We start from the raw sequence: 122967 nt of genomic DNA, 5'->3' as shown, positions 1-122967 counted from the left end.
CCAAGATCAACTCTCAGTCGTCGAGCAGTATGCCAGTTCTGCAAGAGACCTGGTCACCTTGTCAAGGACTGCTATAAGCGTCATCAATTTAACAGAGAGGTGGTGCGTACCTCTGCGCACAATGCTCTAACCCATCAAGCAGCCAGTTCAAATATGAACTCTCGTCTTCAGAATGACACTAACCCGAAGTGTCTACAGGAAGGAAGTCAAGTCTCCACACATTATGTTCAGTCACATTTTGACTGTTCACGCCACCATCCCATTTCTTCAGAGTCTACCGATATCGAGGGATCGAGAAAGGTTGACTTTTCATCTTTCATTGCAGAAGCTGTCATTAGCAAACCAGGTGATCCGTTGTCTCAGCGGAATATCACCGTCCTAAGAGACACAGGAGCGTCACAGTCACTTCTTTTGAAAAGCTCAATGGACATTACACCGGAGACGAACACCGGAAATGTTTCCATCATCCAAGGAGTGGGGGCAGAATCCACTGTCGTCCCTCTACACAAGTTTTCCCTGAAACATCATCTCGTCGAAGGTGAAGTCATTTTAGGTGTGATAGATAGTATTCCTGTGCCAGGAGTACACCTGCTTCTAGGGAATGACGTTGCGGGAAGCAAAGTATACCCCTGTACGGTTCAAAACCCTTTGTCAACAGTTCCAGATAATGATAATGAACTGTATCCTGCATGTGTGGTGACAAGAAGTCAGACCAAACTATTGGCTGACACAGCGCATGAACCACACCTACCATCATCGTCGGGAAATCCATCTCCCAAACTGGAGTCTATGCTTCCGGAGAATACAAGCCTGGGCTTACCCCTGAGGATATCTCAGGAAGACATCATTAAAGCTCAACAAGTCGACGCGGAACTCAAAGCAATGGTCGAAAAATCTCTCTCAGCTGACGATGGGGAGTATTTCTCCGAGAACGACCTCTTCTTTCGTCGCTCTGTACCAGTGGATGCCTCACCTGCCGAACCATGGTTGGGTAAAAACCAGCTGTGGGTCCCTCCACCTTATCGGCATGAAATACTGAAACTGGCACATGACCATCCGATGTCAGCGCACCCAGGAGTCACTAAAACAATGGCGAAAATCAAAGAACTGTTTTTTTGGCCCAAAATGAAGAATGATGTGTCGCGTTACTGCAAAAGTTGCACGAACTGTCAGTTGGCCGGGAAGCCAAACCAGAAATTTCCTAAGGCCCCCCTGAGTCCGATTCCTGTGTTAGAAGAACCCTTTTCTAAAATCATCATGGACTGTGTAGGTCCCTTGCCTAAAACAAAGGCGGGCAACGAGTACCTACTTACCTTTATGTGTTCAAGTACCCGTTTTCCCGAGGCGTTCCCCTTACGGAACATTAAGGCAAAGACTGTAGTCAAAGCCATGACCCGGTTCTTCACTACCTTTGGATTACCTAGAATCGTTAAAACAGACCAAGGCAGCAACTTCACCAGTCACCATTTTCAGGAAGCGCTAGCCAAGCTAGGCGTTACCCACGTCACCAGCTCAGCCTACCACCCTCAGTCTCAAGGTGTACTTGAGAGGTTCCACCAGACCCTAAAAACCATGCTGAGAACGTTCGCTAAAAGTAACACCCAATGGGATGAAACTGTTCCATGGATTATTTTCGCCGCTAGAGACTGTGTGCAGGAATCTCTAGGTTACTCTCCTTTTCAGCTTGTGTTTGGACATTCTGTCCGTGGTCCCCTGAAGCTGATCCACGAGCGTTGGACAGGTACCAGTGATCATCCAGTGGAGAACTTTGACGATTTTCACGTTCGACTGAAGGCCGTGTGCGAAATGGCTCACAAGAACTTAAGAAAGGCCCAAGTGAGAATGAAAGGACTGTATGATAAGAGTTCTCGTAAACGAACATTCAATCCAGGCGAGAAAGTTCTTGTGCTTGTGCCTAATCTGAACAATGCGTTATCCTTAAGATATTGTGGACCCTTTACTGTGCATTCAAAATTAAGTGATTTGAACTATGTTGTCAATACGCCAGACAGAAGAAAGAAACAGACAGTGTATCATGTTAACTCACTGAAAAAGTATTATGATAATTGTAACAATTTTCATTCCACAGCTAAAATTACTTTACCTGTATGTTCAAATGTTTCTGATGATGTGATACATGACAAATTGAAACCCCCAAAATTGGTAAATTCTTCTTTTTTAGATCATTTAAATGACCACCTTATGCATTTGTCCACTGAGGAAAGCCACAAATTGTCTCAGTTATTTGAGACATTTCCCTCTATTTTTGGGGATGTCCCCAAAGAAGCGAAGGTACCACCTCATGATGTAGATGTAGGTGATGCAAAACCCGTCAAACAACACCCCTATAGAGTTAACCCGGAAAAATCTGTTTTGATAAAAGATGAAATTGATTATATGCTCAAGAATGATATCATTGAGCCCAGTTTCAGCAATTGGAGTTCCCCCTGCCTTTTAGTCCCGAAAGACGGTGGATCTTTCAGGTTTGTGACCGACTTTAGGAAGGTCAATGCGCTCACCAAAGCTGATTCCTACCCATTACCTCGAATAGAGGATGTTATTGATAAAGTTGGTCAAGCTAAGATAATTTCCAAAATTGATTTACTGTCAGGATACTGGCAAATCCCCTTATCTGACCGTGCAAAAGAAATATCTGCTTTTGTAACCCCTAATGGTTTTTATAGATACAAACGTATGCCCTTTGGTATGCGAAATGCTGGTCAAATTTTCCAGCGGGTCATTAACTCTGTCATTGCTGACATAGACCAATGTGAGGCCTACATAGATGATATAGTAGTATTTTCTGATACTTTTGAAGATCATATTGTTCAGTTGACTAACCTTTTTAGAAAATTGTCTGAAGTTAATTTTACTGTAAACCTGCATAAAAGTGTTTTTTGTAAAGGTTCAATTACCTATTTGGGTTATCAAGTGGGAACGAACCAAGTTAGGCCCATTGAAGCTAAAGTAGATGCTATTGTGCAGTTCCACCTCCCAAAAATTGTAAAGAAATCAAAAAGTTCCTTGGGATGGCAGGCTACTATAGGCGGTTCTGTCAAAACTTTTCAGCTGTTGCTGAACCTTTTACTGCATTATTGAAAAAGGGTGTTGAGTTTGAATGGTCAACTAAATGTCATGAAGCTTTTTTAACCATTAAGTCATTTTTATCTAATGCTCCTGTTATGGCTGCACCAGATTTCAGCAAGCCTTTTAAACTTGCCATTGATGCTAGCAACTTAGCCATTGGCTCAGTCTTATTTCAGGAAGACAACATGGGGATTGACCATCCAATCGCTTTTTTTTCCAGGAAGTTAAATGAGAACCAAAAGAATTACTCCACTATTGAAAAAGAAGCTTTAGCTTTGGTTTTGTCCTTACAACATTTTGAAGTCTATGTCACTTCTTCAATCAATCCGGTCATGGTATTTTCTGACCATGATCCTCTAAAATTTACCTCTAAGTTAGGACAAAAGAATCACAGAATATTGAGATGGTGTTTATATTTCCAAAATTTTAATCTGGAAATTTCCCACACTAAGGGAACTGATAATGTTGTGGCTGACTGTTTGTCAAATCCTATTACACACATTGATCATGTGACATGTTTTGTGGTTCATTAGGACCATACATGAATGTGAGTGGTCTGAGTTTTGAATTCCATTCAAAATTACTGTTGAATATTTTGTTTATTTTCAGGTGAACCTTATTTAAAGGTGGTTTTTCATTATATGTAATCTTTTATGATAATATGTCTCATATGACTCAGTTGATATTGTAGCTAGTCATTGAAAAAAAGGATTTACCCTGTCGGGTTTACCACTTTTAATATCCACATGGAAATATTGTAATACCCCTTTCTGAGGGATTTTGATGTATTATTATTTTTTGAAAGGGTTACTCCCCTTTCACGAATTGTAAAAGTTTGAGTTACTTCCCTTTTATGTCCAGGGATGTTTTCACCTGGTATTAAGATTTTGGTTGGCTACATTTGTAGAACATTTTATTTTATTTTATTGCCAGATTGGTTCCTTATGTATGTTTTTGTGGAACCTATCTGCCACTTCCAAAAAGGGAGGGGATGTGACCTACTTAGGTCTAGTAATGTTTTATTTTTAGTTTGACATTTGTTATAATACCATATATGGTCTGTGGTGCAATAACCGGTTTTTTTTCCGCTGTCTTACTAAGAGAGTCTTAGACTCAGAAATTTTCCATCGAGAGATGATTGATTGTTTCAGACCAGATGACCACCCCAAACAATGGTCTTATGATTTGAAGGTGACCTTCCATGTTACCTAAGTCTATAAATAGATCGCCCACAGGTGTCTCGCAGCAGTTACTTGACTACACGTCGTTGAGAGACCTAAGCCCTGTGTGTTGCCGTTAAGTACTAATACTAAGTTGTTAAATAGCATATTCATATATTTCTTGTGGTTAAGAAATTCTTTATGCTTATAGCAGTGTTATGTATACAGTGGTGATTTTTCTGAAGTGTTAAAACTGTGATAGTGTATCATACTATTTATTCCCACGAATTGTAAGTTGGGTTTTGATCATTCTGTATATCCATTTTATTCTTGTATAAATCTAGTGTTCTGCCACGACTTTGTACACTTATTACAAGTTATATGCAGATTAAAGGTTTTGTTGGCATCATTAGTTTCTCTAGTGTTTCCCCTAGACATCCATTACGAGTTCTAGCGAGCTAGTGTGTCAACTTTCTTTTATTTAGGCTTGTCGCCATCTGTGTGTAACCAGTTATACGAATCCGGGAGCGTTCGCCATCTATCTGGCTGATAGATTGGTGTCCGTTACAGGTAAAATATCGAATTCTCTGTTTTCTGTAAAAATTTGAGTAATCTCCGTTGAACTGAAGTAGTTTTTTACGCTCTTTCAGATTTATAAAAAAAACGCATATGAATTTATCAAGTACTAATGTTCCGCACTATTGTACACATATCGTTTGCCGTTCACTTGTTGCGCAATTCTTTTTCCACGAGATTATATTCGATTAAAAAAAGTTTAAGTATGTAACAATGGATTCAAAATCATGTATATATCCCGATTTGCCATCCCCCGTAGTGTTATATAAGAATATTCGAGAAAGTTTTGGAGATAACTCCCACATTATTTTGCATGAGTGTTGACGATGAATTTAACTTTGTACGAAGAGATAGTTGTCTTTTGGGATTAGAAGCTGTTGATCGAAATTTAAAGCAAAACATTTTTAGTCGTCTGTGGTTTCAACTTCATTTAGAACTAATTACCAAAAGGTGGAAAATAACACACAGGCATATAAACAAATCTTTTACAACTAATTTGCTTTATTGGTAACTCGTAAAAATATTCTCCTACTTTATAATGGTTGCATTTATTCTCTAGAAAATTTTAAAAGCCTTTTTTTTAAATAATTTAATACTATCTTTAACTATAAATGTAGCACATAAGTAGTGACCTATGCAGTTTAATGTAGCGTTAAAATTATATTAGAAGGGTAATACAATGGGGCTGGGTCAAAGGTGGGTAGAGGGCTGGGGGGGGGGGGGGGTTTAGGAGGATATGTGGGTGCAGGAGCATTTGATTGTGTGGTGTCGTTCAGTGTGTTGGTGGTGTGCAGTAGAACTGGTTAGTGCTCATCTGCCCACATGCTGGCAGTAGGGTGTCAATGCAATATAACACGACAGTCACAAAACAGTCGAAATAGACCAATTCCGTGTGAGAATTAAATTATACGCAGCATTAGGCAACTAAGATTAACATCTGATTTCTCTATAATATATGATCTATTTATCAAAATGTAAGAAGTTATTTAAATGAATACTGTTCTTGGTTAGTAAAGTTCCCCCACCAAACCCTGACGGTCTATGGAGCAAGTGAAGTAGAGTTCACCTGTTTCTGTGACCTCGGCATATGAAGGGACAGTATGGTCAGCACTATCCCAGCCGCCTTTACTTTCCCTAACGTGTGTTAGGTACCCATCAGAGTTGGGTAAATTCAAGGACGGTCTACTGACTTGAACCCGGATTCGAACTCGAGACTTGCTGGTTAGCAGTCTAGCTTTCTACCGCTAGGCCACACCCCGGTGCGGTTAAGTGCCATTATATTAGTGCTTTTTTGTGAGTTGTTGTTTTTTTTTAGATTTGAAAGTAAACACAAGCTAGATAATTGAAAATATTTAACAACTCTGAAATTAAAATAAAACTGTATTTATGCCAAGTGAAAACAAAGTTACAAGGTTGCAATATTTTCAGATGGTTTAAATTGACACGGCACTGTGGACTCTTTAAGACGAATGCCTTTTTTTAGTGAGGACAAAATGCACTTTTATAAAGGATACAATACAATTCGGCTCATACAAAATAAAACATCAGTCTAAATGTTAGTGGAGCAGCTATGTGTGTTGTCCGCAGGCGCATGTTGACTCTCCCCACTCCGTCTCATGTCCCTACTGCTGGTCGAACCTTGCTTCTTGTTCAGACGGCTTTCTAACGAATGTCTGTCGCTGTTCAAAATTTTCTCAGTGATACTGGCCGAGTCCACATTACTGCCATTGGCTCTTGTCTTGTCGACATTGGACGTCGCCTTCTCTTTGATCCCGTCAACGGTTAAAGTTACGTCTGTGAAAACGGTGGAGGCGTTTTCGTACCTTGACTTATCCAAGTACGTCGCTTTGGCCTGATCTTTTTGTAATGTTTCGTCACTTTCTTCCTCCATCACACTGGTCATGCCGCTTTTAGATTTTCCCCCCGACAGTCGTGATGAATCTACAAAACTAGTGTTTCTTTCACGATAGAGTTTTCGTAAAGCCTTTTTCCATTTCCATGGGTAGCTGGTTAACATTGTGCGGTAGACATCGCGATATTCGCTTCGTATTAACGCATACACTGGCCCATTGACAACGGCATTTCCGTAAAGTGGGATATTGGTGTACACTTTTATCGCTTCTATTGTGTACTCGGGGAAAACATTAAACATCTTAAATGGAAGAACGGATAGGTAGGGCGCCGTGAACAAAATAAACAAACACATCAGTGCTAGAGTAATCTTGACAGTGCTCATTCTCGCGTTAAAGTTGCGCTTCTGTTCATGCGTCCACAAAGCGCTTTCTGCTTTAAAGGATCTCAGCTGTCGAAATACGACGATGCCGATATGACAATTGGCTGCTATGGAAACAGCGATGGCGATATCATTAGGAACCATAAACATGTACGTCAGTAAAAATCTTGGAAGAGTTCCATAAAAATAGCACCTCTTGTGGTATTCAGGGACATGTGGGTTGTAATTATTCCATCCAAGCAACGGTAATAATGCTGTAATAAGTGTATAGAAAACCGCAGCCAGTGTGATATAGATGCATCTTCTAAATGTAATCCAGATATGATACTTGAAAGGAAACATTATAGCCAGATAGCGGTCTACAGAAAGTAGCATTAGACAGTACAGAGACCCAGGGTAAGCGATGAGAGGACTGACTAGTTTCAGCACACACAAGTGTCTATTGTTAGCGATGATGTACTTAGTGGGTGAGACGTAACACATGATCGTAATGGGCAGACACTCGATTCCCATGAAGAAGTCAAACGAAGCTATGGCCATCAAGATGACGTTGCTGTTGTTGTAGAACCCAGGGTACAGCAGGATGCCGAAGAACACCAGTAGGTTCCCGATAACAGCTACAGGGATCATGAGAACTGCAGCAACAATAAAAATAGTTCGGGCTAATTCCACTTGCGGATAATCAAAAGGCTCCATTACCGTTTCGTTTCCGCCTTGAGCCCAATCGTCGGGTTGTCCCAAAAACATGTCGCTAGGTTCTGACATGTCCACAAACTGCGGTCTTCAATATTCTTGTTCTTCTTCTTTAGAACTATTTTATACTGCAAAAAAAATTATAATGACAATTAACCTCAGGTGAAAGAACGCCAAGCCGAAATTTTTTTTTACCCGATGTGGAGAAATAGGTGTTGGCTGGTTCGACTTTTGTTTGTTTGTCCTCCCAGTCCAAGCATATGTCAGTGTTTGCAAATAAATGAAGTAATTAGCTCTGTTTTGGTAGATCCCTAGAGGAGAGGTCGAGTATAGTGTGCAGGAGTGGAGAAAGTTCATAAATTCAACATGAATTGCTGGACGAGATCTATTGAAACCGATAAGGAAGAATGTGGAATGGCTTGCCATGAAGTGGAGAAAAAAACGACCAAACGAGTTCGTTTGCAATGCGTGGTCCCTATGATCAATGTCAAGTAGAAGTGATTTATAATTTTTTTTAAGTATTTATAAAAACAACTATAATATCAAGCTATTAAATACACTTAAAAATGATACTTAATTAAAAGAAAAAAACTTTTCTAATAACATGCGTCTGTATATGCACTAAAAAAAAGAAAGCAATATGACTTCCTTTAAATATTTAAAGAGTAAATAGAAAACCATAGGTCGCTTATAAGTTATATAAAGCTTACTAAATACATACTATAGTGATATACGCTTTTCTTTATACTTATTTAAATAGATGTGTAATACCCGTAATACTAATGTGTATGGTATTAAGAAAGGGTCTCATACAAATACTATCTCAGCATACAGTCCTTTCGTTAAACCAGTATATGTTGCCTGCAAATAGTAAACGAAACCATGTATTATGTAGTATATCTAAACAACGTATGAAATGCCTGAAATAGGAATCGAAGTATGAAAAAATATTTTAGATATTTCCTAAGAATTTTTCTGGTATGCCATTGCCAAACGTATAGCATGCAGAAGAGTTGGAGCGTAGAATAAGCTCAAACAGAACATTCATAGCCTTAACAAAATACAGAAGAGTTAGAGCGTAGTATAAGTTCAAACAGAACATTCATAGCCTTAACAAAATAAAGACACGGGACAAGCAAACAAAAGCGGAAGCCATGATTTTAGTTAGTCCTCACACAACATTGATATCTCCTGGAACAATCGGTGACCTCCGAACCCTGACGTCGACAACAGTTGCAGTAGACAGCAGTCGTGAATGTGACAGTTTGACATGACCGACTTGGAACAGGGAATATAAATTCGAACCTACACTTGTATTACAATCCAGTGTTGTGTCTACCGAATGTTGAAGACGTCCTTGACCAACTAGAACGCCTCAGATCTACTTATGCAGCTCACATTATGGGAAATAAAGTTACCCTTTCTGACCTGATAGGTCGCAGTGCCTTGAGTTCATCTAAGTCTACACTATCTTGGTTAAATTCGGAATCATTAGAAGTAACTAAACATCTTGAGACTCAACGCATCTTGAAACTCAACAAATATCTGAGTGACAAAATATCTCCGACGAGATATCTTTGACAGAAAAGCTCAGCTAAAAAATTTTCCAAGCCAATACTTCTGAGGACAGACTTCTCAAAGACTTAATGTCTTAGGCAAAATATCTCAGACAATATGTGTTATAACTAAAGTATATTACCAACAAAATATCACACGGACAAAATACCTTAAGTAACTTAGAAGCAAGCCAGCTGCGTAAAACTATAAAGCCGTGGTTGGTATGTTGTTGGGATCTTTGTTTTTACAATCATCATTATAGCTTTGTTGAAGACCGCACGCCTGAACACTATGAACCCTAATTAGAGATTTAATTAGGCAGCGATAAATAAGTAAACTGAAACAATTGAAACTATTTTAAGCTAAATGCTATTCAAAAAATGTATGATAAATTAATTAAAACTGTGTATCAAAACAAATTAGTGGTGAAAAATATAACCATAATTAGTTAATTAGTGCATTTTAAAATGCATAAAGTTATGTAAATTGTATAGATCTAGTTTTGAATACAATACTTGAAGTAATTGCTTAATCATATGGTATTAATGTACAAAAATGTTCATCGTACCAGATATTTTCATAACTTTTTACATCGCCATTACTTTATCGCTAACTTTATCGTTAACTTTATCGTTAAGTGAAACCACTGATACTAATTTAGCTTAACCCTAACTCAGCCATGACACTGGCACCTAACCCTGGCTCTCTAACTTAAACCCTGAACCTCATATTCGCTATGATTATAGCTCTATCCTAGAACCTGACGCTAACTCCAGTCTTGTACCTGGCCCTAACCCTAGCTATTATTATTTACATAAATGAAGCCCCCGATCTTCATCTTGGCCTTAACCCTAACCTCATGCCTAAACCTGATCCAGGCTGTTCTCTAATCGTAAACAATACATGGCTCTTACTATTGTCGCCATCCTAAACCTACACCCATCAGAGACGAAAAACATTGAACCTTCTTAAAATATAGTTAGATTTCTAAATAGAGAGGTTTCATTTTTACAATTGCAATCATAAAATAATTTATTACAACCTTATTCAATCTCAGCGACTTTGCATTCTTTTGTTTCCGATTGATTTATCTCTGAGGTTAACAAAAAAAATTACAAATCTTTTTTTTTTAAACCAGGAAATGGTGCAATTTAGAAAAAAAATTCGAAGCTAATTTTAGCAACAAGTGCGCAAAAATATTTTAAATTTCTAAACTTATCACTAGCCGAATTGTTCATGGATTATGCTATCAATCTAATCGATAGCCATAATCTTCATTTGCTCCCTTATGCAAACGAACCCCATAGCCTTAGCGCACATTAAATTGTATCGGGAGGTAAACTTAACTCCACTAGAACAATCGTCTATTGCTCTACCTACAATAGAGGTAAACACCACTAGAACACTCGTCTATTGCTCTACCTACAATAGAGGTAAACTAAACTCCACTAGAACACTCGTCTATTGCTCTACCAACAATAGAGGTAAACTAAACTCCACTAGAACACTCGTCTATTGCTCTACCTACAATAGAGGTAAACTATACTCCACTAGAACACTCGTCTATTGCTCTACCTACAGTAGAGATATACTAAACTCCACTAGAACAATCATATATTGCTCCATGTACAATCTGAGGCAATATATCGTGTTGGCAGACCGTTCCATCAGTGCTGTCAAGGGGTCGTCCATAAATGAGGTCACACTCCTGGGAGAGGGGGGGGGGGTAGGGGGCCTCGTAATTTGTAACAACAAACACAATGTAACAACAAACACCATGTATCAACGAAGAAATTACATCATTACCACAATCGTTTATTGTAATGGAATGTTTATGACAGCAATAAATGAGAAGATAAAATATACAAGCATACATAAGGACGTGTTGTACTAATTTATACGAGTCAAATACATATTTGTATGTACAGTTGTAGAGGAATTATATTGTAAGGCCACTATGTTACAGTGACGCGGTTATTTTTACACTGCATTAAAAAAAATACAAGTCCTTAGTAGCTGCTTTCATTTGATATTGACAGGTCTTACAGTCTTTCAGTGTGATTTCACAAAAGCTGGAAGGGAGTTAACTTGGCTCATGTGAACAATATGGGAGATAACTGGCTCGCGAGAGCAATACAAGTTTATTTGGTTGGTAGCTATTAAAGGAAAGTTCACCTAGTTAATGTCATGAATCAATCACAGCATGCATCAGCTCACAACCTCGGGGAGTTAACTGTTTCATCACAACCCAGGGGAGTTAACTTTAATCACAACCTAAGGAAGATAACTTTAATCACAACCTAAGGGTGTAAAATTTGTTGATAATATCACAACATTGAATGTGTATGACTTGTTCATCCCAGCATAAGGGAGCTAACTATTCTACAAGTAGTGCTGGTAGGACGAATATCCAAAGAAAGCGGTACCGAGGCAAGTATAATTAAAAATAATGAGATAATGAACAGCACATAACAGGAATGAGTAGTTGGAATGTGAGAAAAAATATAAAATATATTGGAATGTCACCACATAACAAACATACACAAAGTTGAATAAATTGTATCCAAACACCATACCCCTTCTGAATTTAATAAAAAATGTATCCTTAAAATGTAGTCCTTTTCTTAAAGAAAATATTTTAAAATGTTTCTGTGAAAGGCTACAAAGTTCAACTCTGATGATCACCCCCCATCCCCCTAAAATAGTGGTACACCAAATACCTGTGTGTACATATAGTGGCACTTGTATATTTCACACCCAACACTTGTGTACACAGTTACACATCAAATACCAGTGGGCCCAGTTACATAAAATACCTGTGTGTAGAAATAGTAGTACCAGTGTGTTCAACACCCAGTAGTTGAGTGTACAGTTACACACAAGTCCCAGTGTTTACTAAAGGTTAACATCAGGTGACATTAGACTAAAGTAAAAACAGCCAGGCCAGATTTCTCAGTCAGGGTAAACAATTGGACTGGTACAGTTGACTACTGTAAACAATTACTCGTAAATAATGTTTTTTTTTAACTAAAGGATTTCATCAAGTTAACAATGCTAGATTTAAAATTTATTTTTACTATTATAAAAAAAAAAAATCATTTTATACTAGCTTTATAACTGTGTAATTAATTACACAAATGTGCAATTAACAAATTATTTGACAACAATAAAAAGCCTGTCAACTTTTTAACAGTGACCAGATAAAAATCTCATTGCTGCCTTAGAGAGGAATGGTTGCAACATTCATGTTTAGTAAACTAGGTCACGACCTACATTTGCATGACCCATACAACCCTAAGATATGACCTACATTAACAGAGCCATGACCTACATTAGCTTGACAATAACCCATACCATACAATCCTAAAATAATCAACTAGCAGGCATAGATTGACCATGACATACGTTCACTTGACCCCATGACCCATACACCCTTAAATGACTAACATAACCTAGACCATCAATCATATTATTCTAAGACATGACCATGACCTACATGAAGCTGACCGTGACCCATAATTCCTGGGCATGGCCTACATATAGATTTACCCATTAGGTGCAGACATGCTACTAGTTGATCATACAAACTGTGAGTCAGGTACAACGTAAGAACAGGTGAGTTTAATCATTCCAGGAGATGGGCACCCATTTATGTTGCTTCTCTATCTCCTCCATCAGGTGGCAAATGGTTCCATATGTGTTCTCAAAGTCGTCGTTGACGATGACCTCATCAAACATGCCCTTGTACAATTTCTCCATTTCTTTACTCTCTTTCACAGTCCGAATGAATTTTTCTTCCTAATTAATTTAAAATTATCATTGGTAAACAAAATAAAACGGTTTACAATTAAAATATCTGCAATACATAGGCATAAGTCATCAAGATTTTTTAGACAGAACATTTTTAAAAGATGCTGTCCTGTTCTTTAAGTAAAGAATACTACTCATGAACTAACATGCTGACAAAATAAATTTTTAACTAATATAGCAAAAGAGAGAAAGATAATTAAAAGATTTAAATATACTGACCAAAAATAATTCTGATCTGCTGTCAACCCGCACCTAAAATAGATTAAAAACAAAACACAAGTTGTGAACTTTGCTCTTGATTCATTGGTTATAAAAACTTTATGTGACTAAGTCTATCGACAAGTCAATTTTTCAATTTTTAATCTCCCCCCCCCCTCCATTAGAATACAGCCAAGATGTCTCCATCAAACTTTCTCTCAAGTTAACCCCATAAAATTCAGGGTTAGGGATGGCAAAGGTCAAGGTGACTTACATTGTTATTGATTTTCTTTCCTTCGTTGTACATGACTTTGAGTGCCTCAATGCTGGGAGCAGCGATGAAGATGATGTAAGGTTTGAAATCAGGAGACTGGATGAACTTGAGGGACTGAAATCACAAGTGTTATTTTTTAAAGAGGGATGTCAAACATAGCTGGTGCATGAAATCACAGTGTTTGTATACAATAGTCTAAGCAAAAAATGGCATCTTAAGAAATTTTAATATCATATTACAGTTATCCTGTTGCTTGATACAAACATAAGCAAAAAACTTTAAACAAATTCACTGGACAACACTCAATAGGGACTAGATTTTGCTGGAATAGAATTATAAATTCCCTGCCATTCCATTCTATCCCCACCCATGATGGAAGTTACACTTCAGCAGATTAGTTACACCCCTCAAATAATAAACATTTGAAAAATTGATGTACCCAACATATTACAAACCCCTACAACAATAAAAATAAACAATGGACAATGACCACAATAAACTACATACCCTAAAAATACAACAAATAAACACAGACACACCTACCTAACTAAAATTCACCTTATCCCACAAAGACACACCTACCCTAGCTAAAATATCCTACACCCTAACCCTGGCTAAAGTGTCCCATACCTCAGCACAAAACCCTAACTTTGGCTAGAAAGTGTCCCTCCCTCCCTCAAAGATAACACCATCCTGGCTAATTCCCCCCCCCCCCCCACCCCACCCAAAAAACAGACCTACCCTGGCTGAAATGTCCAGCACACAAATCTTCCCACTTCTGATGACCTCTTTGATTGTAGATAGACGAGTACCGTACAAATGGCCTCCAAACTCTCCGTGATCAATGTACATGTTTTTCTTTATTTCAGCCTCCATCGTCTCTCCATCAATGAAGTAATAACCACGACCATCCTGCTCATTAGGACCCTTAGGACGTGATGTATCTGGTAACAAAAAAAAACACTTTCATCTTGAGCAAACAGAGATACACTAAAACAGTGGTAGACTATAATTGTAAGAATAGTAAGATAAAAACAAAAAGTTATCAAAGAGCAAATTATGTTAGCATCCTTACAGTGTAAAGACAATGATATTTTTACAGGTGTAACCTTAATAGTCCAGCTTTTCCTAGATAATATTTATAAGGCTGTCCACATTTACTTTTAAATAATGGAATACTAAGTATTCCTTGCAAAATGTAATCAAACATTGTCACGGGAAAAAAGAAAAAAATTTAACCCAGAGACAACAGCAAGGTAGTTAAAAAAAAAAAAATTTTAAATTCTCACGTGGTATAGCAGCTCCATATTTGCTAGGGTTATCTTTGATCAGACGTTCTTTCAGTGAGCGCTTGCCGACGCCCTGAGCGCCAACCAGAACCAAAGTACTTCTGTGAGTTTTGGATCTTTCAACTTCCTCGTACACTTTGATATCACAACGATCAAACTCTGGAGATGAAATTTTTTAAACTGGAGTTTTTTTAAATACACTAAGTCAGGTAGCATTTATTCAATGACTGACAACTACTACAGTAAATGAACAAAACAAAAAAATGAAAAGTGCATTTACCAACCTGTAGTTTCTGATGAGTTGTAGCCTATTCTCTTCTTTCTTTTGGTTTTTAGACCACACACTAAAAACAGAATTCAGTGTGTTAGTTTTTTCATTTACAATTTGTTGATTTAGTTAACAAGCCAGTACTAAAACAATTTGCAATTGTTAAAATAAAATATTTCAAACAGCCTTCATTATCTGCTGTATTGGTGAAGTCTAAAAAATGTGTAAGTGAAAATAATTTGTTTCAGTTAACTCACATAAACTGGTCTTTGTCTTAGTCAGCTCTGGCTGCACATAGGCACTTCTCTTCTCTTGTAAAGTCCTGGATGGGATCAAACCAACAGGGGCATTGGGGATCTCTGCCAGCTTGGCCTGAATGTTAAAACTGGGTTAGTCATTACCTTTGTGGTTATCAGTCCTTCTTATAAACTGCTACATAAAACTAAAATGGTTGAGAATATATGCTCCACAAGGAGTAAAGTGGACTAAATGAAGTCAGTCACATTAAAACAAAATCTCTCATAAAATACAACATGAGGTCTCGTAATGCAATCACTCAAATGATTTTTTAAAAAACTAAACAGACATGAAAACAAATCCCCACAAACACAAGAATCAACTCACCTGCCACCAATTTTCATCTGTGTTGTCCACTACATCCAATATATCCCCCTCTCTAAATGGCAGTCCAGCTTTCTTACATGGAATCAGTCTGTCAGTCATTGGATCATAATTAAAGCAAGCTCTCATGTAGACCTAGAAACCACCAAAAAATTATTCAGTAAACACTGCCTCAAACATAAAATCCACTACTTTAAGGGATAAGGTAAAATTGATGATCCACACTATTCGTGCTTTGTATCATTAAGGTTGTACAATGGTATCTTTTTTTTCTATGTTGTTTTTTTTTTTTTTTGCTTTATTCAGTTCTGGCACAAAAATTATATTAGGAATCACAGGATCTGCTGAGGGCTAACTAGATTAACAAGGAGAAAAATTGAAATGAGAACTCACGGGGTCTGCTGAGGGCTAATTAGATTAACCAGGATAAAAATTGAAATGAGAACTCACGGGGTCTGCTGAGGGCTAATTAGATTAACCAGGATAAAAATTGAAATGAGAACTCACGGGGTCTGCTGAGGGCTAATTAGATTAACCAGGATAAAAATTGAAATGAGAACTCACGGGGTCTGCTGAGGGCTAATTAGATTAACCAGGATAAAAATTGAAATGAGAACTCACGGGGTCTGCTGAGGGCTAACTAGATTAACCAGGAGAAAAATTGAAATGAGAACTCACGGGATCTGCTGAGGGCTAATTAGATTAACCAGGATAAAAATTGAAATGAGAACTCACGGGGTCTGCTGAGGGCTAAATAGATTAACCAGGAGGAAAATTGAAATGAGAACTCACAGGGTCTGAGAACTGCTGGTCCAGCGCTGAGGGCACAATCTTAAAGGTGATGGAACTCTCGGCCTCCTTCAGCACAATCATCATGTCCTCTGGGACAAAGACAGGGATCCCGTTGACCTCTTTAACAATGTCCCCGACCCGGAGTAGACCTGGTGTCATAAAGTGCAAGCAAACGTTTTTTATTTAAAGACTTTTGTTTACACAGAATTAAAGCTAAAAGTCAAGCGTATTGACAGTTAAAGTTTTAAAAAAAACTATAGCAAATATAGGTGCTATAAATATCTTTTGCACCTTGTTTGTCAGCCAAACTGTCCTGTAAAATTCTGGCAATGACAGGAACATTCTCTTCATCTAACTTGACAGTTATTCCCTACAGAAGAAAAAAAGATTTTTACTAAAGCATTGATAAACTTTCTTAACGGTTTATTCCTATTTGTTAAGTTATGATAAACTTTCTTAAGGGTGTATTCCTATTTGTTAAGGACAGATGAAGTTTAGAATCTGATTCTGTGACCTTGGCATGTGTAGGGTTCTATTGTGTATTGATACATTTATACAACACAGTATACGCAACAGCACAGCAACAACATGTTACTCAATTTTAGGCTTATAACAAAATGTGTTTGTAAATAGTATACAAATCAACCAGTTGTCCATAATGATGGATGCAACAATTTGTATATGACATACGAGCGGTTGCTTGCCTGCAACAGTATGTGAATGGCATACAAACATGTGAAATACATAGTAGTTGTTGAAACAAAGTGTGAATGACATACCAAATATAAATGACATACAAGCATTTGCAACATTTGAGTAACATACCAGTGGCTGCTTGCCATTTTTCCTGATGGTGACGTATCTATGTTGTTCTCCAACAGCATCAAACACAGGAGGGGGCGGAGCAGCTAACTCCATGTCTTCAGCAAACACTTCATCAAACATTTTTTTGGCCACGCAATCATGGGTAGTCAGCAGGGACTGTAAAGGAGAAGAAACAACTACATTAGCATGTAGAGTGTGGGTGTAATGGCATTAGACATAAACAAAAGAGAGGTTACAGTCAAGTATTGTAAGGATGATACATCATAATTATATACCATAATCAGCTTTGAAAGCTCTTTATGAAAACAGTGGCACACAGATTGCATCAGATATCCGTAACAAAAATAATAGGATACCATACCTCAAATGGTTATACCTACCATAAAGTAAGGTAAAGTTTCCCTTTCAAACCTAACGGTCTATGGGGCAAGTGAAGTAGAGTTCACTTGTTTCTGTGACCTCGACAAATGAAGAGATAGTGTGGTCAGCACTATGCCCAGCCGCCTTTACTTTCCCTAATGTTAGTTAGGAACCCATCAGAGTTGGGTGGACTCAGGGACGGTCTACTGACTTGAACCCAGATTCGAACTCGAGACTTACGGGTTAGCAGTCCAGCTCTCTACCGCTAGACCACTCCGTCCCACATACCTACCATAGGCTGTGGTTTTAGTTATACCTACCATCAGATGTGTTTTTTGTTATACATACCATACGTTATGGTTTTTGTTATACCTACCTTTGGTTAAGGTTTTTGTTATACCTACCATAAGTTGTAGTTTTTGTTATACCTACCATAAGTTGTGGTTTTTGTTATACCTACCATATGTTATGGTTTTTGTTACACCTACCATCAGATGTGGTTTTTGTTACACCTACCATACGTTGTGGTTTTTGTTATACCTACCATAGGTTAAGGTTTTTGTTACACCTACCATCAGATGTGGTTTTTGTTACACCTACCATCAGATGTGGTTTTTGTTACACCTACCATCAGATGTGGCTTCTGTAGTATTTGCTTCAGCTCTGTAACATTCTTGCTGGGGGAAGCTGGGGCTGAAATAATTTCCAAAACGTCATGCAAGTTCTCTTCACCTCTGTCATCTGCTGGGTCGGGCAGTTGGAGGCCAAGTATATCGTATATCTGCACAATAAAAATACTACATGTATCAGTTGGTGTTTGCATCATTTATCTGCACACAATAAAAATATTACAGGTGTTGGTGTGTGAGTATATTGTATATTTGCGTACAGTACAAATATTGCATGAGTCACTTGAAGGTAAAGTACATAACATGAACAATGTAAAACTGACAGCTTACAACACTGATTTTACCACACATGCAATGGGGAAAGAATTGACAAGCTTATACTCCTTTGTTTCAAATTGTTACAGTTACATCAAATAACATTTTTATCACATAAATTTACTTAAAAAGCCCTTTTATAATACTGACATATAATTTCTTTTGCAAATAGGAAAAATTAGTTGCAGATAATATCTTAAACATAATGTCAAATTTTCCCACAAAAGATTAAAGTACTACTGACCTCAGCAAGAGCCTGATACTCTGGTTCACCAAGAACATCATTTAGCAAATCCAACTCATCGTGAGAAGCGCCAAAATCTTCCAACTCCGCCAGGAGTTCTTGCATGTTCTCAAAAGCCTCTGAAGAAGATATTCATTTCACAAGATAAGATGTCAATTTAGCAGCAGTAACTACTAAATGATAATAATGAATACAAATGTTAAAACCACACGATGGTCAAAGATTATGACCTTAGTAAAAGCTTGTATTAAAAGTAGAAACATAACAAAGATATATAATTTCAAGAGAGTTTAAGAAATTATCTTTAACTTAAATCGAACAACTATACCAATTTTATGTCCTCCCTATATCGGAATATCTTATATTGATGACTAAAAAATCTCCCATGTAAAGAACAGAATTTTAAGGAATATAATAGTTATGAAGTGAAAAAAAGAGAATGCATATTCTTATTCTCCATTGGATGGAGTTTCCACTTCATTCTGTTTCAAATAATAACAAAAGTAGGTGCAGCAAAGTGGAAGTTTGTGTCATAGGTGTTTGAGGGTGGTACAGTTTCTTTATATTAGCACAAAATATGTTAACATGTCAGAACAGCTCAAACAAAGATGCTTGTGTTTACAGATGACAAAAGTGTATTACTGATGGGTAGACAAACTGCACTTACCAAGGGCTGCAACCTTTGGCGGTGTGTCCTGCTGGTATCTTGGCTGCGGCATTTTTCTTTATCTTTTGAACACCACAGCAACTGGAGCTTCAGACAGAAACAAAAACAAGTGGTTAAGTTTAGTACAGAACTTGCTAAATTGTTGCTTGTTTGTTGCCGGGGTCCAAAAATAGAGGAATTAAAATAATCCATCCACCAGACATTGTCAAGTAATCTACGACCACTGGGCATCTATGTGTGCTATCAGCTATTCCTAGATAGCCAATTTAAAACATGAGTAAATGTAAACAATATCAGCTATTCCTAGATAGCCAATTTAAAACATGAGTAAATGTAAACAATGGCAGTGCTACATTTCTTGGATCTTACTTGTTGAGGTGTGGGTTTGTCCACACTACAACCCAGACACCACAGGATACGTTTTATGAAAAAGTTTAGTTTGATGACCTCGCAAAGTCGAGGCAAAGATTACACGAATGCAGAGGATCCAGTGCCATTTGCAGTTTAGTTTAGACATGGATAGTAGTAGCCCATAATATCCCTTATTTAGGATGTGAAGAACTAATGTAGGTGCAGGGAAGTGCTTTGGCACCAGTGAGTGTCTATTGTGCAGCTTGAATGCTCATCATAGTGCAAAATGCCCAGATACTAAGATAGCTGCACGGAACTCACATATTTTAAAATTTTCTGGAATGTACTCAACTTCCAAGTCTCATAGTCATATGATGGATGGTGCAGTAATGCACAAAAGACAAACAAATATTTATATACATTATACATATATATAACATTTTATTCCGGCAGTCCTTTCTCTTATGCAGTTATCAGTAAAGAATGAAATACAGTGGTACTTTGAGAAACAAATTTAGTTTGTTCCATAACATTAGTTGTATGTCAAATTGTTTCTATTGTATCTGTGGTCTGAAATAATTGTCTTTTAAAACTGATAACTTATTTCACGTCTGTCGCAAATAGTAAAAAAGTGATTGTGCAAATGTGGCATAGTAGTCCATACTATACGGCATACTGAAATTTCATGATTATTATGGATTTATTTTTTATTTATTTTTTTGCAGTTTAAAATGTTTTTTTAATTAATTAGTTTTTTAAGCTGTATCATTGTTTAGTTGCAATAATAATGCAAAGGACCACTTGATTTTTCCTTACCTCTTTAAAAAGACATAGGCCTATATAACGAAGGGGAAAAAAAAGAGCTAAACATACATTTAAAAATTTTTTTACACTTTATATAAAATATATATTAAAATGTTGGCCATTATTATTATTTCTCTTCTAATGTTTATTTAAACGTAATGTCATTTTCTAGTGTATCAGTCCTAAATTTTCTACTGATATTTTTCAGTTATGCCTACATATTTAATGATACTTTTACAAAAAAGTAGGCTTATTATTAAATGTTAGCATTCTATGAAAGACATGTAGGCTACATCTCCTGTGCCAGTTTCTGACTGTAATGCTCATTTTGCATGTGTGGTAGAAGGCCTCTTAGCTCTTATGAACTCACAATGCCCCCAAATACATTTTCCGTATTACTTCCGGGAAGAAGAAAATTAGCAGATGATCAATGGAGTAAGGACATTTAGAAATAGCCTATTTCTAGAATAATTTTTAATCTAGACCTAGAATTAGATTTTTTTTTTAAAAACAGGACTAAACACATGTGATCAATCTAAATGTAAAGTATATTGCCTACTTGTTTAGTTGGGAAAAAAGCAACAATAAAAAAGCATGAAACCAAAAAATCATGTCTAGCAAATTGTGTGTCACTATTTACTCATAATTATGCAGGTATGTCTCGATTTGTGTTTCATGCTTTACAAAGAACCAACACAATGAAGTAAAATTATTAAATTATTGATTACCCAGAATCTAGAGAATCAGGTGAAACTAAATTACTAATTAATTTAATTAACTAAACTCTAGGATTAGAGAACCAGGACTATTGGTATAAGAAATAGCCTAGTGAATTTGTGTCCTAGGCTATAGGATGAGATGCTATGCTGCTAACGATAGGTAGTTGGACCTAGAATCTTCTTATTAAAATTAAAATCTAGGCCCAATTCTAAATTGTTAAAATGAACAATAGTGTGGAATGTTATTAGTACTTTATAAATTCATATGCTTTTTTTGAGAAATTGGAAATAGCGTAAATTACTAATTCCTGTCAACAGAAATTACTCAAACTTTGACAGAAGGCAGAAAATTAAATCTTTTACTTATATATAAAATTCCATTTATATATCTGAAAAAGTACTAAAGTTAGAGTTAAAGGCTTTTGAAAAACTAAAAGTTGAATAAGCTCCACTTCCGGTTATCAAAAAAAAAAAAAAACCTATGTTTTTCCGACTCAAAGTCGTGTAAAACATCAAGATTTGTGAAATCTAAATTTAGATTTTTTTGCACGATTACAATACTTCCTCTAGGCCTATACTTCATATACGAGAAAGTAAAAATGTCTAGGCCCCTAAACTTTAAAAATTATATCAGAAAAAGTTTTGAGTTCAAATTAGGACCTACAAGACTAAGGCCTAGGCCCGCCATATGATAAATATATGAGGGTTTTTTAAAGTGGGGTTTTCAGAATGGCCAAGGCTATTCCCAGCCGACTGTGAATAGCCCCAATACGGCTATTCACAGTCGGCTGTCATTTCATGCTAAATATAACTGGAAATAGGCCCCTAATAAAATCATTTATTGTGACTGGGGAGTGAGATATAGATTAAGCAAGCAGTACTATTTTTATTGTGTTATATATTTTATTAAAAAAATGTATTAGGCCTATGGTTTAAGTTTAGTTTTTAGGCTCATATCAGACTTATCTCTTACAGGCTACACAGTACATAAGTCATAGATGATCAATTATGCACTCTAAATCTATGCTAGACTAATATCTTGTAATTTTTAAATAAATAATAAGCCTACTAATTAAGCATCAGTTTAGTTGGTTGTTCATATCGCTATTCAACTATCAATTACTATTAAAAATTCAAATAGAATAGGCCTAAACATCAGGTGAAATGTCCTTTTTCATCAGCTATAATTCAGTTTCCAAAAATCTATGGGACAGGTCTTTTTTTTTTTTTTTCACAAATGAAAAAAAAAATTAACACAAGTTACCCTTCCATGAGTAACTGGGAAAATTATTATGATATGAGTTAGAACCTGCACCTTCCAGCATGTTAGCCACTCTCCATGTCCACTCGACCACACATCTTCATGTCAATTTGGGTATTTTAAGATTAAATCTAGCAAAAACGGTCACGACTGTTGACTGTCAATTAGACACTAACTTAGTTTCAGAATATTGATCACGGAGTTCTGAAAGAGCCTATCATTGTGTGTGTCTTACAAAAGAGAAACTTGGGTAATAACTTAAGCTGGATGTAGAAATGTAGCCTTATCCTAAATTATTATCCTTAGGCCTAAACAAAAAAAAAGTTATTTTAAGACTTCTCTGGGGGATTTGCACTTCCATAACAACATTCATTGATTCTAAAAATTTATTACCATGGCCTAAAATTAAAATTTCTGAATATTTTCATGCTTAAATTTTTATTTTTACAGTCACTTTGATAAACTTTGATTGCAAAACAAAAAAAAAAACGTTTTTTATTAATGTCAACATTGAATAATGATGGAGGATTCTCGTCAACTCGGTAAATTCCAGGCTCACCTGCACCTGGCCTAATGAATAAAAAACAATTTGGGTAATCTATCGTTTTGGGTACGTAAAATCGCCCGCGACTTGTAATGTGAAAACCAGGTGACTCCTTAAATTTTAATAATTATTTCACATTTTGAGGAGGATTTATATTTTTTAAAATACAAAAATGTTTCGTTGTTTCATTTATGTAGGCTGTTTTTAAAGAATTGAATTAAAACTTTTCAGTAATAAATGAAGACTAGCGATGTTTCCAACAGATGCAACCATGCTCATTTACTATAGCAGCCATCTTGTTTAAGTTTTATTTTTATAAGCTTTTAGCGCGAGATCAGGGGGAAGCCACTCTATTTTACAAATGGCTGCTGTTTATATAGCAAATCTTGGTCTCAGACACTGCTGTTTAAAGTTAATTTCTGGCCTATATCGATATATTTAGCCATTGATTTAGGTTTATTATTATTCATTTATCTATAATATTTGACACAAACATATGACAATATACCCCTAAGCCTTGACAATGAGGTAACGTTTTCGTACATTAGGGCGATTTTACGTACCCAAAACGATAGATTACCACAATTTGTTTGTCGGTGGATGGTAGATATAGTTCTAGTTATATTTAGAACTTATTATACTATACTTCAATGTAATTTAAATAATTTAAGCTCAAAATATGTTAGCACCATTGAACAAGAAATAAATTGCAAACTCAATATGAAAAATACCTGTAATTTTTCAAATATTTTACATAAGTGGTCACAACAACTGTTTCACTTCCGTATTCATATCCGACTAAATGTCGAAAATTAAGTGAATATACGAATAACTTTAACTTTAGCCATATGTTTACTCATAACGATTTTAATGTTTCCTTTAAACGATTTATTAGTCGGTTGGTATTGTAATCCTTCCGAAAATACTTTCACATCATCTCAGTCAGCCACATTAAAAAAGACTAAATTAAAAAGAAAATAATACATCAATCTAGAATCTACATTTAAACTCTGTATCTCTCATTTATTTCTCGTTAGTTAAACATTACAGAAGCGAGATAACTGAAAACATTCAGGAAAAATAACCCCACAAAAAAGCGGTAATCAACATAACAAGAATAGCATGAGAGTTAAGGGTCCTGGCATATCTATTCGACTCATCGATATTGGCATTCAGCTTGACGATCTCTCTCAGTTCATTGTTGGTGATGTAAGGATTTTCCATTTCCTGTTCCACACAGCAGACAACCGAGGTGAGCTTGGAATTTTTCTGCTTTTCTGGTTGTTCCGCAATATCTGGCAACAAAGCAGATTAACTAGGTAATCTTAGTTAAATCTTAAATGTGTTGGAGGAAATCCCCACCATTAGTACAATTAAGAACAGAAAAGAAAAACAGAAGTGGTAAAAAAAAGAAAACACAAAAAACAAACAAAAAAAAACATGCAAATTTTACTTTTAAATGGTCACAAAATCGTAAGCAATATTCGTATGTAAAAATTTTTAAAATCTTAAAAGAACAGTTTTACGTGATGACCACTGTAAAGTAATGACCTTTATAAAGGGATGACCATTAGAAAGGGATGACCTTTAGAAAGAGATGACCACTAGAACGAGATGACCTTTAGAAAGGGATGACCTTTATAAAGAGATGACCCTTAGAAAGGGATGGACAACTTACCTGGGGTGACGGCTGGCTGCTCGTCTTCTTCAATTTTTTTGAAGACTTGTTCCATCTCGGAAAGATCGACACGGTCCAATTTACTGAGGCGTAGCCAGTACACTAGTCGGTACAACTGCAAGGGGGGGGGGGAGAGCTTTAGTTGGTGAACGCAGCTAGATTACAACGTTGGTTTAAGGGTTAGGTTTTAGCTAAATTTAAGTTATTCAGTTTCTTTCACACATTTCCCCCCCCCCCCCCCCCCCACACTCGAAAATTTCAACTGCCTGTTGTGGTCATGTGACATTTAGTTTTGTTTCGTTTTGTGAGTACAACTCACACACCTTTAAAGATAGACAACCCAGCTTGCACGTTTTTTTCCTCCATTCTTTCATGGGCAGATAACTTACACCGATTACTTATGGGGGACAACTCTCGCAGTTTTCTGGGACAGACTACCACTAAATCAAACTAGCCTAGCCTCAACGGTGTAGTGAAGGGGGATGAATGGGAGTGAATGTTGTTGTTACTAGGTACCCTATCCCGTTCGTCCTTGCTCAGTTCTCGTGCTGTGAGTTGTAATAGTCCGGTTCTTACCAGTTTATGAAAGGATATATAAGGTGTATGAAAACGTGTGTGATTGCCTCAGTGTCGTCCAGATCTCCAAGGTTAGTACAGGTTAGGTTTAGACTAGTTTTTAGCCACTGTATATTAGTTTACTAGCTTGTGTATTTTGTGTTTAGACTAGACTGTTTTAGGTGTAGATACTGTATATCTATATATATAATTCTCTTCTGGGAGCCGCTAAAAAACAAGCTGTAAACGCGATCCCTACCTCCCCACCCCTACATGATCTTAGTGAGCTGTGTTCACTCTAAATGTTTACAAGCAGAGCCAACGATTTTAAACGTAAGGGGGGGGGGGGGGAGGAAGGGGGGGGGGGGGTTATGGTCCTTAACGAGCTACTTATAGTGTTTTAAAGAAATATTTTCAGTGTCAGCATTGGTACTGTCGAATTCACAAATTATGAATTACTGAAAAGTAGAAAATAAAACAACTAAATAGCGGCGTATGTTATGCCGCGGGCCGGCTCGTACTATTAAATTCTTTTAGTTTTCAACGAGCCTTTGTTTCATTCAGTCTTGTTTTGTAACCCGTTTGTGGTTGTTTGTCTTACATGTTGCGCTACGCATCGGATCACCCGAAAGGCGTGTCCGTGTGTTCACAACAAACGGGTAGAGCAACACGTACATCATTCATGAGCGGACTACTTACGTGCACCACATTGATTGGCTCCGAGAAAATACCGGAAATGATGATGTACACCGAGCAGAGGACGAACAAGAAGATGCTGAAATGGAGGTAGTGGTAATGGGCTATTATGTCCGGCACTTGGGACTTGACCTCCTCCCCGCATGCTACAATCCCGTAGTAGTAGCTCCAGGCTAATCGGATTAGGCTCAACGTTAATCCCAGCATGAGGGACTGAAAGGCCGCCTGTAATGAAGGGTTGATAAGTCTCATGAGTTAGCCCAAACAGTGGGATGGGGGAGACGGGGCTAGTCCCCGAATATTCTCGACTGATACAAAATTTTGACAACTTGTTGAATATGCTTTTTTGTCCTATAGGATTTTTTTCTGGGTAAAATGGCTATCATTTTCTAACTAGGCTTTTAGTTGATCAACTTGTAGTTTATCAGTTATATATTCGTTCACAAACTCATAAAGCGGAAATCTAAGATACTGAATTTTTGTGTAAATCTTTATGCTTAAATTTTGCCCATGTCTAGAATCTAAGATAGTTTAGTGTAAAATTTTAAAAATGTGACAAAGTAAATTAATAAACATATATATATATATATATATATATATATATATATATATATATATATATATATATATATATATATATATATATATATATATATATATATATATAATATGTGCTTGTGTGTTTATAAATGTATATATGTGTGTATGCGTATGTGTACGTGTATGTGTATATGTATAAATATATTTATGCATATATCTTATGTTTATATACCAGAGGCGTAGCGACCCATCCCGGCGCCCGGGGACAAACTGTCAATTTGGCGCCCCCCCCCCCACACTCGGGAGCAACCTTTCAATTTGCAGCCCCCCCCCCCAAACTTTCGATTTGCACCCCCGTCAAACTTTTCTATTTGAACCCCCCCCCCCCCCCTCAAACTTTCAATTTCCACCCCCCCCTTATATTTTTTATATTTATAATGCAAAAATGCAGCTAAAATGAGACTAATTTGTTTTTCAAACCCATTTTGGCGCCCCCTAAGGTCGGCGCCCGGGGACATATGTACCCCCCCCCCGCCCCCCACCCTTCGCTACGCCTCTGTTATATACACATGTATATGTTTATATTTATTTCTGCATGTATTTGTGCATATACACATACACACACACAAACAAACAAATGACAAATTCCCACCTATGACTCTTATAGGTCTGACCTTTTCACTGGCGCGATCCCACAACAGCCCACACAGAAACACTGCGGCGATAGGCGGCGCAAGGATACTGATGAAAGCCTGAATGTAGTCCATGACGATTGGCATCATGCGCACGATGGGGACCCAGCAGAGACTTAGGACAGAAATGGCCAGGATCGCAGACCTGGGGGGGGGGGGGCAAAGTTGTTTAAAAATATGACTTTACTAAACAATTAATTTAAGTTATATCACCTACCATTTGAGTCAAACACGACCACACACACCCAGAGACGCGCGCCACGTATTGTGGAAACCCCTGCCCCAATAAAGTTTTAATCGGAAAAAAAAAAAATTAACAAGAAACCAGCGGAAGGAGACACATATTCTTTTACTTGGAGACGAAAAGTAGTTCCAGTTCAGTGGGCCGCGCCTTGATATTCCTGTAGATGTTGATGGTGAAAATAGTGCTGGCGCTGTTCAGACAGGCGCTCATGGAGGACACACAACAGGACACAACGGCAGACAACACGATTCCCCTGCAGAAGACAACGTCATGACGTCAGTGTATGAATTGTTTTGTTTTTTTATGTTCAGTGTGTGTGTTCGATTAAAAACGGGTTTGACCTCATTTTTGTTGTGAACAAGAAAGTAGCATCTGGACATTGTATTGTATCGAATCTGCTCATTACGTCACTATTTGCATAATTTTTAAAAATATACTGACGTCATTGTTTATGGGTGATATACTATACTGCATTTAATCATCTTCTTCGTTCTTAATTTTAATGTTGATAGGTATTTCCTCAAACAAAATTAAGTATCACGTTGACTCCTATTCAACATGGTGGGTTTGCTTGGTCCCTATCCAAGAACAAACTACAAGGCAGCAGTTGTCTACCCGGGGTTCGAACTCGTGACTATTCGGCCTAGCAACCGCTATATTGTCTATAAATATCATGTCGTTATAAGCATTTTCTGTCAGTGAACTGAATCGTTGCACATATCTCTCTGATTTTTTAATATATTTTTTTACAAGCAGACACGAAGCTGTCATTTGGCGGAAATACATGCGAAAATGATTCTGTAATTTGGAGGGACTACAAGCAGACATGAACCTGTAATTTGGCGGGACGACATCCATAAACAGCAGCGGAAATGCCAGGTTGCTACATCCGGTCCTGGAGTGGCAGATTGACTCACACACCTGCGGGTCGGCGCACGCGACGACATCTCAGAAAGTCAGGTGAGAAAGTGGGTATCACGTGATGAGGAGGATGGGAAACAATGGGGTATCAAATGGTGAGTGAAAGATGTGAAACATTTAGCCTTGACATCACGGTCAGAGTAAACAAAACACCAAATACAGATTATACAACAAAATCAAGGTACATTTGCTAAATTAGACAACAAAAAATGACTTTCGTTAAATTATACAACAAAAACTAGGTACACTTGTAAATCGGTAAAAGTCATCGCCTGATTGAAAACCTAAGTAGAATTTAAATCGAACATGTCTTGGGTGTTAGCCAAAAGGCAGGTATGAAATAAATAAATACCTGTGTAAAAAATCCTGGCCACGATGCCTGGAATAATGAGAAACATGACGGAGAGGATTTTGGCGTATGACGTCACTATGCAGGCACTTTTAGCGTGGAGGATACTCTTCGCCCCAAGTCCGAACTGTACAATCATCTGAAGGTACAAAATAATAGGTTGGGATATTAGACATCTGCAGGTCCAAAATAATAGGTTGGGATATTACAACATCTACAGGTCTAAAATAATAGGTTGGTATATTACAACATCTACAGGTCTAAAATAATAGGTTGGGATATTAGACCATCTACAGTTCTAAAAATATAGCTTAGGATGTTAGGGCCTAAAATATAAAACATTTTATTGTTCATGTGTTAATTTATTGTCTGCAGCATCTACACAATCTGAATGAGCTGTCACTATTGTCTATACTATCTTAATCCGCTAGTATCTGCCATAGTTGAGTTACCCCGAGTCGAACAAACAGCCAAGTCACCCAGAAGACGAACATCACATAAACACCGTTTCATTCTATACTGCTTGAACTGTGTGAAAACAGTTGACAAAACTGGAGGAGGTGAGGTAAGAGCGTATAGCAACAACAGCAGTAAACAAACAGAACATCTCTTATAAACGGTTTCATTCTATACTGCTTGAACTGCAGTAAACAAACACAGTCAGACGTTCATGTAAACTGTACTAGACAAGTTGGACAACGATTGCAGACACACATAGTTTGAAGAGCATCTGTAATTTATGTGACTTCCTTCACGGAAACGTAGCCTTGACCTACGTTAAAACTTGACCTCTGTAACGTACTTTACCTATTTATTGTAAAAAAACCCAACACGTAAAACATTGACGTCACTCAAGTCATTGACCTATAAACACAAAATCCCCAACACGTAAAACATTAACGTCACTCAAGTCATTGACCTATAAACACAAAATCCCCCACACGTAAAACATTGACGTCATTCGAGTAATTGACCTATAAACACAAAATCCCCAACACGTAAAACATTAACGTCACTCAAGTCATTGACCTATAAACACAAAATCCCCAACACGTAAAACATTAACGTCACTCAAGTCATTGACCTATAAACACAAAATCCCCCACACGTAAAACATTGACGTCATTCGAGTAATTGACCTATAAACACAAAATCCCCAACACGTAAAACATTAACGTCACTCAAGTCATTGACCTATAAACACAAAATCCCCCACACGTAAAACATTGACGTCATTCGAGTAATTGACCTATAAACACAAAATCCCCAACACGTAAAACATTAACGTCACTCAAGTCATTGACCTATAAACACAAAATCCCCAACACTTAAAACATTGACGTCACTCAGGTCATTGACCTATAAACACAAACTTGACCTGGTCGCAGCAGAAGTACCAGACGCTGCCCACGGCGATGCCGAAGACCATGCCCGGCCAGGGGATCTCCTGGTTGCCATAGCTACGGATGATGTTCCAGGACAGGGCTTTGGGAATGCCGCAGTAGGTATAGCTGATCACGTGACCACCACAGTAGGGATTCGAGAGTATTGTGTTAAGGTCAGACGATTGAAGAGATTTGAGAGTAGGGTATTAGTTATTAAAGTCTATATTTTAATGTCTATATTTAATATATGCACATGTATACTTAGTAACACCTAGTGCATTTAATACATAAACTATTTTTCCTTTGGCTTTACGGTTTCTATAGGCACTATGTATGTCAAGTCTGCAATCAAACCAACTTGTCATAATGTCATAGCCACGGTTATTTCGCATTTTGTCTTTTGTGTACAAAGTTTAGCTTTTTCTAGAAATAGAATCTGTTCAGATAGATCGTTTTCAAAATTCTTATGTGACAGTTGTTTTTTTTAAATAATGAAGCGGGCAGTTCGTTGCTGTAGAGACACGATAGGCAGCAGACCAAGTGCGCGCCATGACGTAGCAATGGCTGCAGATGACGTAGAAACTTACGGGTATGTCGTGTTGTCGCCGAAGTGAAGCCGGGTCGTGTTAGGCCAGGCATCGAAGTATTTCTCTCTCAAGACGTCGTACGTTTCAAAGTTTGCTAGACCTGGTGCAAGACATTACTAGCATTTTCAAAACTAATCTTTACAGTTGTAATTAAACTGATCATAGTAACTAAGAAATAGGCCGTTAACGTTGATTTAATTGTGGGTGGCATTCAGGCATTGAACAGCTTTCAAATTTAGAGTGCTGGCTTTGTGTACGTTATAGTAATGTTTAGACATTTTATTAAAAACTTGTTTTATAATTGAAGCTATCCCTTATTTATATTTTGCTGATTAAGTTGTTTACTTTAATTATTTATTTTACATAATATTGACAGTGAAACTATGTTGTATAGCTATAGCAAAAATTATGTTGTAGAGAGCAAACCAATATTTTTAGCTGTATCTGTTTTTAGAGTGAGCCTATATTATTTATGTTATGGTTAAATCTAGCTACAATGATGGCTCTAGTCTCGCTTACTGTAATAAGAAATGTAAACGGCCCCAAATAATAAAATCAAGGCTTGTGCGGTGTCCGTATAGACAACTGTTTGTAGTCCACCTGGAGAGAGACAGATGCATGTTTATACAATATCTGCATACAGGATAGAGAGATGCATGTTTGTCTAGTATCTGCACTCACGCACTATTGTATTTATAGCAGTTTCAATACAAGACAATTACAACAATACATTTATTTATTTTTTAAATTAAATTATTACATGCAGGCAATCAGGCAATAATTAACTGCCTACAGGCACACAGACAGCCAGGCAATAATTACCTGCCTGTATGCACACAGACAAACAGGCAATAATTACCTGCTGCAGTGAGAATGACGGACCAGAGCAGAGGCAGGATGCTCAGATAACCGTAGCTGACGTTGACGAAAACAGTTTCCAGCAGTTGAGAAATCGCATAGAGCTCCACCTGTTAGTGTACATCAATACAAGAGAATGTACACATTAAACACCAGATACAACATGCGTGTGTACACAACATACACCATATACACTCAGGTACTACATGAGATACACCCAGAAACAAAAACCTGCGTTCTTTCGAATAATGTCAATAAGTGAAAATATGGAAATGATTTCATCGTGAAATAGATAACCTAGGACTAAAACCCCGCTACCTTTACGGTTCTTTACGTCATATGTAACGAAACGTAGAACCTGCGAAACAAATACCACCCACTAAAGACAAAAAACACCAGTTTTTAGATACTAAACCACCCGTCTGATGGCAAACCACCAACTTTATGGACATGTACCACCACCACCACCAACCTTTAGGACATGTACCACCAACCTTTAGGACCTGTACCACCAACCAAAACCACCAACCAGAACCAACAACAACGGATACACCGTGTCACCAAGTGCCCTACCACCTCGACCACACAAGCACCCAGCAACTTACGGAGGTTTTCGTTAATACAATAAGCAGCAAGGTTAGAGCTGCCAGATAAATTTCTATCCGCTTGCCACCGTACCGTTTCTTGAGGTAGTCCAGCGTGGTGACTGACTGTGGGAATGGAAAAACTAAATTGGTTTGGAGCGACACAAGAAAATCTGCGACCCCTCACCACTATTTTCGTCAACAAAACAAGTGTACCACGTGACTCGCTAACCACGTGACCACGCCCCTGGCTACCTACCCCTGATGCTATGTAGACTGGCATGAAGACCCAGCCGAGGAGAATCAACGCAAACGTCGACTGAGACATCGGATATGGAGAAAAAGACATTTTAAAATCATAGTAATAGTAACTGACGCAAAAAGTTCAATTTTCATAATAAATCAAAATAAACGATTAATTAACGTTTAAACTGGAATGGCAGTATCCTATTATTATAGTTTAATAGAGATAGTACGGCTTAACAACATGTGTGTATTATAGGGTCATTGTCTCAATAGACTTAGGTGCTAACCTGTAGCTCATAGGCGTAGACCGTGAGCCCACTATGGCTGGCCATCCCGGCCATGGCCACAAATTGTGCACTCCCAACATCGGTCATATACATAGAGCAAGCAATCTGAATATATATATATATATATATATATATAGTGGAAAGTTACTAACGCCACAATAGATAACAACGTAATAGTCAAGGCCAAACGTAAGCCGAGCTATTATGTAACTGTGATATAAGTTGTTGTGACGTAGATGTTGTGACCATAATAGAATTTGACTTGTCAACTAGAGATGACACTTGATGTAAATAAGTTGCTTGTAATAAACGCAGTAGACACAGATGGACAAACAAATATAAAAGATTACACAACGGATAGTACCAAAAATAGAATGGTGTAAACAAAAATAGAACCTTACTGTAAAACAAAAGTTAACTTATCACAATAATAACACCAGCTACTGAAGGTCGGAGGTTATATAATAGGGCTCAACTATAGTAGAGACAACAGAACAAGGTTAGAAACGTGAGAGGGAACTTGTAATACGTGCATGGACTTGTGAGAACTTGTGACAGTGGACGTCTGTTGGTTTATTGTGTATTATTCTTCTGTGGTACATTGATGTTACTCTAATGTGGAATGTGGCTTTATTGCGATTAATAAAGTCATTTAATTAGAACTCATGGTGTACTTATTTAATTGATACACACATGTAAATAACGTGTGACCGTCTACCGTCTCAATTCCTTGACGCCGGTAAAGCAATTACTAGTGGTTACACTTTGTTAACATACACACGCATATATCTATCTATATCTATCTATCTATATATATATATATATATATATATGTAACTGGGGTAGGCCTAACTACCAGTTACAAATGATAACGAACGAGAAGCCGAGACACAGTGTTGGTCTGATGCAACCGATAACAGGTGGCTTATTGGGTCGGGCTGATAACAACCTCAAAGCCAACGCGTGCTATTTTGGGAAACGGTATTCAGACGGCCTGTCAACTTTGATGGATAGGACGCAGATGTTATTTTACGGTCTGTACGTTTGAACTACGCAACTGGTGGTCGGAGATCGAGTACAAGTATCGATTACGGAGGAATACAAGTACGGAGACGAGTACGGATACAAGGCATAAATAGGAGGGCACGGCAGGACTCGTTCTCTCTCTTCCCGTTTCAGCGAGCTCTCTTCCATCTTCATCGCTCGCTTAGATCAGTCAGTCTGTGTGACTATGTCAAGTCGGTTATAGAACGGGTTAGCCGTATTGTGTTAAGAAGGATTATAGACATGTGGATTCAGTTATATAAAGCCTAGTGAAGGACTGTTAGGGGTCAGTTGATTCAGACTATTATTGAGAAGCATTCCTGTTGATTTATTGTGTTATTATGAAGCATTTCTTGATTCATGTAATAAAGGATCAATAGCGAACCTGCATCTTGAGTATCTATACTGTGGTCAATGTTGTCTAGAATGAGTGGTTAAACTCGTTAACACGTGGCACTACAGGCAATTAGGTCTCATTACATGTGGCGTTGCGAGCATGGTAACTGTTGGCTCGTTACAATTGGCGTTGTCGGCAGGATAAATGTTCGCTCGTCACAATTGGCGCTGCGATCAGGATGAATTCAACTAGACTTGCCGTTTAAGGCACCTATAGTCAACCTTGTGCATAACTGTGTTTAGTGTGTGTGTGAATTCGGACATTCAGGAACTGTGAAAATCGAGGAACGAGGAAAAATTTTTCATACACACACGGTAAGAAAGAACTCTTTTTTTAGTACTTAAGGAAGAAAATGTCTACTCTGGACGAGAAGCAGACCCATATAGTGGTCCTACCCAGAGAGTCCCATATTAACAAATTTTACGGGGACGGAGACCCAACTTTAACCAACAGGTTCAGTGAAGAGGTCAAAGCGGCCTGGGCCTCGAGACATATGTCACCAGAGGAAAGATTAAGACTGCTGATGGGCAGTATAGGTGAAACGGTTAGGGCAGAGGTTAAGTGCCACGATAGGACCGTCCAATCAGATCCAGATAAGGTGCTGGATCTGATTATGGAGACCTTTGGGGAGAGACGGTCGGGAGTGCAACTGCTATCGGGATTCGTGGGCTTAAAGCAGAGAATGGCGGAGAGTGTGATGGAGTACTCACACAGGATGAACAGGGCCTTTGATTTGGTAAAGGGCAAATCACCGGACATTGATGTACGCCTACTGAGGGACCATTTCATCGAGGGGCTAGCAACCCCGATCTTAAGGAGAGAGTTGAAAGAGGAGGTCCACAGAGACCAGCAGTTGACCTTCCTTCAGGTCAGGAACTCAGCGATCCGCAGGTCCGAGGATGAGGACCAATCGAACTGTTCGGTGGACAAAGTCTCTGTGCCTGAACAGAGACAATCCCCACCCACAGGGGCCGACACGATGGAGACCATGATGGCTCAACTGTTGGCCCACCTAGAGAAGGTTGACCAACGCTTGAAGTGGTTGGAAAGCAGGTCAACAGCTGAGAATCAGGAAAAGAACGGGACAAAACAGGGACGGGTTGGACGGCCGCGTCCTGCCAAGCCATCACTCCAATGGACGGCAGACGGTCGACCAATTTGTTTGTCTTGTTCACAACCCGGACATATGGCACGGTACTGTCCGGTGAAACGATCGCCCTCTGTAAGGCAGGTCAAGGCTACAGAGCGGCGAGGTAAGGACTTAGTAAACAAAATGACAAAGAAACACAGTAAGGAGAAAAAGAAAGGCAAAACACAACTAATGGAAAAAATGAACTGTGAAATGAACTTGAATGTTGAACAGTTTCAAGTGAACAATTTGTTGGTAGAGAAAAATGATGATAAGAAGAAAATTGGTAGACTTAATAAAGGAATTCAAAGTCTAACCAGGAAACTGGATAGGGAAAGTTCATGCAAATTAAAAGCACAGGAGAAATGTTCATCTTTAAAGTGTCTGTTATCGGAAGAAGTAAATAAAAATAGTAGACAACAGAACAGTGTTGGCAAACTAGAAGAAATGAAAGAGTCTCAAACAAGACTTGAAGAGAAATTATCCGATATTGAAAAAGAACTTCAAAGTACAGCAAGGCTGGGATCCATCGAACAGCGATGGGCAGCAGAATTGGCACTCGTTGACCTAGAGAGAAAACATCGCCCGGGGCGGTCCAAGGTCAATGCGGACGCCTTATCAAGGAATCCTTACGAGAAACCGGGTGATGAGGAAGAAACGCTGACAGGAATATGTGAGGTCAGAGCGTCAACAGATATCCCTCATGGGGTACAAGTGATGCAGAACGGGCAGACCGGGGTGGAGCACATATCCACGGAACCCGAACATATGGACAGTAGTGATTTTAATTGCCTTAATCACCAAAAGATAAGAGATGCCCAGAGAACGGATAGTGGCTTACAACCGCTATTGAAACACGTCCAGGAACAAAAATTCCCAGGAAGAAGGGAAAGAGAACAATTTGGTCGAGAAACAAAGAAAATACTGAGTCAGTGGAACCGTCTCAGTATAAAGGATGGTGTTCTCATGCGGAGAATTCATGACCAAATTGATGGCACAATACACCAGGTGGTGGTGCCGGGACAATTACGAGAAGAAGTGCTAAGGTTGGCACATGACAGGGCAGGACACCAGGGTCAGGACAGAACCCACAAAATATTACGACGGAGGTGTTACTGGCCCAATATGGAAATGGAGGTCAAACGCCATTGTGAGGCTTGTGTGAGGTGTCAGCATGCGAAAATGCCAGTTGTCAAAATGAGACAGCCATCAGGACACCTACTAGCGACAAAACCACTAGAGATTGTGGCTATGGACTTTACGTCGTTGGAGCAATCATCGGATGGGACGGAACATGTGTTGGTAATGACTGATGTATTCACCAAATGGACTGTGGCGGTGCCCACACGAGATCAGACCGCCAAAACAGTGGCAAAGGTCTTATTACAACATTGGTTCATCAAATATGGCATACCAAGACAATTACACTCTGACCAAGGAAGGGCTTTCGAGTCAGAAGTAATTAACCAACTGTGCAACCACTACGGGATCAACAAATCTAGAACAACCACATTTAATCCGAAAGGAAACGGACAGTGTGAACGGTTCAACCGCAGCATGCATGATTTGCTGCGTACGCTAGAACCTGAACAGAAAAAACGTTGGCCTGATTTTCTCCCAGAGTTGGTATATCTATACAACTGCACACCCCATGCCACAACCGGCTTTACGCCATACATGTTGCTGTTCGGACGGGAGGCTCGACTCCCTCTTGATTTGTTCCTAGGAAAAAGGGAGAGTATGACTGGCTCATACACCGCACTGGAATATGTGAATGAACATATGAGAAGAATTAGAGAAATGTACAGGGTAGTACAGGAAAGACTAGAACATGAATCTCGGCGAAGGGAACCGCCGATACAGACGAAGGACCCGCCACTCAAACTGAATGACAGGGTATTACTGCGTAGCCACCCGTTAGGCAGAAACAAAATCCACGATCTCTGGGGACAGGAGATATGGCAAGTCGTGGAGATGCCTAAAGTAGCAGGTGGCCCCTTTAAGATAAGACCCATCGATCACGCCAAACCGGATCGGTGGGCGAATATTGCTCAATTAAAGAAATATTGGAATAGGCAAGAAGAGCAGTTACACACACAGAAACCCAAGACAATTAGGGAACCGGAAGTTATAACGGAAATTCACATACCCATTCCGGAACCATATCACCATCAACAGAACAACAGCGATACGCAAGGGGAGGATACCGGCAACAATGAGGATCCCGGTCCCTCCAGAAGCAGAGAGACAGTAGACCATCAGATAAGTGGTCCGCGGAGAAGTTTAAGGAACAGAAGGAATACGAAATTTTTTGTCAGCAACCATCAATTCTTTCATGGTCGCGCTGGTATGAAAACAGACTGTTCAAAGAGCTATAGAAGTGAACTGGTGAAGGCACCAAATGGAAAGGGTGGATGTGAATTCTAGAACTGTTTTGTGTCTCAGGAAGATGATGTAGACACAGTTGATATGTGAAATAGGTAGAACTGTCAATCGTATACGAATGGAACGTCGTGGACAGTGAGTAGAACAATAGATTTTTTTTTTACGACTGTGCGATTGACTTTGGAGGAGTGCACCTGCCAGGCGTTGTTTGTGGTTGAAAACACACAAAAAAAGCAGGGGTGGATGTAACTGGGGTAGGCCTAACTACCAGTTACAAATGATAACGAACGAGAAGCCGAGACACAGTGTTGGTCTGATGCAACCGATAACAGGTGGCTTATTGGGTCGGGCTGATAACAACCTCAAAGCCAACGCGTGCTATTTTGGGAAACGGTATTCAGACGGCCTGTCAACTTTGATGGATAGGACGCAGATGTTATTTTACGGTCTGTACGTTTGAACTACGCAACTGGTGGTCGGAGATCGAGTACAAGTATCGATTACGGAGGAATACAAGTACGGAGACGAGTACGGATACAAGGCATAAATAGGAGGGCACGGCAGGACTCGTTCTCTCTCTTCCCGTTTCAGCGAGCTCTCTTCCATCTTCATCGCTCGCTTAGATCAGTCAGTCTGTGTGACTATGTCAAGTCGGTTATAGAACGGGTTAGCCGTATTGTGTTAAGAAGGATTATAGACATGTGGATTCAGTTATATAAAGCCTAGTGAAGGACTGTTAGGGGTCAGTTGATTCAGACTATTATTGAGAAGCATTCCTGTTGATTTATTGTGTTATTATGAAGCATTTCTTGATTCATGTAATAAAGGATCAATAGCGAACCTGCATCTTGAGTATCTATACTGTGGTCAATGTTGTCTAGAATGAGTGGTTAAACTCGTTAACACGTGGCACTACAGGCAATTAGGTCTCATTACATGTGGCGTTGCGAGCATGGTAACTGTTGGCTCGTTACAATTGGCGTTGTCGGCAGGATAAATGTTCGCTCGTCACATATATATATATATATATATATATATATAGATAGATAGATATAGATATATATATATATATATATATATATATATATATATATATATATATATATATATATATATATATATATATATATATATGCTGCTAACAAGACAACCAGTTACCGGTAGAAATCCAATGTTTCTGTTGGCAAAGAAGAATCCACGGATTCCTTTCTTTGCAGTGCAGGTAGCCTGCAAGCATAAACAGACAGAATGCATAAACAGACAGCAAGTTTTATCATTATTGTTTTGTTTGTTTTTTGAATACATTGTTACTTTTTATTGAACACAAGTTAAACAAGAAAGATTTTTTACACCGCTTTATAAATAATCGCTGATATCTGGGTTATGAACCGAACCTATAATCTTCTTCTTCGTTCTTTGTAATAATCTCCACAAAATAGTCCTGCGCTGACCAATGACAACCTGAACAAATGTGGGTCTGTGTGAACATGGACCAGACGATGACTGACCACAAGACTGACCACTAGACTGACCACTAGACTGACGATGACTGACCACTAGACTGACCACTAGACTGAAGATGACTGACCACTAGACTGACGATGACTGACCACTAGACTGACGATGACTGACCACTAGACTGACGATGACTGACCACTAGACTGACGATGACCGTGAAGATTAAAGTCCCCCATAGAGTCGCCACATCGGCTCCGCTGAGAATATTTTTGCCTGTAAACTTCCCAACAGAGATGTCAGGGCGTCTTGTTGTCGTCACGTCTGGAAACGTTTCGGGAATTTCATGGACAGCAGTGGTGGTAGATGGGGGGCTGAAAACAAAAGACAGCAGTGGTGGTAGTTGGGGGGGGGGGGGGGGGGGGCATTCTGAGAGCCCACTCTGAAAGTGAATCTTTTTAGCATCACCAGAACTGACGCACCCACCTGAGGCGTAGCAAACACTCCCGGCGCCCGGAGACAAACTTTCAATTTGGCACCCCCCTCCTCCATGTATTTTTTATATTTATAATTCAAAATACCAGCTAAAATGAGCTTATTTACCCCCCCCCCTTCCTTCGCTACGCCTCTGCTGTACAATACTCGATCTAGTCGTAACCATAAGAGATTATTGATTATACACTTAGCGAAAGCGACTTACTTAAAATGTTGATTTTTATCGTTAAGTATAATATTTTTTTTAATTGTTTTTTTTAAAATTTCGTATTCAGGGGTTAGGGAAGGGGTTAGTCATAGGGTTAGAGTATGGGCCGGTTGTAAAAAGAGTGTCACCACTATCAACGGATTTTGTGGTCCTACAAGCTCTACCTCTGGATTAGCCTTACCTGTCATGGGTGACTTTTATTTTTTCAACAGCCCCCCCCCAACCCCTCCCCCACCCCACCCTCTGCCCAAATCGTATGGACGCCTCTGGTTTAACCAAACAATTGTTAAAAAGTTTTTAAAAATTCTTTTACCTAGAACTCATGTTTACAAATCTTGTTTTACAATACTAGAAGTTGGTTTTAAGTGAACATTTGTATAAATGATTTCTACTTCCACTTGAGCTACTTTAGTCATACTTTAGTGCATCATGTTCTTTCAAAAAGTTGGACTCGAGGCTAAGCTGTATACGTTATTAGTTACAAACAAATGTCAATAACTTACGGTCAAAGGGAAACAAACAAGAAAATGTTTCACCGTTATGCAGTTTTGTCGAGGTTATCTCGCTTAATTGTTTTTTTTTGTTTTTGGTTTTTTTTGTAGTTTCTTCGTTTTGAAGCCTTAGCAATGACTAAAATTTTGTGATAGTATTTGAAATAATATTCTTTATATAACTCTTTATGAAACTACTTAAAGTGAGTCTAAGATACATGAATGTATTTCTAGTTTCTTTTGTCGAAATTTGTAGCGTTACTCCGCTTTAGATATATAATCTAGAAGCTTTAAAAAATTGCAATAAATGAATGGTCAAAGGGAAACAACCAAGAAAATAATTCACCACGTAGTTTGGCTACGGTTGCCTCGCTTAAAAATCGAGGGCTTTTTTTTGTTGTGTTATTAAATTTATTAAATTAAAATCTTGTCTTATACCACTGGCGTAGCGATGTCGGTTGTCACCCGGTGCGGCACTTAATGGTGTCACCCAGAGGCGTAGCGACCCTTCCCGGGGACAAACTTTCAAATTTTCGATTTGCATCCCCCCCCCCATCAAACTTTCGATTTGCACCCCCCCCCCCCTCAAGTTTTCTCTATATACTTTACTATTTTTTGCTTTGGTGTCACCCCCCTAAATGGTGTCATCCGGTGCGGTCCGCACCCCCCGCGCCCCCCCCTCGCTACGCCTCTGTTTTATACGTATTGAAGAGCATTCAAGTAGAGGTTAATAATCTCATATTTTTGTTAACTGCCTTATAATAGCCTCGGCTAAACTTCAAAGTGAAATAACTTCAATTATATTCCTTTTAACCATAGATATGCTATACAAAATAATCACTTTAGAATTCAAAGCGGTATAATTCTTACAAAAATTGGCAATGGTTTAACAAAAACACCACTTTCTTTTGTGGACTTTTTTCCGAAAAATTATGATTTAAAAAGTTATCATGGTCTTTATTTAGTTAAGTACAAATTAATTACCAAAAACTGTCTTTTGCTGGGGGGGGGGGGGGGGGAGGGCGTATAGGTTAAGGTGTAACGTCCAAAGTTTGACGTCTTTTGTTGATTATACCTTTATTGGGGAAAATTCTCATTTTTTGAAGCTTTAACAATGACTAAAAGTTGTGATCGTATTTGAAACTACTTATAATGAGTGTTAGGTACATAATTGTGTATTTCTAGTTTTTTTCGCCGATTTTTGTATCGGTTTTCCTCTTTGAGGTCTCAATGTTTCAAAAATTACAACAAATGTATGGTCAAAGGGAAAAAGCCATGAAAATTATTCACCATTTAGTTTGGCCAAGGTTGTCTCGCTTAAAAATCAGTTGGTACATTACTGTGTGTTTCTAGTTTTCTCGCTGATTTTTGTATTCCGCTTTGAATTTCGATGTTTCAAAAATATCATAAAAATTTATGGTCAAAGGGAAACAACCATGAAAAGTATTCACCATTTAGTTTGGTCAAGGTTGTCTCGCTTAAAAATCATTTGGGTTTTTTTGTTATTTTTTTTTATTTTTTATTTATTTATTTTTTTGTTGTTGTTGTTAAAGTTGCATAAATTAAACAAATACTTCATACATTTTGACGAGATTACAAATATTAATTTCATATTTTTGTTTATTTTATAAATACATAAAAGGCTTAATTTCAAGTTCATTTAAAATTATTTAAGCGAGATAACCTCGGCTAAACTACACAGTAAAATAATTTCATGTTTATTTCCCTTTGACCATACATTTGATCAATAAATTAATTTACAACTCAAAGCGGATAGTTCATACACATATTCACGATGGTTTAGTAAAAAGATGACTATCTTTCTTGTATTTTTGACAAACAATTAAGATTTCTTAATTAGGCCCCTAATTAAGAAAAACGTTATCGTAATTCTTTAGTAAAGTGTAATTTAACTATCAAAAACAGTTATTTTGATGGGTTAGTTGGGTTGGGGGGTGGGGGGGGGGGGGGTAGCTCATTGCTTGAGGTGTAACGTCATTTAGTGGTAATGTTGTTACAGGTGCAGCTTTATTTATTTTTTTATTGCCAATGCGCGACGTATTTTGTAGATGATACCTTTATTGGGGAAAATTCTTCGTTTTAAAGCTTTAACAATGACTAAAATATGAGATAGTATTTGAAATGTTCTTTATATAAATCTTTATGAAACTACTTACAATGAGCCTATGGTATTCTCCTTTGAATTTTGATGTTTCAAAAAATATATAAAATTTATAGTCAAAGGGAAACAACCATGAAAATGATTCACCATTTAGTTTGGCCAAGGTTGTCTCGCTTAAAAATAAGGTTGTTTTTTTGGGGGGGGGGGTGGGGGTAAAGTTAAATTTCTCAAATTACTTATTACAAAATTTAAAACCATGTGACAATCTTATATTTTTGTTAACTTTATGCTAATAAATAGTAATATTTTTATTTATTAATATCAATTTCAAAATCACTAAAAAAATATTTAAGTAAGGTAGTCTTGGTTAGACTACAAAGTGAAATAGTTTCATGTTTACTCCCCTTTGACCATACTTTTGCTCTATAAAATAATCATTTAACTGCATGTTAACTGCATAATAATTAATACAGATATTTGTATTTATTACTTTTTATTTCAAATATCTCTTTAAAAAAATTTAAGCGAGGTAACCTCGGCCAAACTACAAAGTGAAATAATTGTATGATTATTCCCCTTTGACCACAAATCTGCTTTATAAATTATTTCCTTTAAATTCAAAGCGGAATCACATGCAAAAATTAGAGAAAAACTCTAGGTGGTTTGCTGAACTACGCCTGCAGCTGTACCTACATATACACCAACATATACACCTACACCGACCGCCGAGTAACCGACTGAAAGACCGACCCACCCGCTGATCAAACCCACCTACGTTACTTCCCCTTTATATCTTTATGTCGCTGTCCGTCCGTTCGTCAGCACATCTAAATACCATGCAAATACTATTAATAAAATGAGAATTTACCTATAACTGAAAAATGATCACTCCAACTTTTTCAACATAAACATGCTAGATGATGAGCTCCTGCTATACCTTGCAGGAAATGCGATATTGGCGACTACAGTGTAGGAGAGACTGTTAAAAAAATTTTGGTCATGTTACAGTCACACATCGCCAAATTCTCCGCGATTTTGGCCTGGATTTAGTGTCGGATTCACTAACTAGAGTTCAGGGCTCCGACTTTTTCAATGGCCACCAAATATATTTTTTAACAGTGGAGAGCGAGAGAAACGCATAGACAGGCAGGTGGTGGGGGGGGGGGGGGGGGTCAACGACGGTCTATCCCCATTTTCACAGGAGGATCCCTTCATCAGCTGGCAGTTAGTTGTCTGTAGCCCCAGTACCTCACTCATGATGGTGTGAGGCCAATAGATTCAAAGGAGCTCTCCACGGCAAGAGTTTATTAAATAGCTGTATTTTTAACTTGTGTCTGGTCTATTCCATATCTCTGCTCCATTGTGTTGAAGACGTGAATTTTTATTCCAAGAGTAAAATCACTGCCACCAATGCAAACAAGGCATATGAATGTTTCCAGCTAGGTGTTTAAGAAACTAACAGGAACTGTATCATCACACAGAACTAAGAACTTAAACATTGAATCTGTGGCATGCCTTTTTTTTAACAAACTTTGAATTATACATGCTATTTGCATGATTGTTAAACACATTCATGGATTCAAAATCAAAGCAATAATAAGAAATAAACATAAATTTATTATATATATATTTATATATATATTATTTATATTATTTATATGTACAACCATATAAAAAATTATTCATACTTCGCTCATCCATACACACACATATAATACTGCTGGAACAATCCCTAGGACACATCCAGTAAATGCTGTACTTTTCAAATGCTTACTATTCAATTCTATGCAAAATACAAATGCTGATCATATTTTTAATGCAGGATTCAAAACAAATTTTGTATTCTGATAATTGTAAGGCTTGACTCAACAAACTAAATTTAACAGCCAACATTATTAAACTGATTAGACCAGCTGCTTCATAAATGCTCTTCTTCAGTAAAGAATGTAAACAACTATTTGTTGTACATCCTGGGTCAAAGTTCATCCTCCACCTTCTGCTCCTGGGTCCCCTCCACCTTCTGCTCCTGGGTCTCCTCCCCCTCCTCCTCACCGTCAGCTTTTTTAGTTTTTTCTTTCTCTTTCATGGCAAAGCTGAGAGAATCCTTGTCAAACTTGAGCAACATGATGCCAAGTTCTCCGTCAAATCTGTTTTTTGTGATCTGGAGAGAGATCACAATTTAAATGTCAATATGCATGTTATAGCTTAATTTTAAAATCTGGAGAATTTTTCTTAAATAATTTGAAATGAAAAATATTTTTGATAGAAACTTAAAACCCTATCAGTGATCAATGAAAACAACATTTACATTTCTAAAACTTGGGCTCTTCTACCCAGAGAAATTACACAAAGCTGGAGCAGTGCTGAACTCAACTGCAGTAAAAGCACACTTTACTTTCAACACATGCATTAAACAGTGACCATGTGCTTGAGTTAACAGTAACCCAAACCATAAAATGTTAGACTTTATCAAACTGTTGTAAGGCTCCCACTAAACAGTTATAAAAATGAAGTAAAAAATGTTATAACAATCAGCTAAAAATTTACTATAGCTTGTAAAAAAATATTCTACAAAACCTGAAGGTATTTTTTCCCCCTGACTGAAGTTAATCTTTTGTCTTGAAGAATCAGAACATTGTCGGCTTCCTGTGTGGCTTTGGCAGACCCAAACACAGAGGCTGTTGTTAGATCTTCTGTTTCCTTCTCCTGAAGGATTTTTTTAAAAAACATTGTAGTAACCAACACATCTAAACTTGACTCTTTCAGATAGGAATTATTTTCATGTTTTGAAGGAAGTATTCCATTTACTAGCATGTCCTTATATTAAAATGATAAGAACCACTGAGCCTGTAACTAAAAGTAAAGTTTCCCTTTCAAACCTGACGGTCTATGGGGCAAGTGAAGTAGAATTCACTTGTTTCTGTGACCTCGGCATATGAAGAAATAGTGTGGTCAGCACTATGCCCAGCCGCCTTTACTTTCCCTAACGTGAGTTAGGTACCCATCAGAGTTGGGTGGACTCAGGGACGGTCTACTGATTTGAACCGGGATTCGAACTCGAGACTTACGGGTTAGCAGTCCAGCTCTCTACCGCTAGACCACTCCGTCCCCTATATTAAAATGATAAGAACCACTGAGCATGTAACTAAAATCTCCCCAATATTATAATGATTAGAACCACTGAGACTAACCTGTCCCCTATATTAAAAAGATGAGGACCACTGGGACAGTGACAAGCATGTCCCCTATATTAAAATGATAAGAACCACTGAGCCTATGACTAACCTGTCCCCTATATTAAAAAGATGATGACCACTGAGCCTGTAAACTCACCTTCCTGGGGTGAATGACAAGTGTCACATGACAGTTCATGTTGGTGGCAAACTTGCGAAGTGCCGAAATCATCAGGTCCTGCTTGAGGAAACGGTCAGTCCACTCTGATCCTGAGACTCCCATCATGAACTGGAGGTTGTCCAAGATGACGTGTCCAATGTCATGGACATAGACAGCATGTGACATTGCCTGGACAGTTAAAACAAAAACCTAAGTATCTGCAGGCAGCTAAGTACATGAGAGGTAATCTTGCAGGATTTGGTTACTTTAGCTTTATAATTACATGCTTAATCTGATCTTTTAATCTCTGTGCATAGAAATTTTTGCTGCTGAAATTTAATGTATTTTATTATATTTTCTGGGTAAAATAAATAAAAATTTTTCAACAAAAGTAGCCTTTTCAACTGAACCATAAAGGGAATAGAAAGAAAAGAATTGTTTTAAATAAAGACTACCACAGACAAAAGAAGAATGTTTACCATGGAACAATATTATTTTGTGTGTGTTAATAAAGCTTACGGCTGCTAGCCAGAGGGTCACGAGTTCAAATCCTGGTCTCAAATCTGTAGGAATCCCTGAGTACACCCAGCTATAATGGGTACCTAACTCTATTAGGGAAACAAAACAGCTAGGCATGGTGCTGGCCACACTATCTCCTCTTATGTCAAGGTAATTGAAATATTAACTCTACTTGATCAAAAATTTGTAACCATCTAGTTTTTAAATATTCCCTAGATAGAAGATATCTAAGATGACTTACATCAATGACTTTCTTAACACTTTCTTGGCCATGAAAAGTCATAAAATACATAGGTAGGGTCTGGAACTGGTCAGCGTAGTGGTCAAAGAGTTCCAAATTCTTGGACAGGTTTTTACTGACCATAAGTGATAAACATAAAAACTTGTATTAGCATAAAAAATGTAGGTGTATGTTAAAAAAATAGTTTCCAGTCTCAAAGTGATCCTAGTATCAAATGAAATTTATCATCTTTTAAGGAATGACCTGGACATTGAGAAGATCATTAACACAAAGGGCACTGAGGTCTAGTGTACAAAAGATGGCCGGCCATTCACTGTCCACACAGTCTGTATTGGTTAAAAATGGCAAGCCACTGTTTTCTCCAACCACAATGGTTGTTGGGGGTCTACAGCTATTCAAATAACTAATACAAGAAACTGCTAGTTCATAGCAGATTAGTGGTGTGCCAAGAGTTGTGTTTAGACAGGTGTTGTGGTAAGACTGGTGTTGTGCTAAGATTGGTGTTGTGCTAAGACTGGTGATGTGCTAAGACTGGTGATGTGCTAAGATTGGTAAGGTGCTAAGACTGGTAAGGTGCTAAGTTTGATGTGCTAAGATTGGTGATGTGCTAATATTGGTGGTGTGTTAAGACTGGTAAGGTGCTAAGTTTGATGTGCTAAGACTTACAGAGCAAACTGTGTCAGCATGGTCTTGGCCAGCCTGGCGTTGTTGATTTCAAAACTTCCCCACAGCGTGTTCACCTGGGGGGGGGGGGGGGGGGAACAACTCATTTATACATAGGTGATTGGTGGCATCAGTTTACTTAGTCATGTAATACTTAGTCATGTAATACTTGGTCATGTAATACTTGGTCATGTAATACCCGTGGCATCAGTTTACTTAGTCATGTAATACTTGGTCATGTGGTGGCATCAGTTTACTTAGTCATGTTATACCTGATTGGTGTCTGGATAAAGGATTTTTTTAATGTTGCAAGTACCAATAGTTTCAGCACTAAATGTAATAATATACTTAAGAAAGTTATCAACCTCTAAATGTTGGTCAAACTCACCCCTTGTATGCAGAGATCCAGAGAGTAGTCACTAATAAAAGTTGTCTTTCCTGAGCCAGTTGGACCAGTGAAGACAGTTAGCTCCCCTCTTCTATGGCCCTTGAGGAGTTTGTTCAGTAGAGGATATCTTTTCCACTGTCAAAAATGTGGTAAAAATACTTGAAACTAAACACAAACTTAAGAAAACATAACATAAACAGAATACACACAAACCAAACATACAACACACACTGAGAGTCTCATGTGTACACACGCCAGTACACAGAACACGCCACACTTATTGGACAGTTACCTTGACCCCTGCGACCTGCTCAGAGTGGATCATCTGAGACCAGACCTCCTGGCGGAGCTGTGCGAAGTTCACAATGGAGTCATGGCTGATTGGCCGGGCCTTGTTTAAAACATTGGAGAGTTTTAGCCCCTGGGTTAGCGCAGTTGCTGGCCCTGGCTCTTCCACACTAGGCCTAGACGACGGTCAAATTACAGGCTGTAGTTTGTGCTCATGTTTTAATCATACTATAGTTATATGGAGGAACCAGATTTCCTTAGGTTTCTAGATTTCAAAATTAAATTTAAAAATTATCTAAATAAATACCATAACAAATTCGAGTTCACTGAAAAATGAAACTTGTCTAACCTGATGATATGACATCTTTTACTGTTCAATTTTTTAGAAAAAAGTTTCGCCATCTCCCAGGCTCGTACATCATCCCCAAACCACAAGACAACTGTCTTAAACCTTTCTAGACTTGGCAACGCCTGGATCACAGGATAAAAACAGATTAGTAGTTTAACAGCAATCCAATCAACACCATCTAGTAATTAATTTATGACAGAACTGAAATTTGAATGGTAACCATGGAAGTTTGAGTGAAACAACTGAGCCTGCAAACAGCCCCTTACCTCTTGGGGTAGTGAACTATAACCTCTGGGTAAAGATATCGCAGGCTTTTTTGTCTCTTGGTACACCGCCATGGCATCAAACTCTGTGCTGGTCAAGATGACCTCCGTAGCAGCCGCTGGGACTATATCCAGCCCAAATAAGCTAACTGGCCCTGTCCTACAAATATAAAGTCTGATACAGTTAACAGTTTAATCAAATAAGCTAACTGGCCCTGTCCTACAAATATAAAGTCTGATACAGTTAACAGTTTAATCAAATAAGCTAACTGGCCCTGTCCTACAAATATAAAGTCTGATACAGTTAACAGTTTAATCAAATAAGCTAACTGGCCCTGTCCTACAAATATAAAGTCTGATACAGTTAACAGTTTAATCAAATAAGCTAACTGGCCCTGTCCTACAAATATAAAGTCTGATACAGTTAACAGTTTAATCAAATAAGCTAACTGGCCCTGTCCTACAAATGTAAAGTGTGATACAGTTAACAGTTTAATCAAATTAACAGCTTTTAGTACTGCGCATTTAAAATGAGATATTAAGTCAAAGAGCCAGTTTGGTACTGTTTAAACTGCCAAAAATAAACATGCAAAATGAAAAGCAACTAACATCACCTAAATGTATGCATGAAGAAATAGCAACTATAATCTTTAATAAGTTGAGCAAAAAGGACGACATTAAATTTAGTACCTAGCAATGTAAGCTGATATAAAGTAAGAGTGTGATTTATTTTTAACAAATTATTTCAAATTTTTACATATATTTAAAATGTGTAGGCTCTGAATTAATAAGGAAAGATTGAATCAAACAGTATTACGATCAAAAAATTTCATTTTTAAAACCTAAAAACTGTGTTTAATTTTTAGTTATGTTCAGAGCACATGAAATCCTAGTCCTGATCAAGCTACTTACCTTGGGGTATAGCTTTCTCTTACACTTGTCTGCTCCTCATCAGTGTGGCTATGGAGTGAGAGTTTTTTAAAGCCAGTCAATGTGTTGTTGACCATATAAGGAAGCAACACATATTCATTCTTGGGGTCACATCTGACGTTATATTTATCCAGGGTAGAGACACTGAGGTTCTGAAATAATTCGTTTGAGAACAGTATGTCAGTTTTGTATGTTAACAGTACATAGGTATAAATTTTACACTACTTTAACTACTAAGCATAGCTTATACTAAGTTATACAAAGCATTCAGTTTTACAAGAGTAATACGTCTCTAGGCTGATGAAAAAAAGCAATCACATTTTTTTTATATTTGACTTAAACATTAAATAAAATTTTAAGTACCATGTAAGTTCTGATAGTTCTTAGGGTAGGTGTAGTAGAGTACATCTATTTTATATTGTGTCATGTAAAGTGCTTATGTGGTCAGCACTATGTACATAAGTCTTTAATTTCCGTGAGCCAGGTACTCATCAGTGCTGGGTGGACACAAGGATGACCTACGGACTCAAATTCTAGAACAGGCTCCAACATTTATGTGTGCTCTACCATGTGGATCCTCCGATCTATTTAATAATTTTATTACAAACCTCTATCTAATGCTCCGATCTATTTAATAATTGAATTACAAACCTCTAGATTAAAAGTTTCCAGCAGCTTGGCTGCCAGGTTCTGATCTAATGAACCAAATAGTTGTGTGTTTTGCCAGCTGTCTTTGGCCTGTGTAGCTTCAGCAACGTAAGGCTTGACAGTCTCTAGGTCTTTAAAACAATCAAATGTTGATCTTCAAGAGATGACAAAAATACACAATTAGATGTTGATCTTCAAAAAAGGTCACAAAATCAAAGGATGATAAGCGGAGACAAACATCTAGACTTGTTAAGTTTCTTTAGCTCAATCTAGAAAAACAAATTGGGCAAACACTTAAATTGACGCAATTTTTAACAGACTTTTATCAAATAAACATTTGTGTATGTTTTAATACCTTACTGTTTTTTTAAAAGGTCTTTAAATATATTTAAAACGGAGTTATATTTTATAAAAAGATTTTACTTGTACTAAAATTTAGGACTTGTGATATGGCATCTGGGAAAAGGCCTAACAACAAAGTAAGACTAGTAATTGTGACAGTAAAGAACTTACTTCCTTTTTTGTGTCTTGAGCTGGAGGAGGTTGTCTTGTAGATCAGCCCATAACCCCTGCTTGTTGCAGTGTTCACACACAAAATGCCCTGGAGAAGTAACGCAGAAATAATGTTGTCAGACTCATTACAGGTAGAGTAAGTGATATGGACAAAACTTTTTCACATTATATACAGCATGGAATGTCAATTTGTTCTTACAGTAGTTATTATGATACATTTGTAAGTTGGCTAACACTAGGCTACAGTTGCAGCAAAAAGAAGTTACCTGAGATATTGTTTATGAACAGGTTGTCAGTTTTACTGGCAGGTGAAGTCTTTGAGATCTTGGGACACTGAGTGATGAGGGATGTGTGGCCTTGTTCAACTTTCATCTTTAAATCTAGGAGCACCTAGCGATTAAAATTTGTGCACATCATATATGAGCCTTCAAAGTATTACTCAAAGAAACTTTACATTACCTTTTGAAGTCATCTCTGTGGAAAGTAGCAAGCACATCACATTTTTTGTCAAATGTTAAAAAGCAATTTTTAAAACAAACTTTGCTTGATCAGCAATATTATTTAACAATTAACTTTAGTTAATTATCTCATAAACCTGGCAAATTTCGAACAACACTTTTTCAACAAACTTTGTTTGCAGATACTTTGTCGTGTAAAATCATGTTCATGTTGTTCCAAGCATCCTAATAATTTACCTTCATTTCTAATAGAAAACTAACAATATAACACCTGAAATGTTTGGGACAGAGACCACAAGTGACAAACTCAAATTGTAACATGAGCTAGATTCAATAAACTTTTAATTTCTCTAGCAGACTAAATTATGGAAAATAAAACAATACAATGTACATACGAGGTTAAATAAAAAAAGTTAGCAGTTTTTTTTACATCTCACCTGCTGCACAAGGCTTGAGGATACATTGTTACTATTCTCTGCTTCTTTTGTAAAGGAACGCCATCTCTGTTTGCACCATGTCATAGACGAACAATATTTGGAAATGTTCCTAAACTTTGAATGCATTACTTCCATTGTAAATGAATATTTTAAAATTGTTTCTACAATTCTTATGTATCACAGACTGTTTCAGAGTTCTCATAATTTTTCTATCTCCATTATGATTATAATAAGTCTATGTTTGCCATCATAAACATTTCATAGACCCAAAAGGTGTCCTGAAAAAAAAAAAAATCATGTGTGCGAAATGATATGATATTTATCTATAGTTTTCTATAGGCCACAAGCATTTATAAATACTGCAGGTAGGCCTAGTAAAAATAATAATGCAGGATCTGTAGTAATAATTTAGACCCCACCGTCACAAACACCAGTGAACACTGTGTGTGTGGTATGTGACCTGACCTATTTTATTGTCTTCAGTTTATAATTATTATTATATTTAACTCAACTCAACAAGGCTGGTAAAGGCCACACTAGCTAGAGGTTTGTTCTGCTAGGGATACAAAGGGTCAACTCAAAATTATTAATTTCAGTCATCAGTGTAAAGTTAAAGACTAAAGTGAACTGTAAAGTAAAGTACTGTATTGTAACTGTAAACTAAACTTTGTAAAGTAAGTTTGAACATAGATCTGTCCGGGATTCAATGGGTCGATTCTAAATATTATCCATTTCTTTAATATAGTATTACTATTAGGACTATTATTATTATTAGGCCTTAGTTAGGTCTAGAAGTTAGTAGTAAAGTTTTTAAAGTAGTAGTACTACTAGTTAGTAGTAGTAGTACTACAAACTTAGTAGTTACTAGACTAGATCTAGATCTAAGTACTAAACTTTAAACTAAGTTAAACAAAAGTAGATTCTAATTCTAGATCTAGGTTATTGTTGTGTTGTTGTTTTTTTATTAATAAACTTCTTGAATGAAAAGTTATTCTGATTGCATCAATGTCTAGTTGCATCATTTAATAGTTTAATTCAATGTGAGTTCTAAAGTAAAGTAATTTAAAAAGTTAGGTCTACACTTAGTATACTATTACTAAACTATTCTAATCTAATTTTAACTAAACTTTTAACTTTTACTGCGCAGTCACACTTGCGTGACTAAGTACTAGATCTAGATCTAGATCTAGAATCTAGATTCTAAGTAGTGACAAGCATTATAAAACAAAAATGTTGCGTGTTTATTTGCTTTAGAATACTATAAACCTGTGGTTTTGCATAGTGAGAGTCACAAAAATCTACGAATTATCTCTCTATTCTGTTATTATCCTCGTAAACCAAGTTCAACACCAGAAAGGCGATTGTTTTTAATTTTGTTGACGAAGCGTGCAGTTTGTAAAAGGTTACAGCAAAATTTCGCTCGCTTTACGTGAAGAAAAATTATTGTAGTGATTTCCCTTAGATTTTCAAAGTTATATTATTATTTCGCAAGATTTTAAATCAAACGAAACTAAAATAAATGGGGGCTAAATAAACGTATTTTAAAAGTATAGATCTAGATCTAGTTGTAAAAGCTTTGCTTTGGTCCTTCCAAAAGATCTTGGTTATTATTGCCGAAAGAAAACTATGTAGTATGACGTCACGCTTTTTTACGCCCCTCCCCAGCGTGACAAAAGCAAAACTCCCGCCCCCCTAAGTCTACAAGGATCAACAGAGTAAATTAGTGTAAACTTACATAGTTATTTCCCTTTTGTATACATAGTCTATTTTAATGATTAGTTTGATATCTAACAATTGGATTTAAAAATTAGGTTGTATGCGTTGTTGATAACTATATTTAAAAACAATACTGCTCTACCTACCAACCACAGCAAATATTTTTATTTCAACAAAGAAAACAAAATTATAATCTTTGCTATTTTTAAGCAATAAAATTACAGTAAATCACCAGAAAAATTTAAGCAGGAGGTGGGTATAGAGATGCTTGTTAAATTTCTCTATTGATGAGTTTCATATAAATAATAAAAAGAAAGGCATGCAGCCCATCAAGCAAGAGTTGGAAGAGCTGAAAGAAACTTTTGAGCCTAACATAAAAATATACTTGATAAATCAGTCATCTATCGATTCAACCCTTCCACACCACCCCCCCCCCCCCCCCAGCCTTTTCACTAACCACCTCTGTGATCTAAATTGTCTACACAACTAGTGTCTCAGTTGCCTTTTTCAACAATAGTAATGTTACACTATTCTAAAATAGCTTTTTTTTCTGTACTAATTGCTAAAAATGGAAAAAGTATGAATGCAATAAAAGTTAGTGTGAGGAAAAGCCTTCAATATTTGCAGTTAGTTGTATTTTTTATTTTGGAAGTAACTTTAAAAACCCATAGATTTTAAAGTCATAAATTGATCAACACAATAAAGGTTTTAAAAATGTATTGGCTTTTGTACAGTTACAGTCATATGTATAATCAACTATAACACTATTTTAAATCATAAATGCCTTCAAAAGCAATATAAAAATCTATTAAAAATTACATCAATCACAAATAAAATCAAAGAAATATTTTGACGTTTGATCAGACAACAAATTCATCACAGATATTTTGGAAGTAACTTTGTATGTAACGTTTTAACAACAGTTGTTTTCAGTCACTCAATACAATAAATTTTATGTCTGTTTGCCGTAGGGTTGATCAAAATCATCATCTTGTAGGGCAGACAGAAAATCCCTGGTGAAGAAATGCAATGAAATAAGAAAAAAATAAAGTGGCTGAATGAGCTGTATATAAGATATGGAAATGAAATAGTTTTTCAAGTCTATGATAATTTACAAAATGTATATTTTGTTCATATATATATAAATTAAAATGTTTAAACAAAAAGATATGAAAAATCAGATATGTACCTACAGAAAATATATAAACTGATAAAGACAATAGCTTGTTGTATAAAACACAGTTGTTGCAAAAGTCGCGTACGGCAAGGAAACTAATGTTTATAATCTTCAAAATATATATTGCGGATTGTTTGCATTGCTTTGGAACTTAATAGACCACTCAAGGGCTTAAATATAAAAAAATAAATTAGTTTTTTTTTCTCAGCTGATATTTTATTCTCAGAAATAGGATTACAATTAGCCAGCAAGTCACAATATTTTGTGAAAATTACTTTCATACAACACCTAACCAGATAAACATGGCATCAAGAGTAGAGGGCGCAGCTGCAGTTAAGTCATGCAGTCAAAAATGTGATGGAACAGTCTCTCAAATGAATTACAGATTATACAGAATTTCATTGTATGAACATAGTTTTGTATAGCTCTTCAATAACTAACTTGAAACAAACTTAAACTCACCCAAGTTGAGAGCTCTGTTTTTTCTGACTGGGTTGTGAACTGGCAGGCACAGCTGCAAGCTGGCGTTCTGGCAAAAATGAGCAGAAAAACTTCAAATATTTTAACAATAAAATGTTGAAGAATATTGTTCATTTAATTCTTTGGACTATGGCAGGATTTAAATAATGATGGGAATTTTCACCAATCTCTCTCCCGTCATTGAAGTAAATGCCTTATAACAACATCCACATGAACAATTATATTTAGAACAATGCGGTGGATCTCACCAGGGAATATACTCTGTATCTGCCTTGTCTGGCCACGTTGGTTAGACGTCTGTAAAACTGTTTTCTCCAGGAGTCCTGAGATCTTGTTGATCTGTCTTTCATACCTGTCTGGTCCAGAACTTTCTGCTGACCTGACCTTTGTCTGATGGGTTTGGGGCGCATCAGTAAGTACTTTTTCAGAACTAGCCTGGATGGAAGCAAATTAGAGAAAAACACTTAGCTAACTTTGCAGTTTAGCAGTTTAAAAACTGGAGTCAGATGACACCCAAGATAAGGGTTTCTTTTATGCTTCTCTCTACACTGGGGGAGCACTCCAGCATACCCCCCCCCCTACCCGGACAAAGAAGCAAAAAAAAAAAAAAATTACCCCTCCCCAGAAAAAAATTATCTAAAAGGTAACAAGCAAGTTAGCCAACTTTACTGACCTGTGTGGAAACTATTGGTTCAAACATTTCTGAAAAATCTGTTTTCATCATATACTCCACAGCAGCTTTAAAGGAAACCAAGCAAAACCTAGTAAAAATAAAAGGTTTGGAGTTAACAAACTTTACAACACTTCATTCATATTTCTATTAACAAAGTTTTAAAAGGATAGGATGGTGGGCTTGACTCCAAAAATCTTTAACTATTTACAAATTAGTTTTAAAATGTCATTGATCAAACCAGCCTAATGTAACACACTTACCCTAAGTTATCTAGATCAGTTGAGACCCACATGAAGTGTTCCATATAAAACATGTCACTATGTAGATATCTACATTTGGCTTTAGCAATAACTGTCACCTAATGATTGTCAGTAATTAGAACTCAATAATATTAATTTTATCAATGTATAGTGATGATCTAATGATTATGAATATATTACCAAAAAGTTCTAAATATAAAATAGTTAATAAATAAACTAATTACCAGGATAGGAAGAAGATCATCAGAAGTGATACATGCTTGATCAGCTAAAATGATAAAAATATTACATTACACATTTTAATTTCTTTTAAAAACTATCTGGATTCATTTTTAATTATTTTAAGGAAATTAAACCAAACAAAAGGATTTATAACAATAATGTTGTATAGAAATAGATTTCTCATAGAAATGATTTACAAACTTACTTTTTGAGGAACCATGCTCATATTTTTTTCATCAGCAGAACTTTTTCAATAAAAAACAGAATATGAGATATTAATATTTTACAAAACAAAACTTACTAGGCTGGATGGCTTGAAGCAGCTCAATGCCTTCATTTATAAATGCTGTTATACTCTCTGTTATATTGTCCTGGAGTTAAATTTTTTTTAGATATTTTTTTAAAAAGTTCAATTTTTTAAATATTGCACAATACACAAGGCATTATCTCAGTCCACAAATATTCAACTAAGCACAAAGTTTTTAAATTCCTGTCTAAATAATTTGCCTGAATTTAAGAAACATAATTAAAGCACAACTCAGGCATTGTTATAACAATAGAATTGCCAGAATTGAACACTTAATCAGCTGAATTAAATAGTGACATACTATCAACATAACAGGTTGTAATCACACACACACACTACAAGTTATAAAACCTAAGTCATAAAGTCAATTAAAAAACTATGCAGGTATTAACCTACTATAGTGCACTTCAGGCAGGTCAGCTTCTCTCTAGGTGTGTGTAATGAAGGCAGCCTGGACAGTTCATCTATCTAAAAAATACAATTAAGGTCATTTTTAGATAAGGTAAAGCTCAGCTGTTTCTGTTACTTTATCAAGACATTTTTTATAGACTCTATATCTATATGTATTATAAAATAGACATTTTTTAAAAAGATTTAAAAAATACAATATAATATTTGAGTGTTTTTTTTATATTTTGATAGATAAGAGCCTATTTAACTATTGTGGGTGTAGTGAAAGAAATCAACTTACAGCAGATGGAAGAGGACAACAGAACTCTTTACGAACTCCCATTTCATGTGCTCTTATTTGCTGAATTCTCTCACACTTAGCAAACAGACTTTGATCTTTCACCAAAAGATGTTCTTGTATAACAGCAAACGTTTTCTCATACACAGCATTCATTATGAAGCTGTGGTGTAATAAATGTTAATTTTTCAGTAGATCACAAGGAATTATTTAGTGAATGTAACAAACAAGAAATGGTACACAACCTTTCTATAGACCCAGCTATCGCCTCCTTGAGTTTCACATCAGAATTCATTGGGGCCTTTAATTTAGATATCATTTCCTGGAATGCAGGATTAAGAAAAAAAGATAAAAACTTAAAACTATTGAACTTTATTTTTAATTGAACATGTGCACGTTCATGTATTTAGGACATTCACCTTGAGAGCTTTGTATGTCATGTCTTTGAGCCTGTTGGCAGCATCGTCTAGATAGTCTGGCAGCACCATGTAATGCTTCAGGAAATGTTTGATGTCCAGTTGCAATCTGTCTAGAACCTGCAAACAGCAAGCAAAAAAATTTTGAAATTTTTTGTAGCACAATAACATAGTAAAAATTATATTTTAGCTTTGTATTTGATCACCATCTGCATGACAAAATGCCAACTTGGTTTAGAACCTCATTATTTTAAATTTTACCTCTTTGAATTCTGCAAAACTGTATAAAAATGATTCACAGCTGGAAAATAGAAAAATGTGTTGCCTGTTGGTGTATATTTTTTAAAGTGTAGAATAATTTTTATAATAGCAGAATTACATGAACTAAATGTTTTTAATAATAATAATAACCAATTGAATCAATCCACATAATCACTCGGCTTACAGGGAAGTAAGTTAAGAAAAATTAAATGAAGGTTCTTACTCAGTAACTGACAATTTGGGTTTGTAAAGATTATTTTCTTGTGTTTTGACAGCAGAATCTTTTTTGAACTGAAAAATAAAATGTTATGCTGACATAGAAAATAATGGAATTTTTTAGACCTAATTTACAAATTTGCAAAACTTAATCAACCAAGTGACTGACGGGTCATCTGATTTCTAATTGGTCAGTTGGATTTGACCAAAGCAATGCATAAACTACTTATAGCTGCACCACATTTGAATTATGAAAGTTATCATTTAAAAATTCAAATCTTTATGAGAAAGAGAGTTACCAAAATTAATACTAATAGGAAGCATAAGAAATTCCAATTAGTTTAGCAAACACAAAAACAAAGAAAGAAAAATAGAAATATACATACATATATTTGAATTAATGAAAGGACAGAAATTTCATACCAGTAGCTTATATCATGCCTATATTTATAAATAACTTACAATAAATTTAGTGTCCAAAGGTTGTGAGAGGATAAGAATCTTGTATTGTTTATACTCCTGTTTACATTGGGGAAAAAATTGTTATAATGGCTGTTTTGTAATATTGCTAAATTGTGTTTCAATTTGATAAAAGTATTAAGGTATTGCTTAATTCCAATGCCAACAAACTATTAGCATTTATTTCAAACAAGATATCAGGCCAAATACCTTATTATAAGCCAGCTCCTCACCCAGTATCTCTACATCAGCAATTTCAGAAAAACCTGAAAAATTTTAATTGTTATATTCTAAATTAATAAACAAAATAAAAATGATTTAATTGATTATTTTAATAATATACATTTTTTAAATAAAATAATTTATTTTAAACTAAGCCTTAAAAGTATTAATATAAAGTTGTTAAAAATATGTTTCAAATATTAATGAGCAAAAATCAAATTTTTAACTTTACTCTGATGTACCTTGAAGAGTGGTAAAACACCTCCCATCATCTGACAGACTCAGCATTTTGTTATTCGAAGCATGGGTTGTCAAATATTGACTATTAAAAAAACAAAACCTACTTGTTTTTTTATTATTATTATCAAGGCAAAAAGTGTTACAAAGATACAACAATACCCAACAATTGATATTAAAAAACCTAAATGAATGTATGCTAAACATTAGTGATTTAAAATTGAAGTTTTTAAAAGTCTCAAGTATTCACAATACTTTAGCTGCTTACTATCAAGAGCTTACCCTTTAAAATATGGAGAGGGACGGAGAATATGAGTATCTGAAATTTAAAAAATAGTTTTCAATTTAACAGGTATAATCACCATTAAACAAAAAAATTAAATTTAAAAAACTGGGTAAACCATTTTCAAAATTAATATTTCCAAAGTAAAGCACAAGTAGTTTATGTTCATACATTGCAATTGAATACCTTGGATAGTATTTTTTTGTTAAACCTTTAAGTATTACTTACATGACTTTCTAAGAAATTAGGATAAAAGCAATTACAGTAGAACAAACATACTACAATGAAAGATAAAATACATGTAATTTAAAAGGGGGAAAACAATAAGTATATTAACAATTGTGAGCTAAAGCTACTAACCAACAAAATCTGTGTTGATAACAGGGTTAGGAATTGACTTAGACTGTGGAATACACAGCAAGTAGCAATTCTCAAGGGCCTGGTCATACTGGTAAGTGAACCTGTTCTGTGGAGAACAATCTGACAGTGGGATCTCAGCAAGACAACTAAAGGGGATTACAACTGACAAGGTATGTTTAACAATTACAATTTATTTCAATTAAGTTACTATGTAAATCAGTGTTCTATTTAAATTTCTATTAGAGCACAAATAAAAAAGCATTATTTAAGTTATAAGAGGAAGAGTTAAAAGTGAAGTTCAAGAATATATAATGGTTTACCTGTAATGCTTTATAAAATGGATTCACTTCTAGTTCGTCTAACTCACTGTCCATGATTGATGGTTATGTTTAGACTTTAGCATCCACCACTTTTGGTGGTCTGTAAGATCTTTTGGGTTAAAAATTCCAGCTGGTTTTATACTTCAATATTCTAAAATTATTTCCTGATGGAGAAAATATTTTAGAATTATAAAGTAGAAATTAAAGAAAGGGCTAGTTATAAAAGAAATAACTAGTTAGCTAGGCTAAATCTGCTAATGTTAGAAAGGTCAGGTTAAAATAAATAAAAATTAACAATTAGGCCTATTTCCTTATTTAGATTTAAACCCATGTTTCCCCATGAACCATCCAAATAGCAACTAGATCTACTAGATTATAAGAAGCAGTTTAAGTTTAACATTCATAACAATCATTAAAATGTGAACCTGTTACCAGTGTACCTACCGCCCCTCTCTGTCTGCTTAAAAAATGAAGTAAAAAAAAAAAAAATAAAGGAATTATGATACAGGATTTAGTAGCCTAAAATTCAAAATAACTATAATTTCGATTAGTAACTAGAAATCTAGACCTTGTACTAAACGTTTGGCTACCCCAAACAAAACAAAAATAAAAAGGACTAGATTTCTAGATCTAGATCTAGATGTAGAGATAGCCGCTAGCGGCTATTGTACCTTACTTTTGTTATGTTTTTCCCCAGGAACAATAACTCTAAATGCAATTTGCCAGATACAAATGTTAAATAGTATGTTGAATTGTTGATTAAATTAGTATAGACCTACTTCAAACTTTAAATTAATTAACTCAGTTGCATTTGACGGAATATCTCCATACTCTTTTATCATGGCATGTTGTAGTGAATATAATTTTGCATAATTGAACTACATATCGTCCAGATAGTGTCTTCTTTTTAAATTTTGCCTAAAAGGATGTTTTTTCATATTTTCTATTGGACTATAGACCTAGTCATCAGCCTAAAAAATTTGAATATTTGAAATGTTCTACCCCCCCCCGCAAGATTTCGATTTGCAACCTTCCCCCCCCCCCAAACTTTTGATGTGCACCCCCCCCCCCCCCCCCACACTCAAACTTTCGATTTGAACCCCCCTAAACCTTTCAATTTATTTTTCCAAACCATTTTGGCGCCCCAACATATGTCCCCCCCCCCCGCCCCCCCTTCCCCCCCTCCACCTCCCCCCGCCTCCCCTTCCCCCCCCCCCCCGCCTCCCCTCCCCCTCCCGCCCCCCCCCCTCCTCGCTACGCTACTGCATTGTCACTTATCGTCACAAACAGACCCCACATTCAAAAATATGTTTTTTTATCTTTTAAAAACACCGAAAACACCGATTTCGGACTATCCCTTCATATACTGACGTCACAGGTGACCTACTCAACTCTACTTCACCTGCCCAGTGTCCCGCCAAGTCTCAGACAACATGTTTTTATCGTTTAAAAAACGATTCCAGCCGAGCATGTCTCTGACCACACTATCCTTTCATATGCTTAGGACAAAGAAACAGATGAACTCTACTTCACCTGCCCTGTATTCTTCCAAGTTCAGATAGGCAATTTTATCATTCACATCTAAAAAAAAAAAAATTGGAAAAAAAAATATCATTGACATATTGGACTAGAACCTGTGCACCCGCATGAGAGCCGGCTACACTACCAACTTAGCTATTTACTCGTGACGTCACAAGTGAATTTTTATACTATACTTTGAGTCTCCTTATGCAACTTGATTTACGCGCATAGATCTATTCTAGATCTAAGTCTAGTAGTAGTAACTTTCAAATTAAATTTTATCTTAAATTAGCCAAACAAAGATTTATATAAAATAATTAAGGCCTGAAATAGATTCTAGATGTATTAAGGCCTGAAATAGATTCTAGATGTAGAATGTACATTAAGTCTAGATCTAGAATTTACATTGAGTCTAGTGGCCTAGATCTAGGCTAGATCTAGATCTAGGCTAGATTCATAACTTTCCTTCGACAGCTGATCTTTAGATCTAGAGAAATTTATTGTAAAACTAAATGAAAAAAGACAGTTTAAAATTGATATAAGTGTTGGAACGTAATAAATACAGCAAATGGGCGTATTGTTAAAGTTAAAGCCGACAGAAAATTAGCTTTAGAACGCGTTAAACATTGGAATGGGAACACAATCTTCTTCGATAGGCCGCCATTATCGATGTAAAAAAATAAACACATCATGTGACGTCACTGTTTCCGTCGAGTGTAGTGGCTTTTCAAATCTTTTTAAAAAATTGTGGTTAATATACGTATGAATAAATCAATAAATTAATTAACGTCTTTAAATAAATTTGTGATTAACAGTCTGTCTGCATTAAAAAATTATTCTCTACCTACATACTATTTTACAGCTCTCCAGATAGAATAGAACATATCACAATACTCGATCGGACAAACAAAAAAACAAACAAATAAATATTCAAACATGTAAACAAACTTGAGTTTTAGTAGTATAAATATAGATCAAACATGTAAACAAACTTGAGTTTTAGTAGTATAATATAGATAGATTAACATAGTTCAGCTTTTTCCTAGTTGAAAATCAATTCTTGAACGCCTGAGCGTCACAATTAAAGCTTCCATGCTTTAAAAAATGTATTATGAAAATTGCAGTGTTAATAACTATCTTTTATTTTATTTTTATTAATATTTAGATTGTAATGTCAAAACCTATATCAAGTATGAACTGTCACACGAATATTTGGTATAATTGCACACAAAAAATGTTAACTTTGGTATAATTGCACAAAAACTGTTAACCTTGATACATCAAAACTACATGGCTAGGGTGGAAGACTAATCTCGCTTAAATTAGCATACGTGACTTAAGGGTCTGGAATTGAACGTTGTTTGGTCTGGTCTGGTCTTAGACCCATATCATCTAGATCATGTTCACTGAAGCTTGACAACGATTCGCACAACGTCCCTAGGGCCTGGACGTGAAGACAACATCCGGGGAACTGCGTGTTTGTGTCTGCCGCACTCGTCACTAGCTCCTCGCATGGCCGGCACAGCCGGTCAGACACAAGTGGATGCTGGTCAGACCCATATCCCTGCAAGACAGACCCGTGTCCCTGTAGAACAGACACGTGTGCCTGCGAGTCAGACCAGTGACCCTGTAGAACAGACCCATGTTCCTGTAGAACAGACCCGTGTGCCTGCAAGTCAGACCCGTGTGCTTTTGGGTCAGACCAGTATGTCTCCACGTCAGATCCTAGTGAGGAAAAGCTACTGAACTCTGGAGTTCGGAGGTCAGAAGTCAGACTGTGATTCAACTCCTCATCAAGAGCCGCTGCAGCAGCCTTACCCTTCTGTTGTTTTGAGGGTCCGAACATCTCCCACACACCCTCACCATAATACTGCCGGGCGTATTTACATGTCTGACAAGACGAACAGAGTAAAGAGACAAATGTTTCAAAACTCAAATTATCGATCTCGGTATCTTTGACATAAAAATAAAGACTCCTATGCTGGCTAGCTAATTCATTGCTACCCTTTGAATCTAAAAGAAGATTTTTCAGGCCCGTATTTTCTTGGACGTAGTTGAGCATCTGAGTCTTGTAGTAGGTCAACTGGTCCGTGTTTAGCCAGGTGAGCATCATGGCGTGCTCATACACACTCAGCATGTAGTGGTGACCTTCACTGTTTAAGCTGGTCTGCATCGTCTTGCCGAGCTGTAGAGTGGAGCTCAGACAATCAGAGCAGGACGAGAGTAGTGGCGGCATCATGTCTGCTTCTTCAGGGAATGTCTGCTGAGGCGGCACCATGTCTGCTTCTTCAGGGATTGTCTGATTTTCTTTCTCCTCTGGACAAGAGAGCTCTGTTAAACCCGGACATGCTTGCAGTTGTGAAATCATCATTTGAAAGTGGAGAATGTTTAAAGAAATTCGAAGTCGATAATAATGGTGTGGGTTTCTTTCTTGCATTAGTTTTTCTGCCACACGTGCGCAGTTCAAAGCCTCGGTCACATTCCTCCTAGTAAAATATCAGGCATGTGAATAATCATTATTGAAATTTAAACTGTAGGTAAATAAACAAATTCTTTAATTAACTAAAAGGTAACTGATGTCTTACTGCTAATTTAGATTAGGCCTACTTGTTTGCACATTAAAAGCATTACTGATTTCGTATTGTAAATGTTAACTCAAATTTTCCAAATGCACAGTATCAATTATTTAATTAGCGTAAGTATTCTAAGATACTTTTTTAGAGTATTTTATTTCTTACTGTAAGTAAGAAAGACGGATGTGGATAGTATAGAGGAAGGGCACATGCCTGTGAAAAGCAGACACACTGAAAAAAAAGAGAGAGAACTTGCATGTTAAAGTGGATCTCGCTTAAAAAGGTCAAGGCCAAGGCAGTGTCACTATGCCTCCAGGCGTAGTTCCGGTGAAGGTCCAGTGCCCTGTTGCAGTAAGTCAAAGCTTTTCCTGAACGTGGGGGGGGGGGGGGGGGGGGTGTTAAGGAGAAAAAAGTCCGTTAAGCAGAGTTATATGCAGATTTTTACTGACGAAATCATGGATCGAATCCCGTTCCCCAGATACAGAGTCAGTTGCCTATTCCTTAGCCACCCCATCCCATACGCCAGACCCCTGTTACTCTTTCCCCCACCCCAGCCTAGAAGAATCAACTCACCTAGGTTTCCAGTGCTTAAGAAAATGCTCGTGATGTTTATAAGGGAATCAAAGACAATAACTGGTGTGATTTTTTCCAAGTGAAGCCTCTCGTTATGAGAACGAATGAACCACTTCAAAGCCCTGTTCGGATCTTTAAAACCTAGCAACAACAAAAAACAAACAAAAATGTATGGTGAATATCGTTTCATCCCTCTATGGAAGAATTCGTTGAGAAACTCCGTAACGCTCTTGTCGAAGTGTTCACAGATGGAATAGGTGACAGATGAGGTTCCATTTGATTAAAGTCGTCTTTACATACAGTAAGTCCAGAAAGATAACAATTATTTTATCTTTCAGCAATGTTATTGTTAGTAGCTTTTTAGCGCAATTTCCATTCTGGAGAATTGCGTTTATTAACTCGTCATTTCTGGGAATGTATGGATGGATGTGTGTCCGCAGCTTTAAGTCGTATCTCCTCCTCAACGAAGCAATATCGAGGACTAGTTCCAAAAGCAATTATGTTAAGCAAGTTACGAGGATAAACATAGGCCAAAAAAAATTCCGGGTTTCTTTCATGGATTTCCCGGAAAAGCCAAAAAAACCTCGAAAAAATGCAGTTTTTGGCCCATATCTCGGCAACCAGACCACTTAGCGACTTGAAACATGTACCAATCGATTCCTGCCATAATTTAAAACAATATTGCCGAAGAAAGTTTTCAAAAATATCCTTTCGTTCGGTCACAAAAAATATTTTGAATTAATTAAAATTTGGACCGAATTAGTAGGCATTTTTATCCAACCACACCACACGCGTCATCACGTTCAATAGCTGCGCCATCACGTTCAATGGCTGCGACATCACGTTCGGTAGCTAGACGCGCAATGGTTTTTATTCATGTAACTCTATTGTAAATAAAACATGTAAAATACTGGAAAAAAATTAATAAAAAACGTTTTAATAACTAACCAATGGTTTTACTAACCCTGCTCTTGATTTACGCTACGACAGAGCTATTTTTAGATAACATAAGGAAATTGCGCTTAAATGTCACTAGACTTTTTAATTAACTTGTTTTTTGCTCTGATCCAAATTTAATTTTTAAAACCTTCCTCGTTTAAATTTTGTTAAGTTTAGGGCGTGTAACACAACGTTGATCAGTTTATATATATATATATATATATATATATATATATATATATATATATATATATATATATATATATATATATATATATATATATATATATATATATATATATTGTACTGTCCTCCTACTGCCCAACCACTCCAGCGTTAGTGTAAAAGGACAAGATTAGAGCGCCTCTCTAAAACCTACCTCTCTGGTAGACTAGCCCGATGCTACTCAGTAGTTTCGGCAGCTCGGAGTGGTTCGGACACAGGTCATCGATATCGCTCAGCACCTGTTTGAACTGTTTTAACGCTAGCTTGCTGTCACCTGGTAGTCCTGGGGGAGGTAAATGTTGGAATTGGACTCACTTGACTGGAAATTCATCACGTACAAAGTACAACTCAATCTTTAACCATCAATATTTTAAAAGTAATTTTTTTTTTTTAAATTTTACTATCCGTATTTGTTGTTCATTTTTCAAACAAAAATTCTAGGACTTCAATTATGATCATCTTTTTCCGTTCGTACTGAAAAACACATGGGTAAAGTAGAGTGCTTCTGTTTCAATGATCTCGGCATAAAGGGGGATAGTGTGGTCAGCACTATACTAAGTCGGTTTGTTTCAGGCACCTATCCCATGTACTGGGTGGGCTCATGAACGTCTTACAGGCTCGAGTCCAGAATCCGAACTAGAGGCTTTAGGGTTAGCAGTCTATTGCTCTAACGCTCTGCCACGCCGTCCCCTGGACCTAGATACTGACCTCTGTAAATGAGCGGGAAGGGTTCGTAGATCATCGCAGTTACCTCCTCTTGGTTTATTTCCGCGCCAAAGAAGTTCATGACGTCAGTTTGGTCGTCTGTCCGGCTGACAGCGTTCCTGGCTTGTTCAAAATATCTGCTCAGATAGTTTTTGTATCGATAATTGCAATATATTGTCAGTTTTGGTGTGTTTTAAATCGTTAAACAGTTGTTTTTTTCTTGTTTTTTTTTTTTGTAAAAATCTTAAGGAGCAAAATATTAAATCCTCTAGTTGGCCTATTTAACACGAATACTTTGCCTACAAATCTTCTTACATTGCCTACAAATTTTACATTGCCTACAAATCTTACTTTGCCAACACATTTTACATTGCCTACAAATTTTACATTGCCTACAAATCTTACTTTGCTTACAAATCGTACTTTGCCTATAAATCTTACTTTGCCAATAAATCTTACTTTGCCAATAAATCTTACTTTGCTTACAAATCGTACTTTGCCTATAAATCTTACTTTTCCTACAAATCTTACTTTTCCTACAAATCTTACTTTTTCTACAAATCTTACTTTTCTTACAAATCGTACTTTGCCTATAAATCTTACTTTGCCAACAAATCTTACTTTTCCTACAAATCTTACTTTTCCTACAAATCTTACTTTTCCTACAAATCTTACTTTGCCAACAAATCTTACTTTGCCTATAAATCTTACTTTGCCTACAAGAGACTACCGAAGATACTCACTCAAGAGACTGCTGGTAGTGTGTTTGCCTGTACAAGATGATGGCTTTTCTCCTCAACACGAATTTCAACACACACGTAGGGCCGAGCTCTTGAAGAGTCTCTAAGGAAGATTCCAGTAGAGATAACGACTCCTGGAAGTTGATACCTGTGGTAAATATAAAGTTAATCTTTTTCTGAGACCACCTCATAAGAAGTAATAAGAAGTAATTCTTTGGTCACTTCTATGTCCCATCGCAGCTACTTAACGTGAATCAGATGCCCATCATAGCTAGGAGGGCTCAGAAGCATCCTACAAAATCGAGTTCGGGATCCGAACTTGAGAATTTCGGGTCAATAATTGTGTGCTCTATGTCCTGCTCCGCTGTCCTATGGGTAATTGGTGGGTGTTTGTAACTTGGTGTGACTGTAACATCCATCCTATGCATACGTTGGGTATAACACACGCTTCTTCTACAATAAGACAAATTGCTATCACTGTGTCTACCGAGCTTTAATTGCCTTTAATTGGTACTAGACTAGAGAACAGTAAAAAAACAAAAAAAAAACATCCACACAATCCCGTCATATGCCGTTGTCATAGAAACAGATTATCTCTATAGCATCTGCTCCGTGGAACGTCTGCTATGAAAAGGTATTTGACCAAGTGCTATTTACCTTGACCGAAAGCCAGAATATGACCTAGAAAAGCCGCCATCACTGCTGTCTTCTGACGTGTGCTATATTTAGCAGCAGATTCGTACAGGGCGCGGTAAAATGGTTTGGCCTCGTTTGGGAAGGTGAGCATGATAAGTCGCCTGGCCTTGACACTCACCTGTGGGGTAATATACAAGCAGGGTTAGCATGGGGTGGGTGGTAGAGTGTATGGTTGCGGGATGGTACTAAGGAAAATAGTGGGGTGGTAAAATTGATGTAGTGGGGGGTATACGGTTGAACAGTGATGCTGTACACGGATGGTTGTAGGATGGTCTGTACCTGGATGAAGGTATGTACCTGGATGAAGGTATGTACCTGGATGAAGGTGTGTACCTGGATGAAGGTGTGTACCTGGATGAAGGTGTGTACCTGGATGAAGGTGTGTACCTGGATGAAGGTGTGTACCTGGATGAAGGTGTGTACCTGGATGAAGGTGTGTACCTGGATGAAGGTGTCCAGCGTCCCCTCCTGACAGTGGACCGCCACCTCTAGCAGGTGCCTGACCTGAGGCCAGAGTGATGCCAGACACCCGTACACCTCCCCCCTCCTCCCGTGCAGCCGGATGTTTTCTTCCGCTTTCTTTAAAACTTGACAAAGAAATTGGGTGCAGCTGCAGTAGAGATAAGATTTTAACTCCATAAAATAAGATGTGTCATGTCTCTTGCTTAGTCTTATGGCTAAAGCTAACAGTAGTACCGTTACTGTACCTATCTGTTGTACTTACACAAACTTACTGTACCTACCGTCTGTTCTAACACAAACTTAATGTACCTACCGTCTGATCTAACACAAACTTACTGTACCTACCGTCTGTTCTAACACAAACTTACTGTACCTACCGTCTGTTCTAACACAAACTTACTGTACCTACCGTCTGTTCTAACACAAACTTACTGTACCTACCGTCTGTTCTAACACAAACTTACTGTACCTACCGTCTGTTCTAACACAAACTTACTGTACCTACCGACTACCGGATGTACTTACACAAACTTACTGTACCTACCGTCTGTTCTAACACAAACTTACTGTACCTACCGTCTGTTCTAACACAAACTTACTGTACCTACCGACTACCGGATGTACTTACACAAACTTACTGTACCTACCGTCTGTTCTAACACAAACTTACTGTACCTACCGTCTGTTCTAACACAAACTTACTGTACCTACCGACTACCGGATGTACTTACACAAACTTACTGTACCTACCGGGAGCTGGACATAACCCCTGTAGGTCAGGGGACATTTAAGGATAAGTTAGGAAGATGGATAGGGTGATAGGATAGCTTTAGGAATCTGGTAAGTACAATACAATATCCTCGGGGGTGGTCGGGTTATTACCCGTGGGTAATTGGCAGAGGCAGTTGAAGTGAGCTGTGGGAGAATGTACCTACTTACTGTATCACCACAGACTACCTGTACGCACCTGTTGTAAGACTGGTCCTGAATTACACGCGTCTCTTTCACCACACATGTTCTTCTGTGATACACGAGCAGTGGATGTACGGCAAATCGTTGTCTGTCAGTGACATCCCAGCCGCCAGTGTCAGCAACTGACCAGATGACGTAATTGTGTCTCTGCCGCTGTAGGAACCACGCCCAGAGCAGGCTGGCGTCGTGCTGGTTGTGGACGTCGTGGATGTTCTGCAGGTGCTCTAGTGACACAACGGTACACACCTGTTAACCAACCTTAGCCCCATTGAGTTTATAGAGCTATTAGCCCATGACAGCCCATGTTAGCCTGACTTGGCTTCATGGAAATATTAGCCACTTTCAGCGCAAGATAGCCCCATTTGACTTCATGGAACTCTCAACTCATGACAGCCCATGTAAGTCCGACTGAGCTTCACGGAACTCTCAGCCCATGTTGTCCCCACTTGGACTATCAGTTATTATCGCCCATATTACCCGAACTGGAATATCGCTGAGTTCGACTCAGCACTACATTTCTCTTGCTAGATTGGAGAACAGAAAACGAAGGGAAGATATTTTTGGTAAAGAGCGAAAACTTCCAAATGCTGAAACTACTCATTGCTTTTAATATGTTTTGCTCGTCGTTCGTGAAACAAACTTTAATTTTATTTAGTTGGACAAAAACGTTATACACCGTCTATTTTACTAGCGTCGCCCATCAGCGGATCACATTCCCTGGTTATAGGGAAGGGGGATTAACATGGCTCAAGCAGCTAGAACTAGGACGGTGGAAGGTTGATACAATCTGGAGCCACTAGAAGATTCCAGATAAAGGATTGGGTTCCGCTTTTCATTGGCTAGAATTACAGCGTCGTGATGACTGCTGACAGATTTTAAGGGACCAAAAAATTATAAACGAATTTTTCAATGGTTCTTATTCCTCTCCGAACTGGCTATTGTGGGGTGCTTATTTCCGTCAGCAGTAGATGAAAAAAGCACGCCGTTTATTTTTTCTCATCCGTAAAAAAGATATAAATTCTTCCGGTTACGGGGCTGGAGATTATAAAATTAAGGTCGAGCAGTGTTTCTTCCAGACTTTTTTCTCCGGGGGAGCACTTGAAATCTTCGGGGGGGGGGGGCGGTAAACTTTCTTCGGGGGGGGGGACACTGTTAAAAGTATATATTTTCTATATAAATTATATAAATTTCATTTCGTTCGGGGGGGGGGGGGGCGGTAAAAAAATTTCGGGGGGGGGGGGGGGGCTTAGCGCCCCCCCCCCCCCCCCCCCCCCCCCCGAAGAGATGCCTGGAAGAAACTCTGAGGTCGAGTCGTCAAGTTTGTCTCTTTTTGTTTTTAATAACGATTTAGAAAGCAGAGCAGGTCTATACTTACCTAAGTTAAATGTGACTCCAAAGTTGGAAGAGAAATAATATAAAACTATCAAATCCTTGTCACTTATCCAACGCTCAATCCTGCTTGCGCTCTGCTCGAAAATCTCTGATAAAAATCTCGAATCGTTGCTGACCTTCTCCTCAAGTTCATGGGGGTTAGGCAAATCTTCAAGGTCACAGAGATACTTTCTGGCGAAGTGCATGATGGGACCAGGCAGACAAAACAACTTCCGGCACAGACCGACATATTGCTGCACATCTACCCTAGGGGCACATTGCTGGAGCAGAAGAGTGACGTCATATACATCCGTCAACATCCCAACCTCTACAACTTTCATCTCCTTAATAGCCGGAAATTTCCGGTAAGTCGTGAAAACAACGGTGACCTTAGCATGTCTAGAGTCGAAAGAGTGAAGTACCGTTCTCAAACAGTTGAGGAAACGGCGCGCTGATGGGCGTAGACCGTCACACTTTGTGAACATAAATATGTGATGGGGCCACACGTCACATGACGCGTCACGTGACTCGGTGCTGTGTCCGTGTGACGTCACGAGGTACTCTGGCTGTGAACTAACTACAGCAGTGTGGAGGTCTTTGACACTAGTCTGGTCCCTACAGTCAAAGCGATGGCACGTCACATTACGACCGGGCGCATCTTGAATCATCTCATTGATTGCCTGCAATTAAAAAAAATTACTAACGCTTCTACCAGCTGTTGTCATCTTGATTATGTGCGTGACGTCACCGTGATTACCCAGATATAATGGGTACCCGGTGCGAAAAAAAAACTCATACGTACTGACTACGCTCCAGTTACATTCCTTGTTCACAGAAACACGAGAACTCTACTTCACATGCGCTATAAACCTTCAGGTAAGAACGGCTAAAAATCCACCTGAACGAAAGGCGCCCATCGATATAACGTATGAGGTTGTAGAGGGGGAGGGGTATAGAGCTAAAGTGGGACTATTACACAAATTTGATCAGAAACTTCATGATTCCTAAAAAAAATAAAATGACGCTTCGTCTCCCCCACCCCCGGTCATTGAACAGAGCTGAAGAGTGAAAGTTGAGGGTAACTCAACAGTTATATCAACGTCGTAAAATATAAACTGATGATAATATCTACTCAATAACGACACAAATGGCACTTGTCTCTGAGTAAGTTAATGTCTTTATACTGTCGTACAGACGAGTTCTATGATAAAGTTTATAGATTGATTCAGGTTACTCTACTTCCTTATAAACTGACTCACCTTTAAGATAGCTGACACTTGTAAGATAGTTTTCCACCTGTAAGAAAGTTGACTCACCTTTAGATATTTGACTCACCTATAACATAGTTTTTCACCTGTAAGATAACTGTCTCACCTGTAAGATAGTTGACTCATCTATAGGATAGTTGACTCACCTTTAAGATAGTTGACTTAACTGTATGAAAGCTGACTCACCTATAAAATAGTTTTTCACCTGTAAGAAAGTTGACTCACCTGTAAGATAGTTGTCTCACCTGTAAGATAGTTGACTCACCTGTAAGATAGTTGACTCACCTGTAAGATAGTTGACTCACCTGTAAGATAGTTGACTCACCTGTAAGATAGTTGACTCACATGTAAGATAGTTGACTCACTTGTAAGATAGTTGACTCACTTGTGAGATAGTTGACTCACATGTAAGACAGTAGACTCACCTATAGGATAGTTGACTCACATGTAAGACAGTTGACTCACCTATAGGATAGTTGACTCACCTGTAAGATTTTTGACTCACCTGTCGTACAACGGTTGCCTTGCCAACCATGGGTGGCCCACACACCTGGACGACAACCCCTGGTTTAACGGCTGACCTGACCTGGTGCCGCTCTTCTATCCGTATGTCTAGATAAGAACCTGTGACCCCCGTGTGACCTACATCTGGTCGTGCTGACCACGGGTCAAGCTGGACAGGCGACAACGAGGCTGTCACATCTTCCAGAGATGGTGCCAGAAACCCGACACGCCTGTTGGCAGTGAAGTATCCCCTGGTCACGTGATCCATTCAGTTATATTGATTTCATTAAGTTGTATTGATTTCATTAAGTTTCGAATATAAACGCTTGACTGACTAAAGCCAACCAAGGACCAACACAGCCAAAACTACCGACACACTAGGATTGTATTACTACAGCTGTGTAGGCACCGTTTCCTAGAATTTAACCCATTGCGAGCCCGTACAGTTTCAATAGAACCATGTGCCCGACTGCCTTCAGTAAGCGACAGACCGACAAGGACATTACCACAGAGAAATAATTGCCCAGCATGAAACTAGTGTCTATTGACCCGTGCTACAGTCGTGTTTAGTTTCCTTCTCGGTTTAAAAATGTTACGCAGGATTTAACTACAGACGTACGCACAGTGCAGAAAGGACAATAAATCACATGACAGATTATATGTGGGCATTTTTTCATTGTTTCACGTAACATATGCGGCACTGCGTCAAATATTGACCAAACACCTTAACAAAACATAGTTGGGATTTGAGCAAGTTATTATTAACTGTGGAGTTATTTTAAGCCTTTTAAGAGAATATTAATGGAATTTTATATTGCTTAAAAATAAATACATTAAAATATCCCCTGAAAATAGTTATTTCGATCTTTCGTCTTTTTCTTCTTTATTGCTAAATCGAATGGGATTCTACCCAACACAAGAAAGTTCTAAGTCTCAATGCTCCTTATGGCCCGCTGACATCGATATGAGCCTACTTTTCTTTCTTGGCGTGCTCCCATTTACGTTTAGGGTTGTGGTCCAGTTAGAGCTAGTTTTAGCTTTTAACTTCAAAATGTGCATGATGACGTAATTTGCATTTTGTTCTGTTTTAGTTGAGGCAAGGTTGGATGCGATATTTTGTCAAGTTTGTTTTAATGCTTACCAAATAGTTGAAATACCCGCAAAACAAAGATGAGTGTAGTAAAGTATTAATCTAACCTACATTTTTATGCATTCATTTATATAGACATTTAAATGTACGTTTACTAGACTACCCGTTATCTAGTTAGATAACTGTGGGTTTCGGGGGGTCATCCATAAATGACATCACGTCTGCCAGCACTTATCATCCCAAAATAACCAGACCCCACTTTCAAAAAGACGTTTTTTATACTTTTAAAACTATACTAAACTCTACTTCACCTGCCCAGTGCCCCGCCAAGTCTCAGACATGTGTTTGTATTTTAAAAAAAAAACAACGATTCCGGCCGAGCTATCACTTCATATGCTGAGAACATAGAAACAGGTGAACTCCACTTTACCTGCCCTGTAGCCCGCGAGGTCATGATAGTCAACCTTATCATTCACATTTAGGCCTTAAGAAAAAATAATTAAAAACATTGTTGTAAAAAGAAAATAAATTATTTTACTATTACTTAAGTTATTGTTCTAAACTTTTATAATTAATGTGGTTAATCTACCAATGAATATATCAATAAATTAATTAACGGCTTTAAATTAGTTTGTAATTAACAGTGTGTTTAAGAAAGAACAATATTTACCACACACAATCCTATGTTACAGCTCTACACATAATGCAGATTCTCCCCAATAACAAATAAAAAAATAATTTAAAAAAAACTGAATTATCAAACGTCACTATTCAGTCAAAGTTAAGCCATTGTTCTAAAACTTTAAAATTAATGTGGTTAATCTACCTATGAATAAATCAATAAATTAATTAACGTCTTTAAATAAATGTCTGATTAACAGTCTGTCTGCAAACAAAAATTGTTCTCTACCTACATACTATTTTACAGCCCCCCATATAGAGCAGTTTCCTTGCAGTACCAAATCAGACAAACAAATAAAACATGTAAACAAACTTGAGTTTTAGTAGTATATAGATAGATAGATGGAAACTTCTCTTCGTGCAGTTATCCGATTCTAGAACTATAATAAACACAACGTTAGTAATATGAAATCTTTAATGTTTTTTACTTCATAATTTATATTATTTACTAAATGGTGTGCAACTTTGTACTGTGATATTTTGTTTTAAGATATTTTATTCAGAGATATTTTGTCTAGTAAGTCAATTGTAGTGGAGCCAGTGAAATCAAAGTATTAGTCAAGCTTCTTTAATTGTATCCTTTTGTTCCAGCAAAGTTTTTAAAATTTTCTCCTTCTTTTAACTATTCAAGTGTTGTCCGAGGGTTGCTGTCCATGGGTTGCTGTCCACGGGTTGCTGTCCATGGGTTGCTGTCCATGGGTTGTTGTCGATGGGTTGCTGTCCACGGGTTGTTGTCCATGGGTTGCTGTCCATTGGTTGCTGTCGATGGGTTGCTGTCCACGGGTTGCTGTCCATGGGTTGCTGTCCATGGGTTGTTGTCCATGGGTTGCTGTCCATGGGTTGTTGTCCATGGGTTGCTGTCCATGGGTTGCTGTCCATGGGTTGTGGGTTGCTGTGCATGGGTTGCTGTCCACGGGTTGCTGTCCATGGGTTGTTGTCCATGGGTTGTTGTCCATGGGTTGTGGGTTGCTGTGCATGGGTTGCTGTCCATGGGTTGTTGTCGATGGGTTGCTGTCCACGGGTTGCTGTCCATGGGTTGCTGTCGATGGGTTGCTGTCGATGGGTTGCTGTCCACGGGTTGTTGTCCATGGGTTGTGGGTTGCTGTGCATGGGTTGCTGTCCATGGGTTGCTGTCCATGGGTTGCTGTCCATGGGTTGTTGTCCATGGGTTGTGGGTTGCTGTGCATGGGTTGCTGTCCATGGGTTGTGGGTTGCTGTGCATGGGTTGCTGTCCATGGGTTGCTGTCCATGGGTTGTTGTCCACGGGTTGCTGTCCATGGGTTGCTGTCCATGGGTTGTTGTCCATGGGTTGCTGTCCATGGGTTGTTGTCCATGGGTTGCTGTCCATGGGTTGTGGGTTGCTGTGCATGGGTTGCTGTCCATGGGTTGCTGTCCATGGGTTGCTGTCCACGGGTTGCTGTCCATGGGTTGTGGGTTGCTGTGCATGGGTTGCTGTCCATGGGTTGCTGTCCATGGGTTGCTGTCCATGGGTTGCTGTCCATGGGTTGCTGTCCATGGGTTGTGGGTTGCTGTGCATGGGTTGCTGTCCATGGGTTGCTGTCCATGGGTTGTTGTCCATGGGTTGCTGTCGATGGGTTGCTGTCCATGGGTTGCTGTCCGTGGGTTGTTGTCCATGGGTTGCTGTCGATGGGTTGCTGTCCACGGGTTGTTGTCCATGGGTTGCTGTCCATTGGTTGCTGTCCATGGGTTGCTGTCCATGGGTTGCTGTCCATGGGTTGCTGTCCATTGGTTTCTGTCCATGGGTTGCTGTCCACGGGTTGTACGCCAAAGTTCCGACCGTCCTGTTGAGGTGGATCTAAACCAACCTGCCGACCGTCGACCTCCACCAGCACCCCACCAGGCGAATCTGTGGATCTGATAGCGGCCTGGTGTCTGACGATCTCATTGGGAACCTCAGCACCAGACGGAACTGTGTCGTAGAATGGGTTGCTGCCTTCAGAAGATTGAGCCGAGGAATGACGAAGTTCTCTTAAATCAGTGACGTCACTGCTTGTTTCTAGAACTGTCCACGAGTCTGTTACATTTAAACAAGAAAGTTCTCTGAGCTGACAGGGGGCGGGGGCCAAACTGTATCCAGTTATCAGCTTGTAGACCGTCGTCTGGTTGGGTCTTGAACTCCGGCCTTCTAATTCATGCCAGTTAATGTCTGAAAATGATCCACTTGTCAATCTAAGATCCTGGGCGTTCAAAGGTAATGACAGTTCGTCATGCCCATGTGACAGTTCGTCATGCCCATGTGACAGTTCGTCATGCCCATGTAACAGTTCGTCATGCCCATGTGACAGTTCGTCATGCCCATGTGACAGTTCGTCATGCCCATGTGACAGTTCGTCAAACCCATGTAACACTTCGTTTGACCCGTGTAACAGTTCATCAGACCCATAAGCCGGCTGGTCAGACCCGAGTGAGTTCAGTTCACCCGTGTGGACAGGGTCTGCCACGTGACAGATTACACCTGAAACGTTTCCCAAGTTTGAAGCAGTTGAGTTCAACGATGATAAGTTACTAAACTCAGGAGGCCGAAGGTCCTCTGGTAAACAATATCGTGTTGTAATATGGCCCTGCGCTTGAGAACGTAGGCTACTGTTAAGCTGTATGTGTCCAAACATTTCCCACAAGCTCTCACCATAATACTTACATGTGTACTGACATGTCTGACAAGACCTAGATACAAAATCTACAAATGTTTCAAAACGTAAATTTTCATTGCTCGTTTCTTTGACATAACTGTAAAGGCCCCTGTGTTGAAAAGCTAAATCGTTACTAGTTTCAACTCGTTCCCTCCCTTGAAGTAAATTTTTCAGGCCCGTATTTTCTTGGACGTAGTTGAGCATCTGAGTCTTGTAGTAGGTCAACTGGTCCGTGTTTAGCCAGGTGAGCATCATGGCGTGCTCATACACACTCAGCATGTAGTGGTGACCTTCACTGTTTAAGCTGGTCTGCATCGTCTTGCCGAGCTGTAGAGTGGAGCTCAGACAATCAGAGCAGGACGAGAGTAGGGGCGGTACCATGTCTGCTTCTTTAGGGAATGTCTGCTGAGGCGGCACCATGTCTGCTTCTTCAGGGAATGTCTGCTGTGGTGTTGTCTGAGGCGGCACAAAGTCTGCTTCATGTTGGGGCAAACGGTTTGTAGTATTGAAACATTTCTGAGTCTGTGCTTCAACAATTTTGTAATGAAGAATGTTTAGAGAAATTCGTAGTCGATAGTTGTGTTTCGGTATAGTTGTTTGCAGCATATCCGCAGCGGAATTAGCATAGCTCAAAGCAGCGATGGCGTTTTTCCTGTCAAGTATGTTTTTAAAAGATTAAATATCAAATCATAATTAAAGAAGGTAAAAATATTGTTGGATAAGCTTTCATTTAAGAATCTGCGTTAATCTGAAGATAATATTCTAACGATGTTAAAAACTATGTTACGATACGAGACACTTTGTTCGATGGACGAGACACTTTGTTCGATGGACGAGACACTTTGTTCGATGGACGAGACACTTTGGTCAATGTACGAGACACTTTGTTCGAGGTTCGAAACACATTCTTTATGTTAAGAGATACACATTGTCAGTGACCTGACACGATACACAAGTTGTCAGAAAACACCTGGATTTTACCTGTTGAAGAGTATCTCGCTGTGCTGTGACAAGCTCAGGGCAGTGTCGCCGCTTCTCCAGACGTGTTTCTTGTGGGCCTCTAGCACCAAACGGCTGTAGGTGTACGCTTCATCTGAACAAATGGTGTACAAATATGAGTGGCTGTTGAGTGTACAAATATGAGTGGCTGTTAAATGTACAAATATGAGTGGCTGTTGAGTGTACAAATATGAGTGGTTGTTGAGTGTACAAATATGAGTGGTTGTTGAGTGTACAAATATGAGTGGCTGTTGAGTGTACAAATATGAGTGGCTGTTAAATGTACAAATATGAGTGGCTGTTGAGTGTACAAATATGAGTGGCTGTTGAGTGTACAAATATGAGTGGCTGTTGAGTGTACAAATATGAGTGGTTGTTGAGTGTACAAATATGAGTGGCTGTTGAGTGTACAAATATGAGTGGTTGTTGAGTGTACAAATATGAGTGGTTGTTGAGTGTACAAATATGAGTGGCTGTTGAGTGTACAAATATGAGTGGCTGTTAAATGTACAAATATGAGTGGCTGTTGAGTGTACAAATATGAGTGGCTGTTGAGTGTACAAATATGAGTGGCTGTTGAGTGTACAAATATGAGTGGATGTTGAGTGTACAAATATGAGTGGCTGTTGAGTGTACAAATATGAGTGGTTGTTGAGTGTACAAATATGAGTGGCTGTTGAGTGTACAAATATGAGTGGCCGTTGAGTGTACAAATATGAGTGGATGTTGAGTGTACAAATATGAGGGGCTGTTGAGTGTACAAATATGAGTGGCTGTTGAGTGTACAAATATGAGTGGTTGTTGATTGTACAAATATGAGTGGTTGTTGAGTGTACAAATATGAGTGGCTGTTGAGTGTACAAATATGAGTGGCTGTTAAATGTACAAATATGAGTGGCTGTTGAGTGTACAAATATGAGTGGCCGTTGAATGTACAAATATGAGTGGCCGTTGAGTGTACAAATATGAATGGCTGTTGTGTGGTGTCAGTCAGGTGTCTATCATTGCACAATGCTATAGAATTATCTCACCAATTTCTCCCAGTTTGAAAAGGATGCCAGATATGTTTTTAAGTGTGACGCAAACGTTAGATGGCGCTATTCTCTCAATGTGGCGTCTTTCATGATAAGACATTTTGTACCAGTACAGAGCCCCAATCATGTCGTTATAACCTAAGAGAGGGAGGTGATCGGGTCAAGAACTGTAACAAACCCTAATTAATTAATTATGTATGTACTAGGTGAGTGAGTAGAATGACCACCAAAAATAAACGATCGCTACCTGTCTGATAACTGTATGATTACGTTCTTCTGTGGCCAGGTTTATTTTATGTTTTCTTGTAAGTCCGCATACATTAGCGCTATATTCATTTTCCCCCGTGGTCTTTATATGTGGAGTGTGATGTTTTGGACAAAGCAATACATTTCTAGATCAAATTGTCTTCAAGCTAGAAAACGACGGCCGGAATTTTTTAAGATGTTTCAGTTGTACGTGGGTGCTTGATAATGTTGTGTAAGGATGTTTCATGGTTGCTTGATAATGTTGTGTAAGGATGTTTCGTGGGTGCTTGATAATGTTGTATAAGGATGTTTCAGTTGTACGTGGGTGCTTGATAATGTTGTGTAAGGATGTTTCGTGGGTGCTTGATAATGTTGTGTAAGGATGTTTCAGTTGTACGTGGGTGCTTGATAATGTTGTGTAAGGATGTTTCAGTTGTACGTGGGTGCTTGATAATGTTGTGTAAGGATGCTTCAGTTGTACGTGGGTGCTTGATAATGTTGTGTAATGATGTTTCAGTTGTACGTGGGTGTTTGATAATGTTGTGTAAAGATGTTTCAGTTGTACGTGGGTGCTTGATAATGTTGTGTAAGGATGCTTCAGTTGTACGTGGGTGCTTGATAATGTTGTGTAATGATGTTTCAGTTGTACGTGGGTGTTTGATAATGTTGTGTAATGATGTTTCAGTTGTACGTGGGTGCTTGATAATGTTGTGTAAGGATGTTTCAGTTGTACGTGGGTGCTTGATAATGTTGTGTAATGATGTTTCAGTTGTACGTGGGTGTTTGATAATGTTGTGTAAGGATGTTTCGTGGGTGCTTGATAATGTTGTGTAATGATGTTTCAGTTGTACGTGGGTGTTTGATAATGTTGTGTAATGATGTTTCAGTTGTACGTGGGTGCTTGATAATGTTGTGTAAGGATGTTTCAGTTGTACGTGGGTGCTTGATAAGCTTGTGTAAGGATGTTTCAGTTGTACGTGGGTGCTTGATAATGTTGTGTAAGGATGCTTCAGTTGTACGTGGGTGCTTGATAATGTTGTGTAAGGATGTTTCAGTTGTACATGGGTGCTTGATAATGTTGTGTAAGGATGTTTCAGTTGTACGTGAGTGCTTGATAATGTTGTGTAAGGATGTTTCGTGGGTGCTTGATAATGTTGTGTAAGGATGTTTCAGTTGTACGTGGGTGCTTGATAATGTTGTGTAAGGATGTTTCAGTGGTACGTGGGTGCTTGATAATGTTGTGTAAGGATGTTTCAGTTGTACGTGGGTGCTTGATAATGTTGTGTAAGGATGTTTCAGTTGTACGTGAGTGCTTGATAATGTTGTGTAAGGATGTTTCAGTTGTACGTGGGTGCTTGATAATGTTGTGTAAGGATGTTTCAGTTGTACGTGAGTGCTTGATAATGTTGTGTAAGGATGTTTCAGATGTACTTGGGTGCTTGATGACGTTGTGTAAGGATGTTTCAGTTGTACGTGGGTGCTTGATAATGTTGTGTAAGGATGTTTCGTGGTTGCTTGATGACGTTGTGTAAGGATGTTTCAGTTGTACATGGGTGCTTGATAATGTTGTGTAAGGATGTTTCAGTTGTACGTGAGTGCTTGATAATGTTGTGTAAGGATGTTTCGTGGGTGCTTGATAATGTTGTGTAAGGATGTTTCAGTTGTACGTGGGTGCTTGATAATGTTGTGTAAGGATGTTTCAGTTGTACGTGGGTGCTTGATAATGTTGTGTAAGGATGTTTCAGTTGTACGTGGGTGCTTGATAATGTTGTGTAAGGATGTTTCAGTTGTACGTGGGTGCTTGATAATGTTGTGTAAGGATGTTTCAGTTGTACGTGGTTGCTTGATAATGTTGTGTAAGGATGTTTCAGTTGTACTTGGGTGTTTGATAATGTTGTGTAAGGATGTTTCAGTTGTACATGGGTGCTTGATAATGTTGTGTAAGGATGTTTCAGTTGTACGTGGGTGCTTGATAATGTTGTGTAAGGATGTTTCAGTTGTACGTGGGTGCTTGATAATGTTGTGTAAGGATGTTTCAGTTGTACGTGGGTGCTTGATAATGTTGTGTAAGGATGTTTCAGTTGTACTTGGGTGCTTGATAATGTTGTGTAAGGATGTTTCGTGGTTGCTTGATAATGTTGTGTAAGGATGTTTCAGTTGTACGTGGGTGCTTGATAATGTTGTGTAAAGATGTTTCAGTTGTACGTGGGTGCTTGATAATGTTGTGTAAGGATGTTTCAGTTGTACGTGGGTGCTTGATAATGTTGTGTAAGGATGTTTCAGTTGTACGTGGGTGCTTGATAATGTTGTGTAATGATGTTTCAGTTGTACGTGGGTGCTTGATAATGTTGTGTAAAGATGTTTCAGTTGTACGTGGGTGCTTGATAATGTTGTGTAAGGATGTTTCGTGGTTGCTTGATAATGTTGTGTAAGGATGTTTCAGTTGTACGTGGGTGCTTGATAATGTTGTGTAAGGATGTTTCTTGGTTGCTTGATAATGTTGTGTACGGATGTTTCAGTTGTACTTGGGTGTTTGATAATGTTGTGTAAGGATGTTTCGTGGTTGCTTGATAATGTTGTGTAAGGATGTTTCAGTTGTACGTGGGTGCTTGATAATGTTGTGTAAGGATGTTTCGTGGGTGCTTGATAATGTTGTGTAAGGATGTTTCAGTTGTACTTGGGTGTTTGATAATGTTGTGTAAGGATGTTTCGTGGTTGCTTGATAATGTTGTGTAAGGATGTTTCAGTTGTACTTGGGTGCTTGATAATGTTGTGTAAGGATGTTTCAGTTGTACTTGGGTGCTTGATAATGTTGTGTAAGGATGTTTCGTGGTTGCTTGATAATGTTGTGTAAGGATGTTTCAGTTGTACGTGGGTGCTTGATAATGTTGTGTAAGGATGTTTCAGTTGTACATGGGTGCTTGATAATGTTGTGTAAGGATGTTTCAGTTGTACATGGGTGCTTGATAATGTTGTGTAAGGATGTTTCAGTTGTACGTGGGTGCTTGATAATGTTGTGTAAGGATGTTTCAGTTGTACGTGGTTGCTTGATAATATTGTGTAAGGATGTTTCAGTTGTACTTGGGTGTTTGATAATGTTGTGTAAGGATGTTTCAGTTGTACATGGGTGCTTGATAATGTTGTGTAAGGATGTTTCAGTTGTACGTGGGTGCTTGATAATGTTGTGTAAGGATGTTTCAGTTGTACGTGGGTGCTTGATAATGTTGTGTAAGGATGTTTCAGTTGTACGTGGGTGCTTGATAATGTTGTGTAAGGATGTTTCAGTTGTACGTGAGTGCTTGATAATGTTGTGTAAGGATGTTTCAGTTGTACGTGGGTGCTTGATAATGTTGTGTAAGGATGCTTCAGTTGTACGTGGGTGCTTGATAATGTTGTGTAAGGATGTTTCAGTTGTACGTGGGTGCTTGATAATGTTGTGTAAGGATGTTTCAGTTGTACATGAGTGCTTGATGATGTTGTGTAAGGATGTTTCAGTTGTACATGGGTGCTTGATAATGTTGTGTAAGGATGTTTCGTGGGTGCTTGATAATGTTGTGTAAGGATGTTTCGTGGTTGCTTGATAATGTTGTGTAAGGATGTTTCAGTTGTACGTGGGTGCTTGATAATGTTGTGTAAGGATGTTTCAGTTGTACGTGAGTGCTTGATAATGTTGTGTAAGGATGCTTCAGTTGTACGTGGGTGCTTGATAATGTTGTGTAAGGATGTTTCAGTTGTACTTGGGTGTTTGATAATGTTGTGTAAGGATGTTTCGTGGGTGCTTGATAATGTTGTGTAAGGATGTTTCAGTTGTACGTGGGTGCTTGATAATGTTGTGTAAGGATGTTTCGTGGGTGCTTGATAATGTTGTGTAATGATGTTTCAGTTGTACGTGGGTGCTTGATAATGTTGTGTAAGGATGTTTCAGTTGTACGTGGGTGCTTGATAATGTTGTGTAAGGATGTTTCGTGGGTGCTTGATAATGTTGTGTAAGGATGTTTCAGTTGTACGTGGGTGCTTGATAATGTTGTGTAAGGATGTTTCAGTTGTACGTGGGTGCTTGATAATGTTGTGTAAGGATGTTTCAGTTGTACTTGGGTGTTTGATAATGTTGTGTAAGGATGTTTCGTGGGTGCTTGATAATGTTGTGTAAGGATGCTTCAGTTGTACGTGGGTGCTTGATAATGTTGTGTAAGGATGCTTCAGTTGTACGTGGGTGCTTGATAATGTTGTGTAAGGATGTTTCAGTTGTACGTGGGTGCTTGATAATGTTGTGTAAGGATGAGACAAAGGGGTGTGAAACAGACAACATTGAGATTGCTCTTCCTGTCGTGTAGATCGTGTTGTCCCCATGACAACGCCACTTCTATTGGTTTAGATAACAAGACCTGTAAGTTACAGACCTCTCTGTAGAATCAGGCCAATGTTATTCAGTAGGACCGGCAACTCGTGGTGGTTGGGGCAAAGGTCACGGACAACGTCCAAGGTCTCAAGCTGCTGCTGGTATGCTTTGTCAAAGTCTCCTGGTTGGCCTACATTGGGGAACACGAGAGTTAGTACTTAGCCAGCACTGGTTGGCCTACATTGGGGAACACGAGAGTTAGTACTTGGCAAGCTCGGTCAATGTCTGTGGTACCATTTAGCGAGGCTAAATTATCATACCTCTGTTTCCATCTCTTTTTTACTTTTATATGGTGTGGCATTTGCTTGATAAGCAATAATGAGTTTGTCGTCACGACCAAGCACTAAGTACCTATACAATTAGCAAGCTACCAATTGTTTAGTTAGTCTCACCCCAGTAGCGATGGGGGAACTACTGTGCCGCAGAACACGGCAATGTGGAGTCAAGAGACTGATAGTATAGCCTGAAGTTGCTCAAAATGCGATCATAATTAAAGTAATAAATTGTTCTTCGAAATTGTGTTAGTTAAGCATATTACAGATGACATCGGTGAATTCAAAAACACATTTTAAGAATGAACTAACACAGTGCAAATAAATTGTTGGCAAAGTATGTATAGAACACGAAACGGGGCAACCAGGAAAGTGTAGAATGTTTTAGTCAAATCCTTTCCCAAATAGCTATCCCTATCTCAAACCCATTCACTTACTCTTACATAACCTTTAAAGATAGTTAAAATGTCGTGTAAAATGGTCACCCCTAAATAAAAGTGGGATGGCTTTATAAATCCGGGTAGTCAGTTCCTCATCCTGTACTTCCTCCTCTGAGAATGTTAGGACTTCGTCGTCTTCCTCTGCCATGATGCTTCGTGTCACGTGATCTGATTCTTGGAAACTCCTGGGGAATAAAAAGTGTCTGACGCTGATCACGTCATTGAAAGTTGTTGCAGAGCTTTGTAGGGTTTCTTTCGGATATTTTTCCGGGGGGGGGGATGTGAACGGGCAGTGTCCTCCCCCCCCACCCCTTTAAAAGATGCTTGCATAGTGATCTTATGATTTCGTCACCACAGGTGACCACTTGGTCATTTTAAACATTTTTTGGTGACCTCACTTGTGGTGAGCATACAAAAGATCACCTAAGTGATGGTCACCATCAATATTTTCCCTACAGAAGGCCAAACCTAAACCTCTAATTAACGCGTGTATGTTTTAAATATATGTCCACAAAGAGCAACATGACTTACTCCCACGATTCACTGTTGTGACTTTGCCTAAAAAGGATAATGGCTTTTTTGCTTAAGGCCCACTTCAATATATGCACAGGGCCGTAGAGTTGAAGTCTTTTAATGGCACAGTCCAAGTGATGCAAGGCAAGCTGGAAGTCTGAGCCTAGAGAAAAATGTTTGAAAGTATGAAAAAAATCTGGCCATTCATTTTAAGTTGGCTGTTTAGACCAAAACCTGTGATGAAAATATTAAAGATGTCCTTACAGTACTGGAATGAGATTCACTGTGAAAAATCTTGAAGAAAATTTACAATCGTGCGCGATCTTATTAAAACAGATGTGGCGGTAAAAACTTGACAGTGGGGTTTTGTATGACTTTTCTTACAAGATTTGATTTGATATTTTTAGAAGTTTCTGTAACTGAAGAAAATGTTTACAGTGAAAGTGTAACCAATACATGATGTAAGCAGGTGGTGTTGTCGGTCGAAGTATAAATCTATTTAAAATATCAACCGAAAAAGTTTCGTGAACAAAGTGGATGCTACTGAAACGATATAATAACCAATCAAACAACCGATTTAATTATATTACTCAAGTCAAATTTCAGGGTAAAATTTCTAATTGATATAAATAAATAGATGTATAGCAGTAAAGGCACACAAAAATTCTTTGCATTGTTTTTTTTATTTTTTATAACATTTATTATTATTTTTATGGCAACACTGGTTGGAATAATTGAAAAAACAAATGCATAAAAATGTATTAATAACAAACTTTTATGTAATATTGCACTAAAAAAATATTTTCTTTAAATATGTTATAATACATCACTATTTAAATAACATAAATAAAAGCTTGTAAAAACACGTTTCTTCATCAATGTCAACAAGAATGGTCGAGGGCATTTTGTCAAACAAACCAGACGTTATTAGATGTGATACCTGCGGACTTACACGTAAGAAAAAACGGTCAAAAATTGACCTAACATAAACTAGCGTAATTCAATGTTTCTCTCCACAATACAAAGATTCACCACAGCGTTACCTGAACTGACCTAACATAAACTAACATAATCACACGTTTCTCTCGACAAATCAAGGATTCACCACAGCGTTACCTGAACTGACCTAACCTAAACTTACATAATCACACGCTTCTCTCGACAAAACAAAGATTCGCCATAGCGTTACCTGAACCAATAGAAAAGCTGTAGCCCAAAAAAGCCTCCATCACCGCCGCCCTCCGAAAAGCCTTTAATTTGGACGCAGTTTCGTACAAGCCTTTAAAAATCTGCCTCGACTCATTGGGAAAGTTGAGTGCCAGAAATCTTCTGGCACGGACACCGACCTGTGGTCAGAAGATGTAACATGCAGGTGAGGTTTTGTGAAGCAATTTCTAGAAAATTTCTGGTGGCTTTAATTATGTAGACTGCGATAGCTCGCGGACAAAAAAATCCCCGGACAATTGAATAAAGACTTAAAGCTTCTGGACCACAGCCGTGGATAAACCAGAGTTTTGTATATGATGTGGATGTATGTATGTATCACATACTTGCTGACGATGTGGATGTATGTATGCATCACATACTTGCTAGTGATGTGGATTTATGTATGCATCACATACTTGCTGACGATGTGGATTTATGTATGCATCACATACTTGCTGACGATGTGGATTTATGTATGCATCACATACTTGCTAGTGATGTGGATTTATGTATGCATCACATACTTGCTAGTGATGTGGATTTATGTATGCATCACATACTTGCTAGTGATGTGGATTTATGTATGTATCACATACTTGCTAGTGATGTGGATTTATGTATGTATCACATACTTGCTAGTGATGTGGATTTATGTATGCATCACATACTTGCTAGTGATGTGGATTTATGTATGCATCACATACTTGCTAGTGATGTGGATTTATGTATGCATCACATACTTGCTGACGATGTGGATTTATGTATGTATCACATACTTGCTGATGATGTGGATTTATGTATGCATCACATACTTGCTGACGATGTGGATTTATGTATGCATCACATACTTGCTGATGATGTGGATTTATGTATGTATCACATACTTGCTAGTGATGTGGATTTATGTATGCATCACATACTTGCTAGTGATGTGGATTTATGTATGCATCACATACTTGCTGACGATGTGGATTTATGTATGCATCACATACTTGCTAGTGATGTGGATTTATGTATGCATCACATACTTGCTAGTGATGTGGATTTATGTATGCATCACATACTTGCTAGTGATGTGGATTTATGTATGCATCACATACTTGCTAGTGATGTGGATTTATGTATGCATCACATACTTGCTAGTGATGTGGATTTATGTATGCATCACATACTTGCTAGTGATGTGGATTTATGTATGCATCACATACTTGCTGACGATGTGGATTTATGTATGTATCACATACTTGCTGATGATGTGGATTTATGTATGCATCACATACTTGCTGACGATGTGGATTTATGTATGCATCACATACTTGCTAGTGATGTGGATTTATGTATGCATCACATACTTGCTAGTGATGTGGATTTATGTATGCATCACATACTTGCTGATGATGTGGATTTATGTATGCATCACATACTTGCTAGTGATGTGGATTTATGTATGCATCACATACTTGCTGACGATGTGGATTTATGTATGCATCACATACTTGCTGTAGCGATTGTTTACTCCGCGGTTAAGAGTTACATGTGTATTCAGGTACTGAGATGGTTTCACAAACTGGACTGAAAGCTTGTTTGTCAGCCTGCTTCTGAATTGTCGTTTGCCAATATTAGAGAATCGCAAACCATGTTTCTTTGATCTATACTCCCACCCAGGACCTAGAGTGGCTATTCTTGTCGCATTCCTAAGTTGTTGTCGGCTTCCTACCGCTTATGCAGCCCCTCGAAATTTAAAAACCGCAGCACCATATAATAATTATTTCATGAAAAGAAAACAAATTACTTGTTACCTGGAAAAAAGCATCAAAAGTCCCCTCCTGGCTGTGGACAGCCTTCTCCAAAGATTCCTTGACCCGAGGCCAGAGTGATGCCAGACAGCCGTACACCTCCCCCCTCCTCCCGTGTAGCCGCATGTGAAGCGCCGCCTTCTCCAGCACGTGACAACAGAACTGGGTGTGGCTGCATCAATTACATAACTGGTTACGACCAAACACCAAATGAGTTGCCTTGTTACATTAATAAAGGCAGCGTTCAATGTGCTCACCCCTTCGTTCCAACACAATTTTATTTGAAAATGTGGACCTTGTTGACACTCCGCACCCCACTTTTACTCCCCCGCAACGCCCCCAACCAAATTCAAGTTAAAACTTGTACAAAAATATTTATTAATTGAACGAGAAGGCATAAAATGACACAAGCTAAGTTCAACCATCACACTACACATTTTTAACTTAGTCTAAATGGTAGGTAAAGTTCATTGCAGGGACGGGTTATGTTGTAGGTGGAGTTTAATTAAGGGAGGGGGTTAGCTGGTGGGCGGTAACAAATTAAATACCTTACAGTCCTTCCTCCAATAGTGCTCTTAAAATGCTTATAAAATTGATAAAATCAAAACCGCATAATTCCCCCTCACGACAGTCTCAGTATCAACGACATAACCCATAACACAACACATTTACCTGTTGTAAGACTTGACCACGCAACATACCACATTTACCTGTTCTGAGACTGGTCCCATACAAACAATGACTCTTTTTTCATGCGCGTTTGTCTGTAATACACCAGCAAGGGATGTACTGAAAATCTTTCTGTGTCACTGACAGAACAACCTTGTGTGTCACTGACAGTACAACCTTGGGTGTCAGTGACATCACAACCTTGTCTGTCAGTGACAGACCAGATGGAATAAATCTCCCTCAACTGACGCTCTAGGAACCAAGTCCATGACCCATCTCCACGTCGTCTGGTCAGTTCAGTGAACAGCTGGTCTGAGAGGACATCAAGTACAGGACAGCAAGTACAGGACAGCAAGTACAGGACATCAAGTACAGGACATCAAGTACAGGACATCAAGTACAGGACAACCAAAACACTAACATTTTTTGCTACAGTTTTTTTTATAAATAATGTGAACTTTTTTATGATTAAAATTGCATCGTTTATGGGACGGCCTGGTCGAATGGTAGAGCATACGACTGATAACCCGAAAGTCTCGAGTTTGAATCCTTGTTAAACGTCGCACCAACTCTGATGGGTACCACACTATCTCCTCATTTGCCGAAGTCCCAGAAACAGGTGAACTCTACTTCACTTACCCCATTGCACGTCCAGTTCGAAAGTGAACTTTGCTTGCATATTTTACTCAACTTCGATGTATCTTTATTGAAAATAACCTAATAATATGTTTTACTATAATGTATGGCTTTAAGAAATTCAAGGACCCTAGTTAATTATCAAAAGAATGTCTCGCTTAATTTGCGTATAGCTCGGACATGAGAAGTTTGAACTTACCTAAAGTAAATGTGACTCTAAAGTTGGAACAGAAATAATATAAAACTCTCAAATCCTTGTCACTTATCCAACGCTCAATCCTGCTTGCGCTCTGCTCGAAAATCTCTGATAAAAATTTGGAATCGTTGCTGACCTTCTCCTCAAGTTCATTGGGGTTAGGCAAATCTTCAAGGTCACAGAGATACTTTCTGGCGAAGTGCATGATGGGACCAGGCAGACAAAACAACTTCCGGCACAGACCGACATATTGCTGCACATCTACCCTAGGGGCACATTGCTGGAGCAGAAGTGTGACGTCATATACATCTGTCAACATCCCAACCTCTACAATTTTCATCATTTCAAAAGCCGGAAATTTCCGGTTACTGGTAAATATAATAGTTCCTTTGACATGCTTAGTGTTAAAAAAGTAAAGAATCTTACACAAAGTTCTTAGGAAGTGACCGTCTAAAAAACCTTCACATTTTGTGAATAGAAAAATGTGTTGATGTTCTGGTCTTAAAACTTCGCCAATCAGGGTTATCGTGAGCTCCTGTGTAGCTGTGGTCAGGTCATGTTGTGGACACAACCGTCTCACAACTGTCGCGAGAAGGTCTTGTGCCGTGCCCAGGTGCTGGCAATCAAAAGTGTGAGCCTGTATATGGGAGTCAGGGCTGTCCTTCTTCATCTCATCAATTACCTGCAAGTTACCTTCATTTTGTTCATTGATGGTAGATTGTATCGTAACTATTTTATGAACATTTTAGAAGGACGGGATGACAAAAAGAAAAGCAAATGTGGCACCGGGGAATCGTGACGAAAATAAAAAGGCCAGACGTTCCCATTGACGGGAGATGTAGAGGTCTCTACCTCATTGAACGATCAAATAAAAAGTAGCTTCGAATGAAGTTAGAGAATAATGAGAGCTGTTTGGTATGGTATATTTTGCTTATAGGTGGGACTTTTTTTTTTACCTCCCCCACCAAATAACCTCAAGTCAATTTCCATCCACCTTCTAAACCCCAGCACACATACACTTATAGGCAGACATTGAGGTAGATAATAATAACATTTTACTGTTCGTTTATTAATATTACAATAATTACATTTTAGCGTTGACTTCAACTGACGAGAGCACATGAAATAGTGCTGATCAACTACTCTACTTATGCTGTATATTTTTATTGATGGCATAAGAAAATTGTCTGTAGCCTCAGCAGCATGTAATGGATCTAAGGACGTATAGCTTGAACACTAAGGAGAATTGATAAACATGATTATTTATACTTGCAAGTATGACTGCTCTCAAATAGGTTAACCTATCACAGTAAGAGTCCTCAAAATCTCGTATCCCCTGTTTTTTTTAAAGGCTGACTCACCTGTCGTACAATGGTTGCCTTGCCAACCATGGGTGGCCCACACACCTGGACGACAACCCCTGGTTTAACGGCTGACCTGACCTGGTGCCGCTCTTCTATCCGTATGTCTAGATAAGACCCTGTGACCCCCGTGTGGCCTACATCTGGTCGTGCTGACCACGGGCTAAGCTGGACAGGCGACAACGAGGCTGCCACATCTTCCACAAATCTCCTTGCTGCCAGAGACCTAGCACGTCTGTTGTCAGCGAAGTGTCCCCGGAGATCCATTGAATTAGTACTCACACATTACACAAGCAGATAATCGAACTCCCCGCGTAGCTTTGATTAGTCTATTAGTTAACATAATTGTCTGGCTATACACATTTCTGTCTGTTCACATTTCAGTCTGTACACATGTCTAACTTCAGACATGCCTGTCTAACAGCGTCTCGACAAAACGCTTGCAGACTTCCAATTGAAAATAGGTCAAGAACAAGCGAGCTAGTGTCGGCGACATGTTTTCAGGCACAGGTTTTGAAATATCTAGTGATCATGTGATCCATTGAGGCTAAAAATAGAACCAGCCACACGTGTTTTCTACTACTTGCGTTTCTGTACCTCAACATGTAAATGTGTTGACAGGTGTCACTCGAGTGAGCACGTCTATCAGCGGGGTGTGAGTTCTAACCTTAAATCACAGAACGCGGACCCACCGTCTTAAACAAATGGAAATCCAGTTACAACAAATCAAACACAAACTATACTTGAACACACGGCGTGAGTAAATTGTTCACGATGAAGTTACCGCCCACCTGCAGTCGAGTGTGTTGATGAAATGCATGCTGGTCTGTACAGCACGAGACGATTAGCTGTGTACATTCAACACAGGCTGGTGTTGTACCACAACAAGGGGAAACAAGCTAGTGTGCTACGCAGGGGAAACAACCCACTTCTTCTTGGGCTTTCTGAGAAAATGTACACTATTTACGAAATTTAAAACAACGCGTCACATGCCTCGCATAGGTTTATAGATCTAGGTTTTCTAACATTTAAAGAATAGTTAGCCCACATGTTGTTTTTTCCTAGTGAAAGAAATTTATGAATGCGATGACGCTTTGAGCGAATATTTGTTCTGCGCAGTATACATCAGTTCAAATTTGAAAGTAGGCTTATAAGGTCCTCCTTTGTCCCTAACTGTTTTTAAGGGCCATGAATGTTGAGATAAAAAATAGGATTACGAATTGGCTAAAGTAGTTTCAAACTTCTGTGCCACGCCTTGTTGTCCTTCGTAGTCTCCTAGACTGCCTGGATAAGTTGAAGGAATCGATATCGCCGTTTTACCGACACGCATGGCTGATATCGGGTGGATTAGTTACAACGCGGGGGATATTTTTTAATGGACCAGACGAGAATAGTCTGGAATGGTTCATTAAATCTTTTTAAATTGGTGTGCGGTGTTATTATAATAACTGTGTTCATAAAGAAAATTATTTTGAGGTTTTTGTCGGACTTTACTTATTTTGATTGAATGTATTTTTGGTTTTAAAAAAGTTCCCTTTTCGACCGTGGCGGTCCATTAGTGAAGTAGAGTTCACTTGTTTCTTTTACCTCGGCTTCTGAAGGGATAGTATGGTCAGCACTAAGTCCAGCCGCCCTAAATTACTCTTACGTGAGTTAAGTACCCATTAGAACAAGTATTTTCGGTACATAATCAAAACTTTTTTTTTTATTTATTCCCGAAAATTTAATAGAAGACAAAAGGTGGTTTTTTTAAAAAATATTTTAAAATTGTATTTGTAAATGATTAAGCACAAGTTATAACAAAGTGGTGTTTTCAGAATATCGATCACGGAGTTTCCTGTACAGCCAATCAATGTTTGTCTTACCAAAGTGAAACGTCATGCCATAGTTTAGGCTTGATGATAATAAGTGGCTTTCACGCATTCGGGAATCTGTCCTATAAGGGAATCTGTCCTATTCAGGCAAGTGTCCATTCAGGCATTTGTCCCATTTGGGCATTCGTCCCATTCCGGCAAGTGTTCATTCGAGCATAAGTCGCATTCCGGCAAATATCCGTTCAGGCAATGTTTGTCATATTTCTGCCTCATGATGTTAAAAATACTAAAAAAAATTTAGGAGATATTTTAATTATTACCCCTCTCATCAAGAGTCTATGGCAGTAGCTATCTTTTTCAAACAAGGAATGTCTAAAAAGCCACGCTAAAGTTGTTATACAGAAATGAACACTCAGACCAGCCTTTGTCTTGAGTGGAAGTATAAATATCACCGGGTCCTATTCAGAGGGTGGGGAGCACATAGTTCGTATAAAAAAACATGTCAGTTTTACGAGCATGCTGACTCTTGCGGCCGTTTCCTAATTCCTGTTTTTAAAAATGGTCGATGAAAAATGTCTCAGGAAAAAGTGAAACAAGTTTTATCGTACGTTTTGTTTAGTTCAGACTCACTAACTTGATTTTTTAAGTATAAATAATTGAATAGACACAATGTATTTACAATCAGATAAACTACATCGAAAAAATATTTACATTAAAAAAAGTTCATCGGTGTAATGTGTCGAACAATGCAACATACATTAAATTAAAATCATTTTTTAATATTTGTAAATACGTTAAATTTTATTCATAGTGCGTAAAAACAAAGATTTAGTCTGAATTATGTATGGGTTTTTTTTTCAACCTTCAATGACAATTCGGAAAGATTCATTTTGAAATTATTGTGACCAAGCAGGTATTTTAAATGTATTTGTTTCACTTCATATATTTGTGCTTCCATATATAAGTTACTGGCGTATGTACACATACTGACGAGTTCATGTATTTAGAATCAGGCTGTTATGATCAATGTCTGGTACCCATTTTAGTCAGGGTTGCTGTCCATTGGTTGTTGTCAATGGGTTGTTGTCCACGGGTTGCTGTCCAAGGGTTGTACGCCAACATTCCGACCGTCCTGTTGAGGTTGATCTAAACCAACCTGCCTGATGATGTCGTCCCTGTCACCATGGCGATCGTCGACCTCCACCAGCACCCCACAAGGCGAGTCTGTGGATCTGATAGCGGCCTGGTGTCTGACGATCTCATTAGGAACATCAGCACCAGACGGAACTGTGTCGTAGAATGGGTTGCTGCCTTCAGAAGATTGGGCCGAGAAATGACGACGTTCTCTCGTTACTTCAGCGCTTGGTAAATCAACAACAGGACTGTTTGTTTCTAGAACTGTCCACGAGCCAGTTAAAAAGGGCGAGGGAGCTAAGTTGTGTCCAGTTTCAACACTTGAGAATTTGCAGGCCGTGTTTTGGTTGGAGTTTGAACTCCGACCCCCGGAATCCTGCAGATTTACTACGGAAAATAGTTCGTTGCTTGACAATCTCAGATCCTGTAAGTTTATTGGTAGAGACGATTCGAGAGACTGGGGCGCTGATTCACCAGACCCCGCAGCCAGATCAGGTAGATGGTCGTAGGACCCGTGGGACTGTTGGTCAGACCCGTGGGACTGTTGGTCAGACCCGTGGGACAGTTGGTCAGACCCGTGTGACAGTTGGTCAGACCCGTGGGACAGTTGGTCAGACCCGTGGGACTGCTGGTCAGACCCATGTGACTGCTGGTCAGACCCATGTGACTGAGGGTCAAACCCATATGTTTGTATGTCTTCAGTGTCTGAAGCTGTAGAACTAAGCGATGAGAATCCACTAAACTCCAGAGTTCGAATGTCATAAGGTACAACATCATTCATGTGTCGAAACATTTCCCACAAGCTCTCACCATAATACTTACATGTGTACTGACATGTCTGACAAGACCTAGATACAAAATCTACAAATGTTTCAAAACGTAAATTTTCATTGCTCGTTTCTCTGATATAACTGTAAAGGCCCCTGTGTTGAAAAGCTAAATCGTCACTAGTCTCATCTGGTTCTCTCCCTTGAAGTAAATTTTTCAGGCCCGTATTTTCTTGGACGTAGTTGAGCATCTGAGTCTTGTAGTAGGTCAACTGGTCCGTGTTTAGCCAGGTGAGCATCATGGCGTGCTCATACACACTCAGCATGTAGTGGTGACCTTCACTGTTTAAGCTGGCCAGCATCGTCTTGCCGAGCTGTAGAGTGGAGCTCAGACAATCAGAGCAGGACGTGAGTAGGGGCGGCACATTGTCTGCTTCTTCAGGGAATGTCTGCTGAGGCGGCACCATGTCTGCTTCTTCAGGGAATGTCTGCTGAGGCGGCACCATGTCTGCTTCTTTAGGGAATGTCTGCTGAGGCGGCACCATGTCTGCTTCTTCAGGGATTGTCTGCTGTGTTGTCTGAGGCGGCAAAATGTCTGCTGCTTTAAGAAGTATGCGGTCAACTGCTCTTGAATGTTTTTTAAGGTAAGCTTCCACAATTTTGTAATGTAGGATGTTTAGAGAAATACGTAGTCGATAGTTGTGCTTCGGATTCGTCTCTTTAAACATATCAGCGGCAGAGATAGCGGTGGTCAAAGCTTTAGTGACGTTTTCCCTGAAAAATTTGTTTATAAAAGTGTAGAAGCACATTAGGGGATAACATGAAAGATTATTTTATTCTTTATAAACTATGTTCGTAGTCTTTGGATACAAAACTCTTGGTTTGGGGTAAGAAACTTAGCTCTAGGTACGAGACAATATGTTCAAATTACGAGGTCTATCTATTTGGATGCTATATTGTACATGTATGAAAATATAACAGAAACAGCCTTACATGTTGAAAAGGACCTCGCTGTATTGTGACAAACTCAAGGCTGTATCGCTGCTACACCAGACGTACTTTGTGTGGGCCTCCAACGCCCGCCGGCAGTAGCTGTATGCTTTACCTGGACAAAATGTTTTAAAAAGTGACAGTTGGCAGTAGATGTATGCTTTACCTGGACAAAATGTTTTCAATAGTGACAGTTGGCAGTAACTGTATGATTTACCTGGACAAAATGTTTTTAAAAGTGACAGTTGGCAGTAGATGTATGCTTTACCTGGACAAAATGTTTTAAAAAGTGACAGTTGGCAGTAGATGTATGCTTTACCTGGACAAAATGTTTTTAAAAGTGACAGTTGGCAGTAACTGTATGCTTTACCTGGACAAAATGTTTTTAAAAGTGACAGTTGGCAGTAGATGTATGCTTTACCTGGACAAAATGTTTTAAAAAGTGACAGTTGGCAGTAGATGTATGCTTTACCTGGACACAATGTTTTAAAAAGTGACAGTTGGCAGTCGACACGTCATGTCGTTTAGTCTGTCAAATGTCAGTCTATGAGCACACAATCCTACCCAGATCTCCCAGTTGGAAACAGATGCCGGTCATGTTTTTGAGGGTGACACAGACGTTAGAGGGCGCTATTCTCTCAAAGAGGCGTCGCTCGTTGTACGACTGAGTAAACCATCCTAGGGCCCGTGGCAGATCATTATAACCTGGTGGGGGGGGGGAGAAGTAATGGTTCAGTATAGTGTGGTGTTAGTATACAACAACTCTATAATCAAAATAATGCTGATCGTTTCTTACAACATCAGGCTTTCTTTGCTTTTTCGTTCTATTTCACTGGGTGAGTCATTGCTCTTTTGCTTGACAGTGTAGAGTGGGTGGACTCTAAAAACCACTCTAAAACAAAAGTAAGCCCCCTTTTCGAAACTGATGCCTTGGGACAAGTGAAGTAGAGGACGCCTGTCTTTATGACCTCAGCATATGAAAGGGTAGTGTGGTTGCTATGCCACCACCTAACGTGGGTTAGGACTCATCAGAGCCGGGCCACGCCGTCTCATAGGGTCATAGGGTAACTCTACTTCCACTATATAAAACTAAACGAAGTTCCGGACCTCTCTGTAAAATCAGGCCAAGGTTATTCAGCAGGACCGGCAACTCGGGGTGGTTGGGGCAAAGGTCACGGACAACGTCCAAGGTCTCAAGCTGCTGTTGGAGCGCTCTTTCAAGGTCGCCAGGCTGCCCTGTATGGGAAACATTGGAGTGAGTACCGTTAGCATAAAAAAACAAAGGTCTGACATGATTGGAAACCAATATAAATAATTGCAATGCCGTCACAAGGGGTGAGATGTGTCTATGTCATCACACGTCATCCTAGGGTGGACACACACTAATTGTACCCTTTCGAACCTGACGGTCCATGGGACAAGTAAAACGGCGTTCGCCTTTTAGTGTGGTCTGCCGATATTACTTTCCATCACTTGAGTCAGGTACCCAACCAGAGCTGGGTGGACACAGGAACCTACGGACTCGAGCCCGGGATCCGAACTCGATACTTTCCGCTGAGTAGATGTACACTCTACCATTCGACCACCATGGACACAAGGTGGGAAAAAACATTTTTTTTAAATTACAGAACTCTCAGTTTTAGGTAAAAATTTGGGGTTTTAATTTCATTATGTGATCCTGTAGTTGCTTTTAAGAACTTCATTGTAATTTCTGTTTTGATAAACAATTGACACTTCAATTGACACTGCTTCAAGGCAGTCAAATGTTAAAGACTTTGATTGGACTTATCCTGCAATGGGCTCAAATGAATTGGTTAAATTTAAATTTGAGAGGTCACGTCGTAAAAGGTTTACATTTATATATGAAGGGGGCGATCTCGTGAAATGGTCACCTCTAAAGATGAGTGGGATGACCTCGTAGATCCTGGCGGTCAGTTCCTCCTCCAGAATCTCCAGCTCCGAGAACCTCAGGACCTCGTCCACTTCCTCTTCCGTGGCACTTTGTGTCACGTGGTTTGCTTGTTGGAAGCACCTGGTGGTAAAATATACAACACTTATGTTAAGAACTGGGATCATATATCATACTAGTGTTCATTAGAGTCTGGTGCCTGCTTCACAATATCAGTCTCAGGCGGTCACTCAGGGAAAGAAGATGGCATTATGTGGACTACAGTGAAGGGGTTGTGTGGTCAGGACTATGCCAAGCAAGGTAGAAAGGTGTAGGACCTACATACAGTCAAGGTCACGTGCCAAACTCAAAACTTTCGGATGAGCAATTTTAAACTGGACCCGACCACATCAGAATTTTACAAAAAATGTAACATTAAACACTCACATTACAGGTAATCCATTCATGAGAAGCGCAAGTTAATATTACAGCTTTATGCAACTTATATATACCTAAATACATGTAAAGAGGCAAAAGTCCATCTATTTTGATTTATGACTTACTCCCATGATTCATTATAGTGGCTCTGTCTAAATAGGATGATGGCTTTTCTCCGAACGGCCCATTTCAACATATAGACAGGACCGTCTACTCGAAGTGTTTCAATGGCTTTATCTAAGTGATACATGGCTTGCTGGAAGTCTGAGCCTAGAAAAAAATGTGGATACATTCTTCAACGAATGTTAGAGAATCTGATATTAAATTGTATGCTGTGGTTTTTGTAATGGAGGCGAGCGAGTTGACGAGATTCCGTCCCCAATGTTGTTGACATGGAATAAAAACGTGCTTTTTAGATTTAGACCGTAAAAAAAAAAAAAAAAAAAAAAAAAAACTTAAGCCTAAAATTAATTTAGAAATTTTATATTTTTAGAATAAATGTTATAAAAGTTGCAAATCCAGAGAACTTGAAAATAATTTGTTGAGTTTAAGGCTACATTTCTATTTATTTTCATCAAGCCTAAGTTATAACCGGATGTTTCACTTTCGTAAGACAAATATTGATTGGCTGTACAGTAACTTAGTGATCGATAACTATTTGTTTACAAAACTTTGCAGATCAAGTTTTTAAATAACCATGCAAATTTAAAACCCCATGACCTAGTTTTCTATTTTTAGCTTACAATGTGTACAATAAAATCAATGGCGGCCATTGTTTATGTCGCCATCACACGTGAAAACCAAATTGTTTTTGCTTTTTTTTTAATTTTTATTTAGTTACCGAAAATAGTATAAACATCAAATACATCCAATCTTTAGTTAAGTCCGAAAAAAACCAGATAGACAGGATTTTATAACCATATTAATTGTAACTACGCTGTGCATGATTTTTAAATGAATTTATACACCTCTCAAATACCTTTAAGACTTTTCTCGCTGGTGTCCATTAGAGGATTGGGTTGCTTTTTAAAAATATAGCTCATATTGTATGTCTGTCTTCAGTCATTTGTGGTAAATCATGCAAGTTGATTTTGAAACACTTCTAATGCTGCGATTTCGCATATAGGCCTACATTACTTTAGAATGCAACCCCAGAATATCTATTAAAAAATCTAATTAGATATTAAATAAACTTAAAGATTAATTAATCAATAATTAAACGGGAAATAATAACTGTTTTAATCTCAGTCACTTGATCAACCAGGTTAGATCGGTGAACTGTTGGTCACGGTTGGCAGTCACTAGATCAACCAGGTTAGATCGGTGAACTGTTGGTCACGGTTGGTTGGTTACACGACTTAGAGTGACGTCGAACGGTACAATTTTTTTAAGAAAACATTGAACAAAGTAACAGTGTTATTGTCTAAGAAACTTTACCTTGACCAACAGCAGTGTTATGACCTAAGAAACTTTACCTTGACCAATGGCAGTGTTATGACCCAAGAAAGTTTACCTTGACCAATAGCAGAATTATGACCTAAGAAACTTTACTTTGACCAATGGCAGTGTTATGACCTACAAAAATTACTTTGACCAATGGCAGTGTTATGACCTAAGAAACTTTACCTTGACCAATGGCAGTGTTATGATCCAAGAAAGTTTACCTTGACAAATAGCAGAATTATGACCTAAGAAAGTTTACCTTGACCAATGGCAGTGTTATGACGTAAGAAACTTTACTTTGACCAAAAGCAGTGCTATGACCTAAAAAAAATTACCTTGACCAATGGCAGTGTTATGACCTAAGAAACTTTACCTTGACCAATGGCAGTGTTATGACCTAAGAAACTTTCCCTTGACCCATAGCAGTGTTATGACCTAAGAAACTTTACCTTGACCAATGGCAGTGTTATGACCTACAAAAAATTACCTTGACCAATAGCAGAATTATGACCTAATAAACTTTACCTTGACCAATAGCAGAATTATGATGTAAGAAATTTTACCTTGACCAATGGCAGTGTTATAACCTAAGAAACTTTACCTTGACCAATGGCAGTGTTATGACCTAAGAAAGCCTCCATGACAGCAGCCTGTTGAACTGTGCCGTACTTTGACGCAGTCTCCCACAGACATTTAAAAAATTGTCTGGACTCGTTTGGAAAGTTGAGGATAATAAATCTTCGAGCATGGACACCGACCTGGGGTCAGGAAACATGAAATGTGGGGACGTATTTACAAAACTTTGCCTTAATTTAAAAGATATTTTTTCTAATTAATTCTAGCGTCTGATATCCATATTTTGTTCGACACTAGTCTGTATGTCGTCTAATGAATCTTTGACTTGCGTCTGCCTGTCCGTCGCTTTTCTATGGTTTGGCAACGAAGGTCAGAGGTTACAAAACGCCTGGGTATTTGTAAACATTGTTAACCACTCCGTCCGTTCAACATCGCGATATTGTGTTAGGTTAGGTATTCATGTAACATCAACTACATGGCAAACTATAGAGGTAACTTTTAAGATTATTATTATAAGTCGAGCAACTCTCAACTAGGACAAGCGTAATATGAAGTTAAATATGTCACGTGGTACCTTGTAGAAAGCATCAAAGGTCCCCTCCTGGCAGTGGGCCGCCATCTCTAGCGAGAGCTTGACCCGAGGCCAGAGTGGTGCCAGACACCCGTACACCTCCCCCCTCCTCTCGTGTAGCCTCATGTTAACCTCTGCCCTCTTCAGCGCGTGACAACAGAACTGGGTGTGGCTGTAAGAATCATACTCATGGTTGGCTTCTTGTATCCATGGATTGGTGGGTGGAGTGAACTGGAGGGTGGGGTGAGTTAGTGGGTTGTGTAATATTGGAGAAAGTTACTGGGTGGAGTTAACTGAGGGAGAGATCGTGGGTTGTGTTATATTTTGGGATGAAAGGTGGGGTGAGTTAATTGGAGGTGAGTTAGTGAGATGAAGTGAGTTAGTGGATGAGTTAAGTTAATGAGATGAGGAAGGTAAACGCAATAAGTTTTAACACGTGACGCTATTGCAGTCAAACATTTCCATGTTCGTTGTTTATAAACTAAAGCCAAAGAATCCTATAGCCGATTGAAAAATAACAGGTGTAGGCCTACCTGTTGTAAGACTGGTCCCACACAACCAAAGATTCTTTTATCATGCGTGTTTGTCTGTAATACACCATCAGGGGATGTACTGAAAATCTTTCTGTCTCAGTGACAGTGCAACCTTGTGTGTCAGTGACAGGCCAGATGGAATAAATCTCCCTCAAATGACGCTTTAAAAACCAAGTCCATGACACATCTCCCCGTTGTCTGGTCAGGTCAGTATACACATCTTGCACCTGGTCTATAGAGGACATCAAGTAGAGGACATCAAGTAGAGGACATCAAATAGAGGACATCAAGTAGAGGACATCAAGTAGAGGACATCAAGTAGAGGACATCAAGTTGAAGACATCGAGAGGAGAACCAAACATTTCCACAATCATTTTAGCAAACACAGCTATATAATTTTTTTATAGTTCTGTTTTCAGAGCTTATATTTACAAGAGAAATTTGATAAATTTCATAATCTCTTTTGTGTGAATGTATGTTATTTAGAATCTGAACAAATGCGAAGAATAATTGACTGATAAAGTACAATATAATTTGTATAGGTTAAAAATTTAAAATAGCATTTTTTATACATTGAGGTTTTCTGAGTAATTCATCACGTTTTAGAAAACAAGAAAGTTCTTGTTTCATATATGGTAAGATGTTTTGAAAGTTTCAGAATATAAACGTTAATATTTTAAAATGTGTGTTATTTATCTTAAACTTACCTAAAGTAAATATGACTCCAAAAGTGATAGAGAAATAATATAAAACTCTCAAATCCTTGTCACTTATCCAACGCTCGATATGGCTTGCGCTCTGCTCGAAAATCTCTGATAAAAATCTCGAATCGTTGCTGACCTTCAACTCAAGTTCATGGGGGTTAGGCAAATCTTCAAGGTCACAGAGATACTTTCTGGCGAAGTGCATGATGGGTCCAGGCAGACAAAACAACTTCCGGCACAGACCGACATATTGCTGCACATCTACCCTAGGGGCACATTGCTGGAGCAGGAGTGTGACGTCATATACATCTGTCAACATCCCAACCTCTACAAGTCTCATCATTTTTAATTTAGATGCCGGAAATTTCCGGCACGTCGTGAATATAATAGAAACTTTAACGTGATTGGTGTTACAGAAGTGAAGAATTGTACTCAGACAGTGGGGGAGTTGACCATCTAAAAAACCTTCACATTTTGTGAATAGAAAAATGTGGTGATGTTCTGGTCTTAAAACTGAGCCAATCATGGTCATCGTGAGGTCCTGTGTAGCTGTGGTCAGGTCATGTTGTGGACACAACCGTCTCACAACTGTCACGAGAAGGTCTTGTGCCGTGCCCAGGTGCTGGCAATCAAAAGTGTGAGCCTGTATATGGGAGTCAGGGCTGTCCTTCTTCATCTCATCAATTACCTGCAAGTTACCTTCATTTAGTTCATTGATGGTAGATTGTATCGTAACTGTTTTATGAACATTTTAGAAGGAAGATGATTTTAAAAGCCATTAGAGAATGCATAATATGGAGTTAAATTTCGCATGGGGATTAAGGACAGGTGAAAGGGGACTGGGGACAGGAATAGAGGGTAAGACGAACATCGGTAATTAGGAATTGGCTATAGTGAATGTGGAAAATCATGAATGGGGACAGGTTGGGATTTTAGAACGGGAATTGTGATTGAGAGATCGGAGCTAGGAGATGGGGAAAACAAAGGTCTGACCTTTCTAAAAATTCTGATGAAGAGCTATCTGGTGCTGAGAGATATAAATGAGAAAGTTAATGTAATGAAAGAGGTGAATAATGGGCGTTAAGGTTCAGCTGTGTGATGGATTTCTTGATAGTTTAGTCACTGTATGTTAGGTTAGCATGGGTGTTTTTGACGGACGAGTATGTAGAAGCCACACAATACCACACAACCCACACAATACAACACAGCCCACACATAACAACAGAACCCACACAATACCACACAACCCACAAAATACCACACAATACCACACTAGCCAGTAGTGTAGCGAGGGCAGAAGGCATATAGTACCACATGTACAGCTGACCATTAACATAGCACATTGGGTTTTAAACATCCATTCAACGTGTCGATGTGCCAACCTGTCAGTGCACTGTGGCGATCACCGTCAACACTTTATACTCAGTACCAAATGAAAGTTTGCCTCGCTTTAAAAACGCTGAGGGTACAATCAGAACACAGTTGAAAAATCTTTAAAAAGCAGGTGAAGATTTTAATTATCCCTAAAATATATTACAATTACTTGATTGGCCAGACAAGTGTACAAGATGGATCATACACATACGCTATAAGTGTGGAAGATAGACCATACACTAACGCTACAAGTGTGGAAGATGGACCATACACTAACGCTACAAGTGTGGAATATGGATCATACACATACGCTACAAGTGTGGAAGATGGACCATACACATACGCTACAAGTGTGGAAGATGGACCATACACATACGCTACAAGTGTGGAAGATGGACCATACACATACTCCACGTGACCTTATTGTTGAGATAAAACTGTGTTAGGAGCACGGACGTAATCAAAATATTGAAAATGGAACAATATTCTCCTCATCAGTGTGGGGATTGGTTTTGGCAGCACCTGTTACTTCGTGTTCTATAAAACGGTTCGTTTAACAGGTTAGTAGGCATCAGACGGCCAGGTAGGGCAACGAATAGACGGTAAGAACAGACGTCTAGTAAAATTAAAAAAAAAAACAGCCATGATAACAACCAAGTGGTTCCCTTTTGTTCTAGCATCTTGTGGTTGGATGTTAGTTGGATCTTGTCAAGGTAAAGTCTTTATAAATTGTATCTTTCACCCTCTATCTCACTTTCTCTCTCTCTCTCTCTCTCTCTCTCTCTCTCTCTCTCTCTCTCTCTCTCTCTCTCTCTCTCTCTATATATATATATATATATATATATATATATATATATATATATATATATATATATATATATATATATATATATATATATGTATGTATTATATATATATATAAATATAAATATATATATATATATATATAGGTTATATAACCTACATATATATATATATATATATATATATATATATATATATATATATATATATATATATATTTATATATATATATATATATATATATATATATATATATATATATATATATATATATATGCAACAATCATTCACCTTTCGCTTTGCCTATAATCCAAACTATCTTCCCTGATGTACAAACATTTGTCCCCACAGACACTCTGGCCATCTCGGAGTGTCCAGCACCACAGTGTATCACTCTGGGCAGCACGCTCTGCTCTAGACAGTACGACACGTGCAAGGGCGTGGCCAGTAAAAACCCTAGGGCCGTGGTCACCTTGGCCAGCGGGCTGGAGGTCTTGTGTGACACACAGACAGAGGGGGGAGGCTGGACGATGATACAGAGGAGGATGGACGGGAGGACAGATTTCTACCGGGGCTGGGAGGAGTACAAATACGGGTTCGGGGACCTTGGGGAGGGCGAATTTTACCTGGGCAACGAGAACATCCACCAGCTGACCAGGCTCAGGCGCTATGAACTACGTATTGATATGAGATTTAAGGGGGTCAAGTACTTCGCGAAATATGCCAGGTTCCGTTTGAACAGCGAGCTGGACGGGTACAGGTTAGAGATTAGCGGGTTCTCCGGGAATGCTACGGATGGATTACTTGACTCTCATACGCAATATTCTGCGGCCGTTGGCAGCCACAACAATCAGAGGTTCAGTACATTTGATAAGGATAACGACTCGAACCCCAGTCAAAACTGTGCCCAAATATACCACGGAGCGTGGTGGTACGCCGCGTGCCACAACTCCAACCTCAATGGCCTATGGGGGAGTAAGGACTACGGCAGGGGACTGAACTGGGTGGATATAACCGGGGCGTTCGACACACTGGACTTTACCGAGATGAAAATCAGACCAATAGCTTAACCGTGAAAATGGGCTGGAGGTGGAATTTGTGGCTTCGTTTGGTGACTATAGTATTTGATACTAAATACCGAATATTAAGAAGTCTAAAATCTCCCCTCCCCGCTAATTCCTCTTTTTAGACATATGATTGTAACAACGTTTTAAAAACGATTAATCGTTTAAAGATGGGAGTCAAATGTGATTTTATAAATACATTTATCAGCTGGTTTTATTGTTCTGTAGTTTGTCGTACTATTTCATTCCACGTTACATTGATGTATTGTGTGGTATGTGATATGATGAAGTGTGATGTATTGTGTGGTGTTATGCGGGTTAGGCAATAGATACTGAGTGGAGTGAGATGTAGGGTGTGGGGTGGTGTATGGGGTTTGAATGGTGTGTGGATGTGGGGTTGTGTGTCGGGCGATGAGAGAGTGGGGTGTGCCTCCACGTGTGGCTCCCCTTAACTCTTGGCTTTATATTAAACACAAGAGGAGGAGGAAGAGGGTGTCAAACATTCAATGAATGGACGATAACCCAGCTGATGAAACACTGCAATTCTTGTCTCCCCTGTTTAAAAATGTCTGACTCACCTGTCGTACAATGGTTGCCTTGCCAACCATGGGTGGCCCACAAACCTGGACGACAACCCCTGGTTTAACGGCTGACCTGACCTGGTGCCGCTCTTCTATCCGTATGTCTAGATAAGACCCTGTGACCCCCGTGTGACCTACATCTGGTCGTGCTGACCACGGGTCAAGGTGGACAGGCGACAACGAGGCTGTCACATCTTCCAGAGATGGTGCCAGAAGCCCAACACGCCTGTTGGCAGTGAAGTATCCCCTGGTCACGTGATCCATTGAATTAGCACTCACACTCGATCAACACGTGCACTGATGCTAAAAATAGACCATTCCTCGAGTGTCTTAATACGTCCACACGCGTGAGTACTTCAACATCTAGATATGTTGACATGTGTCAGCACGCCCATCTGCGAAGTAAGTTACAACACTTTCTTTTCAGTACAGCTACAACTGCCGAAAGTTCATCAAGAAAAATCCAATTAAACAAGTCATTAACAATCGAAATTTGTATGGTAATGATCTCACGTCAAAGCTACAGACCGCTAGGAATTGACCGTGTTGACTGATGTGCATCATGGGATTGTTGTACAACACTGTAGCTGTGTACATTCAACGCGTTGGTGTTTTGTGCAGCAAGGGGAAATAACTCTAAGGGGTCCTTGGTATCACAAGGGGAGGTAACCTATGTGTTATAACTTTTGGGGGGTTTTCCTGAGAAAGTGAAAAAAAAAAACTCCGTTGAACTTGAATTTCACGTCACCATGGATGGGAAACCCAGATATGCATGAGTAAGTTTTACAACACAAGAACTTTAAAATATGCTAAGCTCAGATGTTGTCGTTTTGGTTTTTCTTCCTAGAAATACTACCTTTAAATGCCACACTTCAACCACGTCCTGTGCTAATGTTTTTCTGTTCACTTTAACGTTTAATGATCGATCTTGGTCTTCTATTGACTGCCCCTTAAGGACTGGCATAAAAGCCAGGAAGGTGTTTTAAAATCGTTACACGTCATTGAACTTCGTGAATCACACACCTCGTTGTGATCTAGACCGCTGGATAGGAACACTTGAGGGAGTCGACACTAGCATGTAATTAGCGTGAACGACACGCATGACTGGAGGCGACACGTATTACTGGAGTGGCCTCCTGGTGTCTACATGCATGACTTAGATTGTTCCATGGGTTGTTCCCTGGTAATTGTCGGATGTTCCCCGGTAAACTTATTTGTTTCCCGGCTACTATGGGTTGTTCCCCAGTAGCCGAAGCCGTGAATTGTTTTAAGGGTAGCTGAGGATTGTTTATAAAGCCATTGATTATTTCCCTTTAGCTCCTTTAGCAGAGGGTTGTTTCTTATGTAGCCGATTTGCCTACCCACCTCAATGTAACCTTGTTGTGCAACTCCCGCAACATTCACCCCCACCCCCACCCCCACCCCTACCCCACCCCTAATGTTTTAGTTATCTCTACACACTCATCCCACTCACTAGGCAGTGTATGCGGCAACACTAACCTATCCCAATCCACCTCATAGCTATCCCAATCCACCCCATAGCTATCCCAATCCACCCCATAGCTATCCCAATCCACCCCATAGCTATCCCAATCCACCCCATAACTATCCCAATCCTCCCCATAGCTATCCCAATCCACCCCATAGCTATCCCAATCCACCCCATAACTATCCCAATCCTCCCCATAGCTATCCGAATCCTAATAGCTATCCCAATCCACCTCCAAGCTATCCCAATCCACCCCATAGCTATCCCAATCCACCCCATAGCTATCCCAATCCACCCCATAGCTATCCCAATCCACCCCATAGCTATCCCAATCCACCCCATAGCTATCCCAATCCACCCCATAGCTATCCCAATCCACCCCATAGCTATCCCAATCCACCTCCAAGCTATCCCAATCCACCTCCAAGCTATCCCAATCCACCCCATAGCTATCCCAATCCACCCCATAGCTATCCCAATCCACCCCATAGCTATCCCAATCCACCTCCAAGCTATCCCAATCCACCCCATAGCTATCCCAATCCACCCCATAGCTATCCCAATCCACCCCATAGCTATCCCAATCCACCCCATAGCTATCCCAATCCACCCAATATCTATTCCAATCCTCCCCATAGCTATCCGAATCCTAATAGCTATCCCAATCCACCTCCAAGCTATCCCAATCCACCCCATAGCTATCCCAATCCACCCCATAGCTATCCCAATCCACCCCATAGCTATCCCAATCCACCCCATAGCTATCCCAATCCACCCCATAGCTATCCCAATCCACCCCATAGCTATCCCAATCCACCCCATAGCTATCCCAATCCACCCCATAGCTATCCCAATCCACCTCCAAGCTATCCCAATCCACCTCCAAGCTATCCCAATCCACCCCATAGCTATCCCAATCCACCCCATAGCTATCCCAATCCACCCCATAGCTATCCCAATCCACCCCATAGCTATCCCAATCCACCCCATAGCTATCCCAATCCACCCCATAGCTATCCCAATCCACCCCATAGCTATCCCAATCCACCCAATATCTATTCCAATCCACCCCATAACTATCCAAATCCCCTTATAGCGATCCCAACCCTTCACACCATCACTTATCATCCAAACTCCAAATTCCCCCCCCCCCCCCCACATACAGCGCACATTGTTTTCCCAACCCCCCTATCCATGTTATTGTAACCCACTTATTGTTGCAGGTTTTGTCTCCACATAACACCACGATGACTGGAACAAAAAATGTCCACACATGGGGGAAGACCAGTGCTATGTCTGTCACCACAAAATTGCATGGGGGGGGGGTGTTGATAGGAAGGAATTCACATTGGATGGAATAATTCGTTTTTATTTGGCTACTATGCGATTGTCTGGCCATTTTCTGTATTACAAGTTTTTCTTTTGTTGATGTCTGTATATGGGTAGGTGGGCTTGTGGTCAAATCTTAAAACTTCATTTTGACAATTCTCATGTACCGATTTTCTATTTATAGATTTGTTTTTCTGACCTTCCTGTCTGACTGTTGATATAAAATACTACAAAACAGTAAGTCCTGCAAGCGCTAACAAATGTTGGTGTAGCCGTGTAGCCGAGCGTAGAGTATGACTTTTTATTTTCTCGTATATACGAAGTATAGAGAAAGTCTTGTAATCGTGCAAAAAAAAGAGATTTTTACAAATCTTGACTTTTTACACCTCACTGATACGGAAAAACATAATTTTGCAATCTTGTCCGTATGTCTGTGTGTCTGTGTGTGTGTGTCTGTCTGTGTGTAAACACGATAACTTGAGTACCGTTACAGCTAGGTTGATGAAATTTCATATATAAGTATTTTATCAAAATCGTAGATCCGTATCAACTTTTGAGCGATTTCCGATAACCGGAAGTGGTACTTTTTCTACTTTGAATTTTTCAAAAGCCTATAACTTGAGTACTATTTCAGATAGATAAATGAAATTTCACATCTTAGTAAAAGATCTAATTCTCTACCTTCTGTCAAATTTTGAGTAATTTCCGTTGAACGGAAGTACTAATTTACGCTATTTCCGATTTCTCAAAAAACGCATGTGAATTTATAAAGTACTAATAATATTCCGCACTATTATACACATCTTTATTCGGCGTTCGCTTGGTGCACAATTCTTTTTTTTTATGAGATTCTATTCTATTTTAAAAAGTTTAAGTATTTAAAATGGATTAAAAATCATAACTATATTCCGAGTTCCCATCCCCTGTTGTTTTATATAAGAATATTCGAGAAAGTTTAGGGGAGATCACTCCCGGTTTATTATATAAAGTACTACAAAACAGTAAGTCCTGCAAGCGCTAACAAATGTCGGTGTGGCCGAGCGGAGATTATGAGATTATGACCGCCAACTCGAAAATTTCTGTAGAGCAGATGACAAAACATTGCGAGCAAATTTAATCAAACTTTCTGATGCCGACAAAACGGCCCGTGACAAAATGGTCCCGACAAAAGAGCCCCGTCACATCGACCCAGTAAAAAGGGCCAAAAGCCGATATGTCGGGGCCCTTTTGTCGGCGTTATTTTGACTGAGGGTCGATTTGTTGGTGTCGTTTTTTCACAGGCCGTTTTGACGAGGCATCTTCTAATGTATTGTTAGGACCAGGATTATGGTTTATCTAAGTATAATAACAGTGATCTTTAGCGAAGATTAAGAAATGAAAGTGAACAAACGAAATAAACGTGTTTTGTCATACGCAAGTTATACAGGCGTTCTTTGTTTTTACCTTAGATATTTCCTCAAAAATTCGGAAGAGGACATAAGGGCGTTGCATGTAAGACCGTTAGATGTTACTGTTAGACGGAATTAGTACCACCCTCTTCAAAACTAGCAACCTGCTGCTTTTTATCTTAAAATAGATAACAATCAACAAGATCTACATTAACATGCTGAATGACGTCATCAGAGTTGCACCTGCTAGTTTTTCATATTTCATAAGACGATGGAGTAAAATATTTTTTACTATCAATCTTTAAAACTTTAAACTAAGGCCAGCAACCACTCGATTGTTATGCTTGATAGAAAAAAATTGGTTAACCCCCCTGCGTATTTAATTTTTATCGTAGCCATGAGCGTTCCTAACTCTGGTTGTTTGTATTTAGGAGATATCATCTTCCGGGAAATTGTATGGCCCGGGGCGAAGCGTTTGTAATCTAGAACGTTTGTAGACCACAACGTTTGTAGCCCACAACGTTTGTAGCCCAAAACGTTTGTAGTCCGGAAGGCAGCAACACATTCTACGACACAGTTCCGTCTGGTCCTGAGGTTCCTAATGAGATCGTCAGACACCAGGCCGCTATCAGATCCACAGACTCGTCTGGTGGGGTGCTGGTGGGGGTCGACGGTTGCCATGGTGACAGTGACGACATCATCAGGCAGGTTGATGTAGCTCCTCCCCGACCAGAGAAATGAAGGCTGTCCGTTGATTTCAAACCCTGGACGACAATCAGTATCACATTCAGTAGAACCTTGAGTAGAACATTGAGTAACACCTTCAGTAACACCTTCGGTAACACCTTTAGTAACACCTACCACCTTCAGTAACACCTTTAGTAACACTTACCACCTTCAGTAACACCTTTAGTAACACCTACCACCTTCAGTACCACCTTTAGTAACACCTACCACCTTCAGTAACACCTTTAGTAACACCTTCCACCTTCAGTAACACCTTTAGTAACACCTACCACCTTCAGTAACACCTTTAGTAACACCTACCACCTTCAATAAGACCTTTAGTAACACCTTCAGTAACACCTTCAGTAACACCTACCACCTTCAGTAACACCTTTAGTAACACCTACCACCTTCAGTAACACCTTTAGTAACACCTACCACCTTCAGTAACACCTTTAGTAACACCTACCACCTTCAGTAACACCTTTAGTAACACCTACCACCTTCAGTAACACCTTTAGTAACACCTACCACCTTCAGTAACACCTTTAGTAACACCTACCACCTTCAGTAACACCTTTAGTAACACCTACCACCTTCAGTACCACCTTTAGTAACACCTACCACCTTCAGTAACACCTTTAGTAACACCTACCACCTTCAGTAACACCTTTAGTAACACCTTCAGTAACACCTTCAGTAACATCTTCAGTAACACCTTTAGTAACACCTACCACCTTCAATAACACCTTTAGTAACACCTTCAGTAACACCTTTAGTAACACCTACCACCTTCAGTAACACCTTTAGTAACACCTACCACCTTCAGTAACACATTTAGTAACACCTACCACCTTCAGTACCACCTTTAGTAACACCTACCACCTTCAGTAACACCTTTAGTAACACCTACCACCTTCAGTAACACCTTTAGTAACACCTACCACCTTCAGTACCACCTTTAGTAACACCTACCACCTTCAGTAACACCTTTAGTAACACCTACCACCTTCAGTAACACCTTTAGTAACACCTACCACCTTCAATAACACCTTTAGTAACACCTTCAGTAACACCTTTAGTAACACCTACCACCTTCAGTAACACCTTTAGTAACACCTACCACCTTCAGTAACACCTTAAGTAACACCTACCACCTTCAGTACCACCTTTAGTAACACCTACCACCTTCAGTAACACCTTTAGTAACACCTACCACCTTCAGTAACACCTTTAGTAACACCTTCAGTAACACCTTCAGTAACATCTTCAGTAACACCTTTAGTAACACCTACCACCTTCAATAACACCTTTAGTAACACCTTCAGTAACACCTTTAGTAACACCTACCACCTTCAGTAACACCTTTAGTAACACCTACCACCTTCAGTAACACCTTTAGTAACACCTACCACCTTCAGTACCACCTTTAGTAACACCTACCACCTTCAGTAACACCTTTAGTAACACCTACCACCTTCAGTAACACCTTTAGTAACACCTACCACCTTCAGTACCACCTTTAGTAACACCTACCACCTTCAGTAACACCTTTAGTAACACCTACCACCTTCAGTAACACCTTTAGTAACACCTACCACCTTCAGTAACACCTTTAGTAACACCTTCAGAAACACCTTCAGTAACACCTTCAGTAACACCTACCACCTTCAGTAACACCTTTAGTAACACCTACCACCTTCAGTACCACCTTTAGTAACACCTACCACCTTCAGTACCACCTTTAGTAACACCTACCACCTTCAGTAACACCTTCGGTAACACCTTCAGTACCACCTTCAGTAACACCTTTAGTAACACCTACCACCTTCAGTAACACCTTTAGTAACACCTACCACCTTCAGTAACACCTTTAGTAACACCTACCACCTTCAGTAACACCTTTAGTAACACTTACCACCTTCAGTAACACCTTTAGTAACACCTACCACCTTCAGTAACACCTTTAGTAACACCTACCACCTTCAGTAACACCTTTAGTAACACCTACCACCTTCAGTAACACCTTTAGTAACACCTACCACCTTCAGTAACACCTTTAGTAACACCTACCACCTTCAGTAACACCTTTAGTAACACCTACCACCTTCCGTAACACCTTTAGTAACACCTACCACCTTCAGTAACACCTTTAGTAACACCTACCACCTTCAGTAACACATTGAGTAACACATTGAGTAACACCTAACACTTTTGATGACACCGCACACTGTTATTAACTTTAAACATTCACAAATATCTTGTACGCGCATGCTAAATAAATGTACTGGTCCTTACCCACCCCTACTTGTCATTGTGTTCTTCCTTCCGCGTTTAATTGGGGGAAAATTTAATCCCTGATTAGGTGTTTTCCCTCCAGTAAACGAAAACTAATCCACCAAGTTAGAGTGGAATGTGCTTCACAAGACAGTCGTGGTGTGGCGACAATGGTATGTATTGGGGAAACAACGCGCTGAATGTTTGCGGCAGACCAAATGAGACTTATCTTTAACAGAAAGGTGTCTAATGAATAGTCTATACGGCAGAATAATTGTGGCATTGGTGTGGGGGGGGGGGGGGGGAACATTACTTGTGAGTACACGATGATATTCTTTGAAAAAATGAGAAATTAAAATGTGTGCGTGTGTGTGTGCGTGAGTGTGGGGTTTGTGTGCGTGTGTGCCTGCGTGTGTATGTCGATCTGTCTGTTTCTGTCTCTCTCTCTGTATATATATATATATATATATATATATATATATATATATATATATATATATATATATATATATATATATATATATATACATATATATGTATATATATATACATATATATGTATATATATATACATATATACACACACATATATATATATATATATATATATATATATATATATATATATATATATATATATATATATATATATATAAAACTTCAAATTGATACAGTTTTAAACCTTTTGTATACCTTTTATAAAAATTTAAACTCAGTGTGTACGTAGTAATTAGTAATATGATCTCTCTACACAAAAACATTTAAAATCCTTTCATGCTCAATAATTACGCTTATCTGTGGTCGTTAAGGCTTAAGACAATTACATTAGGTCTTGTCTTTTTTTCACAAAAAACTGTAGCGACTTTGTGCTCATCTGATTGGTTGAGAAATACATATTGCCGACGGTGTTTACTTTAACGACCAATGAAAAAGCTCTACACAAGACGCTAACCGTGAGCAAACAAGTTATTGTTTGACACATATTTCTGTTAGCCTAACCTGCCCACACGACAGTACCAGACAGACAGGCAGTTTTGTAAGACTGGCACCAGTCTTGTATCAAGTGGACCAACACCTCGTTGAGAAACTCATTTAGACCACACCGTTGTTTTGTGGTAGAGATCACAATAGAGATAGAGACACCAGTGCACTGGGAGGGTGCATGTTTGCTGGGACAGGACAGGGATTTAGATAAGCCAAATATCGTGGACAGTGCTATACAGACATTTGGGAGGTGTCAGAGAACACAGGATTAACTTCGATCCTGTAATAAGGGGGGCGGGGGGGGGGGGGATTACGTGTTTTTTTTTTGTTAATGACGTCTATATCGTAAATGGAACTGTGTGATTTGATAGGTGCCACGTCAAGGTGTGTCGCGTTTTGGGGGGGGGAGGGGGGGGTCACGTGAATGTTATATTAATAAACAACAGGCTAATTAGAATGGCGAAACTAACTTGTCGCCAACTCTTCTGATTTACAACAGTGATGACGTCACAGCTGGTCAGGTGACTAACATAGTCATAGATGACGAATCGGCTTACTCTTAAATACCAAGTGCTTAACTCTTCACACTTTTAGATGAGTTATAGCCCTTGCCATACATTCAAGCGATATCCCTGGAAACGTTATGTTTATGATTAGGTGAGTACATAACTCCACAGCTCCGTGTGAGATTAACAGCTACGATCACAGTTTTCAGTATGTTGTCGACGTCAACTTCCGGTATGGCACCAACTACAATACAGATGAGAGATAAGTGACTGGTCTTGATTACTGACTATGGGTGGGGTTCTTATATTTTCTGAATGACTTCTAAGTTGCTACAAAATTTCTTAAAAAATAAACTTACAACTTCTGGGTTGATAGCCAGTGGTTATATGAATATATATATATATATATATATATATATATATATATATATATATATATATATATATATATATATATATATATATATATATATTTATTTATTTATATTTATATATATATAGTTTTATATATATATACTAGGCATGCTGCCCAGCTTCGCTTAGGCTTTCGAAAACATTGAGAATTTGAATGCTTAATTAATTCGCCCGAGGGTCGGTCTACGACCTCAAGAGTTATGAAGAGGTTCCTCCGTGGACATTTTTTTTCGATTTATAGCTCATATAAGGTACCGGTCAGTCGAGGTCAGTTTTGACCCCCTCATCGTAGACTTTTCGGCCAACCGGCCCCCGTGCTCTGTCGCCCCAAGGCAAGATCCTGCCAAATTTGAAGCGCCTGCGGCGCCGGGAAGTGCCTTATCGGACACCCGACAATCTAGATCTAGATCTAGAATCCTAATTGAATTTTTTTTTTTAAGTTTTGTCCGAGCAAAATAAAAAAAAAATACATTAACCAAGTTGACTTGGTGGGTCTCGAACCCGCACCACCTGCGTGGTTTATAGTACACTAACATCTCCGCTATTTAGGCACCTTATAAAATACAGAGAATGAAAGACCTATTTTAAAATCTTAACTTACGCGAATATGCCTATTCTTTCAAATTAATTTTTTTATCCCAAATTAGCCAGTTCCAAACAAAGATTTTGTATAAATTAATGTTATGAGTTTAGGCCGGAAAAATTGTATTGTATACATTTCATAGTTTTACGTAGATCTAAATCAAATTTGAATGAAATAGTTCATTTCTTTTTTATTCTAAACACGGCAGATGACGTCATTAGTAAGCAATAGTGTCGTCATAGTTTTATGCGTTCTTTTACACATATATTAATGCTTTTCCGGTTGCATAAATAATACTGTTTCTCTACATTCGAATACGCCTTGATTTTATATTTTTCTTCTTGAAATAAAATTGTGGTTATACATTTAAAACATCTAACATATTATTTTCAACAAAAGTCCGTATAAAGTTCTCCATATATCGCTGCCGTTTCTGACGTGATGTCCGGCGAAAAATTTTTGCGGACAGAGAGAGAGAGAGAGAGAGAGATGTGCGAACGTGGCCCATTATAGTATTAGATATATATATATATAGTTATATAGTTATAGTTATTACATTTTTATGGTAAATTAAAAAAAAAGTCCCATATACGTGTATATATATATATATATATATATATATATATATATATATATATATATATATATATATATATATATACGTGTATGGGACATTTTTTTAAATTTACCATAAAAATGTAATAACTATAACATTAATGTGGACTGTCTACTTTTCTAGAAAATGGCCTACGTCAGTTATGCTTAGAATCACCAATAAGAAATTGAAATGTTAAAAGAAATAGATTACTACACAATTGCATTTCACATTTTTATTAGTAGAATTATATAGTCTTAGAAGAAGCGTCGTAAGAAACCTGTCTTCCAGTTGGAAGGTGTGGGGTGGGGGGGGGGCGATATATTGCGATTTATTGGTGCCAGTTGATCTGGAGAAGTTGTCTTAGAGTTAGTGGTCTAGGGTGTTTTCTTAGTGTTAGTGGTCTAGGGGTGTTGTCTTAGAGTTAGTGGTCTAGGGGTGTTGTCTTAGTGTTAGTGGTCTAGGGGTGTTGTCTTAGTGTTAGTGGTCTAGGGGTGTTGTCTTAGTGTTAGTGGTCTAAGGGTGTTGTCTTAGTGTTAGTGGTCTAGGGGTGTTTTCTAAGTGTTAGTGGTCTAGGGGTGTTGTCTTAGTGTTAGTGGTCTAGGGGTGTTGTCTTACCGTTAGTGGTCTAGGGGTGTTGTCTTAGTGTTAGTAGGTCCGAGATGTTGTATCTCAGTGTTAGTAGGTCCGAGATGTTGTATCTCAGTGTCAATCGGTCTGGGGGTGTTGAGTTAAAGCCAATTGGTTTAGTGATGTTTTAGTGGTAGTTGGATTTGGGGTAGGTCTGGGGTTTTGCTGTAAAGGCAGTAGGTCCAGATGTTTTTATGTTAGTATGTCCGGGGGTGTTGTCTTAGTGTTAGTATGTTGGGGTGTTGTCTTAGTGTTAGTATGTCCGGGGTGTTGTCTTAGTGTTAGTATGTCCGGGGTGTTGTCTTAGTGTTAGTATGTCCGGGGTGTTGTCTTAGTGTTAGTATGTCCGTGGGAGTTGTCTTAGTATGTCCGGGGGTGTTGTCTTAGGGGATCGGGGGAGTTGGTTTGAGGGTGCTGTCCCCGTGCCAGTTGGTCTGGTGTTGCTGTCAGTTTGCTGGATGCATGTGTATCAGCACGTAGATATCCCAAAGGTCTGTCGCCTCCACCTCTGTGGAGAAAATTTCCATCACTGCCGTGTGGCACCGGATGTGACGCTCTGTGATGTAGCGCTAGACTGTGATGGCTACACGTACTTGATTCAAAGTTTGGTCGGGTCGGCACGTGCTGCACAGTATACACACTGTGTGTGTAGTCAGGTGTGTTGTGGCCGCTCGACACACCAGTTGTGTAGGGCTTATTGTATGTGTAGATGGGCGTGTGCTGGGGTGTGTTGTTGGGGGTGTAGTGGTTTTGTGTATAGTTGTGTGTGTTGTTGGGTGTGTGGTGGGGTGAGAAGTTGTGTGAATTGTTGGGTGTGTGAAGGGGCATGTAGTTGTGGGTCTGGTTGGGTATGTGATGGGGTGTGTAGTTTTGGGTGTGCTCAGATGTGTAGTTGGGTGAGTGGTTTGGTGTGTATTGAGGTGAGTAGTTGTGGGTTTGGTCAGATGTATAGTTGGGTGAGTGGTGTGGTTTGTGGTGGGGTGTGTAGTTTTGGGTATGGTCAGATGTATAGTTGGGTAAGTGGTGTGGTGTGTGGTTGTGTGGGTGATCTAGAGTGCTGTTGGGTGTGTAATAGTGGGTGTGGTAGGCTGTGTGTTCACGTGTGTGATGGGGTGTGTAACTGGGTATGTGGTTGTGTGTGTGGTTGGATGTGTGATGGGGTGTGTAGTTGTGGCTGTAGTTGTGTGTGTTGCAAGAAGTGGGTGTGGCAGGTAGCCCTACTGGATGGGATGGATTATTTACAGTGTGAGCAGAACGTTGTTGATTGTAGCTCCGTGAATCCAGCGGTGTGTAAGGAACACGGTGTTCACCGCGACTTGCGTCAAGTCTGACTGTGTAAGGAACTCGCTGATCCTCACAAAGATCGTGTGTAAGCGTTGTGTAAGGAACACTTCGTTGGACGGAGCAGGCAGGGTCCGTTACCTGTTGTTCAACACCGTTTTCAAGAGAAGTCAGAATGTAATCAAATCTTGGTATCGTTGAATCTGTAAGTGCAGGACTTGTCGAAGTAAGAGCGGTGTAAGCATTTCGTTGCTCTGCATGACTTGCAGTTGTAAGAGTGGTGTGTGAAAAATGCCCTTGTGATGAAGGAGTTAGCGTTGTTTCGGACATGGACAGTTCATAGCCAGACACACTGGGCGTGAAGTAAAACTCTCTGGAATTCCCGAAAACCGCATCACACGTATCGGGAATTCCCTGTGAGCTGTCGGTCGGTGTGTTGGGCGAGACGTAAAAGCCCTGTGACGTATCGGTTGGCGTGCTGGGCGAAACGGGAAATTCCGGTGATCTGTCTTGTGATGCGGTTCCATTGGCGTGCAATCCGTGTAAGGTTTGGGACGCGCTGGGTGTGACGTAACAGCCTTGACATCTTAGTGGGCCAGGCGACGGAGTCCCGCGTGAATCTCGGATGTGTTCGCCAGCAAAAGACCTGGGTCTGTTATTTCTATGGCCGGTTTCTACTCTCGGCTGCGTGGATCCACTCTCGCTTCTCAAGCGGCGTAGTATGTTCTGGTCTTTGATTTGATAGCTGATGTTGAGCTGATACAGATCCAGAGCTAAGGACAGGTCGGTACCAGAACCAGAAGGGCGGGTGTTGACAAGATTGGACGGAAGTGGACTATTTTGACGTCTGCTCATCTTGTTTTTTATCCTGACCTTATTCGGCGTTCAAGAGATTTGGACTAGATATTTTTTTTTTGACTAGGTTTTGTCGGGCCAGTTTCTGCGCATTGTTTTCTATGCTTGCATGTTCAAGTGGCCTTATCTAGGTCAGTAGGTCACTTTCGCCGCAACCTCCTCTTGATGGGCTGTTGCTAAGTAACCTGTAAACAACGATATGTAACATATTACCAAACGATTATAGAACACTGACATTTTACAAGCTTTTATATAACGTAACTTGTCTGTCTGTCGTTTTCTTTATCTTCGTCTGTCATGGGTCAAAACTGGCGGGCGAAATTTCCACCACTTTACATAACCTTTTTTTTCAAACATGATACATATTTCCAGTGGCGTAGGCAGGGGGGGGGGTGTTAGGGGGGTCATAATCCCCCCCCCCCTAGACCCCTCGGTATATAAATATATATACAGTATGAGGGGGGGTGCAAATCGAAAGTTTGAGGGGGGTGCACATCGAAAGTTTGAGGGGGGTGGGTTCAAATCGGAAGTTTGTCCCCGGGTAAAAATTGGACCCCCCCCCCCCTCCTTGAGACGATCCTGGCTACGCCACTGCATATTTCAAAGCCCGATGACAACCCAATGTGACAAGCTTTCACGTAATTATTTTTTCAATTAATATTTCTAAAATTAATCTACAACTAAGTTTTCATTTCAGGACAATGCATAAATCATTTTTTAATTTAATAAGCTTGTTGCAAAACTGAATCAAAATGCATAAAATGTTTAGATTTAAATGGTAGTAATTTGGTAGTAATTTTAAAGGTTGGTGTAAACAACCAGACATCAACCTTCAGCCTTCATCCATTCCCTCCCCTCCTCATCGAGGCTCATAGAGTATAAATATCATATGAGCGGTGGTTTAGACGTGTCGTACCCGACTCATTTATTCACCAGCTCTATGGTGAAGAGGGTTGCTGACTACTTGTTTACCACCTAACGACTATGGTACTATTAGGGGGGGGGGGGCGTTAAAGAATGAAGCGTGACCTTCACCTTAGTCAGCCTTCGGGTTTTTTTTTCCAGCGGATCAAAAGGAAATCTTTGAGGAGTGAGCGAGAGGTTGGTACCTCAACGCCCTCCACCCCCCCCCCCCCCACCTGCCCAGGTGTTTTATTAGCTTCAGTTTACTGGGTGGTGTTGGAGTCTTTCGGGTAAACATGGCAGGGGCGGGTGCAGGGTGGTTGTAAGGAGGTGTTATACGGGTTGGGGGCCAGGTGGGAATTTTGACAATACTATACACGCCCGTTCACGAGACTAGTTCTTTGGTCTATAAAAGAAATGTTTCTTCAATTTTATGACGCGTCAATTATTTATGTAGATCTATATGTGATATGGTAAACTGGGGAAGGGGAGGGACGGGGAAATTTAAACTGGGATGGAATAGACATGATAAATTCTTTAGTCTATAAAAGTGTCAATGAGATAGCATGTCGTCTACTGGGGTAGCCTACATATGATGGGGGTGTAAATGTGACAAGGGTATGGCAGGGGGTGTAAATGTGACAATGGTATGGCAGGGGGTGTAAATGTGACAAGGGTTATGTCGTCTACTGGGGTAGCCTACATATGGTGGGGTGTAAATGTGACAAGGGTATGGCAAGGGGTGTAAATGTGACAAGGGTATGGCAGGGGGTGTAAATGTGACAAGAGTTATGTCGTCTACTGGGGTAGCCTACATATGGTGGGGTGTAAATGTGACAAGAGTTATGTCGTCTACTGGGGTAGCCTACATATGGTGGGGTGTAAATGTGACAAGGGTTATGTCGTCTACTGGGGTAGCCTACATATGATGGGGTGTAAATGTGACAAGGGTATGGCAGGGGGTGTAAATGTGACAAGGGTTATGTCGTCTACTGGGGTAGCCTACATATGATGAAACACCTGACTTGTGGAGTGGCTAGTCAAGGGGGGGGGGGGTGTTACTATTGTCACGGGATACTGTGCACTCAACATTCAATAAACAAACCCGCGCGATTTGAAATAATCCCTGACCGATCTTAACACAAAACCAATTGAAGAAAAGTAAACACTGGTTTGAACAGTTTACCCACATGTAATAAATAGGTAGCACAGGTGCACTCGGTTTAATGCTGTGTCGATCAAACAATTAATGACACGCTGAACCTTTTTTTTATAGGGTTTGAGACATGATGACAAATATAACAATACCGATAGCTGTTGTACTAGTCGTAGTAGTAGTTGTTGTTGCAGTTATTGTAGAAGTAGGAGTATAAAGTAAATAAATAATAACCATTAAATAATAATAATAATATTTTATAAAATTGAAAACGACACATATATTATCTTCAAATGAAATCACTCTAATGTATTTTTCAATTTTGATAGGGTTAAAGATATAACAATATCGATAGCAAAAACAATGATAATAATAATTAATAATTAGTAGCAGTAGTAGTAGTAGTAGTAGTAACTATAGTAGTATAAAGTAAATAAATAATAATCATTTAATAATAATAATAATAACAATAATAATAGCAATAATACTATTTTATAAAATTGAAAACGACACAAATATTATTTTCAAATTGAAATCGCTCTATTTTTGTCGAATTTGACCCACCATCCCTACCCCTAACATCATGTCACAATAAGTCAGCCCCCCCCCCCCCCCCACCTGACCCCGACTCCCCAATGTTTGTGACGCTATATTATGGACAAACCCCATAGACAATAGTCACACACCTTATATAAGATTGACCCTTAGACCCTATAGATAATAGTCACACACATTATAACAGTGACTCTAAGACTCTAAAGATTAAACGATGCAATGTGATACCTCTTTGTAAACTGTCAAATTAACTATTGAATTTAAGAACTTGACTTTCTAACGCGGTCGTACTAAACACCGCCAGTAATAAACACCACACGAAAACTAGCTAGCGCTATAGAGACGACAGGCCTTACCTTTCACGTCCCGTACATGTTTCTAACCCCTCCATTGGCCTGTGGTAGATTGAAGCTACTCATTTACACTAGATCCGGCTGTGATATATTTAGTAGCGCACTAGCTTGCGCTAGTTTTATTCGTGGCTGCCAGATAAATTTTTAATCGCGTTGCCAAATTGTTGGTAGAAAAAAAAATAGAACCATGAGGATTCATTGAAATTAGAAATTCAATGACAGACAACGTACGATATATGCGTGTCGGCGAAAAGGAATGTGGCCACTTACGTTGTAGTGGCCCGCCAAAATAAATTAGATTAAGATTGCAGCGCTGGCATTGTCACGATGAGGAAAATAGAAAAACTATGTTCGGCCCTCAGTGGCGTAACTAGGGGAGGGAGGGTGGGGCGGCCGCCCCGGGTGCCTACCCTTAAGAGGCGCCAAAAGGGGTAGAAAAAAATTGAAAAGTCAAAGTTAAGAAAGTAAACAGCTACATGTCTTTACATAACGATGTAACTGTTTCCTACGTCATTTTGGTTGCACCACAATAAAAACCTTTGGGGTAGTGACTGATAAAAAGTACCATCAACCTGTCCCACTGGGGGGGGGGGAGGCGCTTTTTCACCAACTTGAATAAATTGATAGAAATAGTAGGGCCTTGGTCTAAGTGTGACACATACAAGCCATGTTGATTTTAATCATCTTGTACACTCTGTTAATGGCATCTTAAAGGGATTATGTTAATTGAAATTTAAACGTCATTTTTTTAAATAAATGACAAAAAATGAATCATGATAATATTGAAAGTTAAATATTTTTTGGAGGTAAAAAGAAAAAAAAAGTTTCCATAAAGAAGTTCTGAGGACGTGGCCTAAGCGGTACAGTGCAAGGCTGCTAAAGTCTCTAGTTCGAATCCGGGTGCAACTCAGTGGAAAGTCCATGAGTCCACCCAGCTCTGATGGGTACCCAACTCAAGCTAGGGAAAGTAAAGGTGGCTGGGCAGAGTGCTGACCACACCTTTCCTTCATATGCCGAGGTCAAGAAACATAAGAACTTTACTTTCATCAACCCAATGGATATCTAAGTCTAAAGAGAATTAGTTACTTTACTCTATAAAAAAGTTATCTACTTTTTTTTACCAACTCCCCCCTCCTTTCCCCAGCCTACAAACCTATTGGCACACGTCACACGCGTCATACGACCATCCCACGTACCCCTACCCCCCGAACATCCGTCTTTTTTTTTAAAGAATATTTTTTAAATACAACATCCTGAACCCTCCCCACCCACCCCTTCCTCAGCTAGGCAGCACATCGTCACAATGGTCTTAACTCCCCCCCCCCCCTGCTTTTTTTCATTCTTCTACCCATTCACTTCAGTAAGAAGTGTAAAGTCTTTTATATGCTAACATTATTACAAGGAAGAAAAAAAAAATAATAGTTGCTTTAAAATGTAACAGTTCCTTTCACCCATACGGCCCATAAATCTTGTCAAGAAAAGATTCGTCTAACTATCGGGAATATTGTAGATGGCCAGGAATACGGCCAATGTGGCAACCCTGATTCGAATACATTATATGCCACACAACAA

General features: G+C 38.9%; 9 protein-coding genes across 12 annotated transcripts; 2 read left to right on the top strand and 7 right to left on the bottom strand.

Annotated features, from left to right (window-relative positions):
- Positions 1-6240: 6240 nt before the first annotated feature.
- On the bottom strand, positions 6241-10422 carry LOC131951021 (adenosine receptor A2a). Its single transcript, XM_059313277.1, has 3 exons — positions 10349-10422; positions 9476-9604; positions 6241-7877 (listed from the first exon to the last, which is right to left on the bottom strand). The coding sequence occupies exon 3, from the start codon at positions 7819-7821 to the stop codon at positions 6373-6375; it is 1449 nt and encodes a 482-aa protein (XP_059169260.1). The 5' UTR covers positions 7822-7877; positions 9476-9604; positions 10349-10422; the 3' UTR covers positions 6241-6372.
- Positions 10423-11105: 683 nt separating this feature from the next.
- LOC131951019 (MAGUK p55 subfamily member 2) lies at positions 11106-24074 on the bottom strand. 2 transcript variants are annotated; one of them, XM_059313276.1, is made up of 15 exons: positions 24009-24074; positions 19599-19685; positions 18932-19050; positions 18372-18524; positions 17384-17539; positions 16850-16928; positions 16559-16707; positions 15770-15901; positions 15403-15517; positions 15162-15221; positions 14878-15036; positions 14330-14532; positions 13589-13702; positions 13336-13368; positions 11106-13104 (listed from the first exon to the last, which is right to left on the bottom strand). In XM_059313276.1, exons 2-15 carry the CDS (start codon positions 19648-19650, stop codon positions 12928-12930), a joined length of 1701 nt encoding a protein of 566 aa, XP_059169259.1. In that variant the 5' UTR covers positions 19651-19685; positions 24009-24074; the 3' UTR covers positions 11106-12927. The 2 variants fall into 2 exon arrangements, with proteins under 2 accessions (XP_059169259.1, XP_059169258.1); XM_059313275.1 differs by having other exon boundaries at positions 19599-19679.
- A 130-nt stretch (positions 24075-24204) lies between these two features.
- On the bottom strand, positions 24205-40379 carry LOC131951033 (sodium/glucose cotransporter 1-like). Its single transcript, XM_059313298.1, has 17 exons — positions 40326-40379; positions 39509-39683; positions 39013-39081; positions 32900-33004; positions 32626-32685; positions 32388-32492; positions 31784-31892; positions 31444-31524; positions 30925-31024; positions 30331-30463; positions 28956-29091; positions 28515-28629; positions 27792-27935; positions 27421-27583; positions 26210-26431; positions 24956-25070; positions 24205-24572 (listed from the first exon to the last, which is right to left on the bottom strand). The coding sequence occupies exons 1-17, from the start codon at positions 40334-40336 to the stop codon at positions 24349-24351; spliced, it is 2067 nt and encodes a 688-aa protein (XP_059169281.1). The 5' UTR covers positions 40337-40379; the 3' UTR covers positions 24205-24348.
- Positions 40380-44294: 3915 nt separating this feature from the next.
- On the bottom strand, positions 44295-53071 carry LOC131951008 (twinkle mtDNA helicase). The gene is made up of 15 exons (XM_059313253.1): positions 52922-53071; positions 51656-51933; positions 51027-51150; positions 50761-50848; positions 50251-50401; positions 49582-49751; positions 48673-48829; positions 48407-48528; positions 48062-48233; positions 47770-47904; positions 47385-47458; positions 46719-46833; positions 45959-46147; positions 45203-45331; positions 44295-44786 (listed from the first exon to the last, which is right to left on the bottom strand). The coding sequence occupies exons 2-15, from the start codon at positions 51788-51790 to the stop codon at positions 44601-44603; spliced, it is 1947 nt and encodes a 648-aa protein (XP_059169236.1). The 5' UTR covers positions 51791-51933; positions 52922-53071; the 3' UTR covers positions 44295-44600.
- Positions 53072-54096: 1025 nt separating this feature from the next.
- LOC131951013 (ankyrin repeat domain-containing protein 27) lies at positions 54097-60642 on the bottom strand. 3 transcript variants are annotated; one of them, XM_059313267.1, is made up of 20 exons: positions 60624-60642; positions 59953-60116; positions 59633-59738; positions 59272-59308; positions 58995-59074; positions 58741-58796; positions 58534-58590; positions 58079-58146; positions 57856-57895; positions 57598-57714; positions 57424-57500; positions 57182-57341; positions 56887-56958; positions 56485-56554; positions 56186-56229; positions 55962-56059; positions 55702-55789; positions 55277-55463; positions 55011-55077; positions 54097-54384 (listed from the first exon to the last, which is right to left on the bottom strand). In XM_059313267.1, exons 2-20 carry the CDS (start codon positions 60004-60006, stop codon positions 54324-54326), a joined length of 1539 nt encoding a protein of 512 aa, XP_059169250.1. In that variant the 5' UTR covers positions 60007-60116; positions 60624-60642; the 3' UTR covers positions 54097-54323. The 3 variants fall into 3 exon arrangements, with proteins under 3 accessions (XP_059169250.1, XP_059169249.1, XP_059169251.1); XM_059313266.1 differs by lacking the exon at positions 60624-60642 and adding an exon at positions 60397-60552; XM_059313268.1 differs by lacking the exon at positions 60624-60642 and adding an exon at positions 60397-60550 and having other exon boundaries at positions 59633-59733.
- Positions 60643-93576: 32934 nt separating this feature from the next.
- Positions 93577-105670, bottom strand: LOC131951032 (uncharacterized). Its single transcript, XM_059313297.1, has 11 exons — positions 105369-105670; positions 101552-102236; positions 100845-101076; positions 100315-100483; positions 99766-99922; positions 97847-97991; positions 97288-97427; positions 96503-96631; positions 95960-96100; positions 95399-95510; positions 93577-95179 (listed from the first exon to the last, which is right to left on the bottom strand). The coding sequence occupies exons 1-11, from the start codon at positions 105633-105635 to the stop codon at positions 93577-93579; spliced, it is 3780 nt and encodes a 1259-aa protein (XP_059169280.1). The 5' UTR covers positions 105636-105670.
- Positions 103496-105007, top strand: LOC131951025 (ficolin-1-like). The gene is made up of 2 exons (XM_059313282.1): positions 103496-103635; positions 104078-105007. Exons 1-2 carry the CDS (start codon positions 103566-103568, stop codon positions 104794-104796), a joined length of 789 nt encoding a protein of 262 aa, XP_059169265.1. The 5' UTR covers positions 103496-103565; the 3' UTR covers positions 104797-105007.
- A 78-nt stretch (positions 105671-105748) lies between the features above and the next one.
- On the top strand, positions 105749-107956 carry LOC131951031 (uncharacterized). The gene is made up of 2 exons (XM_059313296.1): positions 105749-105773; positions 106914-107956. Exons 1-2 carry the CDS (start codon positions 105749-105751, stop codon positions 107954-107956), a joined length of 1068 nt encoding a protein of 355 aa, XP_059169279.1.
- Positions 107957-115890: 7934 nt separating this feature from the next.
- On the bottom strand, positions 115891-121481 carry LOC131951048 (mucin-2-like). Its single transcript, XM_059313315.1, has 2 exons — positions 121399-121481; positions 115891-118613 (listed from the first exon to the last, which is right to left on the bottom strand). The coding sequence occupies exon 2, from the start codon at positions 118426-118428 to the stop codon at positions 116653-116655; it is 1776 nt and encodes a 591-aa protein (XP_059169298.1). The 5' UTR covers positions 118429-118613; positions 121399-121481; the 3' UTR covers positions 115891-116652.
- Positions 121482-122967: the final 1486 nt, after the last annotated feature.

Source organism: Physella acuta, unplaced genomic scaffold (assembly GCF_028476545.2).
Source record: "Physella acuta isolate Inbredline_101_S28 unplaced genomic scaffold, ASM2847654v3 ptg000794l, whole genome shotgun sequence".
Taxonomy (NCBI): Eukaryota; Metazoa; Mollusca; class Gastropoda; family Physidae; genus Physella; species Physella acuta.
Note: the sequence above shows the minus strand (reverse complement) of the source record. Positions and strands in the feature narration are given on the sequence as shown.

Bases quoted from the DNA above. Each gene is read 5' to 3' on its own strand.
- LOC131951031 (XM_059313296.1), top strand. From the start codon at position 105,749: ATGTGTCAGCACGCCCATCTGCGAA. The intron at 105,774-106,913 runs GTAAGTTACAAC...TCCACCCCATAG, and splicing joins TCAGCACGCCCATCTGCGAA to CTATCCCAATCCACCCCATA.
- LOC131951033 (XM_059313298.1), bottom strand. The intron at 39,082-39,508 runs GTCAGTCATCGT...TTATGCTTGCAG, and splicing joins CGGTCATCGTCAGTCTAGTG to GCTACCTGCACTGCAAAGAA. The intron at 31,893-32,387 runs GTAAGTTGCTGG...GTACACTAACAG, and splicing joins TTGTATTAACGAAAACCTCC to GTGGAGCTCTATGCGATTTC.
- LOC131951019 (XM_059313276.1), bottom strand. From the start codon at position 19,650: ATGCCGCAGCCAAGATACCAGCAGGACACACCGCCAAAGGTTGCAGCC. The intron at 17,540-18,371 runs GTAGGTGTAACA...TCTCCTTTACAG, and splicing joins TACAGAAGCCACATCTGATG to TCCCTGCTGACTACCCATGA. The intron at 13,703-14,329 runs GTAGGTCTGTTT...TTGTGATTTCAG, and splicing joins TGCTGGACATTTCAGCCAGG to TCCCTCAAGTTCATCCAGTC.
- LOC131951032 (XM_059313297.1), bottom strand. From the start codon at position 105,635: ATGGATCACGTGACCAGGGGATACTTCACTGCCAACAGGCGTGTTGGG. The intron at 102,237-105,368 runs GTGAGTCAGACA...GGTAACTTGCAG, and splicing joins AGGCAACCATTGTACGACAG to GTAATTGATGAGATGAAGAA. The intron at 97,992-99,765 runs GTAAAGTTTCTT...ATTTTTTTCTAG, and splicing joins TAACACTGCCATTGGTCAAG to GCTCAGACTTCCAGCAAGCC.
- LOC131951025 (XM_059313282.1), top strand. From the start codon at position 103,566: ATGATAACAACCAAGTGGTTCCCTTTTGTTCTAGCATCTTGTGGTTGG. The intron at 103,636-104,077 runs GTAAAGTCTTTA...TTGTCCCCACAG, and splicing joins GTTAGTTGGATCTTGTCAAG to ACACTCTGGCCATCTCGGAG.
- LOC131951008 (XM_059313253.1), bottom strand. From the start codon at position 51,790: ATGGAAGTAATGCATTCAAAGTTTAGGAACATTTCCAAATATTGTTCG. The intron at 48,529-48,672 runs GTAAGGGGCTGT...CCTGTGATCCAG, and splicing joins ATAGTTCACTACCCCAAGAG to GCGTTGCCAAGTCTAGAAAG. The intron at 45,332-45,958 runs GTGAGTTTACAG...AAAATCCTTCAG, and splicing joins TTGTCATTCACCCCAGGAAG to GAGAAGGAAACAGAAGATCT.
- LOC131951013 (XM_059313267.1), bottom strand. From the start codon at position 60,006: ATGGACAGTGAGTTAGACGAACTAGAAGTGAATCCATTTTATAAAGCA. The intron at 56,959-57,181 runs GTAAGTTGATTT...TGTATTTTTTAG, and splicing joins GTTGTCCTCTTCCATCTGCT to ATAGATGAACTGTCCAGGCT. The intron at 54,385-55,010 runs GTGAGTTTAAGT...TTTCTTCACCAG, and splicing joins AAACAGAGCTCTCAACTTGG to GGATTTTCTGTCTGCCCTAC.
- LOC131951021 (XM_059313277.1), bottom strand. From the start codon at position 7,821: ATGTCAGAACCTAGCGACATGTTTTTGGGACAACCCGACGATTGGGCT.
- LOC131951048 (XM_059313315.1), bottom strand. From the start codon at position 118,428: ATGAGCAGACGTCAAAATAGTCCACTTCCGTCCAATCTTGTCAACACC.